Source organism: Lynx rufus, unplaced genomic scaffold (genome assembly GCF_022079265.1).
Source record: "Lynx rufus isolate CCGP_SWC_20201006 ecotype Redwood Valley unplaced genomic scaffold, mLynRuf1.p SCAF_8, whole genome shotgun sequence".
Taxonomy (NCBI): domain Eukaryota; kingdom Metazoa; phylum Chordata; class Mammalia; order Carnivora; family Felidae; genus Lynx; species Lynx rufus.
The window spans coordinates 23,083,856-23,227,688 of NW_025814896.1; the positions used below are offsets into that span (position 1 = coordinate 23,083,856).

At 48.1% G+C, this 143,833-nt stretch overlaps 2 protein-coding genes across 3 annotated transcripts; both read right to left on the bottom strand.

The window, feature by feature from the left end:
• Window positions 1–34,228: 34,228 nt before the first annotated feature.
• AAR2 (AAR2 splicing factor) lies at window positions 34,229–51,975 on the bottom strand. 2 transcript variants are annotated; one of them, XM_047068901.1, is made up of 4 exons: window positions 51,938–51,975; window positions 48,382–49,187; window positions 44,795–45,024; window positions 34,229–35,691 (listed from the first exon to the last, which is right to left on the bottom strand). In XM_047068901.1, the coding sequence occupies exons 2-4, from the start codon at window positions 49,136–49,138 to the stop codon at window positions 35,524–35,526; spliced, it is 1,155 nt and encodes a 384-aa protein (XP_046924857.1). In that variant the 5' UTR covers window positions 49,139–49,187; window positions 51,938–51,975; the 3' UTR covers window positions 34,229–35,523. The 2 variants fall into 2 exon arrangements, with proteins under 2 accessions (XP_046924857.1, XP_046924858.1); XM_047068902.1 differs by lacking the exon at window positions 51,938–51,975 and adding an exon at window positions 50,143–51,157.
• A 5,032-nt stretch (window positions 51,976–57,007) lies between these two features.
• EPB41L1 (erythrocyte membrane protein band 4.1 like 1) lies at window positions 57,008–116,004 on the bottom strand. The gene is made up of 19 exons (XM_047068903.1): window positions 115,828–116,004; window positions 114,465–114,629; window positions 112,418–112,522; window positions 111,773–111,815; window positions 108,176–108,251; window positions 105,138–105,356; window positions 102,696–102,783; window positions 102,063–102,215; window positions 100,590–100,687; window positions 100,196–100,371; window positions 97,351–97,499; window positions 93,789–93,971; window positions 80,924–81,028; window positions 78,913–78,993; window positions 72,921–73,007; window positions 72,034–72,117; window positions 69,947–70,027; window positions 69,503–69,619; window positions 57,008–58,000 (listed from the first exon to the last, which is right to left on the bottom strand). Exons 1-19 carry the CDS (start codon window positions 116,002–116,004, stop codon window positions 57,992–57,994), a joined length of 2,196 nt encoding a protein of 731 aa, XP_046924859.1. The 3' UTR covers window positions 57,008–57,991.
• Between the last annotated feature and the right edge of the window lie 27,829 nt (window positions 116,005–143,833).

The window sequence follows — 143,833 nt, forward strand, 5'->3', positions numbered from 1 at the left end:
GAGAAAGAGAGAGAGAGGGTGAGCAGGGGAGAGGCAGAGAGAGAGAGAGAGAGAGAGAGAGAGGGAGATATAGAATCTGAAGCAGGCTCCAGGCTCTGAGCTGTCAGCACTGAGCCTGACACAGGGCTCGAACCCACAAACCGTGAGATCATGACTTGTGCCAAAGTCAGACGCTTAACCAACTGAGCCACCTAGGCGCCCCAGATTATTAATTTTAAAATAGGGCAGCCAGATAGCACCGAGAAGGTAATATATGAGGAAGAGAGTGAAGGAGACATGACACCCCTGCAGATACCTGGGGGAAAGCATTCCAGCGGAGGGAGCAGCCAGTGCAAAGGTTCTAACGTGAGAGATGCTAAGATGTTCCCACTATAAAACATCCAAAAATGTTAGATTAAAAATATATATATGGAAATGGACAAGCCTTACAGGCCAGAAACAAAGCAAGAATGTGAAAGCAAGGAGATAAACCTGCCCAGAAGCTATGGGTGCTGTGCAGACATGTACAGCGCAGGTAACACAGTCTATGACCCATGTAAGACTGAGAGCCAAAACAGGCAGGGGTCATTCTGCAAAAATTATAGATTTGGGAAGGGCTATAACACTGAAAAAAAGGATGAATTAAAAAAAAAATCCTACTTCACAGAAGCAGGCAGCAAAGAAAATTGTCTGTTTCAGCCTGGCATTTTACAGAAAAATCTCCTCTGAGAAGGTATGGCCATTGACTGGCCCCCACATGGGTTTTAGGCCTGAATTGTAAGTATTGATGAGGTACCGAAAAAATTCCAGCTGAGAACTTCAATTTAAGGTGGACTCCAAGAAGGGCACCTGGATGGCTCCGTCGGTTAAGCATTGGACTTCAGCTCAGGTCATGATCTCGTGGTTCGTGGGTTCAAACCCTGCGTCAGGCTCTATGCTGACAGCTCAGAGCCTGGAGCCTGCTTCAGATTCTGTGTCTCCCTCTCTGTCTGCCCTTTCTCCACTTGTTCTCTCTCTCTCTCTCTCAAAAATAAATAAACATTAAAAAAAATTTTTTAAATAAAAATTAAAGTGGACCCTGGGTGGAACCTGGGTGGCTCAGTCAGCTGAGCACGAGACTTCAGCTCAGGTCATGATCTCACGGTTTGTGACTTTGAGCCCCACATTGGGCTCAACACTGTCAGTGCAGATCCTGCTTTGGATCCTCTGTCCCTATCTCTCTCTACCCCTCCCCCACGTGCTCTCTCTCTCTCTCTCTCAAATAAATAAATAAAACATTTACATAAACAAATAAATATAAATTTTTTAAAAAGTGGATTCCAAAATTAACAAATCCAAAAGTTAGTTCTCTGAAAAAGGATCAAGAAGAGAAATAGAAAGGTAACACGAAGCAGATAACACAAGTTACCAACATCAGGAATGAATAAAGGAATAAAGGACAGATACTACAGACATTTAAAAGGTAATAAGAGAATATAACACTTCCATGTCAAAAATTGGATAATTTCATTGAAATGGACAAATTCCTTGAAAAACATTACTTATCAAAACAGACACAAGAAGAAATAAAAGTTTTGAATAATCCTATATATGTTAAAGAAATTTAATCTGTAATTTAAAACCTTCCCATAAAGGAAACTCTAAGCCCAAGTGATTTCACTGGTGAATCCTTTTAAATGTTTAGAGAATAAAAACATCAATCCTACAAATTATTCTAGAAATTAGGAAAGGAGGGAATATGTCCCAACTTGTGATTTCAGCCTAAACTTGTTACCAAATTCTAAGAAGGAAAGTTGTAAGCCAATACCTCCATGAATGTAAAAATACTAAATACTGTAATAATAATACTAAATGCTATAATATTAATACTAAATACTACCTGGTGGTATACAGCATAGAACACCATGACCCAACGCAACTTATTCTACAAACACAAAGTTGGTTTGATTCAAAAATCTATCAATATAACTCTCTTTAACAGATTTTTTAAAAATGATCATCTCAAAAGATGTGGAAAATATATTTCAAAGTCAACAACCATTCATAATAAAAACTCTCGGTCAACTAGGAATAGAGGATATCTTCATTAATCTTATCAAGGGCATCTGGAAAGCACCATAGCTAACATCATACTTACCGGTGAAAATTTTAATGCTTTCTTATTTAGATTAACCGTCCACTATCATTATTGTTTATTCAACATCACAAGCTAGCCAGAGCTACAAGGCAAGGGGGAAATGTACGAAATTGAAACAGAAAAGTAAAAATGTCATTATTCACAGATGACATATTGTACATGTAGAAAATCCAAAAGAATCTACAAACTATTAGAATTCATAAGTGAATTTAGCAAGGTCTGTATATACAAAATCAATGTTCAAAAATTAATTATATTTGCATATATGAGCAACAATTAAAAATAAAATTTTAATGGGGTGCCTAGGTGGCTCAGTCGGTTAAGCGTCCAACTTTGGCTCAGGTCATGATCTCACAGTTGTAAGTTTGAGCCCCATGTTGGGCTCTGTGCTGACAGCTCAGAGTCTGGAGCCTGCTTCAGATTCTGTGTTTCCCTCTTTCTTTGTCCCTTCCCCACTCGGGGTCTGTCTGTCTGTCTGTCTCTCTCTCTCTCTTTCAAAAATAAATAAACATTAAGTGAAATAAGCCATACAGAGAAAGACAGATACCATATGGTTTCACTCTTATGTGGATCCTGAGAAACTTAACAGGAACCCATGGGGGAGGGGAAGGAAAAAAAAAAAAAGACGTTAGAGTGGGAGAGAGCCAAAGCATAAGAGACTGTTAAAAACTGAGAACAAACTGAGGGTTGATGGGGGGTGGGAGGGAGGGGAGGGTGGGTGATGGGTATTGAGGAGGGCACATTTTGGGATGAGCACTGGGTGTTGTATGGAAACCAATTTGTCAATAAATTTCATATATATAAAAAAAATAAAATAAAAATAAAAATAAGTTAAAAAAATAAATAAATAAACATTTAAAAAATAAATAAAATAAAATAAAAATTTAATAATACCATTGCAGTAACACCAAAACTCATTAAATACTGAGGAATAACTCTAATAAAAAATGGGTGGGGCACCTGGGTAGCTCAGTCGGTTAAGTGTAGGACTTCAGCTCAGGTCATGATCTCACAGTCCAAGAGTTCAAGTCCCGCATCAGGCTGTGTGCTGACAGCTCAGAGCCTGGAGCCTGCTTTGGATTCTGTGTCTCCTCCTCTCTCTGCCCCCCCCCCCCCGCTCATGCTCTGTCTCTCTCTGTCTCAAAAATAAATAAAAACATTCAACAAAATGGGCAAGTCTTCTACACTGAAAACGACAAAACCTTGTAGACAAAAATTAAATTAGACCTTAACAAATGGAGAGATATACTATGTCCTTAGATTGGAAGACTCACTGTTTGAGAGGTGTCAGTTCTCCCCACGTAGATCTATAGATCCCAATCCCAATCAAAATCCTCTGGACAATTTGATAATCTCATTCTGAAACTTACATGAAAATTCAAAGGACTTTCAATTGTCGAGATTATATTAAAGGATAATAAAGATGTAGCACTGGGGTGCCTGGGTGGCTCAGTGGGTTGAGCATCTGACGCTTGATTTCAAGCTCAGGTTATGGTTCCAGGGTTGTGGGATCAAGCCCCTCATTGGGATCTGCACTGAGCATGCAGCCTGCTTAAGATTCTCTTTTTCTCCCTGTGCCCCTCTCCCCTGCTTATGCTCGCAGTCTCTCTCTCACAAAAAAATGAATGAATGAATGAATGAATAAACAAACAAACAAATAAATATTTAAAAATAAAGCTGTAGGACTAACAATACTAGATTTTAGGGTATATTGAAAACTATAGCTCAGAGGACTAGGACCTAGAATGTACAAAGAACTCTCAAAACTCAACAGCAAAAAATATTCAATCAGAAATAAACCCACATAAATAGAGTCAACTAATTTTTGAAAAAGGAGCAAAGGCAATACAATGAAGCGAAGATAGTACTTTCAACAAATGGTGCTGGAACAACTGCACATCCATATGCAAAAAAAAAAAAAAAAGAATCTAGGCATGGTCCTTAAACCTTTCACAAAAATTAACTTTCAAAAGACACATATGATGAAGGACTGTTATCTAAAATATCCAAAAACTCTTAAAACTCAACAATATGAAAATGAACAGCCTAATTAAAAAATGGTCAAAAGACCAAAGAAGATAGACAGATAGAAAGTAAGCATTTGAAAAGATGTTCAGCATCATTTGTCACTAGGGAATTGCTAATTAGAACAAGGTATCTCTCCCCACTGATTAAAATGGCCACAACCCCAAACATGGAAATCACCAAACGCTGGTGAGAACACAGGGCAACAGGCACTTCTCGTTTCATTGCTAGCGGGAATGCAAAATGGCACAGCCACTTTGGAAGACAGTTTCTTACTAAACTAAGCATACTCTTAAACTGTATGATCCAGCAGTTATGCTCCTTGGCATTTACTTAAATAAATTGAAAACTTAGGTCCACACAAACACTTGTCTATGGATGTTCATGGCAGCTTTATTCATAATTGCCCAAACTGGGAAACAACCAAGATGTCCTTCAGTAGGTGAATGGATAGATAAACCGTGGTCCTTCAGGCAGTGGAATATTATTCAGTGCAAAAAGGAAATGAGCTGTCAAGCCATGAAAAGGCACGATTGAAACTTAAGTGAATATTACTAAGTGATAGAAGCCAATCTAAAAGGACTTCATAGTGTATAATTCCAACTGGTGACATTCTGGAAAAGGCAAACTAGGGAGACAGTAAAAAGGATCAGTGGTTGCCAGGGGTTGGGGGGAGGAAGAGATGAACAGGCAGAGTAGAGAGGGTTTTTACAGCAGTTAAGCCATTCTGCATGATGCTATAATGGTGGGTGCATGCCGTACGTCTGTCCAAACCCACAGAACGTACAACACCAGGAGTAAATCCTAATGTAAACTATGGGCTTTAGGCACTGATGATGTGTCAAGACAGATTCATAGATTTTAACAAGCCATTCTGTATAATTACACCACTCTGCTGGAGAATTTTGATAGTAGGGAAGGCTGTCCAAATGTTGGGGCAGCAGGTATATAGAAACTCTCTGTACTTTTCACTCAATTTTGCTGTGAATCTAAAACTGCTCTAAAAACTAAAGTCTTTACTTAAAACAAATCTAAACACACTATTACCATATAACCCAGAAATTGCACTCTTGGTCATTTATCCAAGAGATACAAAAACTTAAGTTCACACAAAAACTTATACATGAATGTCCACAGCAACTGTGCCAATAGTAGCTGAATGCTGGAAGCAACTCAGATCTTCACTGGGTGGATTGTCAAACAAACTATGTACATCCACACTATGGAATATACACCTCAGTAATAAGAAGGAAGGAAATATTGATATCATGGCAACTTGGGTGAATCTCAAGGGAATTTATGCAGAAAGAAAGAAGCCAATCCTAAAAAGTTACATAGTATGCAATTCTGTTATATAATTTTTTTTGAAATGACGAAATTATAGACATGGAGGACAGATTAGCCAGGGGTTAGGGATGATCCACGTGGTGGGGGAGAAAATGTGGGATGGAGGTGGGTATGGCTACAAAAGGGAAACACAGGGGATTCTTGTGGTAATGAAACTGTTCTGTATCTTGACTCGTGGTAGATACATGAACCTACCTGTGTGACAAAATTGAACAGAACTAAACACACACACACACACACACACACACACACACACACACACAAATGAGTACAAGTAAAACTGGGGAATTCTAAATAAGATTGGTAGATTGTATCTATATCAATATCCTGCTTGTGATATTGCACTCTAGTTTTGCAAGATGTTATCATTGGGAAGAACTGGGTAAAGAGCACATGGGCTCTCTGTTATTTCTTACAACTGTATGGGAATCTACAATTATCTTAAAATTAAAAGTTTAATTACTTCACAGTACACACAAATGTCAAATAATTATGTTGTACACCTGAAACTAATATGATTATATCTCAATTAAAGGGTGAATTAAAAAACCTTAATTAATAGAATCAGCTAATTTAAAAAATAGTAATTAAAAAAATTTTAATGTTTATTCATTCTTTTGAGAGACAGAGTGCAAGTGGGGAAGGGGCAGCAAGAGAGGGAGACACAGACTCCGAAGCAGGATCCAGGCTCTGAGCTGTGAAGAACAGTGCCTGACTCAGGGCTTAAACCCACAAATCGTGAGATCATTACCTGAGCTGCAGTCAGAAGCTTAACCAACTGAGCCACCCAGGCGCCCCTAAAAAATAATAATTGAGACAGTGTGGGATCAGTGCACTGATAAACAAATAGATCAGGAGTACAGAACAGAGAATCCAAAAACACATCTATGCATATTTGATCACCTAGCTAATGATGTGCTCTTGAAATTCAGGGAAAGAATACATATTTTTGTAGTTTTCAATAAAAAGTGTATTAAAAAAGTATTTATTTTGTATTTTTCTATTTTCAATAAATAGTGCAGTCAAACTGGATATCCACATGAAGAAAAAGAATGTTGACCCTTATCTCACATCATTCACAAAAATTAATTCAAGATAGAAGACCATATATCTGTACATGGAAACTAAAAACAATAAAAGTTCTAAAGAAAATATTAATAAATATGTTCATTTCTTAAAAACTTCTTAGAAGAATGATAAATTAGATTTCATTAAAAGTGAACTCTTCAGGGAGCCTGGGTGGTTCAGTCTGTTGAGCACCCAACTCTTGATTCCAGCTCAGGTTGTGAGATCCTGATCCCAGGGTGGTGAGATCAAGTCCCATGTCAGGCTCTGCACTAAGTGTGGAGCCTACTTGGGATTCTCTCTCTCCCTCTCCCTCTCCCTCTGCACCTCCCCTGCTCATGCATACCTTCTCTCTCACTTTCTTTCTCTCTCTCTCTCTCTAAAAAAAGGGGGGGGGGCATTCTTCATTTAGGAGATGTGAAAGGTAGGCCTCAGATTGGGAGAAGGTACATTTTGAATATATGCATACAACTAAGGGTTCATATCCAGAACATACAAAGAGTTCCTAAGAATCAATAAGAAATAGACACCCCAAGTTAAAAAATAAAACATATCAGAACAGTTGAATGATAAAGGCCTCGCAAGAGGGGCCACTGGCCTGTTCACACCTCAAAGGCTCACCCAGGACCCCAAGCCCCCTGGGCAGGAGGACTCCCCTTGGTTCTGGGCAGCACAGGGCCCGAGCTACATCACAGCTTCCCCTGCCCTCAGCAAGAGAAAATGGATTTAAATCATGGTGCTCCAAACAGGCTCTAGAGGAAAAAAGACTGAAGAAACTGGGTCTGAGATAGCTCACAGTGGTGGATTTCAAATTATTGTCAGGATTGGGGGAGGTCTGGGATTGGATATTTCTCAGGAAGGTGCAGGATTTCCTGAAGGAGGGGACTGATCTTGGGCCTGAGCACCACTGGCCAAGCAGCTGCCCTAACCAGCCACTGTGGGCACAGACTATCAAGGTGGAAAGATGAGAGAACACCCCCGGGGAACCAAGTGTGGGCAATGTTAGTTCCTGTTGTTGCTGCTATAGACTGTCTGCCCTACACCCACCAACACTGACTGATCCCAGACACTTGATGCAATTGGGGGTTCCAGCACTTCAGAGACAATTCCCAGGAATTCCATTGTTTGTAACCTCAGTTTTCATGATCATATGAGGAAACTGAAGCACAGAGGGATTTAAGATGACTTGTCCCAAATCGAAGAGAAAGTAAGTGGCAGAGCCAAGAATCTAATCTAAGCAACCTGACTCCAGAGCCTTCTATGGAATGAGCTATGTGATCTCTGAGTTCACTAGCTCTAGAAGTTGTGCTTTGAAAGATTCTATTTCTTGGGGCACCTGGGTGGCTCAGTTGGTTAAGCATCTGACCGGCTCAGATCGTGATCTCACGGTTCGGTTCGTGAGTTCGAGCCTGCGTCGGGCTCTGTGCTGACAGCTGAGAGCCTGGAGCCTGCTTCGGACTCTGTGTCTCCCTCTCTCTCTGCCCCTCCCCCGCTCATGCTCTGTCTCTCTGTCTCTCAAAAATGAATAAACGTTAAAAAAAAAACTTTCAAAGATTCTATTCCATAGCAGTGCTAAAATAAAAATAAAGGAAAGTGGACAAGTAGTGGGAAGTTTCTTGAATTTTGAGCTGCAGACTCCCAGGACTAAAAGAGATCTTGGGGGTCAGTTAGCTCAAAACCACTGTTTACTGCTGTGTACACACGTTCAAGAGGATTTCCTGATGTCCCCCCAACAGCATCAACGTATCTGCAAATAGTGGACTAGAAGCAGATACAGATTCACATCATTTAAGTGGATTGTGAGGATCCAAAGAGCTCTGTAAACTGAAAGTTCTTTCATGGTTAATTGCTGGTTGGCTTATTTGCAGGCAAAAATCTGACCTCAACTGACGTGAGGCTGTTGTATACCAATAAGTGTGATTATTTACATATTTTGCTGCAGATATATCAATTAGTTTCATTAGAGATACTACTCCAGACTCAGTAGTGTCCCAGAGTTGGTACATACTGACTCATGGGAGCTGTTTGTTAAATATTTAGGAATTTTGTAAGCCATTCAGTTGGTAGCTTGAAATGAGATGTGGCTGGAGTATTTACACCATGGAAATCAGAAAATGCCACAAATCAGGCTTAGAAAAACTTTCTGAGCATCAGTTTACCAGAGCACCACTGCCCTACACTCTGCAGGAGGTGTTACATAATGTGGAATACATACCACTTTATTTTTCCAGTAAATTCCAATTAATTCTAAGTTCCAAAAAAGGGGGGCAACAGATGTGAACATGGACCAAACAGGATATCAAGATAGCCAGTAAACATAATAGGTGTTCTACATCATTAATCATCATGAAAATACAAATTAAAGGCACAATGAAACACCACTACATCCCCACCAAAATAGCAAAAATTAAAAACACACAATGCTAAGTGCTGGTGAGGGTGTACAGCACCTGGAACTCTCATATCTGGCTTGTGGGAGAGTAAATTGGTAAATTTAGTATCTCCTAAAGCTAAACATCCACATACTCCATCACCTGAGAATTTTACTCCTGGATATTTACCCAATAAAAATAAGTGTTTATGCTTACCAAAAGTAATATACAAGAATGTTCATAGCTTCACTCATAATGGCACCAAACTGGAAACAACCCAAATGTCCATAAATAGGAGAATGGATAAATGAATTGTGGTATATTAATATAATGGAATACTATACAAATTATCACCATATACAATAACATAAATGAATCACATGTTACATCCAGATAAGGAATCCTGCATTATTCCATTGTATAAAGTCTCACAACTAATCAGAATATTGTTTCCCTCAAAAGTGTTGTAGACTTTACTTTTCATAGGAAATAGTTCAATTTTTGAAAGTATAAAAAATACAAAAATAAATTCTGTGGTACTTCGGATGCTCAACAGAAGCAAAACCAAATCCTCCTTGGGAGAAAACATTCTCATTCTAGCCTTCAGTGAATTCTCACGGATACAGTCCAACTGACAACTAAAAAATTTCAAAGCATTCAAAAAACATGCCACCTTGAGCAAGACAGAAGAAACATCAGATAACAGAATCAGATCCCCAAAGATTTCAAATATTTGTATTATCAGATTGAAAATATAAAATAAATACACTTCTGATGTTTAGAGAAATACAGAGGAAGTTGAAAACACAAATAAGGAACAAGAGACTCTCCAAAAAGAACAGGTAGATTTGAAAGACAATGAAGTCAAACTTCCAGAAATGAACATGTAATAAAATTGAAATTCAAAAATTTTTGGAAAGTTTCAATAGCAGTTTAGCCTCAGATGAAGAAAAAAAAAATGTGACCTAGAACCTGAAGAAATTATCCAGAATATAGCAGAGAGAGAAGGAGAGGGAGAGGCAGAGGGAAGAGGGAAAATATGAGGCACAGAGGACACACTGAGAAGGTATAACAAATGAATAGAGTTCCAAGAAGAGAAAATAGAAGAAGGGAGGGAGAAAAAGTATTTGAAGAATTTTCCAGGCCTGATGAAAGGCATGAGTCTTCAGATTTAGGAGTCATGATAAGTCCAGGATGGATAGAAACACAAACACACAAAAAACCAGCCTAGATGTCCCATAGTCCAACCGCAGCCACCTATGACAAAGAGAAGATCTTAACAACTATGTGTCCAGTGAGGAGACCTTTCCAGTACCAGGTATGCTTCGTAGGACCCAGAAGCTACCCTTCCAGCTAACACCTGAGAGGGGTCATTTGTCACTTTGACTTAGAGCCTTTGTGAGGCAATATACCTCAAACTGAACAATAGATTTCAAACCCAACGTGGAAATGTGCCCAATAACTGGGCCCTCACCTGGTGGGGAAAGGTGTTCACTCTCTCCAGGGCTATTTTCTTTTTTTTTTTTTAATTTTTTTTTTCAACGTTTATTTATTTTTGGGACAGAGAGAGACAGAGCATGAACGGGCGAGGGGCAGAGAGAGAGGGAGACACAGAATCGGAAACAGGCTCCAGGCTCTGAGCCATCAGCCCAGAGCCCGACGCGGGGCTCGAACTCACGGACTGCGAGATCGTGACCTGGCTGAAGTCGGAGGCTTAACCGACTGCGCCACCCAGGCGCCCCTCCAGGGCTATTTTCTATAAAGCCTTTTCCTCGGTAGCCACACCTTCTAGAAATCACTGGAAGCTGAGTGGCACTCAGCCTTCCCACTAGTCTCCGTGCTTCTAGACTCTTCCTTTCCTGTCCATTCTTCATGTAGGAGCCAGAGTGATCCATTCAAAACACAACTCTGATTCTTACACTTGTTTGCCTTTCTTCAATGCACAGCCGCCTCCCCCAACACCCTGCACCTGCAGAATGAAGTCCAAGCTTCCTTAACTGGCAGTCGAGGCCCTTAGGATCCAGCCCTGATGAAGTTTCTAGACTCATCTACCTCCCTCCACTTCTGCCTACCCACCCTACTCTGCCTTTTCTCAACGCCCTGTGTTCTTTAATATCTCTGAATAATGTGCTGTTCCTTCTCTCTGCCTGGCAGGCCCCTCTCCCTCTTGAGTGTCTTGAAATTTTAAGCTCATCCTTTTAGATTTTGTTTAAATGTCATACAGTCACAAAGGCCTCCCTGATGTTCTTCCTATCCCAACACCAGTGGGATGCTTCTGCAATTTTATTTTATTTTAATAGAATAAAATATTTTTATTACCGAATTTTATTTTAATAAAGTCATGGTATTTTTCATATTACACTGTAATGATCTGTTGTTTACGTGTCTGTCCTGTTGCACTTGCCATAGCTGTGAGCATATTGAGGTCAGGGACCAGGTCTTACCATATCTGTGTCACCAGGAATCTGCCAGGGCCTCATAGTGAGGTGGATCCCATCCCATGCAGAAGGTAGGAAAGTGAGCATGAAAGGTGAAACATGCATAGTTAAACCTGACCTATGATTCGTGAGTTCGAACTCAGAGTCTGGCTCTGTGCTGACAGCACAGAGCCTGATTGGGATTCAACGTCTCCCTCTCGCTGCCCCTATACCCCCCAGCCCCCCGCTCTCATTCTCTCCCTCAAAAAACAATTGCCCCACAAGATCCAATAAATTATCCCTGAAATGCAGCATTTGTGGTTTTGCATCCACCAACCTATTTAGTAACACGTTCCTATAGAATGATTTGGAAAGTCACATGGCTCAGCTCATACTCCCTGAGGGACACACACCCACTGCCTGGAATGGCAGGTAGAGTCAATTGTGCTTTTAAAATTAGTTTTCTCTCCCTCTATCTTGCTCAGAATATGGTTGAATTCATGTAAGATAAATGTGCACATAATTCACCTACCCAGCTGAATAAATGAAAGGACAGACAGATGAAAGAGGGGGTAGGGGGATCAATTTGTGAGTGCATGGCTGAATAACAATAACAATAAATAGCACTAATGCTAATCATCATAGGTGATATTTATTGTGCACTTAATATGTGCTGGGCACTCCCCTAGACACTTTATGTTTATTAATCCATTGAATCTTCAAACAACCCTATGAAGTTTATACTATCACCCCAATTTTACAGGTGAGGAAATTGAGTCATAGTGAAAGTGAATGAGATATAGAGGTGGATGGATGGATGGATGTGTAAGGTGGCTGGACTGATGGAGGGGTAGTAGACAAACAAATAAAATAATACCTGTTCTTTTGTGCCAGATTGAGCCCTGCCTTGTTATCTCCAGGCTTGGTGCCTGGACCTCAAAGTCAACCTCAATCTAAGCTCTTTGTTCTCTGACCCCCTCAGACTACGACCCCCCATCCTGCATTCACAATGCTGCCTTTGCCTCCACTTAGCACAGCCTCTCACCCAATGGTCTACTAGTTTAGACAGCCAAACCCATCTACTCCTTTCAGGAGCAGATTATACATAGAGCAGATTATGTGGCAAAGATGGCCACAACAGGGTCTGCAATTCCCCATGCTGTCCCATTGAGAGGTGAGGTCTGTGTTCCTTCCCCTTGAACCTGGGTGGGCTTGGGACTATTGCAGAAGTGAGGCAAGGCTAATTTCCAAGGGTAGGTCATAAAGGGTGACACAACATCCACCTGGCCCTCCTGGGATGCTTGCTCTCAGAACCCAGCCACCATGCTGTGAGGAAGCGCAATCTAGTGCAGGGAGAGAGGGCACAGAAAAGCCACGTGTAGTTGTTCTGGCTGAGAGCCCCACTGAGGTCCCAGCTGATAGCCAGCATCAACTGCCAGACATGTGAGTGAAGACACTCCAGATGATTCCAGCCACTGGCTGTTGAGTCACCTCTAGTTACGGAGTCTTTCCAGAGAAGACCCTAGACATCACAAAGCTGGCATACCCACTGTGCCCTGTCTATATTCTTGACCTACAGACTGTGAGCAAAATAAAATGATTAGTTTGTGCCACTAAGTTCTGGGGTGGTTTGTTTTGCAGTAATAGTAACCTGAACATCCTCCCCCTCCCTGCACCAGCCAGGCCCTGCCTTGACATTCCTAGGGAAGGTGGGGGGTGGGGCGGCGCCTGAGCCCCAGGCTGCAACTGAATCCTGTGTCAGCTGCCTCCGAGGCCTGTGGGCACAGGGAGCAGGCCTCTACCAAGCTCTCCTCCCCCGACTCTTCAGGGTGGAATGAGGTCAGCTTCCAGGTGTCCCGGATTCCCTGCAGACAGGGGTCAAGACCAGGCTGGGGCCCCTGCTGATGAGGCAGGGCCTCGGCGCAGGAGCTTGACCCCAGCAAAAGCTTGTTCTGGCTCCATCTGAGCCTGGCCTGGTTTGCTTCCAGGTTTTGTTCTTTTAAAAACTGGTTCACTCAGTGGGTATTTAAGACAAAAACCACAGACCTTGGTCTGATTTAAGGGGAAAAAATAGTATTGGGGTCCGGGAATCTGACAGACCTAGGCTGAACCCCAGCTCTGCCACTTGCCAGCCGTGTGGTCCGGTAAATTACATCACCTTTCTGGGCATTGTCTGTGTAGTGGGGATAAGAACAGCTGCCACCTCCCGGGTTTGTTATGAGAGGAGATGAGCTGAGCTACGGGAGCGCCCTACTCAGTGCCTGGCACACAGCAGGAGGCCAACAAATGCCAGTTGCCTTTCCTCATTTCTGAGGGGAGTGTGGCTCTCTTTCATCCACCAGGCCTAACACAGAGGCTTGTATACCCAAAGTGCTCAGTAAATATATCCGAAATGAATGGATGAATTTCTCAGCTCATCTCTAACCTCTACCCACACGTTGACACATTTCTCTTTCCCAATAGACACTGACCCCCTTAGGGCAAGGGCAAGGACACCCACTCTTATTCACCTTTCTTTATCCGTTTGTCTCCTCAGCATACAGTAGGTGCTTAGTCAGTGACTACTAAAACAAATAAGTGCCCCCTTGGTTCAGCAGAGTCCTCAGTTCAGGATTTGCATCGGGTTCCTGACGAGGGTTGAAGTGAAGCTGCCACAAGACAGAGCTCTCTGCCACCTGGTTTCCATCTACCATCAGCCTCTACTTCCAGAACCGTCTGCTGACCAGCGCTTCCCTACCTAGAGCCTCAGCCCGCTGTATTTTGGTCATCACAGCCCACACGGTACATGCACTCCCAAGGCTGTATGCAGGCCTTAGACACCTCTCAACAATTTTTGTAGGTCAGAAAAGCTGCACAATTCTGGAGGGTGTGTTAGGCTAGGTGCCCCAAATGCAAATCCTGGATGAGGATCAGGGTGCAGTAGTTTAGTTGGGATGCAGGGAATGAGTCAGGAAAGGGAGGGAAGCCAAGATGGGTGCTGATACTCAAGTTATTGCTGTGGGCGATCGTCGCACTGAGGGGCGAGGAAGTCTTTCTCCACACCCCCTCATCCCCTTGGTCAAGGGTGGCTTCTGGGGTATTAAGCCCCCCCCCAGAACTTTTGGTTGAGTGTGCTCCCTCAGCAGAGAACAGAGAGGCCATGAGCAGACACCTCTGGGAACACAGCACAGTATTCACATGAGCATTTGTGTCACAGGGGAGTGACTTAACATACAGCAGTCACTCACGGCTTGAGGTACAGTGAGAGGCTCTTAGTTCTAGGAGTTCTGGGTTAAGTCTGTCCCTTTACCTGCCACTCAAGAATGCAAGTGAGTGCGGGTGACACCATTACAGGGATAACTGAATCCACTCAAATTGATCATATTTAAAGTAAATCATTTGGAGAATCTAGGACTTTAAGTTATTTGTGTGACAAACCTCAGATCCCAGCGGAGAGGTTGGAAACTGCAGCACAGAGACAGTAACGATCCTCTGAACCGCCACAGCAGATTCCCTCTGATCCCTTCTGTGTCCAGTGGGCTGCAGACTCCAGCCCCTCTGACCTCTCTGCAGGTCCGAAGACACTAGATGACAAGAGGAAGGGACTCTTCCAGGGCCCCCAAAGTTTTCTGCACCTCTGCCCAGACATCCCTTCAGAAGCCAGTCACCTCCAGTCTGCTCCTTACCTCTTAGCAGGTGAATTGAGGCTTCCTGCTTATTTCTAGACTTTTCCTGAACCCATTTCAGGAAGGACCAGCTCTGAATAGCAGACTTGGGACACAACAGTGATCATAACAAAGACAACAGCAACAGCAGCAACAATAATAATGACGATGGTATAGGTGGCCCCCAACTTCCCATGGTTTGACTTAGTTTTTGACTTTACAGTGGTGTGAAAAAGATACACATTCAGTAGAAACCACACTTCCCAATTTGCATTTTGATCTTTTCCCGGGCTAGGCAGCACAGGAGGATGCTTTCCCGTGGTGCTGGGGCAGCGGCAGCGAGCAGGGCTCCCAGGTACGGGAGTAAACAGCTGATACACTTGGCAACCGCTCTGCACCTAAACAGCCATTCTGTTTGTCCCTTCCAGTACAGTATTCAGTCAACTCTAAAGTGAGATATTCAGTACTTTATTATAAAACGTGACCCATGGGAGATGACTTTGCCCAGGGCAGGCTAATGTAAGTGTTATGAGCACACTGAAGATAGGCTGGGCTGAGCTCAGATGTTTGGTAGGTTAGGTGTATTAAATTTTCGACTTACTGTATTTTCCACTTATCAGGACATTAACTCCATCGTGAGTCAAGGCAGATCTGTACTTGTCTCTTGAATCCTTTTTAGAGACAGGCAGAACATGGAGAAAATGGTACCTCATATTTGTTTAGCATTTTGTGGGCTTATCACATAAATGCTGCCTCGGATACTAACAACTTACCGAACACTACCAAGTGACAATTGCTGGAGTCACAGCAATGAACAAGATGGACATAGTCCCTATCCTCATGGAGCCTGCATTCTCATGGGAAAGGTGGACAAGAAACAAGCAATTATAACAAAGCATGATCATAAGTAGTAGCATTTGATAAGCATCAAATGCTGCTAAATTCTTTGCATGGGTTGCTTCATTCAGTCCTTACAACCAATATTTTGAAGTGACAGTGTTTCGGCCTCATTACACAGACAAAGAAACTGAGGGACAGAGAGGGTAAGCAACCTGCTTGAGACCACACAGCTGGCAAGAGGCACATCTGGCAATTCTGAAACCAACCAGGCTGTTTCACCCTTGTGCTTTCTGCACCTCAGTTTCTGTATCTGTAAAATGGGAGCAAATAAATAATAGTCCCCCCAAGCCCCACCCATGGCCATCGTGTCATTGTCAGGCTTAACCAAGGTAGTGATGGGAACACTGTATAAATGGCCAAAGTGTGAGCTGCCGGTTTTCTTATTCCTGCCTGAAGCTCTGGCCTCCTGTGCTTGCATCTTGCCCCTGATGGCTGTCTGTGCATGACCAGAGCTGCAGCCCCCTGGCAGGGCTCTTGGTTAGTGGAGAAATCACTGTTTGCCCTTACGAACTCTCTAATGACAGCACAGTTCTGTGGCGTCTGTGCTGATTTAATTATAGATTAATCAGGAGAGCCAGGGCAGGAGCTCTCCTCTTGTCTCCAGCAAGCTGGAACGTGACCCCTACATGTGCACATGCATGTGAGGGACAGAGGTGGCTCCCTGGCTCAGGGGATAGCTACAGTGAGTCCAGACCCCTCTGCCTGCCTCTGACCAACACCTCCCAAGCTGAGTTCCCATGACCAGGCCTTTGCTGTTCCTTAGACACCGAATGCCCTTTTTATCCCATCCTATCTCTGCACAGTCATGTTTTCAAGGCTCAGCCTAAATATCACCTTCCACAGGAAGCCTTCCCTGATGCCCCCAGGTTGGATGACTTCTTCCCCTTCTGAACTTCCAGAGAGGTTGACCTGGCTTCATCTGGAGGCCCTGAGCACTTCCCACTCTGAGCTCACCTCCCTCCTGGGATAGTATCTCCTTGAGGACGAGTGTGTCCCCAGCGCCCAGCCTGGGGTTGGCATCGGTAAACTGACTGAAGAATGAATGGAGTAAATCTACACAGAAATTCCCATGGGCCCAAAGAACCTAGAGTCAAGAGCCCAGCCTTCTTCCGGTCTCCCAGTCTCCCCGAGGACTGCTGTGCCTGCCTGGTAGGGCTCACACATCCAGGTGATCCCTGTGGCCCTTCTCAGAGGTTAGACGGCCTCCTTGGGCTTCTCCCACCTGCCTGGGGACTGGCCTCCTGAAGCTCACTTATGGGGAGCTCGTATCCACAGATGGCACAGGCCAGAGAGAAATAAGCCCCGAGTCCTCGCCCCTCTGCCAGAACAGACCTGTGACCATCCGGCTGCCTTATTTCTTCCCCGTGAACCAGACCAGATGACCCACTGCTCAGCAGTGACTGTAGTGATGACAGAGAAATGTGTTGACCCCTTACAACACCCCCACCCCCCACCCCATGAGCATTATGTACATTACCTCATTTAAGTGACTCAGGGCAGTGGCCCTTCTTGGCCCCTTTTGCAGATGGGTAAACTAGAAGCAGAGCAACTTCATTAGTAATGGCAGAGAAGGCTTAAACTCAGTTTAGCTCTGGAGCCTGTGCCCAGTGACACCCCACACATGCTGTACCCTATGCCAGCTGGGGCCCTTGACCCCTGACCCTGGGTCACCCTTGCGTGGTGGGATCCGTGGGCCTAGGCTGGTACCTACTGCGGCCGGCATCCTCTGGGGTGTCATGAATGAACCACCTCATGAACATGCAGGCAGGCCCCTTGTGCTCAGCGCTCTGGGCTAAATCTGATCACAATGTGGGATAAATGAAGCGGCAGGATAAATGCATTAAAAATCACGGTCAGAGGAACATGCTGTTCAGGGAGGGGTCTGGGGAGGTGGGAAAGGAGCAGCAGGAGAAGGCCAGGTGCTGCCAGCCGCTCCCGCTCCCGTACAGCCCCCGATGAAGTTCCCTTCCGTGGGGGAGGACCCTCCCCCTATTTCTACCCTCCCCTGGTTCCTATGGAAACGCAAAGCAGAGCATTTAGGAGGGGAAATGCCTAGCTATGAGCGATATGGGGAGGGACTCAGAATAGCAGCTGGGACTGGGGACAGGGGTGGACAGGGTCTCTTTCCTGACATGGGGTGAAGTTCCAGAAGGACCTGGTCTAGCCCAGCACCCCCAAAGGCCCCTTGGCAGCATCCAGAGATGCAGTGTTGTGAGAGAAGCACTTTTGGCCAAATCAGGGCCAAACACGGGTGGTGCCTTTGGGTAATAACATAATCATAACAGCAGCTGAACAGCCACAGGGCATTTGTGCCTTGCCCCACAATGAGAGGAAGGCCTGTGACATCTCTCTTACAGGTGGGGAAAGGGAAGCTCAGAGGTGTAAAGTGACTTGTCCCACATCCCACAGGTGGGAATGGGCCAGGCAGCCTAGCACCAGGAATCTCTCTTCACTGCACTGCATGCCTGCTGTGGCACCATTCCATTGTAACAGCACCTCCTTCACAGGGTAAATCATTCATTCAGCGAAGATTCATTGAGCAGCTACTCTGTTTTAAGCACTTATTCTAGGCACTGGGGATGCAGCAGGGAGCAAGCCAGACAGAGCTGCTGCCTTCAGGAAGTGTACTTTATTGGACAGAGATGGGTGGCTTACAGACTTCCTGGCCCACACAAGGGCTGGGGTCCAAGGTCTAGGCTAGACGTGAGGGCTTCACAGAGCTCAGAAGATATAAAGGCTGGTTCGTGTTTGGTTGGCTCTGTGTAACAAATGCAGGCTCTAAATCCAGCTCTGCCACCTGCTGGCTATGAAATCTTGGGCCAGTTACTTACCCTCTCTGTTCCTCACTTTCTCCACCTATAAAATGGGGATGATAATGGGACTTACCTGTTGTGCCTGGCGAGGTACCACATTTAAACACTTAGGATGGTGCCAGGCATGTACTGAGTGCTCTCAAATGTTAGCTCTTGATGTTTTTTATTATTAGACCGTTCAGGCAAGAGCCTGCTCTCTCATGTCCCCACCCCAAGCTAAAGGTGTGCTTCTGTCCTTTCTCTAAGCCCCTCTGACTTTAGTCTCCCGGGAGCTGGCTCCCTGGGTGGAAGAGGGGTGGCTGACAGGCTCACAGGTCATTGCCCACTTGGCCTGAGCGCAGGTGGGTGTTTGTGAGAGAAACACACCATTGCCCACTCTCTGCTCCCAACAGTCCCGGCACAAAGCCAGAGAAGGAAGGAGGCTACTGAGAGGTGGACCTAACTGAATCATGTGGCAAAAAGGGACCTGACTGGGCAGGGACATCGAGCAGAGTATCTCTGCTCAAAGAAACGTCTCCCTGGCCAGCGGCTCCCAGGGTGTTGGGCACATTGCTGATCTCCTGCCTTTCACTGTGGTCTTATAGCGCAGCAGTAATGTGTTGCACAACACAGACTGGCTCCATCGTGTTCTAGAAGGGATTCCTAAACCCAGGAATACAATGAGGAGCAAGAGTTAAAAGAAACGGAAATGCGTGAGCCTAACTCAGGAGCCTCGTCTCTAGCAGGTGTCCCCATCTGCTTGGCTTCCGCATTGTCAAACGCACCCGCCATGCCTTTTAGGAGTCGGGGTTGTCCCTGATCTCTCTCTGCTCAGGGAGCTGAGCTTTGAAAACAGGAACGAGAGGGAGCTTGGAAAATCGCAAAGGGCTGTATAATCCAGAGGGATGATTTGGAGCTGCCTGAAGACTTGATCTCCCAGCTTGAAGGTCTGACAGCTGTTTCCAAGTTGACCTCCGGGAGGGCTTTGTGTAAACCCTTATGCTGGCCATTCAAGAGGACTGGATGGCATGGCCTCGTCTCTTGGGTGGCTGCATCTCCTGTCTTCCTCCCCTACCTCTCTCTCTTTCTCTCTCCTTTCTGGTGAGTTCAAGCTTGCCTTTCTCTCACATGGTTTTTTCATCTCCTGAGTCAGAGTGGAGCAAGACCCTGGAGAACAGAGCAGTGCCTTGATGGATGGAGAGACACTGGACACAGAGAGACGGTCCTGAGCTGGCCTGGCCACCAGCACCTAGGAAGCTCCTGGAAGAAGCCCCATCCCATCTCTGCTTGTTCTCCCTGTTGTCCAGTGTGGGCTCCTGGCCCTTCCCGCTCTGAGCACCTCAGTTATGCGATATCACCCCTCTTCTGCATTGGCCGCCCCCATTCTCTCCTCTGCCCAGGCTGACCTTCAGCTGCTTTGGAGCTCAGCCCCCTTCGTGCACCTCAGGCCAGCAGCCAAGGCTCTCCAGGCCTGGCAGTCCCTACGCATGCTGACCTGGCAGTATCTTGACTGCTTTCCTCTCCTCAGAGCAATGAAGACTTTGGTGACGTGTCACATTCGTTCTCCAGCTGTCCATGGTCTCAGACCAGTGGGGATTTCGAGGCACAGAGAGGGCATACTGTGTCCAGGGTATTCAGGTAGAGGGCTGTGGGGCGAGCCAGCAACAGCTGGCTTGTGAGCTCAGGACTCTGAGAGCACAGTTTTGAGCCTCGCTTCCTGGGAGGAGCTACAAGCACAGGTGAGTTTACCTGGGCCTAGGCCTTTCTCTAAGCAATCAGCTCGGAGAGCAGGAGACACAGCACGAGCACTCTGCCTACTTCTGCAGATCTTGGCTCCTTCCCTGTAGACACCACCAGAGCGGGGTTGAGCCTCTGTGTCAGCCTGGTGTTTAGACTTACTATCAGAAGTGATGCAGTTTGAACAACAGAAAGCACTCTGACCCAGCAATTCCATTGCTATCAAGCCTAAGCAAAGATGCTTCTCCAAGCAGGTTCACTGCAGAAGTGTTCCTACTTGAGCAAAATCAGAAATCTGTTCCCCAACAGTGGAGAGTGGTTACGCCCAGGTACATACGGACAGTGAAACACTGGGTGGCTGATAAAAGTGAGGTTGTGGAGGTAAATATGCTGACATGACCTTACATGAGTGAGAGAGAGAGAGAGGGAAAGAGAGAAACCAAGAAACAGACTCTTAACTATAGAGAACAAACTGATCGTTACTAGAGGGGAGGTGGGTGGAGGACGAGAGAAATAGGTGATGGGGATTAAAGCGTGCACTTATGATGAGCACTGAGTAATGTTAGAATTGTTGAACCACTACATTGTACCCCTGAAATTAATATAACACTGGATGTTAACCATACTGGAACTAAAGTTAAAAACCTTAACAAATAAACTTTACAAAATAGCATGTCAGTGGAATCCCATTGTATGTGTATGTGTGTATATATACACACACACAAATGTATACATGAGAAAACCTAGGTGCTTTATAGAAAAATTCTTAACTGCAACTCAGCAGTAAGAATTAGGGAAACTTATGATCCAGTATTTCCACTACTGGGTTTTAACCCAAAGAAAACAAAAACACTAATTTGAAAAGATATTTTATATATTACTTACAATAATATTATAAATATATACTATTTACAGTAACCATGACGTGGAAGTCACCTGTATCCACTGATAGATGAATGGATAAAAAGATGTGGTATCTACGTACAATGGAATATTACTCAGCCATAAAAAAGAATGAAATCTTGCCATTTGCAACAACCTGGATGGAGCTAGAGAGTATTATGTTAAGTGAAATAGGTCAGTCAGAGAAAGACAAATGCTATATGGTTTCACTCATGCATAGAATTTAAGAAATAAAACAAACAAATGAAGAAAAAAGGGGACAAAAAACTGGACCCCTAAAATACATGGAACAAACTGGTGGTTGCGAGAGGGGAGATGGGTAAGGGGATTAGGAGGGCACACGCCATGGTGAGCACTGAGGAATGTATAGAATTGTCAAATCACTACATTGTACACCTGAAACTAATATGACACTGTAGGTTAACTTCACTTAAAAAAAGAATTAGGGGAACTTAAGGAGTTGCTTTCCCTTATCTGTATTTTCTCATTTTTCTTTATTACGGGTTCATTATAGAAAGAGTATAGTTATCATTGTGCATTTATCTTTTTTTTAACAAGTGTAAACCCTTTGACCAGTAATTCTAATTCCAGTTAGTTTCCTAAAGAAATCAATCATTAGGATAAGCACAAAGATTTAACTACAGAAATAAATGACTTGCTTCTTGTGGGGGGAAAGATAGACACAAACTAAAGTTTTCTGCAGGGATTGGTGGGTTGAATACAGCGTGATGTGGTGCGCTCACATGCAGGAGCGTGAGCCACGCGGCCACTAAAAACCATGTGGCAGAAGGGCAGTTGTTGACTGGGACAGATGTTTGTGAATAGATGATTGGAAGGGAAAAAACCCAGGTTTTAGAACAGTATGTACTGAATCAGCCCCTCTTTCTGTAATGTGTGCTTGGTCCAAAGTCTGGAAGGATGTATGTGTAGATGTGAATGGGTGTTTCATCTAGACGGGTTGATTACAGGTGATCTTAATTTTCTTCGTTACACTTTCCTGATTATTTTATCAATATGTTTTATTGTATCATTTTAACAACTAATTTTTTAAAGAAGGAAAAACTAAACAACCTATTCTGAGAAGTCACGTAGTGAGAGGGAGGCGGCGGCGAGCATTGGGAGCGGGACCCCATCGTCCCACAGGGAGGGACAGGGAGGAGCCACAGCACCTGCTGAGAGGGCTAGGATTGGGGGCCGCCCGCTTTGCGCCGGCCCCAGGAGACGCCCTGCGCCTGCGCCAGCTGAGTAGGCTCACCCCCCACCCCCACCCCCGCCCCCTCCTCCCAGGCCTGCTCTCTGCCATTCACCCTCTGGAATTAGCTTGCAGAGACCGTTTTAGGAAGCCCGTGGGCGGTTGGAAGCAGCTTGTGAGCAGAGCTGGAGGCCGGCTGAGAGCTGCGGAGAGTGAGTGCCCAGAGGAAGACAAGACAGAAAACAAAGGGAAGCCGGTGCCCTTTCCTATTTTTCTTTTTGGTCTGATTTTTCAAAAACAATTCTCTGGAAAATCCTTGCTTTGGTCGAAATGCTTCCTCCTCTTCCATTTCCCCCAGGCCTCCATATAGGGGCCAAATCTAAGCCTAAAGTGGGGACCAATGCTTCCACTAACTCCCTGTGCAACCTTGCTCATCCTCCCTGGGCCTCAGTTTCCTTTTCTATCACATTGCACTGGAAGGGACTCAACGTTCTCCTCCCACTCTTTAGGTCCATGCATCCATCTCAGAAGAGAGGCTTCTGGACCTGATGTCTCCAGAGACTCTTTACAGCTCAGAGAATCTGAGCTTTGTGCTTTGAGATCCCTGAGAGTCTAAAATATGCTGGCAAGAGCTGGATTTTGCAGTCCATGATTCTAGAACGTAACGGTATTAAATTGCTAAGACTCTAAGTCTAGGTTCTAGCCAAGGCGCTGCTCCCTGTTCCGTCTTGAAGACTGTATCTGGGGATGTCTCACCCTCACCCCCACCAGACTGAGCCTGGCCTTCGCCAGAGCATCGGGGGCCGCCTTCCCCAGCCTGGGCAGAGACACCCGCAGTCTTGGGTCCTTGCAAGCAAGACACATGGCTTCAGACCCCAGGTAGCCTCCTGAAGTAGACATGGAAATGGTAGTTCGGGAATACGATGCCCTCACCGTGTGCCAGGCTGCAATGAGGATTGGCCGTTTGTCAGCTGAGCCTCTGCCCTGAGCCAACAGCTATTGTCTCTGTTTATTCAACACCCACCGCGTGCCAGGTCTGGGGGCTACAGAAATTACTGGATCTGAGAGACACTACATTTATGCCCACTTTCCAGATGAGGACGCTGAAGCACACACAGGTCTAAAGACTTGCCAAGGTCACAGAACTGGAAGGTGGCAGAGCTAAACCTGAACCCATATTAGCTGACTCGAGAACCCTGCTGAACTGCTCTGCTGCCTCCCTGCAGACACCAGCCCTGCTGACCCCCAGTGGGCAGTCAGCCATGGGGAGAGACAGCAAATGACTTGCACACAATCAGGCTTCTAAGACAAGGACCCGGAACATACACCTGGCCCTGCCCACCCTCCCCAGCCAGGGTGGCTGAGGTGTGTGTGGAGGTGGGTGGGGGGGGCAATGTTTCACAAATGAGCGGGGCACGTGTTCAGCTTGCATGCATGTGGGTGTCTGTGTGGATCCAGGAGAGTGTCTCCGTGTCTCTGTGTGGGTGTCCCTGTGCACAATGTGTGCGCCCATCTGATGTGTGTGAGCAGTTTGGATGTGGGGGCTGCTGTGTCTATCCTAGAGCGTGTTAGAAACAGATGAGTGTGAGCTCTGTCGAGCCCATGAGAGGGAAGCAGTGAGGGAGAGTTCTGCCTTCCTCAGAGGGCTGAGTGTAAAGGCCTTCAGAGTTCCATGACCTTGGGACCCTGAAAAGCTGCTTGTCCCCTGGGTGTCTCCGCATTTTGCCAATTTGAGGTTGGAGCCCCAGATCCTACACCATTGCTTTTGTTGGCTCCTACACCCACCTGGTGACTGGACCCACCACCCAGCACTATTGTGGGAACCTCTTGGGCTAGATTAACCTTGGCCTTGATCCATGGAGGGCCAGTGAAACTCATGCAAAAAGGCAGCTGGGTTCCAGGGTCCCTGGTCCTGAGCCCAGCTGTGTGTTCACAAACAACTTGCCTTCAGTCTCCCCTTTCCTCTGCCCTGAATCAAGTCTGCTAATACCAAGTGACTTTGGGATAGAGTCCTAGAAAAATGATGTGTGATCTCAGAACTGGAAGGAAACTTCACAGCCACCTAGTAAAACTACTCTCCTGGTAGATGTCTGTGTTAGCCCCATTAAGCTTCCTAGGTTTTACTTGAATGCTCCTGAGAATGGAGAGCTCACTACTTCAAAAGAGCCCACTCCATTCTGGGCAGCTTTGACTATGAGCTCTGCCTCATACTGAGGTTTTAGATCTGCCTCCCATAACTTCACTCCACTGGTCTCAGCCCTGCCCTCTGAAGCCAACGAGAGTCCAGTCCTGCCAAGCCACGGATACAGGGTGAGGCCCAGAATGCCTGAAGAGAGCTTGGGGATAGCTGCCCTGGCTGGACCTGGGTCAGGATCTCAGAAACAGCTTTGGGCTCTGGGGAGATCTGGGAACCACAGCCTGGAGAGAAGGGTGTGCATGCATAGTGAACAGATGACAGGGAGGGGGTGTGGCTCCCTCCACAGCACAAGACTGCTGCCGGGATGAATGACGACATGTGCAGGGAGCTTGGCACATGGGGGGCTGGACAAGTACTGCTTTTAGGCTATTATTCATCCACCCAGCCATTCATTCATTTACTCTCCTCCTCTGGGCCAAGCCCAGAGGGCCAAAGATGAAACAGGCACAGCCCTACCCCCTAGCCCGGGATGATCAGGAACAGGGGGGGCAGATGCAGCTCTGGCATGTCATTGTAACTAACTGGGTGCATGCCCAGAACCCAGGTCCTGGCTCCAGATGCAGCTCACAGAGGGGGCTGCAAGTATCTTTGGCTTGGTCCCTTGCTCTTGGAGATAGGGAGCACACATTCCCCTGCACTTCAGGAACTAGGTACTGGGCTTCCACAGGAGGGCCCATACAGGCAGGGCCAATACAGCTGTTTTACAGAGGAGAAAACTGAGTTCCAGAGCAGCTAAAGGATTTGTCCAAGGGTTATAGCAGTGTCAAGGCCCCCGATATATTCAAAGAGCTGCAGCTTTCTGGTGGGGTATTTAGGCCCAGCACACAGTTCTTGAGCTTGGGGCAGGTGGATGAGACCCCAGGGACACCTCCCAACGGAGTAGCCTCATCTCTGCAGAGCCCACACTCTGGGCTGGACACAGGGTAGCTTGGACACCAGCCCTGACACAGCATGCTAGGTGGCCAAGATAAAGCCCTTGCCTTCTCTGGGCCTCTCTCCCCCCTACTCTAAGAAGAGGGCACTTGAACTACATCAGGAAAGTCAAACAGGTTTCTCTCATGTGCCAGCTTCCTGCAGTTGGATGAGGCTACCTGGGGCACCGCATTGAGAAGGAAAGGGTGTCACGATCACTTCATCACATCTCTTGTGGGTGAGGGACTGGAGTGGCACTATGTGTGCCGGGACACGCCCTGCCTGGATCGGAGAATTGCTAGGACACTACTCCCATCTCTCCCCTGGCACCGGTGTCCCGTGTGCCCAAGAGCCTGAGAGCTTCCTCGGGGTCCACCATGCCCCATGGGAGGCAAGAAACATGTTGAGACTCTTTCTAAGGAGCACCCAGGGCATTGTGTGCTCTGGCCAGTGCTGTCCTCACAGACCACCAAGCCCAGCTGGCTTGAGATCTTGGACCTGGCTTCACAGCTACACAGCCCTGTGGCCTGACCAGCTCCCTGTCCTCCCTCCCCCTCTCATCAATTCCAACAGACGATCAAGCCAGTGTGGACCGAATACGAAGAAAGAGTCTGAGTGAAGTGCATGAGCAAGGCCTTTCCCCGCTGCCCTCCTGGTGCTTGGCCTCATCCTGGATAGATGGGGAAGGAAAAGAAGGCATTGCTGACCTACGATGTGACCTACGGCCTTCACGCTTATCCTGAGAGGTGGTTACTACCCCCATTTTACAGAGGAGGAAACTGAGTCTCAGAAAGGTTCAGTGACTTCCCTAGTATTATCGTGATCCATGGGCAAGGCTGGGATTCTGGCATGCTCCAGAATCCAGGTGTTTCCTCTTCCTAACCAAGTGGCCACCAGCCAGCCAGTGATGAGAAGAACACCACAACTGGGGCTCAGAACGACCCCAGGTCTAGCCCCAAGCAGCATCTTCATTGAGCTTCTGCAGGATCTTGACCATTTACATCGCCTCACTTGCTCTCAATGTCCTCACCTGTAAAACTGAGCAGCAAGTCTCTGCTGTCTTGGCATCCCTTCACCACCTGCCCCTGCTTCTGGTGTCTCCCCAGAATAAGGGCAGGGCAGGGTCAGGATCTAACAACACCGCGCCTCTAATCCAGACGGGTCAGTTCTCCTGCCAGGGGATGGACAGAGCCCTCCATGGATTAGAACATGGTCCTGCAGCCACACAAGAGGATAGTAAAGCAGAAAAGTTGCAATCCACGGGCTTGCGAATTTGATTTTGGTTGGCTTGTGCAGTATTTTTTTTAAATCTGGATTTGCTGCCAACATTCAAAAATAGAGAAGTTGCACTTAAAAATCCAGATTTCCATCTTCTCTTAAAAAACTGGAAGCTTTGACAAGTTGGCCTTGAATTGGCCCGGAGGGGCTGGAACTGGGGAGCAGAGGCATGCTCTGTGTCCTGTGGCCTGCCCGACCCCTATTGGCATCCCCAAGTTTGTGTCCCATGATGCAAGGGCTAGGAGCTCAGGCTCTGGATTCAGGCCGGCCTGGGTTTGTCCAAGCGCGGGGTTCAATCGCAGTTGACTATCAGAGAGCTCCCTAACTTCTCAGGGGGCCAGCTTCCATGCTGGCAAAATGGGGAGTCCTTATAGTAGTTCCTTCATATGGAAGCTGCTAGGCTGCAAAGAGTGAATGTATATAAAGCTACTGCTGGGGTTTCACCTGCTGCCGGGCACATAGTGAACACTTGGTAAATGGCAGTCATGGTCTTGACCACCACCACCCTCTCTGGACAAGGGCAGGGAGGTCAGGAGCAGCAGCAACAGCAGTGCTTGATGCCCTCCCCAGCCGGGCTCTGGACCATCCTGGAGCGCCCCCTTACCAGCACACATGCTGGTGGGGCAGCGGCAATCCTGTCTGGGAGGTACATCCCCAATCAGCAGGTCAGCAGCCACTTAGTACTCCAGTGCCATCGCTGAGGCCCATGGCACCCTCCATGCTGCTGGCCAGTGAGCCCAAACTCTTCTTCCCTTTGGGCAGGAAACAACTCACCAAGTGACCTTGGACGAGTTCTTTTTCCCTCCTGGGACCCTGGTTTCACCAACGGCAGCATGAGCGGTGGCCTTTGAACTGTGACACCTTGGGAGTCTGGCAGATAGGCAGGCCAAAGCCTCATGATGCAGGAATGAATTAGTCAGGATTCTTTGGCTGCAAGAGCAGAAACCTATCAAAAGGGGCGTAAGAAAAAGATATTGTATCTGTCTTTCTGTGATGGCTTATTTCCCACAACAGAATGTCCTCAGGGCTTGTCTCCACGTTGTCACATATTGCAGAATTTCCTTCTTTATTAAGGCCAAATAATATTCCGTTGCATGTATATATCACATTTTCATTATCCATTTATCTGTTGATGGACATTTAGGTTATTTCCACATCTTGGCTATTGGGAGATATCTAAAACAGTCAGATTCATAGAATCAAAGAATGGAATGGTGGTTGCCAGGAGCTGGAACGATGGGGAAATGAGGAGTTACAAGTCAATGGATATAAAGTTCTAGTTAAGCAAGATGAGTAAGTTCTAGAGATCTGCTGTATTACATTGCACCTACAGTCAACAATACTGTTTTGTGCACTTAAAAATTTGTTAAGAGGGTAGATCTCATGTTAAAGGTTCTTACCACAATCAAATAAAATTAGTCAATAAAAAGGTATTGTATTCGCTCATGAAGGAGGAAGCCTGAGGATTGTGTGCTACAGGTAGGGATTGATCCAGGTGCTCCGGTGATGTTATCAGCTCTTTCTCATCTCTCAGCTTAGCTTCCTTCTGTGTTGGCCTCATCCTCATTTCTGGTGCAAGGGCTTTTGGGTATAATAAGCCCTATTAGGTCCAACTGAGAGTCCTCTACTCCAGAACTCCAAAAATAGAAGGCACCCTTCTGTGCCTATGAGAAGCATCCCAGGGATGCTAGGCCAAGTGGCCTAGCTAAAGTTGTGTCTATTCCTGCAGATGGAAGGATGGCTGAATTACTGTAATTGGCACTCCTCCCAAGGATGACAGAATACATAAAGTTTTCCTCAAAGCAAAGGAGGCTTGACGCTAGAAGAGAGGTGAATAGAAATGAGTTGTACAATCTACTGGCCATTCTAGGGGCCCCTTTAAGTGCAGGGACAGAGCCTTCTCAGAGAGGGACCATTTACGCACTTAGCCCCATGCTTGGAGCAAGGCATCACAGAATCATGAACAGATGATTGTAGCCCTGAAAAGCCACAAGAAACTACCGCACATCACCAGACTGTGATAGCAAGGGCCAGCTATGTATGCGGCTCTGGCTGTAAATGCCATGAGGGGGTCAGGAAGGCTTGCGAGAAGCCCTTGGTGGCTGAGGAAAGGACAAGGGTGGAGGCGTGAGTCAGGGCGTTAGGACTTCAAATCTGGACAGGAAAAATCAGAGTAGACGTGAATCACGAAACGTAGGAGTGGGGATAGATTAAGTGGGGCTGAGGAAACACGGTTTTGACTGTTGCAAAATACAAAATAAAAAAGCATAACACTGGGAAAAACTAGAACAAAATATGGGCCCATATATACTTCATCCTGATGGATGAATAGACTTTTAAGCATTAAAGCAGTGGGAAAAATCAAATCAAAAAGAACAAGCTTGACGTATTTGACATACAAAAGAGTAAAGCATACAGTTCAAAACATAAAATCGAAAGGCAAATCGGGGGGAAATATTTCTAACATTTAGATACATTACGATAAGATAAATGCATATTTTTTAAAAAAAGAAGATCCGACAGAAAATGAGCAGAGGACATAAACACTTTCCAAAAGGGAAATGCCTAATGGTGTAGGTTTCTTCATTCGAAATGTACCACGAAGACCCCCCAACCTCTCACATCCCACTCTCTACCTTCAGGCTGCTAGGCTCCAAATTAAACAGTTTATTGATCCACAGAGGGGATAGCAGGGGAAAATACCTGCGCAGATGCCTGGGCATGAAACCAGCCTCTCAGAGGCCCCACATCTGGCAGCATCTTTCTCTAAAGCAAATGTCTTTTGCAGATTCCACTGCAACTCTGGTAGGACCGAGTGAGAGGGGCCTCCGCTCTCAGGCTCAGGTGCACCCCGGACTAAGCAGCCCCTCAGCGGCCCCAGTGGTCTGTAAGGGGCAGAAGCAGCCTCCTTCTGGACCAGATGTTGCTCCTCTCCACCTCCCTGGAGCCGGGTCGATCCAGTGTGCCCACGGGCCAGATATGACACAGAAATTCTGCGTGGAAACATGAGGCAGCTGTTGCGAACCGAGGGGCCAGTAAGTTGTCGGGCTGGCAACCTTGGATCCACGGGTAACTCTCACAGGTGATGTAACTGTCTTTCCTGCGGAGTGCTTGGAGGTGGCCAACACTGCTGCATTTATACAGGTGGGCTGGAATTCTGGCTCTGAGACTCGCTGGCCTGAGCCTCACTTCTCGATGCCTTGGTTTCCTCGTCTGCACGATGAGGAATAAGGACTTCCTTGAAGAGCTGGTGCTCCGCCCGAATAAGGCAAGGACCCAGCTCAGTGCCCAGCAGCTGGGAGGAGGCCCCCACCACACGCTAGGTCATATTAATCATGAAGCCCACGGAAATGCTGCGGGTGGGAGTGGGTGCAGGGGTGATTCTTGAGCAGGACAAATCAGTACCAACTGCGGCTGCACACACCCCCGGTTCTCTGTTAGCCACAAGAGAACCCTAACAGCAAGCAGACCCTCCTCACTGCCCACTGGCAGCAAGAACACCCACGGTGGAGGGGGGTGGGACGCAGAGCCACCACAGCCTATCACACCCCCTGATTCACTGCTTCTCAACAGAGCCATTTCCAGTCCCCTGCCTCCACCCCCTGGCTCAGAATTCCTGTGGCAGCTGCCCCCTCCCCCCAATCCTTCCTCATGCCCCACCGGCCCAGATATACCACAGACATATGGGAATGGGAAGGGCTGACAGATCCCTGATGGGACAGGAGAGAGGGCATTTGTGTGGGGATGGGGACCCCACGAGTCAGTATTGTGCCTAGATTCTGAGACTGCAGCGAAGTAAGGGCTTATCAGGCTAGAAGAGCCCTCGAAAGGCCTCCAGTGCATCCTTCATCTGAGGCAGGAATGCAGTCCAATATGTACACCTGACAGCAATCTGGCCCAAGTCAGTACCCTCTGTCACATGGGTTACCACTCTAGCTTCCTTACCGCTGTCCCCACTCCCACCCCTCTCCCCTGGCAGTCTGTGGCCAACGCAGCAGCTTGTGATCCTGTTAAAACAAAAGTCAGACCACGTCACTCTTCTGCTAAAAACCCTCTAATGGGTCCCCATTTCACTGAGTGAAATGCTTACAGCCCGTAAGCCCTGGACAATTTGATCCCTTGTGGCTGCCCAGATTTCCTCTCCAGCTATTCCCTGTGCTCTCACCATATTGACCCCCGGTGTTCCCGTAACCCACCAGGCATGCTCCTGCTCCAGGGCTTTTGCATTCCCTGTTCATTCTGCCTGGAACGCTCTTCCCATAGATGCCCACATGGCTCCTTGCTCACCTTCAAATCTGTGCTCAAATGTCACCCCATTTAAATTGCAACATCTCCTCTTACCCTCCCAGCACTCTCAATGTCCCTTATCCTGCTCTAGTTTTTGCCAGAGCATTTCTTACAACTAACAATCTCTGTAACCTACTTCTTATGCTTGTTGTCTGCCCCTCCCCTCCAAATGAGCGTAAGCTCACCGGGGCAGGCACTCAGAAAGTACTGTTTGGATGAAGAAGGAACAGAGCCCACTGCAGCCTCCCTGTAACTTCTCCCATGGTTCCCAGCTCTGCACTCTGAAGGGCGCAGAGACCTCCTCCGTCAAGATAGCTCCCCCAGCCTCTCTGCTCATGGGTGAGGCCCCACATGTTTCTCCAACTGCTTCTCACGTAAGAGCTCCCTCTCCCCAAAATGTAACCTATCTGTCAGGATCCCTTTAGAAGTAGAGTCCTGACCTGAGCCAGGTAAAAATGTCTGGAGGCGACACAGGAAAAATAGAGAAATCTGGGGAGGGGAGAAGATAAAGAACCAAGGAGGAAAGACCTGTGGAGTTTCTTTCACACAGGCCATCTGAGAAGCCCCCTACTTCTCCTACCTTCCTCCCACCAAGCATTTTAACCAATAACTCCCAAGATTCCTGTTCTCCAGAGAAACCTGGAGATAACCCTGTTATCCCAGTGAGCACCAGATTGAGGATGCAGGACAGAAGGCCTGGCAGGTTGGGGACACACCCCTCCCCCCAGCAGGGACAGCCGACACTATTTCTGGCTCTAATCACCCCCAGCCCCCATCTCAGCAGGGAGGCCAGTTCAGGGCAGGAGCCCAGCGTTGGGGGAGAATGAGCCAGCATGAGCCAGCATGAGCCAGCAAGGAGACCCTGGATACTCCAGAGGTAGAATGTTCTAGTGAAAACAAAGCCTGCCTGGGCCAGATGTATGGGACTCTGAGGCATAGAGGTGCCCTGGTCTACTGGGGACCGAGGAGAGGAGCGGACCTGCAGAATCACAGGACCACACCGCCCCCAGTTATCAGCAGGTAGCTCAGGTGAGCGTCCCACTCCATTCTGCTTTGGATCTGGTGGATGTCACGGGGATGTGACTCAGTGACGGCTTTGCCCAGACATTCACCGTGCATTTCCAGCCCCCGTTGCAGCAGGGCATTTTGGCCAAGCCAGAGTCTGATTAGTTGGAGAAACTGACATGTCACGGTGCCCTGAGAATATTAAATAATATTTACAAGGGGATGACGTTGGGAAAGTAATTATCGATGGTGAGAGGCAGTCAGCGGCGGGGAACTCCCCCACTGCTCAAGCAGTGACAAATTAGACGGATGGGCTCAGATCAGCGAGGGTTGTCGTGGGGACAGCGGGAGTGGTTGGAGACTTGCTACCTCTGCTGATTCTGTTAATAGGATAAAGCAGCCTTGCAAATAAGAGCCAGGCCTCAGGAGGCCTGCATTTGAGGGGATTTGGAAATCAGGCCAGGTCCTGCCAACAGCTTCACTTTTAGATGTGTTAGAAGTGGAAGGAGCTTACAGATCAGCAAGGCCACTGGCTCTCCATTTGCAAGGTTTCTGCCTTCCAGAAATATTGCAAGTATTAAGTAATAATTAATTTGTTTTCACATTTTTTATTCATCAAAGACACATAGAGGACTGCCAGCTGGGACCAGCAGGAGACAGAGTCGATGTCACTCCGGCCCCAAACAAGAGACCTATTGGTTTTTTGTCAGTCCGGACACATTATCCTGTGCAAATGTAGTTTCCCTTTTGAAAACATTTAAAATAACACAATGGTCCACTTTTAAATTCTTGAGGGAGCCTGGAGAATCTACATCAGAAACCCCATATCTAAGCAAACTCTCTTACTTTACATGTAAGTAGACCGAGGCCCAAGGAAGTGACTTGTCCGACTTCACACAGCTGGCTGGCAACAGGGCCAGGCCTAGATCCGGGAAGCAGGGAGAAGGGAAGGCTGTCCTAGACCTGCAAGGGCAGGGAGAGAGTACATCACAGCAGTGAACACAGCAGCTGAGTGTGGGCTCTGGCCACCAAGGGGCTCGGGCTTGACTCTTGTGCTCAATCCTTACTAGCTGTGGGACGCCGGCAGAATGACTGAAGGTCTCTGAGCCCATTTTCTTACAGTAAAATGAGGATAATAGTAGCACCTAGCCCATATTTTTGTGAGGATTAAGTGAACTAACAGAACACTTAGCAAATAGTGGTTACTTTTTCTTAATCCCTGTTTGTGTGGGTTGTAGGGGGTAGTGGGTCTGTGTAGATAGCAGACCAACAGCTTGAAGAACATAGTCACATGACCCAACTTCCAGACGCTGCTCTGACAATGCCAGGAGGACACAAATTCTGTCCCAATGGAACTCTAAGTACTAAATTGCAATGCTGTTACTTCTGGGTAGTTACTCAAAACTGAGTGTGCCACAGGACCCAGGCCATATCCAGATTCACAGCCTCTGAATCCCTGTGGGGTGGGACTTGGAAATATGTACTTTAAAAAGTTATTATTGAGATATAATTTACATGGCATAAAATTCACCATTTTTAGGTGTGCACTTCCAGTGGGGTTTTTTTGGGTATATTCATAAGGTGGTACAGCCATCACCACTCGCTAATTCCAGAACCTTTCTATCACCTAAGAAACCCCGGAGCTATTGGCAGTCAACCCCCTTCCCCACTCTCCCAGTGCCTGGCAACCACTAACTTCTCTCTCTGTGGATCTATCCTGGACAACTCATATGAATGCAGTCATGTAATGGGTGGCCTTTGTCTGGCTCTGTTCATTCAGCACAATGTTTTCAAGGTTCATCCATGTTGTAGCATGGACTAGTAATTCATTCCTTTGGAATGCGTACTTTTAACAAGCTCCCCAGGTAGTTCTGATGAGTGGGCTTTGGGTGGAAGAGAATAGCAAATTCACACAAGGAGGAACTTCTGGTTATTATAAAGCTACAGGGCCTCGATCCTTTCAGGTATGCCTATCTCGGAAGCCCCACTGGTCACAGCAGGCAAAGCTGGCTGCTTGCCTCCTCCAGAGACTGAAGATGTTGGGCAGAGTCTCCTGGTGCTCAGTAGGGAGATGTGGGTCTATGGACAGTGGCCTGGCAGCTGAGAACTGGGCAAATTAACTGCAAGAGAGACTCACACAAGGGGATTTAATCTCAACTCAAAGACTTTAATGTATGTTATGCTCTTGGAAAAACATCTCCAAGGAAACAAATGGAACCAAAAGTCTTAACCAGCACGGATTCTCATTCAGAAACCTGGTATGAGCCGCAGCCTTGGAAAAGAATGGCGCAGGGATTCTGATCGTAGTACAACGGTTTGAGGTCAGGGTGGCAGGACCCATGTATGTGGGTACACCCTCAGGACTCCAAGGGAATGGGAGCATCATTACTCCTGTGGCTGACAGCTCCACAGCAGGACTGGGAAGATCCAGGTGGGTCAGGTCATCTCCAGAACTCTGAACACAGACAGAGAACTTCAGCAGGGCCAAAGAAGCCTATTCTGAGCAAGAACCTTCCTCTTTGTTGTTGAATCTCCAGGTCATCAGAAATAGTCATGGTGGCTCTGGTGAGGAATGGGGATGTACAGAGGGGCTGCCAAGTCCCACTTCTGGGACTGAGGCCTCAGAGTGGAATGGAAGAGAGGAACGTGGCATCAGCAAGGCCCCTGAGGTCAGGGGCCACAACAGTCTTGGATGATTACCCACTGGGACCTCTGGACAGGAGGAAGGGATGTTGACGGAGAAAGCAAAAGCTGACCACTCGTCAGACTCAACCCACCTGTCTTCTGGGTTCCCCCTTCCCAATCTGGAGCTCCTGAGTGGTCACAGGCCTGTGTTTTCTGTGACGTGTTCCCATTCAACAAGGGACAGACAGAAATTCTAGCTCATTTCCCTAGGAACTTCTAGTTAACTTTTAAAGTCACCAACGGATATCTCAGACCCTGTGCAGTCCAGGGTGTCTCGTTTTCTAACCATCCTGTGGAATGAGCTATCAGTTCTCTTGGGTTTTTGGCTCACATTCTTCTCATTCAGAATGAAGTAGGGTGCTGCTGAGGCAGGTCTCTCCCGAGAGCTTCTATAGGAGCCCATTTAGAATTCAGTTAGGTTAGTCCCATGGCCAGGCTGATGGGAGCCCATGAATGTGCCCTCAGGATGCACATAGCCTCTTTGGTACTGAAGAAACTTATTTACTGGTAAAAGAGGGAATTCTGGCTCTAACTTTGCAGAACCTGGTGGGGCCACTACCCCTACAGGTCCCGGTAGGAAGGGATGAATGGAGAGGCCAGGACTGCAGCTGTGTGGGAAGGGGCCTCCCCTGGCTGACAGTATTCCCCGTTAGCCAGTCTCCACACCCTCGGGGAGCTCCACCACCACTGGGGCACAGTCCTCTGGCTCTGCCTCAAAGTCCCACCGAAACTTCTTGGTCAGGTGAGCTTGGAACTTTTCAGCTTTCTGCCTCAGGGTGGCATCCACGGCAACGCTGCAGGCGGAGGAAAAGAAAACCTACAGAGAACAGAGGATAAGTCACTCCTGAGAACACAGTGGGGGCCGAGAAAGCTGTGGAAATTTCCTCATGGTGTTCAGCTCTCTGGGGCGGGTGGATCAGCTGCTGCTGGCACAGGCCCAGGCCACCTGCTGTGCTCCCCCCAAACCAAGAAAGAAGGTCCAAACCCAGCTGAGAAGCTGGGGCAGGACTAGAATGGAAAATTACTATCTTGGGCAGAGATGCCCCATTGAGAGTAAGGCCAGTGGGGCCATCACCCAGGCCTGGTCCCCTGAGGTGCTCTCCTGGGCACCTGGACAATAACTACACCAGCTGGTATCAAGAAAGGCTTGGAGGGCTTATAAGCAAGCCCCTGTGTCCCATAAAGTCACAGGCCCTATGCCAACGAGGTGGAACCGCTGCTCTAATCTACATGGGCCACAGGCTGCCAGACTGAGGTTTCTATTCCCTTTGAAAGTTGTCTTTGAGGTTCTTCTCTTGAAACTGTGGTAACACACACGTAACACAAAACCTACCAATTTAACCAGTTTTTACATTATCGTTTGAAAAACTAATACACGTGATATTTACCATTTTGACCATTTTTAAGTGTACAATTTAGTGGCATTAACTACGTTCACATTGCTATATAACCATCACCACCATCCATCTTCAGAATTTGTTCATCCCCCCCCAAATGATACTCTGTACCCATTAAACACTAACTCCGCATTGCCCCTCCCCCAGCCCCCGGAAGTCACCCTTTGCCTTCTGTCTCCATGAACTTGTCTGCTCTAGGTACCCTGTACAAGTGGAATCATACAGTACTTGTCCTCTTGTGCCTGGCTTATTTCACTTAGCATGAAATGTCCTCAAAGTTCATTCATGTTGTAGCACGCATCCGAATTTTCTCCCTTTATAAGGCTGATACTCCATTGTATGCATATACATTATGTTTCCCATTCACCTGTCAATGACCATGTGGGTTGTTTCTACTTTCTGGCTATTATAAATAATGCTACTGTGACATGACAGGAGTCCCTGCTTTTAATTTTGGGGGGTATAAACCTAGAAGTGGAATTTCTGGATCATGAGGTAATTCTGCTTAATGTTTTGAGGAACCACCATATGTTTTCTACAGGGGCTGCACCGGTTCACATTACCATTAGCAATGAACAAGGGTTCTAATTTCTTCACGTCATTGCCAAGATCTGTTATTTTTTCTTATTTATTAAAAAAATTTTTATTTATTTTGAAAGAGAGACAGAGTGGGAGAGGGGCAGAGAGAGAGAGAGCGAGACACAGAATCTGAAGCAGGCTCCAGGTTCTGAGCTGTCAGCACAGAGCCCGACGCGGGGCTCGAACTCATGAGCTGTGAGATCATGACCTGAGCCCAAGTCAGACACTCAACCGACTGAGCCACCCAAGTGCCCCCATTATTTTTTAGTAATAGCCACCGTAATGGGTATGAAGTGGTATCTCACTGCGGTCTTGATCTGCATTTCCCTAATGGGCAGTGATGTTAAGCACCTTTTCATGTAGATGTACTGGCCATCTGTATGTCTTCTTTGGAGAAATGTCTACTTAAGTCCTTTGTCCAGTTTTAGTCAGGTTTTTGTTATTGTTGAGTTACTGTAGTTCTTTATATATTCTGGATATTAATCCCTTGTTTTGATGTTCTTTTTAATTCGGTTTCATCTGATATAACCATGGGTAGGGGGCAGAACAGTAATTTTCTCTACATGTGATTTTCCTGGATCCCAATTACTTCTAAGAGTAACAGCAAACTCATTACTCTTTCTCATATTATTTTACTGTTTTCAAAGAAGTTTCAGAATATCCCAACGGATCCTCACAATGCCCTGGAAAGACACACCAGAATGCCTATTTTATGGAAATGGAGGCAAAGAGGAGTTAAATGACTGGATAAAAACCGTGCAGAAGGGAAAGGGTAGTTTTTTCCAGACTACCCTACAGACACAGGAGCATGAAGGTGGGAGAAGCTCTTTGTTCCACATCAGTCTAGTGCTGTGGCCAGCCCACATTCCACCATGGAAGGAATCTCATCTCCAGGAGCCTTGACCTGATAAAATTAACAGGTGTACTCTACATCTGATTCCAGGGACACCTGCTTCTCCACTGCCTATTAGCAGGAGTGAAGCTCATTTTAGCAGTCTCTGTTTGGATCCATTTTGTTGGAGTGGTAGCAAGGACAGAAGTGACTGAGGTTGGGGCGGAGGGGAGTATGTGCAGAAGCATGCGTGGGGGTTACAGAATTTGGTTTCATTAACTTGGGAATCGACTAAATACAGGAGCGGGAAGCAAAGCCACAACAAAACAGATCAATAACTAATTAGAGGGGTTGTGTGAGCTTGGTGGTGGGAGGGCAGCAGGGAAACCGGCCGCCTGTCTATAGGCAGCTAATGGAGCTTGCCCTGGAGTGCTGAACGTGGAGCCCGGCTGAACTCTGGGGAGGGGCCCCTGTACGGGAAGCAGAGAAGCCTCATTTCAAGCAGCATTAGCTCTGGAGGCCCTGCATACCCTTGGGTGTGCCCCAAGGTCCTGGGGAGGCTGCTGGCTGAATTTGCTAAAGCCTCTTCCTGTTCCTCTTCTTACACAGTAAACTGTACCCCTCTCCACACAGCCCTGCCTCTCCAGCCACATTGAGCAGCTGCCAAACATGCTCTATTGCCTCTTCTGTGCCTCTCTACACACACATGCTTTCTCCTCTGCTTAGACTACCCTTCCACCCCAACTTTCACCTTCTTCACCTACTAATTTCCACTAGTGACTCAGGTCCAGCTCAGACATCACCTCCTTTAGTATGTCTTCCCAGACCAAGGATGGAACAGGTGCTCCTTTATGCTCCTCCAGGGCCCAGGGTTACCACGAACATAGCCTCAATTTCAGTTAGGTAACAGTCCATTTGCTGTTGAGCTCTCCCAAGAGACAAGGAGCCACTCCAAAGCAGTGACTCTCGGCTACTGCATACCACACTCCTGGCACGGAGTCTGACATAACGGTGTTTAATAAGCAAAAAAATGAAGACCACAGGTTCGATGAAAATCCATTTTTGGTTCACTTTTGCAGTCCTTGGTACCAACTAATTGCTCAATAATTATGTGATGGTGCTGCACAACATAAAGGACTCATCCTGGGGAGGAGGTGGCCCCTGAATGCCACCAGCTCACAAGCTACCTCCTTGTGACATGCCTCTTATAAAAGCCCAAGCTGAAATGAACTGCTCCAGCTTCTGTTCCCCTCACACTGGGCCTGAGCCTTCCTTATAGCATTTCTCACACTGTGCTTGTATCACAGTGATCTGTGCTCCTTATGGGTAGAGGATGAGTCTTTATTCTCAATGTGTTCCACATAGCGTATCGCCCAGGGCCTGGCATAGAGTTAGGGCCCACAGGATGTTCACTGAACAGATATGAATGAGATGCAGGGGCTGCCCTGCATTTGGCAATGGCCAAGAGGGACAGGTCCAAACAGGCTGGGCTCATACTCATCATTCATCCTTCTCAACCATCTCTCAAACGATGCCGGGGAGTAAAATCAACCAGAGGCAGGTATAAGAGAAGGCTTCTGTCTGAAAAATAAGGCTTCTAATTTAAAAAGTGCTTTGTCCTTTTTAAAGAACTTGTCAATTTAATCTTTACAAGCCTGGACACTACAAACCTGGGAGGTAGGAGGCCAGGAAATTGTTATTCCCACTGTACAGATGAGAATGGTGATAAACACTGAGCAAGTTAATAAATGTTGAGCGAAATCCAGTCCAAGTAGAGAAACCTCAATCCTTTCTCCCTACCGAGACCTTCTTTTTTGTCTCGACACAGACTTAATATATTAGTAGTATTTTCAGCACTGCCCTACGGGGAGCCAGGGACTTTTTTTAAAAAGCAACTTTACTGAGGTATAATTTACATACAACTAAATTCACCCATTTTAAGTGTTCAATTAGTTTTGACAAATGTGTACACCCATGCAACCACTGTATAATATAATCAAGGTATTAGTTTTTCTCTTTCAGTATTCAGTGTTACGAGTCTGAGGCCCACACGCCATCATAATCAGAATACTGAATAGTCTTGTCACTCCAAGAAACTCCCTTGTGCTGCTCTTTAGTGGTCAAACCCTCCCCCTACCCAAGCCCCTGGCATCCAATGGTCTATTTTTGCCCATGTAGTTAACAAACTTAATATTTAAAAAACCCATGATTCAGAAAAGGAGATGTATAGACAGTACCTAGTTTTCAAGTAAGAATTTACTTTGATTCTCTTGTTTTTAGATTAATTTTATGGTTTCTTCAGAACATTTAATAATGATCTATTTGTTTTACTTTAATTAAAGTGAAATCAAATAAACACTTAACATCACTGAGAAATGAATCATCTTAATATCGGAAGATTAATCCTGGATATTTAAAAAATATTTCTGAAAAAGGATAATAACACTAGACAAAAAACTGCATTTATCTAAAACTAAAAGCAAACCCCAACAAAAATAAAATAAAATACAATAAAAGCACAGCCCTTGGGTATTTTTCTTTAAATATAGAAAAAGGTATTCATATTTTCATCATTAAGTCTATATATTCTAAAATTGTAAATAACTTTAATCAGAAATGTGAGAGCCTCCTTTTAAACCCAAGTTAAATAAATTGAGTTCAGTCAGGTCACCTTGAGAAATTCAAAATATCAAGGTGGGTAGCTGAGTCACTATCTTATCCTATTTTTTGGACAGACAAAAAAGATGAAATTTCCTAATTTTTCAATTCCCAAATGATTATTCAACTTAGAATGAAACTAGCCAGAGGTAGAACATTCTCTTTCCACCTGCAGAAGAAGAAAGTGGTCTTAAAAGCAAAACTATCATTTCACAATGATTACCAGGAGTAAAAAGCAGCAGGAATCATGTCTTCTGACGTCACTTTAAAGACTTTGGGATGTTTCATCTGGGGCTAATAAATGGGAACCCACCACAGGCTTCAGAATCAAAACGCAGCCTTGCTATCCACTAGCTCTGGTGATCTTGGGCAAGATGATGTGACCTCTCTGATCCCGTTTCCTCACCATAAAGTGAAATTATACACTTAACTCTGAACACTGTTGTGAAGGCTAAATGAGATAATGCACACAATAAATGTGACAAAGGGATAGCTGGTGGCAGGAGGTGTACGAGCAGGTAGATGAAATTGATCATGGCTGGTGCTGTGATAAAAATACTATAGACATCATTGTCAGAGCCAGTGTTTTCCATCAAGAGTTAAAGATGGACACTGGCATTTAGAATATTGGCAAGAAATGAAGCTGGAAAGCATAGGTGGCCTACTGTGACTAAAAGTATTTTAAAAAACAGGTTACGTGACTATATGCCCAAATGCTATGCAATCAGCAACGAGAATCCTTATTTTGTACATAACTCACTTTCTAACACACTATTAAATTCAGATTATCCTTTCATTGGTTTTAAACAAATTATGGTGATTCAAGTTGCTTTTAATAAAAGAAAAAAACTGTATCTATTTTTGTAAAACAAATAATTTTTATTCAACCTAAATCCATGGGATTTATAAAAATCAGTGGCGTCTATTCAAAAGGGCCTCTAATGACAAAGGCCATTACGTGGCTAATTTTATACCAGCTAATGTGGCAGCCTTTAAGTGCTTACACATACAAACACCAGTCCCTCTCCGTGGGTAGTAGCATTTAAGTTCCTAAGTAAGAAAGCCAGTTCCACTTACTTGACTACCTGGGGGCAGAGCAGGCGGCTGGCTGAGGAAGGCTTTCATGGACTGATTCATTCACTCATACACACCCTGAGTGAGTGCGTCTGTGTGGGGGGACTGGATTCTCACTGCCAAGATGGTACCAATGTTAACTCTCCATTTAAAAAAAAAAAAAGGGGAGGGGGGCGCCTGGGTGGCTCAGTCGGTTAAGCGTCCGACTTCAGCTCAGGTCATGATCTCATGGTTCGTGGGCTTGAGCCCCACGTTGGGCTCTGTGCTGACTGCTCAGAGCCTGGAGCCTGTTTCGGATTCTGTGTCTCCCTCTCTCTCTGACCCTCCCCCATTCATGCTCTGTCTGTCTCTGTCTCAAAAATAAGTAAACGTTAAAAATTAAAAAAAAAAAAAGGTATTATAATATCCTTTTCTACAGTGTGCCTGTTGAAATCTCACTCATCCTTCCAACACATGGTTAAATGCCTCCTTTCACAGCCACTGCTGATCCTCTACCTCCTCATATTGCAACTCCAGTCTTAATCAACCAATTCCTTTATGATGCTTATACTGCCCTTTGATCTCACTGCACTGTTTATACCCATCATATTAGAGGCATCTATTTACACTACCACATGATTGATGCATTCCATCCATCTAAAAACATCCAGTTACACAAAGTGAGAGAAATGCTAGGCCTTGACTAGGTGTTGAAAATAACCAGATGAACAACAAACAGGCTTTGGATAAAAGTTCACAGCTTAGTGGGGAAGTCAGGCAGACAACGTACACATTTCAGCATGCACGGCCTGTGCAATATAATAGCAACACGTCCAAAGTAGGCTAATAATATGTAAAGGAGAGAGATCAGGGATGGCTTCACAGAGAAACGCCTTGAGGGCATCTTGTAGGATGAACAAGTCCACATCGGGTAGAACAAAAATCATGTTCAGTTAAGAAGGCATGAAACATGGGCATAAAGTTTCAGTCGTGCCAAATGAAAAAGTTCTAGAGATCTGCTGTGCTTATAGTTACCAATACTGTACTGTAAACTTAAAAATGTGTTAAAAGGGTAGATCTCATGTTATGTGTTTTGTGCCATCGGGGGAAAAAAAAAAAAGGCCTGAAATAGCATGGCATACGTGGGAATGTGCAGGGAGACCACTATTGCTAGAGTTGACATGGGGGAAGTAGGGAGAGGAAGGAGAAGCTGGAGAACAGGTCAGGAGCCAGATCAGAATGGGCCTTGTGACCTATGCTTGGGCTTTGAACTTTCTAGGAAACAAGGAGATGCAGAGAAGTAGGATCATGTCCGCATGTCAGAGAAGCAACTCAGGATGCAGCATGAGACATGGGTGGACTGACCGGGGTTGGCGTGGGAGCTGACAGACTGATGCAGTCTAGATGAGACCACACAGGTCTCAAGGCCTGCCTCAGGAAAATGGTACTAGGGCATGACAGCCTTCTAAACAATGCTGTCTGGAGGGACTTGAGTCAATTCATTTGTTTACTTTCCCACGTCAGGGACTCTGTCTTGTTCAAAGTTCTATTCCCAGTTCTACAACAGGGCCTTGAATATAGCACATGCTCAGCAAATACCTGCTAAATCAATGAATAAATCCCTCAAGGGCAGGAACCCTAACTAATATATGTAACCCTCAACACCTTCAGCAGAGTGTTGTATATAAAGGCAGGATGCTCAAAAATATGTGTTGATATATTTTTTTAAAGGCACCTGTCCTGGATTTTTCTAAAAAATGAACATCAAATGTTCTTGGTGAAAAGTCCAAAGACAGAATTCTTCCATCAGCTTTGCACACTCCACTTGGGCATCTAGCAACCCATCTGGGTCCTCTCTGCTTCATAAATCATTGTTGGCAACACAGCGTCAGTAATTAGAGCTCAGCTGTCGGTTGTGCTGACAATGGTCAGGACAGCCAATGACACAGTGTGGCCCTCCTATGTTTGTGTGACAGCATTAACGCACATCACAAGGGTAGCACGTCATTCCCATGGGCCACTGCCAGAGGCAAGTTAGCAAGCGGATGCCCCCTCTCACCCCTCATCAGTTACTGGCTCACACAACCCAATAACTTTGGGGGGGGGGGGCGGAATTTCCCCTTAGGAGGAAAGATGAAGGGATTTAATTCCTCTGTTATATCAATAGCCAGTAAAAGAGCAGTTTTAGAACTCTTCTGAAGTAGAATACGCCAGGCTCAAACCATCAGCTGACCAACTTGTCCCCATGGTCTACACAAGTCTTCCAACCGCCAGAGTTTTGTCAGCTGCCTGCTCACAGGGATTCTTCCAACAGTATGTTTTTTTCTCGAAAAGTGTCCACTACCTGAGAAACAAGCCCCTGGTGGTATTTCCACTAATGTCAATCAAGAATCCTTACTGGGGGGATCTACGTCATATGCAGTACCTAGGGGCATAAGCACAAGACTCAGGCCTGGTTTCAAATCCCGACTCTGCCACTTACCAGCTCTGTGACCTTATATAAATGACTTAATCTTTCGAGTCTCAATGTTCTCATTTGTAAACAGGAAATATTCCTCCCTTCCTTGAAGGGCTTCGGAGAGATTAAATGAGGGAATCCAAGAAGCATGATAACTATGATGCCTGATACTCAACAGGCATTCCCTGAAAGTTCATTCCTTCTCTCACCCTGGGTGGGTGTGGGAGGTTAGTGAATAGCCACCTTGTAAGGAGTGGGCCTCATAGTGGTATCACACACAGGGAGAAAAAAGCAGCTCAGGGAACAAAAGTATGGAAATTGACAGCTTCTGCATCTTCTACACTTGAGAAACTTACAAAATGTGAGTGACAGAGGCTGTCCCAAGAACATAAAGGAAGCTAATCTATTTGCAAAGGGAGGAAATAGCACAGGATGAAGATTGTAAGTTGTTTGAAGCTTCTTCCCTAATTATCACTCATAATGAAAATTTAATTGCCAAGTTAAAAGCAAATTTCACTTTTTCGGTCAGAGAATCTCTGCAGAAACTGGCACGTTTTGTTTGAACAGGAAATCAAAGTTACTTTAATGCTTAAATGAGATCTAAGGAGCTGCAGATGTTTCCCTGGAAATAACAAGCTTCAAAACTCTGTCCTACTGGGTAGTACCAACTTATGGCTACAGTTTTGAGCTGAATAACTCATAGAGGTGGAAGTTATTCAAATGCCAAGTACCCCACTGCGTGGCACTCTAGGAGCAAGTCAGGGAAATGGTGGTACAGAGAGAGGGTCTCTGGCATCAAGGAACTCACAACTGAGTAGAGGAGAGAACCAGGAAACAGCCCGAGGTTAGGTAACTGAAACAAAAGAGTAACCTTCCCAGGGTGCTTTCACCCATCCTAGCCTTAATTCTGACCCCCATGGGTGTCAGCCAAAAGATGGCTCACCTGTAAGGTGCTGGTGAGGAAGTTGTTCTGGGAGACAATGTCCACAAAGAAGTCAGCGGGGATCTCGCCGAGCTGGTGGTACAGGATGGAGATGAGGTTGATGTAGAGGGTGTGGTGCTTCACCATGGCTTCTTCGGACCGGCACAGGAGATTAAGGAGCCGCTTCCAGTGCTCAAATGCCTCATACACATTCCCCAAGAGGAAGCACACAAATGCAAACTGGAGTTCACCTGAAAGGCACAGAGAGAATGATCCTGAGACGGTGGAGTGCCGGCTGACTATACAAGGCCGCCAAGTCTACTGGACCTCAGCAATGGGTGGTGGCCTTGTATCCTGGCACCCCTGCAGAGCACTCCTACTAGGCGGGGTTTTGCACTGAGCAGATGCTCAGTAAAAGTTTGCTGAACTGCTATAAACTCAAGCCACGAAAAACCAAACTGTGGTTTTGTAAACTCAGACTACAAAAGAAGTACACCTAATATATGCCTGGCACTTAAGAAGTTTACCAAATGTGTTCATGCATATTATGCCAGGCAGATCCCAAACTTGACTGCCCAGCAGAATTACTAGGAGAGCTGATTAAAGATGAAGCTGCCCAAGCTGCACCCACGGAGATCCTGGTTGAGGACAGATGATGAAGCGTCACTATCTGTAGCTCGAAAAAGCTCCCCGGGTGATTCTGATGCAGATGGTCTGTTCCAGCACTGGGGAAATGCTGTACTACACCATGTAATCCTCAGTGCAACTCCAGAAGGTGTTCAGGGAAAGTGGTACTTGTCTCATTTTGCAGATGAAGTCAAGGGACTTGCCCAAGGTCACACATCCAATGCTTGCCAGTGGGAACAAAAGAAAGATAAAACAGATTTCCTATCGGGTGACAACAGTTCCAGAGCCCCCCAGAAGAGGAAAATTCGTGAGTATTTGTTCCAGGCTTAGCCTGCCAGCCAAAATCACTTGCATTTGCTTACCCACAGGGCTCTGTAATTGGATCTCTATGAACAGCTTTGTGGCTAAATAGCACCAGCTCTGGAACCAAACTACCTGAGTTCAAATCTCAGCTCTACCCTTCACAGCTGTCTGACCTTGGGCAAGTTACTCAATCTGTTTATACCTCAATTTCCTTAATTGAGGGCTGTGGTGAAGATTAAATGAATCAGTATAGTACATGTAAAGCATTTAGAATAATGCCTGGCACAAAGGAGCACTCAAGAAATATCGGTTATTATTATTCCCACATTTCCACCAGATGCCTGTCTCAAACAAAGAGACCTGATGATCCAGAAGCCACTGTCCTTGGGCAAGCAACTGGGTCTCTCGTTGCCAAGATATACTGTTGCTGATGAGAGACATTCTCTCTGGCTTCAAATTTAATGAGGGCTTCTGTGGTGTCATACCTACATGTGGGCCATACAAAGAACAGATGCACTCAACACCAAGTACCTCTTTAAATGCATGCTGTTTGATCTCTGTTCCCTCCAGAGCCCTGAAAAACTAGTATCCTATTCCTAGGCTTGTGGAACTAAGTTTGACTAGCTGCCTGGTCCAGATATTAGATGTTGACTGATATTTTCAAGACACAAATTTTCTTTGTACGATTGAGGTTAATGATTTGCTTCTACAGTTGGCTTTACCTGGTTAGTTGTGGAAATAGGAGCTTATTCTCTGAATTTAGGGCACTTACTTGAATTCATGCATTTCTGGCCTAGTCTAAAATTAAATTATGAGATCAGAAATAATTTCAAGGAGCTGTCAGGAAGATATAGTTATCCCTGCAACAGACCCTTCACAAGATTACTGTGAAGAACTAAAATGTTTAAGAGGTAGAAAACAGGATTTCTGTTCATTTCTAAGCCAGAATTTCAACTGTTACTTATTAAATGATAATACTGTGTAATGCATTAAGATGCACCCATTAAAACATGCCCTTTCATCAGCGAGCCAATGATATAGAGGACCCTATATTCAAATTTCTCATTGATCTTCCAACAGAAAAATAGGCAAATACCTGGACAATTTGTAAAAGAAAAAATATAAATAGCTGTTAAAGGTGTGACAAATGTTTGTTGTCACTAGCAATCAAAGAAATATAAATTGAAACAAGACATCGTTCTCCAACCATGCAGTCTTTGCTAAATTGCCATTTCAGAGGTGATACACAACAGCCTCACCCCAGCTGGCAACATGCTCCCTCTGATCAACAATTTCAGCCCTGGGGGCGCCTGGGTGGCTCAGTCAGTTGTGAATCCGACTTTGGCTCATGGTTCATGAGTTTGAGCCCCGTGTTGGGCTCTGCTGACAGCTCGGAGCCTGGAGACTGCTTCGGATTCTGTGTCTCCCTCTCTCTCTGCCTCTTCCCCACTCATGCTCACTCGCTCTCTCTCTCTCTCTCTCTCTCTCTCAAAAATAACCGTTAAAGAAACTTTTTTGAACAATTTCAACCCTAAATATATGTCTAAGTACACACAAGGATGTTCACTAGATGACACAATAGAGAAAATAGGGACATCTTAAAGGTCCATCAACAGAGGGTTAGTTCAATAACTATGGCACATAAGCAGCCACATTAGAGGGACTGTTTCAATGACATAGAAAAATGTTTATATTAAAGCAGATTATAAAATAACAAAATAATATACTGTAATCTTGTTTTTGTAAAAAATCATATATACACACAAACACATATAATTAAGTAGAAGAAAAAAAAAACTAAAAGGAAATTCATAGAAATATACAGAGACTCAAATGAAATACTGCACATAGATACATACATATATAAAAGACAAAAAGTTAATACACCAAAATGTAAAAAAGGTTATTTCTAGATGGTGGGAATTGGGAGTGAATTTTTGTTTTGCTTCTCTGATGACCATATATTATTTTTGCACTAAGGGAGAAAAGCAATAAAAATTTTTTAAAAATCGCCATCCTGGGGGCCCCTAGGTGGCTCAGTCGGTTGGGTGCCCGGCTTCGGCTCAGGTCATGATCTCACAGTTCGTGAGTTCAAGCCCCACGTCGGGCTCTGTGCTGACAGCTTGGAGCCTGGAGCCTCCTTCAGATTCTGTGTCTCCCTCTCTCTCTGCCCCTTCCCCACTCACACTCTATCTCTCTCTGCCTCAAAAATAAATAAACATTAAAAAAAAATTTTTTTTTTTTAAATCGCCATCCTGGTCTAAGCCGTGGAGAGACCAACACCTTGAGAGAATCAGGAGCGAACTGAGGAGGCAGATGGGAACCCAGAGCCCTGGGCTCTGGTCTCATTTCAACCACATAGTTGGCCAAATCCTTTCCATCTGTGAACCTCAATCTGTAAAATGAGGGGCTGGGCCACATCAGTGGCTCCCAAACACAGGATTGGCTGCATCAGGTTCACCTATGGTGCTTGCTTACTATATAGACAGACAGACAGACAGGTATTGCTCCACTCCAGATCTCTTGAATCAGTCCCCAGGGGGACTGGGTGAGACTGCTTCCTTAGCCAAGTTTAGGAACCACTGGACTAGATAGTCCAAGATGTAGCCCTTACTCTAAAGCCCTCTACCATACACTTTTCCCCTGGCCCACTCCCAAAGAGTCTCATCCCTCCTCACCGAGCACATCCTGGGGGCTGCTGGGGAATTGCTTGCTGAGCACAGTCTCCAAGGCATAACTCAAGTCCATGCTGTGCCTGGTTATCTCTGCTGGCGTGGCACCTGCCGGGTATGTCTGTGTGGGCAGCTCTGAGAAGCGGATCTCCGTGCCAGCTCTGGGCTTCATCTCTGGCAGCCGGGCCAGGCCCTCCTGGTAGCTTTTGCACTCAGTGCCGCAGCGAGGTAGATTCTGCTTTATCCGGTCCTTAGTGTGCTTCATGGACAGCACAGGAAGCACCTCTGAGAAGGCACAGATCTGCCGGCTCTCAGGCTGCAGCTTCTCCATTGTGGCCTCACTGATGAAGTTGGTGAGTGAGATCCACTTCTTGAGTGTGGCATATGGGTAAGGTCCCAGGAATTGGTCCAGCTCCTGGAGGTTGGCCCTCATGGCCTCCACCTCAGCCTCTGGGGCTGGGGACAGGTCTACCTCTTCTCGAATTGCATTCCAGCGCAGGACCATCAGCCCCCGCTGCTGCAGGCTAAGGAAAAAGCCCATACGAGGCCCCACCTCCCTGGGATTGGCCTTGTCCACAGAGCTATAGTGGAGGAAGTGGATGCCTGGTGGGATCATCTTCACGCCCCGGAACTTGGGCCCCACCTCCCAGGAGTTGTAGTCGATGCCAAACTCTGTCCCCTTGGGCATATTCAGGATGACCACGGTGGCCCCTTCAAAGAAGAGGCGCTTGGCAAGCTCAGGATCCATCTGCATGGCAGCCATGAGACCAGTGGTATGTGACCAAAAGAACAACCCTTCTTGTCTTACAGAACTGAAAAAAGAAAGAAATCAGAGTTCATCATTTGCTGAGGATTCTCCATGTGCCAGATTGAATCAGACCCTTGACATAATTATCTCCTTTAATCTTCACCACAAACCTTAATCAGTTTTACCAATGAGGAAAATAAGACTCACAGAGAAAGAGGATTTTGTGTTTTAATGAGCGAGAACACTCACTTCACAGCTAGAAAGACATCAAGGAGAAGTGACATGCTCAAGGTCTCACAAATTAGAACTTAGGTACCCTGTCCTCCAGGCCAGTATTCTTCCCACTGTCCACTCAGGATCTGCTCTCACATCTCTCTCTCTCTCTCTCTCTCTCTCTCTCTCTCTCTCTCACACACACACACACACACACACACACACACACACACACACACACACAAAACAGAGGCTGAAGGTGGGGAAAGCCTGGGTGGTCTATTTGAAACTATAACTGTGCCTAAATTATCTTACACTACACCTCTGCCTAAACTCGATTGCTAAAGAGTCCCAAGGACTTGAGAAGGATATACCCAATTTCTCATAAGCCACAAGGAAGGCCCAGATATGGACAAAAGGTGGAAAGTGAGTGCTCAGTATCTAAAATTCACAAAAGGTTTGGGAAGTGGAGAGCTTTTCAGCCACAAACCTCCTCTTCCCATTTTACACATAAAAACCCTAATGTCCAAGGAGTTAAACAACTTCCCAAAGGGTGCACAGTCAGCAGAAACTCTGGACCACTTGCCCAGAATGGATTCAGGTGGCGTGGCTGGCCCAAGATCAGTATTTAGAAGAGAAAGAGCTTAGAACACTTATTTTAGCCACCTCTGAACTATCCATGAGGCCATACTGATAAAACATGTATGCAGGCAGATACTGACTGGGTGGTATTTATAAGGAATGGTTTCAACATGAACTAATTTAATCCAAACAATTATCTAACCTTCTAGTCCCAAGATACTTACCTATTCAATTCAGCAAGTAATCACCGAGCGCCTGCACTATGCCAGGATCTTTGCCTGAAACAATAATCTGTGAAACATCCACAGAGTAGGACAGTCACTGCCCTCTAGGCACTTCTAACCCAGCCAGATATACAAACAAGACCCCCAAATTTCACAAACAGAAGAACCAGCTGCCCGTTTTTCTTACTCTTATGTTAAAACTAAACTGGGAGGAAAGGAAGACCAACCAGTTTCCAAAAATGTTAAGGGCATATTTTATCATCTTAACCCAAAACCACTACAAAGGACTCTCACTCTGAATCAGCACTTTTTTCTCAAACTGCAAATCACAACTCATTAATGGGTCAAGAAAGCAATGTAGAGTTTCAACCAACATTAATTTTTTTTAAATGAACAGAATTAAAAAAAAATCAGAGTGCATCATGAGTAACAAAGATAATAACTGTTTTCTGAAGTTTTTTTGTGTTTGTATGTACTTTTGGTCATAAGGTAAAATGCATTTGTTACTGTAGGTCACAGTCAAAAGTCTGAAAGCCACTGCTAACTAATTTGCATCATCACCTTCTTATTCCTAACCCTGAATTCAGAAGGTACTTAATAAATACTTGCTAAATTAAGAGCTATTGCATTCAGAATAATTGTTCATCAATTAGCCATTTTCCCTTGGGGCACCTGTGTGCTCCTCCTTCATAATGACATTCCTTTATTCCAATTCCACCAGCCCATAATTCTCCTCACTGTATCGTCAGCAGCTGGCACATGGCCTGGCACAGAGAAAATGCCCTGGAATGCAGAAAGTCACATCCATCTGCTTCTCTCTACCGCATCCTTACTCCAAGTTACCTGTCCCTCACCCAAAGAGTGCCTGCCCCTCCAATCCGCTCTCCACCCAACAGCCAGAATGAACTTTTTGAAGTGCCAATCTAAGCATGTCACCACCCACACTTAATGTCATCTGAGTGGCTTCTCACGTGGCTCCTGGAAAACCAGAATTCCTACCGTGACCTACAAACCCTACAAGGTCTGTGCTGCCTGGTCCCTGGCAACTCCTCCAGACTGTTTCACACCACGCACCCCACCCCTGCAAGCTCTCTGTATCAGCCACACTGGCCTCTTTTAGACCCTCAAGCAGGAGTCTGCTCTGCATAGAAAACTCTTCCCTCCCCTATTCCTCAAATCATTTTTCTGATCTCAGAACAACTGTCATTTCCTCAGTCCAGCTTCCTTGAGTCCATGTCCTGGGGCTAGATCAGGTATCCAGTGATACACTCTCAAGGCACCTTGTACCTTTCCATTTCATTTATCAGGCTGCAAATTTGCCTATGTTTAATAGACAGCTGTCAGCTCCATAAGACTTGAGCCTTTTTGTACCTCGAGCACATAAAAGATGCTTGATAAGCATTTATTTAATGAAAACATGATATCCATTTTGTAGATGAGAAACGAAGGGATGGTTTGGGCAAATACCTTACCCAAAATTACAGAGTCGGACATAACCACGTCGGACGCGGCCACAGTCTCCGGCCCCCAAGTTCTAAAGTTAGGGGAAAAAAGCGCGAAGTTACCCCGGGTGCCCCAGGAAGTAGTGGCGACGGTGTCTCTGGTGACGGTTTCTTAGGGAGAAAGGCCTGCAGAGCCACCAGGGTCCCACCACCGGCCAGAGACCAGGACGCGTACGTCCCGGCGAGGTATCCCACTTCAGGGCACTCCGCGATCTGGAGCCGGGAAGAGGGAGCCCGGGCCACACAGACAACGAAAGCAGAGGAGTTAAAACAGGCCAGGACGCCGCACTCACCAGCTTCGGACTCTCCCACTCTGAGACACCGGGGAAACTCACCGGAAGTTCTCGCGCTTTGGCGCGGGACGGGCGCGACGGGGAAAGCGGCCCGGCAGAGCTCTTGGTCTCGGGAAGAACGGTCCGCGGCTGCAGGTTCCGCCCCATCAAATGTCGTCTTTTGCCACTTTCAGTTACACGTTTCAGCTCCTGAGCCATGGGTAACAACTTTCACCAAACTATGCATATCCTGCTCCAGAAACACATCCACCAGCACTGGTCCTTTGGTCTCAGTCATTGTTGCTGAAGCTGGGGTCAAGATGATGACTGCCTAGTAGCCACAATCTGATGCTCAGGAATGGTCCGGGTCAGCCAGTATCTACCTGAGTATCATCTCTGGCCCATTATCACCCAGTTTCAGCTTCCAACCACACTCGGCCCTAGAGGAGATTGTCAGATTGTCAGAAATCAGCCCCCAGCGTGGAGAGGAACCAGTCTCAGCCACAGTAGCCACCACATGGATCCCTCCAGCCATAATCGCCCAGTATCCTCAGGCGGTGCAGGCAACGACTGTCTTAGTCTCTGTTGTTTCCCTGGAACGGAGTAGGAAGCGCCAGGTACAAAGTCTCAGCTGGATATATAACTAGATATACATACAGATGAAGATGTAGATATAGATCAAGTTTAATTAACTATAGTATTAATAAATGGATTCTATTTGGGGGCCTAGCTCTGTGCTGCGTGGTTGTATCAGTCAGGGTTCAACCAAAGAGGCAGAACCAATAGGAGATATATATTAAGAGATTTATTGCAAAGAATTGGCTTATGTGCTTGTGCGGGCTGGCTAGGTAAGTCCAAAATCCATAGGGCAGGCCATTCTTATGTGACTTCTAAGCCTTACATTAACCCTAGTAAGTAGGTATTAGTATTCCCAACTTACAGAAGAGAAAACTGAGGCTCAGAGAGGTTACACAGCTGGAGAGTGGCAGAGCTAGGATGCAAACCAAGGTCTGACTGGCTATTCTTGTCCCTGTGCTGCTGCTGCTTAGCTAGCCTGTCATACTTCCTCAGAGACAGCCGGACACACCAATCTGTCTCAGTCGAAACTCATCTCTTAGTGGGCTACAGACTAGACTGGGCCTTGAGGTCATGGTTAATCACAGTAAGATGCTACAGGATTAACCAGAGATGGCCTTCATCAGTCACAGTCATGCATGTCAATCTCAGCCTGTTGTGTCAGTTCCATTTCCTGCACGAAGAAGCTCAGCTCCCTCTCTGAGCTTCCTTATTCCCAGTGTTAGGTGCTGAGCTCCACAGTCTGGTCTCAGAGCTCCCCATTCCAGCTGAGCTCACTGTTTTCTCAGACACTCCAGGGCACTGAATTATGGGCATGGAAGCTACAGACGGTGGCCCTGGAATCCCACCTTGTGGGTCACATCTCCATCCGAATCAGGGTTTTCAACTTTGGTACTATTGACATTTCAGACCAGATAATTCTTTGTTGTGGGAGCTGTCCTGTGCATTGTAGGATGTTTAAGAGCATCCCTATCCTCTACCCACTAGATGCCAGTAACCCCCCTCAGTTGTGTCAACCAGAAATGTCTTCAGACATTGCTAAATGTTCCCTGGGGTGGGGGTGGGGGCAAAATGGCACCATGCAAAATGCATCCAATTATTATCAGTGGTTCTCACTTGTAAGATTTTGGGCAATAAAGAAAGGTGGTCTGGGGTGAGTCACCTAGTAGAGTAAAAAGGAAAGTGTGGTACATGCAACTCAGGCAGTCCAAGGAGTGAGTTTAAGTTTTACATAAATTATATTTTATATTTTTGCATTTTTTAATTTTATATTTTTGCATTTATTTTTATGAAGACCTCATTTCTTTGGCAAGTGACACTAGTTTTCCATTTATGAAGTGATATCATTTCCTTTACATACACATTTATAGAGTCAGTTTAAAGAAAGAAGTCGATAATGGGATGGTGGCACATATAGGGATGTGGCAACATATATGGCGGTGGGCAAAGGCTGAAGCTCGGGACTGGTGTATACGTTATCTGCTAGGCTCCCACGGAGAAGGATTATAAGAAGAGATCCCAATGCAGGTGGTCTTCTTTCGAAAGAGGATGGGTCATGCTGTTCCTCCACACACCAAGCCCCTCTTCATCCTGGGGCCCACGTGCTTTTTCCTTCTGCCTAGCATGTTCTCGCCCAAGGTCCTCACCTTACTGGACGTTTCTCTTCATGCAGCTCTTCTGCAGGGGGGCCATAACTGGCCACCTTACTTAAAGTGGTCTCCCTCAGCAACCATCTCCTTCCTCTGTGCATTTCCTTCCCGGTGCTAATCACTCTGGAATTGTCTCTGACTGCTTGACTGTTGTGTCATCTATTTCCTGCACTCTACTAGCATGAGAGTTCCTGGAGGGCAGGAATGTTGTCTTATTTGCTGTTGTGCCTGCAGAACTTAACCCAAGACATGGGCCACACTGGAAACGGCAAATGTGTTGAATGAAAGCGTTCAAGGTTGGGATTTCTCCATCCTAGTTTGCCCTTCCCACAATGCCAACTTGTACCCGTAGCCAAGGTCAGAGACAGAAAGAGAGAGAGAGAGAAAGAGAGAGGGAGAGAGAGATGCCAAGACAGTTTGTGGTTCAGCATCAAACACATTTATTTCACTTTTATTGAGTATACAAGAACAGAGAGCACACGCATACAGCACAGAGCACTGAGGTGGGGGAGCGCGGGACGAGAGGGGAGGGAGGGGTGTGAGTAAAAAGGAACAGGACAGCATCGCAGTTGGTTGGTAAGGTGCTTTTGAAAAAAAAAATTATTTAGAGTGATGTTGCTCATGCAATTGCAGGCCAGTCTTGGAATGTGCTTGCAGGATTCAAAAACTGAAAACAGGTCCTGGCACTTCCTGTACCCTCAGATGGAAAAGATCCCGAGAAAGCAAAATAAGAGAAAATGAGTATCTGTATGACAGCAGACTGGGAAAAGCCCCTGGAGAGCCTCTGGTTTATCCTGCTCATTTGTAAGTGGGGAAACTGAGGCCCAAAAGGGGATGGGGGTGGGATGGGACTAGTCCAATGTCACATGGCTGAGCCAGGATACCCTCCAGGACATTTTCCACTCTGCTACGTGGTCTCCTGGGTGGAAAGGCAGCACAGAAACGATGAGAAATGTAAAAAGGAAAAACAGAAAAGTAGGTTGAAGGCAGACAAGACAAACATCTATATTCCCTATGAAGAGGAGGATGGGGAGGAAACAGTGCCCTAGATTTTAGCTTTGCAGCTCCCCTCCTCCCTGGTGGCACTGCCTGCCTCTCCATGGAAGGAAGGTCACAACATCCATGGGATGGAGATCTCCACAAACCCTGGCCGGCCCACAAGCTAAATCTGGTCACTTCATCCCTGCCCTGAAACCACACATTCAGGGGCTTATAATGAGGTGTAGAACCCAGAACAATATTCTCCCTCCATGGTGTGACCAGTGTGGTCATGACGCCTGGCAGGGGTGCCTGAGCCAAATTCCAGGTGGCCCAGGGAGGGTGGAGCCACTCTGGCTCATGGCCCAGAAAGAATGGGAGCTCTCAAGGTGTGTGTGGAGGGTGGGGGGGGCGGTGCGGGGAGGGAAGGTTCTGTGGCTTCTCCACCAGGATGGTAAAAAGAACCTGGTGCGTGGAAAGTGAGCTGTCGCACTCAGGGGAAGTTGGAGCGGGCCACCAGCCTTGCTCCTGGCAGGATGTGGCTGAATCTGCCAACTGAGCCCCAGGTGCAGGACTCTCCCTGCCTGCTCTCTGTCCCATTTTTGCCCACAGAGACAAACGCTGTTCTGGTTTCCTGTCCTGCCTCAGGTCAGCACCAGCTTAGCAAACTAAGCACATAAGTCACTGGGGTAACTGGTAAGTAAGCCTGGGCCCTCTGGGGGGTATCGCTGGGCAATGGCCAATACTCGGAGAGAATGTGGGAATCTCAGAGGGGCAAGCCATGATTGAAGATGTAAGGCTGGCTCAGAGGACTTCCGGGTCCCTCCCCTCCCCCATATTCTCTCCTTCAGCCCAAGGATACTGCCTGGCACATGTAGGTACTCAATAAATAAAATATTTGTTGAATGAATTTAATGACTGCTTTAGTGGTGGGACTGGGGAGATAAGATGGGACTGAAAAATTAAAGTGTAGTGGGGACACATTTCCTCCAAAGAAGACTCCGTGAGCTCAGAGAAGCAGCTCATGGCAGGCAAGCCTGGGAAAGACCATGTGTGCCAGAGGTCAATGCCAAGCTTTTGATGGGACTTTCTCCAAGAGCTTCTGTGATCTGGAGGCAATTTGGGGGACTCCGAGGATACAGGCTCAGAGCTCAGATGCTGGCTGAAGGGGAGGTTTCTGAAGCCAGCGTCTTATACATGGATGGAGCCTTTGAGCAACAACACCTTTCACCCTCAGCTTATTCAGGGGCAGGCAAAGCCTTTGGAAATGCAGTTTTGACCTATCAGGGCCTGCCCTGTGTTCATGGTCTCTATGGCTGCTTTGGCCCAGAAGGAAGAGAATGAATGTGGAAGGGCAGAGGATAAGAGTGAGCTGAGACTCTCCAGACAGCCAAATTAAAGCCACCATCCTCTGCAGCGGCCAGGGGCATCACCTCCCTCTGGATGGGGAGTCAGATGTCACAATGTGGTCAGGGAAAAGACATGTGGCCAAAAAAAAAAAAAAAAAAGAGAAGACTGAAAACTGAAGCAATTTCCCTAGGGAGGTAGCAGAATCCTAACTCTGGACCCCACACCTGAGCATAGACCAGGCCCTGGTGGCTACTGCCCGAGGGGAGAAGGCATCTTGGGCTACATCTGTGTTTCTTCCTTCTTGCCAAACCCCTGCCCCTCCATCTGGGGACCCCACCCCTCCCCACCAATCAACCAATTACAAATACCACACACTGTATTACTACACCGAACCGTCAGCTCCTACTGTGAGCAACCCACAGCCAGAGTCCTGGTCTCCTTGGCTGGGCCGGTTCAGGGAGATCTAAGAACCTTGGGATACATCAATCACAGTCGGATAATTATAATTTTAAAATGTCAGCTTCATACTTACCAGCACTGTTTATTTTAATATTTGTTTCCTGTTATATGTAATATACATAACTTAAAAGCACATCCATACACATTTCCTACAAGCTGCACCTTCAATGAGAACCCATAAACATAAAATGTCTACTTCCCCTTCCTGTGGCTGGGTTTTCTGTTCTTGCTTTCTTTTCTTTTTCTTGTTTCAAACCAGAGTCATCTGCAGTGGCCCTTAGCAGGACCAGGAGACAGAGGGAGGTGTGGGGGGGGGACGCAGTGGGGGGGGTGAGGGGGAGGAGACAGCCGAGACAGAAATGACCATAAGACACATGAGTCAGGGGGAGGGAAGGTGGAAGAAAGGAAGGTGGATTTTGCAGCCCAGTGTCAAGACCCAAAAAATAACAATCCAGTGTTCTTCCTCCTTTCTGAGTGGGGGTTTGGGGGGGGGTGGGTTTCTTTCTTTCTCGGCAAATGGTTGACGGTGGGTGTCTTGCTGCTGCGACTTCTCTTGCTTTGCTGCAGAAGTGTTTCCTTTGCATTGGAGTGGGCAACACGCCGCAGGACAAATGGAATGCTCGTCCGCTCAGTGTAACGTGCAGAACCAGGGTCGTGTTGGACTCCTACAATCATTGTGGTCTGGCTTGCTTCTGGCGTTCCATGGGGCTTCGAAAGGGGGAGCAAGAGATTATTGTCATAATTTTTTTTTTTTTCCTGAAAAGTCCCACCAATTCTTCAATGTGTCTGCAAAGGAAATGTAGGCGTTCAGATGTTGGTTGTTGCTGTTGGCCGACTGCTCGGCCAGCCCCAGCAGCAGTGCAAGGACGCGGTGTTTCCTGTATATATATCTATATCTATATATATCTATATATATATGCTTTTCCTTTCCCAGTCCCTCTTCGGTGACAGCACGTCACAGCTGGGACTTCGGTGTTGAGTCGGAGAATCCAGAATGAAGGCCCCTTCTTGACGGTTCTCTGGCTTGGGTTGGACCAGAAACGCCAGCATCTCTTCACAGAGGTCAGGATTCCTACAGCCAGAGGGAGGGAGGGAAGGGGACACAGAGGAGGAGGATAAAAAAATATTAGTAACTTTTGGTCACTCATCTTTAGATACGTGGCAAGGGGTTGTTTTAGCTGCCTTTCCTGTATGCCCTTTATTATGGCTCAGGAAGATACAGTGACTTGTCCAAGGCCACACAGCTTGTAAGTGGCAGCTGAGACCTGCACCCACATCTGTCTGACTCCAGAGCCCATGTGTGTTTGCTTGTTTGTTTCCGGGAAGGTGGTATCTTTCTCTTCCGTCTGGAAATCTGTCTAAGTTTCCTTTAACACTAAGAAGCTCAGATCACACGCGATTCACCTTTTCTTCCTACCTTCTCCCATTCTAAGAAATATTTAGTTGCAATTGTAGATGTTCTTTGGTTTTCCTCTCTGGTCTCCATGGGCCTGTGTGTCCTGAGGATTAACCCCCAGGGAGAAGTATTTAAATAAAGAAATTGGAGTCTGGATTCCAACTCAAGTTTGACTCCAAAATTTTGTGGTGAAGGGCGTGGGCTATGCAATCAGACTGCCTGAGTTCAAATCCCATTCCATGGCCTATGAGCTCTGCAATCTTGGGTGAGTTTCTTAACTTCTTTAGGCCTCAGGTGCTCCCTTGCAAAACGGGTGCTTCCTCATGCAGTTATAGGGAGGATTCGAAACAAGCGTTAGCAAATAGGAAGTGCTGAACAAACACTGACTGTTCTTATTTCTATTGTTGTTGCTAACTTAGCCACACTCTATTTTGATCTCCTTGAGGGCAATGGCTGCCTTTTACTTATCTTTGTCTTTCAATGCTCAGCACTGTGTGTGGCACACAGCAACTACCCAAAACCATTTAACAGGTGGAGTATCATTCCTGCCCTTCGCCACTCATGTATGGTCACGTGCTAATGCAGCCATATAAACAAAATCCTTCGCGGCTTATGTGACGTATGGGAAAACTGAGACCCAGAGGGTTCAATGTCTTAGTGAGTTGGTGGCAGAAATGAGACTAGAACACAAGACTCCTGCTTTGAAATAGGTCAATTTTTTTCTCCCATTTAATCAAAATCTTAAAGGTAAGGACGCTGGGTGGAGGCTGCCCTCTTGCTGGCAGTGTTGAGGAGACAGGCCCTGTCTGAAGGAGGTGGGCCAGTAGAAGATGGAGCAGAAGCCTCACATCAGGACTGTGAGTTGCAGGGAGAGAAAAGACCCTGTGTGAGACGGGTGTGCTTTCCACACTCACAGCAAGAACTTTAAAGAGGAGGAACAGGAAGGCCAAGAGTCCACTGGAGTCTGAACAAATGTTTCTGGAGGGTTCAGGGAGGGAAGAGAGGCTGGATCAGCAAGATGGATGCCTGTGTGGAGATAGGGCCTTGTGCACCAGGCTGCTGGCAAAAGCTTATGGTCTGACTCTCTTGGGGCTCGTCAATCCCTGAATGTGGCAAAAGATAAGGATGCAGGTTCACACTGCTGAGCACCTTCTGTGTGTGAGACACTGTCCTGTGTGTCACTGCTATGGACTGAATATTTGTGTGTCCTCCCCCCACCAAAATTCAGACGTTGAAGCCTTAATTTTCAGTGTAAGGATTTGGAAGTGGAGGTCTCTGGGAGGTAATTAGGTCATAAGGGTGGAGCCCTCACATACTACCTTATAAAAAGATGCACACGAGAGATCCTCTCTCCCTCTCTCTCTGCTCTCCACCATGTGAAGGTATATAGAGAAGATAGCCATCTGCAAACCAGGAAAAGCGTTCGCCCCAGGAACTGAAGTGGCCAGCACCTTGACCTTGGGCTTCCCAGCCCCCATAATTGGTAGAAATAAATGTGTATTGTTTTGTTTAAGCCACCCAGTATATGGTATTGTGTTACAGCAGCCTGAACTAAGACACTCACAGATGTTGTTTAATTATTACAGCAGCTCCAATTTATAGATTAACTTCATTTTGTAGATAACGAAACTGAGGGAGGGACACCAGGGAGGTTCCTCTGGAACCACTGCTAGCCAGGAGTTTCTGCCTCCAAAGCCTGGGTGTGTTCTTTCTACTCAATTCTGCTAACTACCTGAGGAAATTTTTATTTTTTATAGTGGTAGGCTGCGATTTAAGTCCCACAGCTCAGTGTAAACACGATGTGAGATGTCTTCAAAAGCCCAGACACTTCAGAAGTGGCAGGGACATCTGAACAATGCCATATTATAATTTATTCTTCTCGGTTTATTACATCAGAACCCAAATATACAGCATTTTGTTGGCTTACTTTGAGTTAATAGTAATAATAGTCATAATTAGCTTTTCCTGAGCACTTACTATGTGCCAGGCACGGTGTTAACTAATGTATATGTATGATGTCACTAACCCTATGAGACAGATACCCTGAGAAGGAGGTTAAGGAGGTTAAGACCACAGGGGGCTCTGGAGTCTTACAGACAAAGTTTGACTCTCTAATCACGCCCCATGGCTGTGAGCAGGTCACCTAACATCTGAGAGCCTCCATTTTCTCATTTGTGAGATGAATGAGCAGCTGACAATACTTATATCAGGGGCATAGCCTGGTGCCTAGAACAGCACAAGCGCTCCATAAATTTTAGCAACTGTTATTATTGTGCTTATTGTTGCTGACAACTAGATGATGAGGGAACCTCTGAGATAAATAATTTGCTGAAAGTCAAATGGCTAATACCAGGCAGGGCTGAGATCTGAATCCAGGTTTGCAGGATTCCAGATCTTTCCTTGGGATACCAAGATGCATCCATCCATCAAACCAATATAGTTCAAACACCTTAAAAAGAGTTTTCAAATTCAGAGAAGACCTCTCCCCCAGAATGAGTCTGACTATATTAGGGGTCAAAGGTGGTTCCTACTTGGCAGTAACTAGTGGTAAAGCATGTGGGCGAAAAGACAAGGGAGAAACTTCTGTCTCCTTCAGAGCAACATGAACAGATCATGATCCTTTACAGCAACATGATCCTTTACAGAAGGATCCAAGAGGGAGAGGTGAGAGAAGGTTTGGGGGGGACAGAGGGAGGGAGAGAGAGGAAGAAAAAGGAAGAGAGAGAGAGGAAGAGAGAGAGGAAGAGAGTGAAAGGAGAGAAAAGCGGGGAGAGAGACAGAAGGAGAGACAGAGAGAGAATGGTGGTGCATGGACAATGGCATCAAAGGAAGAACTACAAGGACTAGGAAGATGGCGGCGTAGGAGGACGCTGGGCTCACCGCGCGTCCTGCTGATCACTTAGATTCCACCTACACCTGCCTAAATAACCCAGAAAACCGCCAGAGGATTAGCAGAACAGAGTCACCGGACCCAAGTGCAAACGAGAGGCCCACGGAAGAGGGTAGGAAGGGCGGCGAGGCGGTGCGCGCTCCACGGACTGGCGGGAGGGAGCCGGGGCGGAGGGGCGGCTCGCCAGCCAAGCAGAGCCCCCGAGTCCGGCTTGCAAAAGCGGAGGGGCCTGACGGACTGTGTTCCGACAGCAAGCGCGACTTAGCGTCTGGGAGGTCATAAGTTAACAGCTCTGCTCAGAAAGCGGGAAGGCTGGAGGACAAAGGGAGGGTGAGCTGCGGAGCCCCCGGACGACAGAGCTCAGTTTGGCGGGGAACAAAGGCGCTCTCCAGCGCCATCTCCCCCGCCCATCCCCCAGCCAAAATCCCAAAGGGAACCGGCTCCGGCCAGGGAAATTGCTCGCTCCGCGCGAACACCCAACTCTGTGCTTCTGCGGAGCCAAACCTCCGGCAGCGATCTGACTCCCTCCGGCTGCACAGGGCCCCTCCTGAAGTGGATCACCTAAGGAGAAGCGAGCTAAGCCTGCCCCCCCTGCCGCCGTGCACCTTGCCTTCCCACCCCAGCTAATACGCCAGATCCCCAGCATCACAAGCCTGGCAGTGTGCAAGTAGCCCAGACGGGCCACGCCACCCCACAGTGAATCCCGCCCCTAGGAGAGGGGAAGAGAAGGCACACACCAGTCTGACTGTGGCCCCAGCGGTGGGCTGGGGGCAGACATCAGGTCGGACTGCGGCCCCGCCCACCAACTCCAGTTATACACCACAGCACAGGGGAAGTGCCCTGCAGGCCCTCACCACACCAGGGACTATCCAAAATGACCAAGCGGAAGAATTCCCCCCAGAAGAATCTCCAGGAAATAACAACAGCTAATGAACTGATCAAAAAGGATTTAAATAATATAACAGAAAGTGAATTTAGAATAATAGTCATAAAATTAATCGCTGGGCTGGAAAACAGCATACAGGACAGCAGAGAATCTCTTGCTACAGACATCAGGGGACTAATGAACAGGCACGAGGAGCTGAAAAACGCTTTAAAGGAAATGGAAAACAAAATGCAAACCGCCACAGCTCGGATGGAAGAGGCAGAGGAGAGAATAGGTGAACTAGAAGATAAAGTTATGGAAAAAGAGGAAGCTGAGAAAAAGAGAGATAAAAAAATCCAGGAGTATGAGGGGAAAATTAGAGAACTAAGTGATACACTAAAAAGAAATAATTTACACATAATTGGTATCCCAGAGGAGGAAGAGAGAGGGAAAGGTGCTGAAGGGGTACTTGAAGAAATCATAGCTGAGAACTTCCCTGAACTGGGGAAGGAAAAAGGCATTGAAATCCAAGAGGCACAGAGAACTCCCTTCAGACGTAACTTGAATCGATCTTCTGCACGACATATCATAGTGAAACTGGCAAAATACAAGGATAAAGAGAAAATTCTGAAAGCAGCAAGGGGTAAACGTGCCCTCACATATAAAGGGAGACCTATAAGACTCGTGACTGATCTCTCTTTTGAAACTTGGCAGGCCAGAAAGAATTGGCACGAGATTTTCAGGGTGCTAGACAGCAAAAATATGCAGCCAAGAATCCTTTATCCAGCAAGTCTGTCATTTAGAATAGAAGGAGAGATAAAGGTCTTCCCAAACAAACAAAAACTGAAGGAATTTGTCACCACTAAACCAGCCCTACAAGAGATCCTAAGGGGGACCCTGTGAGACAAAGTACCAGAGACATCACTACAAGCATAAAACATACAGACATCACAATGACTCTAAACCCGTATCTTTCTATAATAACACTGAATGTAAATGGATTAAATGCGCCAACCAAAAGACATAGGGTATCAGAATGGATAAAAAAACAAGACCCATCTATTTGCTGTCTACAAGAGACTCATTTTAGACCTGAGGACACCTTTAGATTGAGAGTGAGGGGATGGAGAACTATTTATCATGCTACTGGAAGCCAGAAGAAAGCTGGAGTAGCCATACTTATATCAGACAAACTAGACTTTAAATTAAAGGCTGTAACAAGAGATGAAGAAGGACATTATATAATAGTTACAGCGTCTATCCATCAGGAAGAGCTAACAATTATAAATGTCTATGCGCCGAATACCGGAGCCCCCAAATATATAAAACAATTACTCATAAACATAAGCAACCTTATTGATAAGAATGTGGTAATTGCTGGGGACTTTAACACCCCACTTACAGAAATGGATAGATCATCTAGACACACGGTCAATAAAGAAACAAGGGCCCTGAATGAGACACTGGATCAGATGGACTTGACAGATATATTTAGAACTCTGCATCCCAAAGCAACAGAATATACTTTCTTCTCGAGTGCACATGGAACATTCTCCAAGATAGATCATATACTGGGTCACAAATCAGCCCTTCATAAGTTTACAAGAATTGAAATTATACCATGCATACTTTCAGACCACAATGCTATGAAGCTTGAAGTCAACCACAGGAAAAAGTCTGGAAAACCTCCAAAAGCATGGAGGTTAAAGAACACCCTACTCACGAATGAGTGGGTCAACCAGGCAATTAGAGAAGAAATCAAAAAATATATGGAAACAAACGAAAATGAAAATACAACAATCCAAACGCTTTGGGACGCAGCGAAGGCAGTCCTGAGAGGAAAATACATCGCAATCCAGGCCTATCTCAAGAAACAAGAAAAATCCCAAATACAAAATCTAACAGCACACCTAAAGGAAATAGAAGCAGAACAGCAAAGGCAGCCTAAACCCAGCAGAAGAAGAGAAATAATAAAGATCAGAGCAGAAATAAACAATATAGAATCTAAAAAAACTGTAGAGCAGATCAACGAAACCAAGAGTTGGTTTTTTGAAAAAATAAACAAAATTGACAAACCTCTAGCCAGGCTTCTCAAAAAGAAAAGGGAGATGACCCAAATAGATAAAATCATGAATGAAAATGGAATTATTACAACCAATCCCTCAGAGATACAAACAATTATCAGGGAATACTATGAAAAATTATATGCCAATAAATTGGACAACCTGGAAGAAATGGACAAATTCCTGAACACCCACACTCTTCCAAAACTCAATCAGGAGGAAATAGAAAGCTTGAACAGACCCATAACCAGCGAAGAAATTGAATCGGTTATCAAAAATCTCCCAACAAATAAGAGTCCAGGACCAGATGGCTTCCCAGGGGAGTTCTACCAGACGTTTAAAGCAGAGATAATACCTATCCTTCTCAAGCTATTCCAAGAAATAGAAAGGGAAGGAAAACTTCCAGACTCATTCTATGAAGCCAGTATTACTTTGATTCCTAAACCAGACAGAGACCCAGTAAAAAAAGAGAACTACAGGCCAATATCCCTGATGAATATGGATGCCAAAATTCTCAATAAGATACTAGCAAATCGAATTCAACAGCATATAAAAAGAATTATTCACCATGATCAAGTGGGATTCATTCCTGGGATGCAGGGCTGGTTCAACATTCGCAAATCAATCAACGTGATACATCACATTAACAAAAAAAAAGAGAAGAACCATATGATCCTGTCAATCGATGCAGAAAAGGCCTTTGATAAAATCCAGCACCCTTTCTTAATAAAAACCCTTGAGAAAGTCGGGATAGAAGGAACATACTTAAAGATCATAAAAGCCATTTATGAAAAGCCCACAGCTAACATCATCCTCAACGGGGAAAAACTGAGAGCTTTTTCCCTGAGATCAGGAACACGACAGGGATGCCCACTCTCACCGTTGTTATTTAACATAGTGCTGGAAGTTCTAGCATCAGCAATCAGACAACAAAAGGAAATCAAAGGCATCAAAATTGGCAAAGATGAAGTCAAGCTTTCGCTTTTTGCAGATGACATGATATTATACATGGAAAATCCGATAGACTCCACCAAAAGTCTGCTAGAACTGATACATGAATTCAGCAAAGTTGCAGGATACAAAATCAATGTACAGAAATCAGTTGCATTCTTATACACTAACAATGAAGCAACAGAAAGACAAATAAAGAAACTGATCCCATTCACAATTGCACCAAAAAGCATAAAATACCTAGGAATAAATCTAACCAAAGATGTAAAGGATCTGTATGCTGAAAATTATAGAAAGCTTATGAAGGTAATTGAAGAAGATTTAAAGAAATGGAAAGACATTCCCTGCTCATGGATTGGAAAAATAAATATTGTCAAAATGTCAATACTACCCAAAGCTATCTACACATTCAATGCAATCCCAATCAAAATTGCACCAGCATTCTTCTCGAAACTAGAACAAGCAATCCTAAAATTCATATGGAACCACAAAAGGCCCCGAATAGCCAAAGGAATTTTGAAGAAGAAGACCAAAGCAGGAGGCATCACAATCCCAGACTTCAGCCTCTACTACAAAGCTGTCATCATCAAGACAGCATGGTATTGGCACAAAAACAGACACACAGACCAATGGAATAGAATAGAAACCCCAGAACTAGACCCACAAACATATGGCCAACTCATCTTTGACAAAGCAGGAAAGAACATCCAATGGAAAAAAGACAGCCTCTTTAACAAATGGTGCTGGGAGATCTGGACAGCAACATGCAGAAGGTTGAAACTAGACCACTTTCTCACACCATTTACAAAAATAAACTCAAAATGGATAAAGGACCTAAATGTGAGACAGGAAACCATCAGAACCTTAGAGGAGAAAGCAGGAAAAGACCTCTCTGACCTCAGCCGTAGCAATCTCTTACTCGACACATCCCCAAAGGCAAGGGAATTAAAAGCAAAAGTGAATTACTGGGACCTTATGAAGATAAAAAGCTTCTGCACAGCAAAGGAAACAACCAACAAAACTAAAAGACAACCAACGGAATGGGAAAAGATATTTGCAAATGACATATCGGACAAAGGGCTAGTATCTAAAATCTATAAAGAGCTCACCAAACTCCACACCCGAAAAACAAATAACCCAGTGAAGAAATGGGCAGAAAACATGAATAGACACTTCTCTAAAGAAGACATCCAGATGGCCAACAGGCACATGAAAAGATGTTCAGCGTCGCTCCTTATCAGGGAAATACAAATCAAAACCACACTCAGGTATCACCTCACGCCAGTCAGAGTGGCCAAAATGAACAAATCAGGAGACTATAGATGCTGGAGAGGATGTGGAGAAACGGGAACCCTCTTGCACTGTTGGTGGGAATGCAAATTGGTGCAGCCGCTCTGGAAAACAGTGTGGAGGTTCCTCAGAAAATTAAAAATAGACCTACCCTATGACCCAGCAATAGCACTGCTAGGAATCTACCCAAGGGATACAGGAGTACTGATGCATAGGGGCACTTGTACCCCAATGTTCATAGCAGCACTCTCAACAATAGCCAAATTATGGAAAGAGCCTAAATGTCCATCAACTGATGAATGGATAAAGAAATTGTGGTTTATATACACAATGGAATACTACGTGGCAATGAGAAAAAATGAAATATGGCCTTTTGTAGCAACGTGGATGGAACTGGAGAGTGTGATGCTAAGTGAAATAAGCCATACAGAGAAAGACAGATACCATATGGTTTCACTCTTATGTGGATCCTGAGAAACTCAACAGGAACCCATGGGGGAGGGGAAGGGAGAAAAAAAAAAAAGACGTTAGAGTGGGAGAGAGCCAAAGCATAAGAGACTGTTAAAAACTGAGAACAAACTGAGGGTTGATGGGGGGTGGGAGGGAGGGGCGGGTGGGTGATGGGTATTGAGGAGGGCACCTTTTGGGATGAGCACTGGGTGTTGTATGGAAACCAATTTGTCAATAAACTTCATAAAAAAAAAAAAAAAAAAAAAAAAAAAAGGAAGAACTACAAGAGAGGTGAGGAGGACAAATGAGACCGCCAAGTGGGCAGACATCAAAAGCTCCATAGTGGGGCGGGGGGGGGGGGGCAGGAGGTGGTCAGGACACGGAGGCAGGGACCAGAGCTCTGAGTGGCCCAGGCAAATGGGAAGGCAGGAGCCTGGAGGACCCGCTGGAAAGGCGCTGGGAAAGATGGGAAGGAACAGACAGGGAAAGGAAAAAGTATGAGAAATGCACGACAGATACTCTAGGAAAGCATACAAACCAGCAGAAGACCCTGATGGGAAAGGGCTAGCCCCATCTCTTCATTTTGCAAGTGAGGAAAGTGAGTGCCCACGAGGGGATAGCTGGGATTGGAGCCAGGTCTCCGGATTCCCAGCACAGAATTCTTTGCATTAGTGGCTGCTCATGGACTTCCTAAAGACCAGGGTATAAATAAAGATTCCCAGGTCCGGTCCAGCCCTTCTAAATCAGACTTTATCGCAACAGTTCTTTTTTTCTCTTCTCTTCTCTTCTCTTCTCTTCTCTTCTCTTCTCTTCTCTTCTCTTCTCTTTTCTCTTCTCTTCTCTTTTTTCTTTTTTAAGCAGGCTCCATGTCCAGCATGGAGCCCAACATGGGGCTTGAAGTCACGACCCTGAGATCAAGACCTGAGCTGAGATCAAGAGTCAGATGCCTTAACCGACTGAGCCACCCAGGCACCGAGACAACAGTTCTCTGGCACCTGTATTCCCCAGGTGACGCTGTCAGCTCAGGACCAGCGTGGCAAGTGTCCTACGCTACCACCCTGAGATGTGGGGGATGAAGAGCAAGAATAATTGGACAACCGAGGGGATAAGAGTGACAATTTGCATTTAAGTCTGAGGAAGGCTGGGAGGCAGGCTCCGCCCATGACCAGCTTACACTTCTAGAGCAGTGCTGTCCAACAGAAATAGAATGAGAGCCCTGAATGGAATTTAAAATTTTCTGGACGATAGTTTCTAAATTTTCTAGATATTTCTAGTTTCCTAAAATCTTCTAGATAGAAATTTTTTAATTTCTAAATTAAAATTCTAAATTTTAAATTACCCTAAAAAGAAGAAAAGAAACAGGGGGAATTAATTTTCACAATATATTTTACTTAACCCAATATATCCAAACATTATCATCTGAACAGGTAATCAATATAAACATTATTGAGCTATTCTGCATTCTTTTTTTCTCATTCAATCTTTAAAATCCTGCATGCATTTTACCCTTAAAGCACATCTGATTTCAGATTAGCCAATTTCAAGTGCTCACAGCCATGTGTGTTGAATAGTACAAGGAAAACATGTCCATCATTGCAGAGAGTTCTATTGGACAGCAGTCTAGACCATGGTTTGGCAGCCTTTCAAAGTGGCAGGAAAATGTTTCAGTGCTTTTTCTTCTGACATGAAGGGGGTGGTGATCCACATTCTTGTATTTTTCTAGAAAACACAGTTTCATTCATCAGGGAAGAGGGTGCTGACATTTCTAGCACCCCCAAAGATTCCCTTGTGACTCCTCCCTGTCAATACCAGAACTGTCAGTCCCAGAACTGACCACTATTCTGATTTTTATCACTTCTGGACTTCTTGTGAATAGAATCATATTACATACCACTCAACTCAATGTCTGTGAGATTTTGTTTTATGGGTCTGATAACATTCAGTGGATTTCCAGTGGGACCTGAACCCCCCCCCCCAACCCAATGTAGGCTGATAAAAGCCCTATCTGCTGCAGTACCCATCTCCTTCCTCTTGTTCAGCAAGGCACTGGTGAAGGTCCGTCCATAAGGAAACAGAAAAGTACATTTCTCTTGTTCAGCAAGGCACTGATGAAGGTCCGCCCATAAGGAAACAGAAAAGTAAATTTCTGGCCCAAGGTGGCCTGAGAAGTCAAGGGTTTGCAATCGAGCAAAACAGATGGGATCGAGGACTCTGGTCATCATATCCCCCTTAGCAACAGCCAGTGACCTGTGATGGACGCAGAGACTCAGGGACAAGAAGGCGGTACTGGGCCTGAGGGGACTTTTTCTGGCTTCAAATTTCTAGGTAATGGCCAGTGAGGCTATGCTTGCTTCCAGCTGTCCCACCTCAGTACCTGCCATCAACCCCCATCTCCCTGTTCTTACTGCTTCTGGATTTACTTTTCTGGGTCTGGGGCCTGAAACACCCAAGAAACCAAGGAACCAGCATTCCTCCCCCTTGTCCCCCACTGATTTGTGGTATTTGGGGGAGCCACGTCTCTCCTTTGAGCCACAGACCAGGAATATGGGGGATGAAAGCTGTGTTAGGGACCAAGCCACCTGATGGGCTCTCAGATGGAAATGACCCTCAGAAGATCTGGACATTGTTTCCTCCTCCCTCTCATGGCTGCGGAGCCTCAGAGGGCTTACCTGTGGCTTCCTGTCCCTCTCCTCCGGGGACGGGTCTGTTTCTCTGTATACGACAGCTTTGGTTACCAGCATGTCAGGATGCTGCAGTTTGGCCTCCTTGATGGCCAATGCCAGGGCCTGGGAGGAAAGAGCAACAAAGTGAGGAACCATAGGATATCGAATACGAGACAGACCATGAAGACCAACAAGCCCCTTAGTGTACAGTCATGGAAATGGAGGCTCAGGGAGGGCAGTGGTTGAATAGTTAGAGACCAGAGCTCAGGTCTTCTGGCTTCTTCTGGCCCTCATTCTACACCCATTCCTTTAGGGCTTCTTGTCTGAATAGGGTCAGCCCGAAGTGGACATCATCTCTGCCCACAAGGGCAGCTGCCCGTGGGTAATCCAATATGGGAGGGACTGGGCACTGGGCAGAGCCACCGGGAACAATGTCCCCCGTCCCCATACCTGGTCTTGATCAACATCTTCATCCCCAGTGATGATGATTCGCTTCTCGATCCTCGTCTCAGAAAACCCCCCTTTCACAGTCTGCAGAGAGGGAGAGGGTGGCAAGGTCAGCCCTGGGGCCTGCTGGGCATGACAGGAGGCCCATCCAAGGCATCCCTCAAGGGCAAGGCTGGAACCAGCAGTCACCTTCTCTCCTGGCTCCCTCTTCTGGTTTTGGGACTTTAGGCTGCATGTCTTGCCCCCTGCCACCATACTCCCCTAACTACCAAACCGCCCTCTCTAGGTCTTCCAAGCCCAGCTCAAGTGCCGTCTCCCTGACCCTGGCTGGTGACCCTGCCACCCTCCCACCTTGGTACTCCCTGAGCACCAAGTCTGTATCTCTCTTGTGGTTCTGGGGCTCTCTACCTTGGGGTGACCTTGTGTGTGTGACCTGGTCTTGAGGGCAGGGTCTGTATTTTGTTCAATTCTGTGTCCCCTCCTCCCCCACTCCCCTGTCCAATCTGACCAGGGCAGGTGCTAAATGCAGACTGGTTGAATGAACACATGAATGAAATGTGAATGGTGACAAGGTTCTATCTTGAATGACTTCGAACAGTACTCCAAGAGAAAACTGTGTGGGTGATACTTACAACCTCCACTGTTTCCTGAAAGGGCGGGGTTTGGGTGCAAGTTTTGAAGTAGAAGATGGGGAAGGACAAAATTGCCTGGCATATTAAAGAGGGTGGTAGTGGAGGGAAATCCCAGCAAGAGCCAGGAGCAGACAGAAAGAAGGGGGCTCCCTAACTGGCAGGGCCAGGAGGAACTTGGGGAAGAAGAGTTTTCTGAGCAGTATGCAGTGGGGTAGGTGACGGAAAACCTTCCCACAAAACTTTCAGGGAAAGTCAACATCGCTCACAAATGCTCTCAGTGAGAGTGGATATTTTCTGGGGAACATGCAAAGGTGCTGAGTCCTTCCTGCACAGGAGCAAGCAGGGCCGGGACAGTGTGTGTGCAGGAGGGCCAGTGGGACCCACCAGACTTCTCCTTCGGATGACTCAGCAGAACCTCCACCTCAACCTGGCTCCCTGGCCTCTCTCCTCCAGGCCTCCATCTCTGGCCCGGGCCCCCTCCTGCCTTCCTCCCGGCTACTTGGGCACGGATATGCTGGCCTGCCTGTCTTCAGCCTCAGCTCGGTGGCTGAGTCACAGCTGACACATGGGGAATGACTCCCTCCTGTGGCCCTTGCCTCTTCCTTTCCCCATTGCAACTCATACCCTGGTCCAGGTTCCCCATCCCTAGTCTCTCCATGCCTCTCTCTCTTCTCTCCCCTGTCTACCTATACATCCTGCTGGATCTAATCTCCTCCCCTTAAACCCCTTTGCCCTGGGTCACTCCCCAGTTAAAAAACCTTGACAGTGTTCCAATGGCTCTTAGCCTCAGACCCTTCACAGTCACATTTGTCCTGGGATTTGTCTCATTTGTCTCCATTGTGCTTCACCTGCTTCGAGTCCCCCCCCCCAGTTCCTCACAGTGATGCCCCCTACGTGCTACTACTCCCTGATAGAGACCACTTCCGCTGTTCCCACAGTCGTGCACCACTTGCACCCTAGCAAGAGGCTGGTGTACGGCTAATGCTCACTAACATCTGCTCAGTGAACAAATAAGCAAATGCGCAGTCTCTGCTCCCATTTTCTGCACTGTTTAGAATGTCTGCATCTGTCTTCTCCTCCCTCACAAGTCCTACCTGGCCTTCTAAGACCCTGCACAAACCCTACTCTTTCCAGAAGACCCCTCTTCACTCTTTGAGGCTTCCTTAACGTCGCCTCTTCTAAATCCTGCCAGCACTTAAGTTCTATAAGGTGCAAATGCCATGGCTCAGAATTACTTCCAATGAGATAGTCTTGCCCCCCAACCCAGCCTGGCTGTCGATGTTGAAGGGCAGGGTCTGTGCCTAGGACAACCCATAGTACAGAACAAAGCACAGAGCATTCCAGAAACTAGGAACGCTACAGGTCTTCTCTGTCCACATTACAAGGCACAGCGATGGCAATGACCTTCCCCAGCCCCACAGCCAGGCTGGGGGCATATGGCACCCTGCTGCTACTCACTTTGGTAACATGGGTGGTGGTGGAGGTGGAGAGGGTTTCCGCGGTGGCGCCGTAGGTGCTGGTGAGGACATCTTTCCCGATGATCTGCAGAATATAACCACCCCCCACCCCAGGGTTCAGGTAAGGATACTGGGCTCTGCAGGGTGGGGGTGGGGGGAGTGAATCAAGGGGGCCCCCACAAAGGTGAAGTTTGGAAGCCAAGATGCTTCAAACCACTGACTTTAAGAATTCAGGAACACTGGAATCTTTAGAATGCTAGATCCATGAAACTCGCAACCACTGAATCTCAGATTCCTAGAACCTGAGATTCCTGAGGCCCAGAATCCTAACAAGACCCCAGAATTCAAGAATCCTGGTATCTTAAAAGAATGAACGGGGGATCCAGGCTGGAGACAGAGCCCTCCCAAGCTCCCACCCTGTCACAGCCAGGAACACGAAGTCTCAGGGGCTAGACAATGAGAAGGACAAACTTGAGAATGCAGGAGATGCGAGAGACCTCACGGTGACAGACTCAGTCACTGGCAGCCACATCCAGAGTGCAAGCCTCTGCGCTCCTAGTCCCTCTTTCCCCTGGCCAGTAAGGAGAGCAGATGCAAAAGAGCTGTCACATCACAGGCGCCACCAAGGAGAGGGGCTGCTTCACCCTCACACTGCAGTGCCCTCTGGTGTGCATATGTGGGGGAGGGGGGTGTGTGGAGGCAACAGATGAGACTCCGGTGGGTACAAGGGAGCCCTGTGGGCACCTGAAAAGGAGCCAGTTTCCTGGCGCTGTACTTAAGAGGGCAGCCTACTGGGCTCTATGCTGTACTTGCTGTGGGCCACCTGGGGACCTGTGTCCACATTCTCAGCACAGAGTACCCTAGCCTGAGCTGGCCCTACCCACTTACCGGAGAAAGAGAACGGATTTCCGTGGCCACCGTCTGTGGGCCTGGGATCATGGCAGCTGCCCCCTTCCCGGACTTGAGACTGTTCTCCTGGGGGAAACAATAGTGCTCAGATGGCCAGATCTCACGTGGGCGGGCCCCCAGGATGGCCAGAGTATGTAGCCATGTAGCTCTCATGGCCACGAGGTTGAGGAATGACTTTTGTCATGCATTCGCATGCTCACACATGGGCCTGCTCTCACACTTACTCTCTTACTCACTCACACACTTAAGACACTTGCTCACTCATTCAACATTAAGAGTGCCTGGGGTAAGGGACATTGGTGAACAAGACACGGCATTGCTCTCGGGAAGCACTGACAAAGGAGCAGAGACATTCAGGTTTCTGTCCTGGCCCTGCCATGTTCCAGCCACATGGGCTGGGGCAGAGCCACTTCCGTTCTATGGGCCTCATGGATTTACCTATAAAATGGGAGTCCTGCAATGTAGGTTCATCAATGGTAACAAATGTCTCACTTTGGTAGGGAATGTTGATAATGGGGGAGACTATGCATGTGTGAGGGCAAGGGGTATATGGGAAACCTACATGTTCTTATACATGGGGCATGCGGGTACCTTCCTCTCAACTTTGCTATAAAACTGTTCTAATACATAAGCTGCTCTTGAAACTGCTCTGAAAATATGAAGTCATAAAGTTATTTTTTAAAAAAGACATCCCTGCCCAACTCTCACAGAGACATTATGAGGCTAGCAGAGGAGAAAGAGCTTTGCAAATGCCAGTTTTAGGATAAACATAGGAATACAGGCTGGCTCCTAACAACATAATGATAACCAATATTTGCTGAGTACTTGTATGTGCTGGGTATTATGCTAAGGACGCACTATCTCATTTAATCCTCAGAACAACCACAGGAAATTATTTTAATATTCCCGTTTCACAGTTGAGAAATTAGAAGGCCAGAGAATGTCAAGAGGCTTGTTCAAGTCCACCAGCAAGTTAGTGACGGAGCCCGGATTTAGACCCATGTTTGTCAGTCTCCAAGTCCAACATGCTCCTTCGGTAACACTACTCTGCCCTCGGAACTGTTACCCTGGAGCAGCTCTTCTGGTCCTGTGGTGGATTCTAACTGCTAGATACTCCTGGATTGGCTGGATGTACTGCCCCACATCTGGCAGCGGGTCCGGCCGCCTGCCTTCACCTCCCACTTTCTATGCCATCTCGGGCTCAGTCCTCTCCATCCCGCAGCCCAGAGCTGTGTCTGTTCTGCAGCTGCCGAGCAGGCTGAACCTTTGTCCTTGTCTGTGCATGGTACTAGATCTGGATCTCTGCCTGCCAGGGGACAGGTGAGGACAGAAGCCATCTGCCTTTGCCCTGCCTACCCCCCCCCCATGCCTGCCTCCAGCTGAGACAGTGACCTGGTTACCTGGCACGCCACCAATGAGCAACCTTTTCAGATGGATTCCCAGAACGTGGCCCAGCAGCAAGCCTTTAAAAGGGCAGCCTTGCCAACAGACATGAAAAGATGCTCAGCCTCACTAATCATCAAATGCAAATCAAAACCACAATGAGATATCACCTTCCACCTGTCAGAAAGGCTAGCATCAAATAGACAAGAAATAACAAGTGTTGGCAAGAATGTGGAGAAAAGGAAACCCTCGTGCACTATTGGTGGGAACGTAAGTTGGTTCAGGCACTGTGGAAAAGAGTGTGGAAGTTCCTCAAAAAAATTAAAAATAGAAATACCATATGATCCAGTAATTCCACCACTGGCTATTTACCCAAAGAAGACAAAAACATTAAATGAAAAGACATATGCACCCCTATGTTTACAGCAGTATTATTTACAATAGCCAAGCTATGGAAGCAGCCCAAGTCCATCGATAGATGAATGGATAAGGAAGATGTGGTGTGTGTGTGTATGTCTGTATATAATGAAATGTTACTTTGCCATAAAAAAAATGAGATCTTACAATTTGCAACAACATAGATGCACCTAGTGGGTATAATGCTAAATGAAATAAGTCAGACAAATACAATATGATTTCACTTCTGTGTGGAATCTAAAAAACAAAACAAGCAAACCAGAGAAAAAAGCAGAAACATATCCACAAATACAGATAACTGGCAGTTGGAGGGGTGGGGGTGGAGGATGGGCAACCAGGGGTGAAGGGGAGTGGGAGATACAGGCTTCCAGTTACAGAGTGAAGAGTTCGGGGGGATAAAAGCATAGAGAATATAGTCAGCAGTATTGTAATAGTGCTGCACAGTGACAGATGGTAGCTACGCTTATGGTGAGCATAACATAACGTATGGACTTGTCAAATCACTATGTTGCACACCTGAAACCATTGTAACATTGTGTGTCAACTATACTTCAATTAAAAAAAAAGGGGTGGGGGCAGCCTTCTGGGTTCAATGCTTCCTTTCCATCAGCTTAGGAAACAGTCACTAGCCCCTTTGAATCCTACCGTCACTCCGGGAAATTCTCCCCTAAAGCCTCTTCTTTGCCCACTGCTCCCTCTTTCCCAGACAAGGCTTCACCTCCACTGACACACTGAAAATAGAGGCCACTCACTAATGGGGACACAGGTCATTCAAAACAAGGCACCATCTGTTCTATCTCTCCTTTATCTTCAGCCAGTGTTTTCTCCTGCCTCAAAGAGGTGCGGCTCCTTTCTCTCCCTGGCCAGGGCAATGCCACCATCTTGGTTCTGGACCCTTCCTCCCTCAGACTGAGGGTTCTCCTCCTCACCACCCTGTCTGCACTGCCTCAGCCACTCAAGGCCTTCTCACAAGGCCACTGTCTCATATCTCTTTATCTATAGCCCAGATCTTTCTTGAAACTTAGACCTTTAAAATCAATTGTTTCCTAGACATTTTCCCCTGGAAATGTCCCACAGGTTCCTAGCACTCATCAGATCCAACCTCAAATTCACTGCCTCCCCGCCCCTGACACACGCCTACCACTAAAGAGCAATCCCCTCGAGTGCTCTCTGTTTACATCAGTGCTTCTCAGACTTGAGGGGTGTCACAGACTTCTGGGCCCTGCCCCAAGGTTTCTGAGTCAATAGGTCTGGGGTGGGGCCCAAAGATTTGCCTTTCTAAAGGTTCCCAGGACTGCACTTCAAGAATGGCTAGGTTAGGGGTGCCTGGGTGGCTCAGTCGGTTAAGCATCTGACTTTGGCTCAGGTTCACAAGTTCGAGCCCTGTGTCAGGCTCTGCACTGACAGCTTGGAGCCTGGAGCCTACTTCAGATTCTGTCTCTATCTCCCTGTCCCACCCCCACTTGTGCTCTCTTTCTCTCAAAAATAAATAAACATTAAAGAAGAAAAGAAGAAGAAGAAGAAGAGGAGGAGGAGGAGGAGGAGGAGGAGGAGTGGCTAGGTTAGGGACACCTGGGTGGCTCAGTCAGTTAAGCATCTAACTATTGGTTTTGGCTCAGGTCATGAACTCACAGTTTGTGAGTTCAAGCCCTACATCAGGCCCCATGCTGACAGTGTGGAGCCTGCTTAGGATTCTCTCTCTCTCCCTCTCTTTCTGCCCCTCCCATGCTTGTGCATGCTCTCTCTCAAAATAAATAAATAAACAGTGGGGGAAGGGGGAGGAATGTCTGGGTTAGTGTGCAAAGTCACCAGCCCACTTTCCCTCTGTTAACTGAACATTCTGTCAATGACCAAATCCTGCGTTTTCCTCTCTCCAGTTATCCCTTAACCCCGCTCCCCTTCTTTACACCCACCTCCTCGCACACGGGCCCTGCCCCAGTCCCCAGACTAGCTCTCTGCCTTCTCTTTTGGTTTCTCCCAATGTCTGGTCTCCCAATGTGGTCTCGGGATGCTGTCTGTCTCCCTCAGTGCTAGATTCACAGCGCCTGGCACAGTGCATCACATAGTGTGGGTGTTCAACAAATATTTGCCAAAGGAAGGATGGAAGGAGAAAGGGAGGACATCAGGGAATTTTCCCTCTTGTGATGTTCCACACGGTTGCTAGAGTAATCTTTCTAAAACACAGAGAAACACATACTTGATGACATCATGCCCCTACTTCAAAAGTTGGGAGTGATGCCCCACTATCTCCAGGATAAAGTGTGAACCTCCTATATGACATTTGAGGCCCTTCAAGCCCTGGCCCAGCCTACCTTTCCAGATCTTTCCCCTCCCTACCCCACTCCTCTTCCACACACCTGACATCTTGCTTTACGGACCACCTGCCTTTCCCCAAATGTGACGTTCCTTCCCATCCTTGTTTTTGCACCTGCTATACTCCCACTGCCTAGAATGCCTTCTGCTGGGGCTGACCCTTCACTTATCCTTTAAGTATAGCTCAAATGTCAATGCCTAGGTAAAGCCTTCTCACTCTTCCTGGTAGGGGTATCACCCCATACCTATCCTCCCTGAGCCCCCCCCACCCCTGCCCCGCCCCAGGAAAGCATTATTGCACTGTTCCATGAAGGCAGGAGAAAATAACAGCAGTTCACATTTACAGACCCCTTCCCAGGTGCCAGGCAAGCCTCTGCACAGATTACCTTGGTCCATCCTCAGGTCAACCCTTTGAGGGATGTACTATTATTGCCCCCATCACCCCATTTTATAGAAGTGGAAACTGAGGCTTGGAGAGGCTCAGATAACTTGCTCAGGGTCATCCTGCCAGGAAGTGGGAGAGCTGGGCCTTGTTCACCACTGTGTGCCCAGGACCTAAACAATTATATGTACCTGTGATCATTATTTGAACAAATGACTTCTAGCAGGTAGCATATTTTCTTCATCTCTGTATTCTGTACCAGGCAGACAATAGAGAATAATAAATGTTTTTGGAACAAATAAATGGATGGATGGGTGGGTGGGTGGGTAAATGAACAATGTAGCTCCCTACTCACTATGGTATGAACTTAAATTTAGCCCTATAAGCATCCTGATACCACATGGAGAGGACTAAGGGAGAAGAGGAACTGAGTGACCAGGAAAGAGGGTGCGCACTGGTAACTGGTTGGGATTTATTTGTCTTTGCTCAAAACCTACCTGCTGGGTAGTCTAAAGGCAATTCTCTTCCTATGTGTATATCAGGGTTTCAGCAAGAGAAAGCATTTGAAAACAACTTTCCACTGACTCAAGACAGATCCAGCCCAGACATTAGCATCAGCCCCAGCCCCAGCCCTGGCCCCAGCAGCCACGGTTCACAATGGTCAGAATGAGGGTGCAGAGTGGGTGATGTGTATAGTGAGGCTTCTGGGGTCAGAATGCCTGAGTTTGACCTGGTTCTACCACTTACTGGGTGTGTGACTTTAGGAAGTCACTTAACCTCTCTGTACTTCAGATTCCTCATCTGTAAAAGGTGGAGAAAATAGAGAATCCCCTTTAGTTTTTGTGAGGACTCAGTGAGATCACCCATTCATGGTTCTTGGCACTTTGCATGGGAACACAGCCTGGGTGCCTAATGCTATCTGGTCTGTGTCACCATTAAAGGATCTGACGTTACCAGACTCTCTTAAGAACCTGTGAACAAGGCAGAATGGGAACTATTCCCACTTTACAGATGAAGACACCTGAGGCCAAGGACCTTCCTTCACATGTCAGACCACAAATAGGTAGCAGAACCAGAGTCCTGAGCTTCCAACCTACGTTCACTGCATGCCACCTACTGACCAAGGTAAGGAAGTGGCCTGAGACATGAGAAAATGCACAGCTGCCAGGAGCTAGCTGCCAGGGATCTTCATGTATTGCCAATAATCAAATAACCAAATGGTACCATCCTCCCTTTACCCTTGCTGTGGCTGAGATGGTCCAGATAACTGACACTCAGGGATTCCACCTCCCGCATTATTCAATTTGGAAAACTGGATGTCCTGTGGTAACAATGGTCCCAGATTCTACATCCCATGCCTGTTGCAGTGAGGGCAGATGAGGACTTCCCCAGATGGCCAAGGCTGTGATATTGTTACCTGGCTGTTTTAGTGCAAGGGGGCTGGTCAGAGAGGGAAATCTCTCAGGTCCTACTTACCATGGTGGTTGATATGGTCTCCGTGGTGATGGAGGGAGCAGTTGTTATGGACTCCTTTCCCCCTGGGGCAGTCCCATCAACCTGCTGGCCAGAAGAGTCATGAGAGATAGAGAGAGAGAGAGAGAGAGAGAGAGAGAGAGAGAGAGAGAGAGAGAGAGAAGCACACCAGATGCACCTGAAGCTTCTGTTACTTGGGTGGGTGGCATTCCCAGTTACAGAGTGATGGGCTGTGTGAGTGAACATGCACTGGTGGGGAGGGGAATCTGTCTACACAGGGAGTGAATCACAGGTGGGAGGGGGATGCTCACAAGTCCTCCTGATCATTTGAACCATCTTATTTGACAAAGGACAACAAATCAGATAGCCTGACAAGTCTACGCAAATTTTAACACATGTGTTCTTTGATTCCATTGCTGGGAATTCATCCTTTGCATGTAAACTTTGAAAACTTTGCCAAGAAGTATGACAAAAAAGTTCACTGAAGCATTCACCATTAACTGCCAAGGACACAAACAGCCACAAGTCCACTGATGGGAGAATAAGTCAGGACTCACTCCCAAGTGCGACTGAGAAGAGCAAGGTGGGCCCACATATGGCAAATGAGGAGTGATCTCCAAGACAGTTATCAAGAAAAAAAGGTCAGGTGTAAAAGAGCATCCCTTTCGTGCAAAATTCTAAAATATCTAGAGATGTGAGTGTATAGGTTGGAATATGCATATTTTTTTCCTAGGAAGAATCACAAGACAAATTTCAATTTGTTCTATTTGAATTTCATAATGGAACACTTTGCTGGTTTTTTAAAATTTTCTTAACATTTATTCATTTTTGAGAGACAGCAAGACAGAGCACGAATGGGGGAATGGCAGAGAGAGAGGGAGACACAGGATCCGAAGCAGACTCCAGGCTCTGAGCTGTCAGCACAGAGCCCGATGCGGGGCTTGAACCCACGAACCGTGAGATCATGACCTGAGCCGAAGTCGGATGCTCAACCGACTGAGCCACCCAGGCACCCCATGCTGTTGTTTTGATGTCAGTGAGAATTACTGGGCTGTTGAATTGGGGGCCTTTTTTAGTTTTCTTTATATTTCTCTATACGAAAGCAAAATAAAACATGTGTTACTGAAACAAAATAGGACAGAGAGGGAGCACATTGCCTGCAATCACACAGCTCGTCAGAACTTGAGCGTCTTGACCATTGCACTAGCTACCATGTAGACCATCATGCAAGTGATAAAAAGTGGGGGGGGGGTGTATTCTGGAAATGACAGAGTTGCCCACATTGTGTTGGTTTACACCTTACTTTAGTTCTTAAAACACAGACTAGTCTCCTCTCCCTGCACTGTAGCCCCTCTGACCACAAGGAACCTAGAGGGTATCAGACCTACAATCTCAAGGTTTAAAGTTTAAAAACCACAAAAGAAACTTAGGAAATGTACCATGCACCTGTACACCTGCAGTTCACCTGTGTCTATTTAGGACCACTTTCTCCAGGGGACCAAGTACATTTCATCTTGCTAAGACAAATGATTTTCTATCTTTTTCTCACTTTGTTCACATTGCCAATCTGATATGGAATCCGCATACGTCAAAAAATGACCCAATGTGAGCCATCCTAACAAAAGCTGGATTGAGATGTCTCCCTCTTCTCTCCCAGGGATACGTCAAGAAACCTCTCGAACCCCTTCAAACAATCTGAAAGCCACAGTCTAGTCCACTAGCCACTAGCCCTTACGGCACTCCCAGAAAGACAAGGGAGACATGCTCATTCCCATTTGAGAGATGGGAAATTGAGGCTTTTAAGAGGCGTGGTCTGCCCAGGACAGAAAATCATTCCACTACCCACTTCTAGAGCTCAGGGAGGACAATGAAGCTTAGAAGAGCATCGGGGTTAAAATGGGGGCTCTGGGAAAACAGTGTGGCAAGGGTTGGCCAAGGGGCTTGGCCTTGGTGGGGACCCCACCCTTAAATGTCCAATGCTTACGATCAGGGTGCAATGAAAGGCACGGGTTACCTGGGTGCTGTCCACAGTGGTGACTCTGGTCTGCAGTACAGCCTCTGGCTCAATCTTCTTTCTGATGGCCAGGCTGCTGACAGTCATGGTTTCTGTTTTCACAGGCTGTAAGGAGATGAGAGAGAACACTCCATAACCCAAGCCCCTGCATGGCTCCTGCTCACAGCCAAATGCAGTGTAGCCCCCATCCCTGCAGCCAGCCAAGTCTCTGGAAGGGCACGCAGGTCAGGGCAAAGAGGCACGGTGAGATGTCATAGACGAATAGCCAAGGGGAGAGCCAGAACTATCAGCAGTACCCAGACAGGCCTGCTCATGGCCCTGCAGCCACATAACCTCATGGTGGCCATAAGTTGTGTTTTAGGCTACCATTAAAAGAACATCTACTATTCAATTAATATGTTCTATGTCAGGCCCCACACTAAGTATTTTCCTTATATACATCCTGAATGACTTCCGATGATTATGCCATCACCTCCCAGCTGCTTCATTTGAACTGTTCTTGAGAGCAGGAGTCATACAACTGGATGCCTACAGAGGCCAGGCAGGAGATGGAAATGGGTGAAGTGGGCTTACGAAGGACTGGAGTGAACTGGAGAACATGTAGGGACCAACTGTGGCCATGGCCTCTGAGTGACTGGATCATCGGATTTTCTTAATGATATTAAAAAAAAAAAAAAACAACACTGTGGATTTTATATTCAACATCCTTATTTTTAAATCAAGGTCCAAGAAAACACATCTGCTAGCCAGATCTGGCCTGGAGCCACCAGTTTTCAACCTCTACTCTAAAAGGCTTCAGTTAAATGATCAGTTTCTTCAGAGTCCTCCATCCAGGCTAGTTCACATGACTATTAGCATATTAACATATGTGAGCTGAATGAATGAATGAAATAGCTTGTCATCTGGCTGGGAAGGCAGTGAGAGGATTCTCACAGATTACTGTCACCCTGAGATCTAGCCATTTATCCAGTTAGTCATCTATCAGTGCCTGCTATAGGCAGGCTTAGAGCAGCTGCCACCCAGTAGGAAAGCAGACCTGGCTGCCACTAACCTGACTAACTGGGACAATGCCGGGAACAGAAACATTACAGAGCAAGGGGGCTGCAGCAGGTCCAACACTTCTGCCCAGGGTGGTTAGGAAAGCATTTGCTAGGGAAGTGATATCTGAACTTGGTCCTGGAACGTGACAGGTTTGCAAGGCAGAGAAAGGGAGGGAAAACCTTCTACCCAGAGAGTACACCATGGAGTGAAAGCCCAGAGTAGATGAGCTCATATTTCAATGCCTGGAACACGGGGGAGAGGAGAGTGTGGTAGGAGGTAGACTGGGACTGTAAGAGATGAGGGGGCAGAGGAATCACGTGACAAAGATCCTCTGAAGGAAGGACACAAAGCAGAGAGACCCAGACACAGTCTATCCCTGTGTCCCCCTCCATGCGGACATTTCCTCTTCTCTAGGAGTTTCCACTGCTACCCCAAGACCCCAGGGCCAGATGAATTTAAACTGCTGCCCCTTCCCCAGGAGGCCCCAGGGAGAGGAGCCTGGGCCAGGATCAGGAAAAGCCACCAACTTCCAAACCAGGCTGCAGGAGCCCCGCGAGTCCGCAAGCCCATGCTCTCTGCAGGTGCCATGCAACACAGGCAGGGAGAGGAGGAGTCGAGTAAGACCAGACTGTCTGGCATCGCTTGACCTCAGGCAAGCAATGGGGTCACAGGGTTAAAACGCCAAGGAGTGCATGTTAGGGGTAAACCAAGATGGCAAACATGCGAGCACAGAACCATGCTGTTCTGCGGAGGGACAGTCATGCAACACGAGACAGAGCTTCAGGCTGAGGGGCTCTGGGCTGCAGGCTGGTGGCTCAGTCTTCTCACAGATGGCCCAGGGCCCTCTGAACATGCAGTGCCCGCCAGGCCCAGGTCTTCAGGATGCTCCACTGTACCTCAAACTGGGGCATATCTGGGGTGGCGCAGGCCCCTCGATCTGGGCTATCCTCGATGCCCCCAGACTCGTCTTCCTGGCTGGGGCCCCCCTTGCTGAGATCCCGGGAGAACACCAGGCCCTCAGTTTCGGAGTCGCTTTTGTCTCGGTCGAGCTCAGGCAGGCTGCGGGAGAAGTCTTCAAAGGCGCTGCCGTGGTAGTCACCAATGACCGTGAAGTCAACCTCAGCCTCCAGGCTGGATGTGGAGCTGACCGTGATGCTGGAGCACTTACGCTCAATCGCCAGGTGGTTGTCTTTCAGGAACACCGCGTCCCTCTCCTGGTCCTGGTCCTCGTCTCCCGTGTCACTCTCTGGGGCCTTGGGACGGGGCGGTTTGACCTTCTCCTCTGAGCCCTCCCTTAGCCCTGCTCTCTATGGCCAGATAAAAATCAAAGGAACAGGGGTGTGGGGTGGGAAGAAAGAGAGAGAGAAATCAAGATGGTGAATGACAGAAGAAACCCTGGGGCCATTTCAATGTCTCAAATAGAAGAGCAGGTCAGGAAACGAAAAACGCTCCGGGAAAGATTCCTTGGCATGACAACAAGCTTTAAAAAACCGCAAAGTTCTCAAGAGTGGGGAACGCTCCTTTCCGAGGGTCTCCCGCTGATGGCCAAAGCGAGTACAAAAGCAAACATCCTGCCAGTTCGTTCTGGACAGGAAGCCCCATCCAGGGTCTGGATCTGGGAGCTGATTAGAAGCGGCATTGTGCGCAAGGCAGGGATGGGAGCCTGGATCCAGGCCCATCCGTGCAGGTGGACATCAAGAGACAGAAACCAAGGAGGGAGACCCAGGGATTTAGGGAAACCCGGGACGGGGAGGCAGGGAGGCTGGAGCCAAGAGCTTTGAGAAACAAAGAGGAAGCCAACATGGTTTGTCAATTCCACTGAGTCTCTGTGGGAGGGATCAGCATCGTCTAGGGGGGGAGGAATAACAGGGGTTAATTCCTGGGAGCTGGGTGCTGCATCAGTTCAACCCTGAGCTCCATGAGGGGCCGGTGGGCAGGCCATGGAGTGGAGGTTCTAGTCCCATCAGTGTAATTGACAACAGCAGGCCAAGGAAACGCTGGAGGGGAACCAGCAACTCTTGTCCGACATACATACCTCTCAACTGGCCTGTCAGGGATTAAACACCACATGCACATTTTTGGCTGTTTCATGACGTTCTTTTTAAAGCCCAATCTAACACCCACCAAATATTTTTTAAAGTAGTTGGCTTCAGGTTCTAGAGATTCAGTGCACTTAGAGATTCACTTGCTAAACTTAACTTCCATTTTAGTTTCTGGAAGGTTGAGAGGTGTGAGGACACATTCCAGACAAGCGAGAGTTGAGCTGCCACAAGAGGCACTGCCCGAGCAGGTGGGAATCTAAGGCAGCGATGCACCCCGGCCAGGTGAAGATGACTGGGTCATCAGGGCACCAAGGGGCTGCAGAGACCTGAGGGCCCGAGGGGCTGGCGAATCTCAGGCGCCCCCCTTTTCCAGGGGGGTTTGCTGCTAAGCTGGTGATGTGCTTCTCTTCCCTGACCGCATCTCCGGATGTGTTCTGGATTAGAGAAGATAGTTAGTCTTAAGGAGGCAGAAAGGAACTTGGCAGTGGGACCAAGAGGGAACCAGAAGCGAAGGATGGAAACCTCTGGACTGTCAGCTTCCCCAAGGCAGGAGAGCCAGGGAAGGGAAAGGGTGAAGGAAGATCGTTGGACAAGCCAAGCAAAACAGGTAGGAGCCCAGCAGGTGGGGGCAGCAAGGCAAAGCAAGTGTGTAGTTTGCTGGTGGTGGTGCCAACCTTCTCCACAGGGGCTGTGTGACCCTCTGGGCACCAGGTCACACCACAAGCCGAGGGTCTCTGTGGCTAAGCTAACACAGGCCAACCAGATGAACCCATCATTCTGCCTGGGCTACTCTCAGGCTGGTTTAGGGGAAAGAACTCATAGGAATGGACAAGCAGCCTCTGATCGCAGTAATGATGAGGGGCCACTGAAACATGCTACTACGGAGCTACGCAGCATGCGGTCTACTCCCCCAGCTCGGGGGCAGCGGTGGGGGCAGGGGCTCACGTGGCCAGTTCCCCCAGTGGCTACCTCCAGCGCAGTTTCACAGCCTGAATCAGGGGACACGAGCTCGAGTTCTGTGCATCCTTCCTGTTGGGATGTGGTAGAAATGCCCTCCCTGAAGTGTCTGGCAGCCAGTGGCATCACTGAGGAATGGCTGGCTTTGGGGCCAGCAAAGTCCCCTGGGGACTGGAGCTGGACGAAGCCCAGATCCAAAAGCTTATTCCGCTGTTGCTCTACCTGACCCATGGAGGTCTCTGGAGACAACTCGTTTATTAGGGCCCTGGTTTCGCCTTGACTCACTCGGCGAGTTTCAGCTCCATGGGTCTCAAAGATCCGAATTTTATTGGCCACTGAGGTCTTGCTAATATCTTCCAGGGAGCCCTCTCGGCCCCCAGCCTGGAAGGAGGTCATCTCCCTTTGCTTCCCTGGAGGGAATACCAACGCCAGGGGTACAGCTCCCTCAGCTTCTTCAGAGACAACTCTGGGCTTTCTGCTGGCAATGGGAGGTGCCCTGCGCTCTCCTCTGTCCAGGGTCACGAACAGTCCTACGTGGTCCTTAGGCTCCGGGCTCTCTTTAAAAGGATGGGCATGTTTGAGAAAAGCAGGGGACTGTTCTCCAAAAGGATCCCCAAGGCGTGGAGGCTCCCCTGATCCACGAGGGACTGGGCTTGGAGAAGTTTCCTCTGGAGCTGCCTGAGCCTGAAAGGGACCAGGGAAGGCTGGGACGGGGGTGATCACCTCCATCTGAAGAAACGCTGAGGCCTTGCTGTCCTCCGTCACAGGGTCTCCTGTTTGTGTGTGAACCAGTCCCCTGTCTTGGGGCAGGAAGCTGCCTCTGTCCGGTTTGGCTGGCTTCCTGACATCATTAGGAGGGATGGACCGCGGAACGATGCAGGCTGGGAGGTCTGGGCGCATGCCTCCTCCTCTGTGAGGTGAGTGGTTCTTCCATCCTGCTGGGATATTTTTCTCAGCCTCTTCCGTCAAATCTCCACTCTTGGGGGTCTCTTCCTCTGTGCCTATGTTGGATGCTGGGTGGCTAAATTCTCTTTCCACCCCCCGCCTAGTTTCTTCCCAGTCCTCAGCAAATGTCTGCCCTGGAGAAGGTCCCTTACCAAGCTGCTCAACAAAGACCTCCAGGCCATCTGGTCTTCTGTGGCTCCCACGGATCCCTGCCCCTTCCTCTAAGGAGGCTGTGTGGGCTTCACTCTCTTCATCCTCATCCCTGCTGGAAGCTGCAGCAAAGCCCTGTAGGCCTGAGGAATTCCGCTCAGAGCTCTCTAGGAGCTTCTCTGGGAGCTCTATCCTGGTCTCGTCAACAGGAAGGGCATCCAGAGGTGGAGGGGGGACTTGGTCTTCAGAATCTTTCTCTCCATAGTTTAAATAGAAGCTCCGCTCTGCAAAGGAAGGTTCAGTTTCATCACTCGAGTCGGCTCTGGCTTCTGACTGGGCTGGGTCCAGTAGAAACGACTGGAGTCCTCCCTTGTCGGAGGCTGGAGAGGGGATCTCGGCCTCTGCTGGCCTGGCCCCTGACGCAGCAGATCTTCCACAAATCGGGATCTCCTCCAGCTCCTTCCTCAGTTCCATCTGGCCCTCCAGCTGACCACCTGAGATCCAGCGCTTCTTGATGGTCGCCTCCCCAGTGCCCACCCTCAACTGGGAGCCCTCAAGGAGATTTTCTGCCAGTGTGCAGCCTGCAGCCAGAGAAGGCCCTCCTGGGCCTTCCCTGACCCAGGGGCCTTCCTCCAACACTGACTCGAAGTCTTCAGGGCTTGCAATCATCCTTCCTTGTTGCTGGGTCTTTGCTCTTCTGACTCCCACCATTTCTTCTGTGGCCACTTCAACTTTGAACTTGTCCACCAGGATGTTTACCTTGGAGAGTCTGCCATCAGCAAGGATATTTGTGAGGCCTGCCTTACTTTCTTCCTGCTGCGTGGTGGCCGCTTTTAGGAGACTGAGTTCTTCTGGCCTAGTGTACTCTCTTTCTATAAATACCCAATGCTCTGAACCCTGTGTTTCAATTGGAGCAAGAAGAGTTAACATGAAATATAGGCACATGAAAAACAGGTCACTGTTTCCTGTGCAAGAAGGGACCAACCTACCACCAAAAGTTAACATGTCCCCAGAACTGGCTGGGGGGAGAAAGGCGTGACAATGCTAGTCAGCCTCATTAAGGCTACCCTTCCCGTCAAGGCACCCAACAAATTATTTACCAACTCCCCTCAACCACTACCCCAACTTGGTAAAATGGAATGGGGTCTCATGCCCTCCCCATGTTTAATCATGGGACAATGGAGATCCACAGATGGGCCAGGACTCTTCCTCTTCCTTTTTTAATAATACAATTGCCACTGTCAGAGGAGAAAGTAACTTACATCACATGGAGTCTTTGAAGGTTAGAACAAAAAGAACTCCTAAGAAATCTTCTAGTCCAATTTCCTCATTGTGCAAATGTGTAAACTGAGGCCTAGAGAATGTCAGTGACTTACCCAAGGTCACATTTAGTTCATGGTAGAGTCAAGAAAAGAGTGCTTGATTTTTGATTCCTAAGATCCTTGCTGACTTATCTCACAACCTACAGAATACGGATCCCAGTTGTGATCTAATGTCAAGAGGGAAAGCACTGAATTAAATTCCACAGGCTACAGCCTAAAATCTGACTTTTCTGCAAGAGTTCCTGGGAAGGAAAGAGATTAGAATGGAAAATGCCAAATGCGCAGCTCAAGTCAGTGCCAGTCACCACAATGGCTTGAACAGCTTGAATTTTGTAGGGTTCATTCCCAGGGAAAAGAATACCAAAGCCTATTCTTGGAGAATTCTACACAAAATCCACAGAAAGAGTAGAAAAGGGCTGAACAGAAGACATCATGGAAGGAAAAGATCTAAAGACCCAAGTATCTATCACCTGTCAAAAGCACCAACAAGAGGGTAGCAGTGTCAAACTGTCGACAAAACAGCTTTCAACATCCTTCCTACAGTCCGTCAAACAATACTTAGGAGGGAATGATGGACTTCAGAATCATTAAAAAAAAGCAAGAAGGCCACTGGAATTCTAATGTTGCAGCCAAAGAATACGTTCTTCACATAAAGTCTCAATGGAAGTCCAATATGTAACCCAAATACAGGCTGCCATGTTTAAGGGGGAGGCCTCGGCTGCCCTAGTGTCAAGGTATCACCCTCCTTTGAAACCACTGCTCTGACTCAAGCCTCTTATGGTACAGATGTGGAAACTGAGGCCTAGAAAAGGTAAGTACCATGTCCAAGGTCAGAGAGTGAGCTAGGGGAAAAGGCAGGCCTAGAATCCAGTCTCTGACTCCAAGTTCTGGGAAGTGCCTCCATGGTAAGATGTGCCAGAAGCTGCTCCCAACAGGAGGGGAGAGATTTATATGACCGGACTCTGACTCAGGTTACGGCCTGATGAAGAGTCTGTCAGACCCCATTAGATCTGAAGGATTCTGAAAGATCAGGGAGCGCTGTAAACTCTCACCTCCACTCCCTCAATCCATGCTAGCAAAATCTCCATGGTTCTCAGGGAATGAAACTTCATTGAAAGAGTCCTGTCCCATCTGTGGATCCTGCCAACAGGTAAGAGAGACAAGCGGAAGGTAGAAGGCCCATGTGTAGATTTCTGGGATTTTACTGCAGGTTGCTAAGTCTCAGGACAATACCATGTGAACCATCCCAAAGAAAAGTGCTTCAAGAGCCTATAGAAGCCAGGTCTCTTTTCTCTTCTACTGAGGAAGGAGGCACCCTCAGTGGCCCCCATTTCAGCGTGTAGTGACATCATCAGCCTGGCAATGGTGGCCACAGATGGTCAATGAGACCCCTTCTGGAATATTCTTGCCCCAAGTCTAACCAAAAACTAGTTTCTAGAAACTAGAAGCCTAGAAATTAAGCTGAGTGGGGTGGGAACTAGCACAGTATAGAAAGAAAAATTCTGCAGAAAGGAAAAAGGAAACACATACTTATATTTAGTTAATCTGTGCCAGGCAATGTCAGATTAAATTTAATCCAAACGGTGATGTGGAAAGCAGATACTGTTACCCTTATTTCAGAAGGGGAAACTGAGGTTCCCCAGAGGGGAAGTGACTTACACAGATCACAGAGTGAGCAGTGAGGGAAAAAGAGGTTCTGCTTTTAACAAGTGAAAATCCTGAAAAGAAAAAAAAAGACTTGAGAGCAAAAAAGAGAGAACTTCACTGGCACGAAGGCACCGGTAGGACTGCACCTGTCTGAAAGCTGTTCTGACCCTACTACACAAGGCAGATGGGACGTCTGGTAGCCCTGTCGCCATTCTTTCCACAGAGCCAGGGGACCTGCAGTGCCTGTTCAGAGCGCCCCCTGCTATCAGCTGGAAGTACTGCGGCAAGGAGCTGAAGCTGTAGAAGGAAACGGAGCCAGTTCTGTTCCCACCCAAGCCATGACAGGGAGAAAATCTCCCACCAGGCAGTTCTGTGGTCTCTGGGCTGTTGAGTCCCCACCTGGGGCTTTGGGTCACATTCTGGGCCCTGCTCTTTACAGAAGACACCCAGAAGAGGGGATGCAGGACAAGAAGCCCTCTAGAAACCACAACCTGGGAGAAACCTTTGAAGAAAGGAGGAGTGTTCAGGGGGAGAGGAGGTGCTTAACTCTGAAGGACTGTCCTGGAGGAGGATGCAGAGCAGATCTAAGGACAGCAGGGGGCAGAGCAAGGCCCACAGACAGGTAATCCAGAAGGGCAGGTTTTAATTCAACATGAACACTTCTCAACAGATGACTGAAGACAAAATGGTCTGCTGATATGATATGGTATGGTCGGAATGATAAGAGCCCCCTCTGTGGAAGGAGCTGGAATGGACGATTTGCAGGGATGCTGATGAAGGGCGCGTGTTGCCCACCACCCCTGCTCCGGAGTATGGGCACCTGTCCTTGGCTCTAGGAGCAGCTCTGTGCTCCAGGGCATCACTTTTTCCCTAACCTTGGGATGCTGACTCCTGTCCGACTTCTGGTAGTTGTTTTAGTTTCACATTGAAGAAAACTTCGGACAGGAACTGTGATTTCTGTTTTACCACCTATGTGCTGACTTCTGTCTCTTTTAGAGTTTCAGCACATTTTTCAGCAGCTAGAAATTTTTTCCATGGGAATTTAAAAAGGGAGATGCCCTCATATGTACTTTTTGGGAGATGCCAAAAGGGGAGGGCCAGATATCAGGGAGAAGGAAGTTCCACCCAGATGATTGGTCAGTACCTCCCAATCCTCATGGTCTATGAGCTCTTGGCAGGGAGGAAGATACAGTGCCACCCCCCACTCCCTGGGCCTGGATGCCATGCCTAGCGGGACTTAGGAGCCCTCCCAACCTCCCCGCTGCCATCCTGGGCACAGAAGTGATGCTCTCCTCATTAGAACACTTGCCTGGCCAACATCTCTTCAACCCCAAGGAATCTCCTTGGAGCCAGATGCCCACTTTTGTCCGCCTGCCAAGAGTTTAGAGAAGACGAAGGCGGAGGATGAATGAGAAGCCATCCCCTAAACAGCCACTGTTACACCTTACTCAGGCTTCTGAACAGAGAAAAGACTTCAGGGCAGAAGGCATTTAGGTGCCATGTCCCCTGATCCCAAGCTTAGACATCAGAGCCTGCCTGTAAAGTCAGGAGGGCCCAAGAGAAGGAGATCATTTCAGCCTCTTCTTTGAAGCCAGAGCCAGACTCAGACTATCCTGTCTTCTCAGAATATGGTCTCAGTCTGATTCCTGAAAAAACAATGGATGAGGGAGGGGCTGGCCCTTTATGGATCCCTGGGATGGGGACAATCACTTGTCACAGCATGGGGATACAAGGGCTACCCATTGCTTCCACCTGCATGGCAGAGCCTGGTCCACCCCCCTCACCCCAGAGAAAGGGTTTTCTTGAGACCATTAGAGTGGCTGTGTGTGGGCGGGGAAGTGCCGACAGTAACCTCAGGAGACGCTGCGAGGCTTTTCTGAGTGAACACTTCCCAGCCTGTGGCCGTCCCAGGCTCAGGTGCCAAGTCCTGCGGAGAGGTGTCCTGGGTCCTCCGGGACTGCAGGGGAGGCCCAGGGCCGGAGGAAAGGGAAAGAGGGAGGAAGGGAAGGAGAGACAGAGATAGGAAAAGTGGGAGAGAGAGGAAGCAGGAGAAACACACACACAGAGCCTGTAAATAGCCCAGCTTTGTAAATCCCACACCCTCAGGGTTTGTGGCTTAGATCAGGAAGGAGCCAGTGGGGCAGGAGAGAGAGGAGCTGCCCCTTGTGGCCCTTTAAGGGAGGAAGGCCCACAGTCAGCGGCCAGCCAGCACCTTGGCTTTGGACCTTTTTCTCACTGCTCTCATTCAAGAGGATGTGGAACCATACCACTCTCACTCCAGAGACTCTTAATCGAGAGGCTGGGGAGCCATACCGCTCAGACTCTGATCCCAAATCTGCCCCGGGTGTCTTTGGTTTAAGCAATGGTTCAATCCTGCAGTTTGGGTCTTAGCCCTTCATAAAGTTATCTTTGAAATGAAAACCTGGGTTTGGGAAATGGGAACTCTTCTTAAAATTTGGAGCCCCTATTTTGATTTAAGTTCCCCCTGTCTTCCCCTTGGTCCAGATGAGGCCCAACAACATATGAGGAAGCTACTAGGACCTCTCTGATGACACACTCTTGCAGGAGAGCCCCCACAAAGTCTGTATTTGGATCAGGGATTCCAGTCACCATCGGCAATGGCCCCATAACCATACAGCACTTTGCAGTTTCTAAAGTGCTTTTATACCCACTGTTTCACTCAGCGTTCCTAGCAACCCTATGGAATGGCAATTTTGGTCCCACTTTAGATGGGCTGACTAGGCTGTGAGGCTCAGAGAGGTATTGTCACCCACCCAACAACCCAGTCCAGTCCTTGCCTACAGCTTCTCCCCATGTCCCAAATCTTCAAGGGCCTCTAAATGCCAGTGGGGCCTGCTAAATGGTTCATAGCTCCAAGCTGAGCTCCTGGAACAGAATCCCTTCCAGCAGGTGGACTACACTTCTTGGAGCAACAGTGAGGGGCAAGGGTTGGAACAGATTCCACCTTTTAGGAAGACCCATCTCTAGCAGTTCCAGCTATTACCAGCAGGTGGGGCACACTCCCAAGCCAGGCTGCTCTGAGGCACTTGGAAGCTCCATAGCCCAGATCCCCAGGGCTCATGGGGCCCTCCTCTGCTGGAGTCCCACCCTTTCAAAGCCATCTATCCTCACCCACAGCCAGGCCACTCTGGTCAAGTCTCTCAGGGCAAGAGGAGTGGGGCATGTAACTGGATCACCAGACCAGCTCCCATGGCCCAGGCCAGAATCTTCAGGGTCTCATTTGCGCCAGGGATGATCACAGAGGTCCTCAGTAGATGCAGATTTGCCCTCCTTCCATGGCACTGAACTTAAAGACCCTCAAAGCATCCCTAATATTGTGAATCACCAGCCAGGAAACTACAGGCCAGCAGCCTCACTGGACGAGGCCCTCTGTTATCTGGCATGTCAAGGCCATATGGGGAGTGCTAATTCAATCAAATGTTTACTTATTAGATCATGACTGCATCACCAATTTTCAAAGCATTAGAGAGCAGTACATTCACAGTGGACTCTATCCTGGTCTTCACAAGATTTGGTCTTGCTCTCAGGCAGCTTTGATTTAATAGCAGATACAATGGCCTGGGACACAAGAAAATCAGGGTCTGGTCCCTCTTCTATCAGCTATGACACTGAACAAGTACTTCCATTCTGGGCCTCAGTGCCCCATCTGTAAAGAGATGACCCTGAACCAAGTAGGTTGAGAGTCCTTCCAACTTTAAAAGGGGTTCTGATTTGAAATTAGCCCCAGGACTCTCAAAATGAAAAAGTAACTCCTACTGAGCATCTAGGGACTCTACCAGTCCCTCCATGGTTGATTTTCCTGGCTCCTCACAACATTCCTATGAAGTAGGTACTTTTATTATCTCTACCTAATGGAAGCTCAGAGAGGTTAAGTAACAAGCCCAGAGTCATCCAGCTAGCAGGAAATCAGAGTCAGAATTCAAACCCAGGTGGTGTAAGTCTAGATCTGTTGGGTTTGAGACAAGTAAGCAGCAGGCTAGAGAGAAAACACCTAAGTATAAATAGGGGTTAAATATTGCCAAGATTTTGCAGTGCTAAAAATAATAGCTGGGATTATAAATACAGGAATTCTCAAGGTCCTATCTTTATCTCTTTTTCATTTGAGAAAACATCCCATGTTTTCCACTCTGAAAGACAGGTGGGTGTGGGATCCTTTTCTGAAGCAAGAGGCGCAGGTCTGATTTTTTTGGAGGATTCGTTCCCTCTAGTGGGCTCCAAGGATCCTTCCAGGAGGGAACACCCCCCCACACATACACACACACCCCACACACACACAGCCCATCTGTGTTTTCACAACAGGCGCTAAAGGATCTGGTTACTGGATACAACTACTGGGATTCTCAAAGTTTAGTGTGCATGAAAATCACCTGGGGCACTTGTTTAAAATGCTGATTCCAAGGCTCTATCTCCAAATATTCTGATTCTGTTGGTCTGACATGGAGCCCCAGAACCTACATTCCTAACAAACACCCCTCTCCATTGTACTCCGGCTGATGGAAGGGGAATACACCAAGCCACAGTGTCTTCTGAGTTTTTCAAGGTGGTCCCTGGGGCCCAAGGATTCCAAGATACAGTGAATTTGTCTTTCCCAGCCTACCCCCACCCCCATCCCCATCAGCACCTTGTGCAGCAACTCGAGGAGGCATACAGGTGAGAAGGATGAGTGTAAGTCAGTGCAGAGCAACCTTCCCAACCCTCTTTACCCAAAGCCCCTGTTGAGGGGTTCAGGGTGAGACCTACCTCATTGGCTTTCTCAGGAGTGCCCTTGGGGGAGGGGGAGGCGGGCGAGGAGGGCAGCCTGCGCTCCCGTTCCCAGTCTCGATCCCGGTGGATCAGTTTGCTGTTGGGTTCCTTCAGGGTCCTCTTGAGCTCATTTATGCTGGCCTGGTGCTTGAGCAAGACATCTTCTGGCTTGTCTAAGAACTAGGGGTGGATGGAGAGGGCAGTGGGTGTTAGAGGAACAGCTCCAAGCAGGGGATGCAGGGCACAGTGCAAATGGTAACCATGGCGGTCGCTGCCCTACATCAGCAAGGTGATTCCCATCCAGGACTCCGTCTCACCCTCACTGAACCCCATGAACCAAGGGGGGCAGACATGATTAGCCCTGACAGGTGCACAAAGCACCTAAGATTAAAAAGAGGATCAAAAGGCACTTAAGATTAAGAAGAGGAGGCTTCTGGCCAAGCACCACCTTTTCTTTCCCTTTGCCTGGTTCCCGGCCTCAAAACCAGCAAGGTAACTCAAATCCCATAAGATGGGGTGAGTTTCCACTGGTGCTGTGCACCAAGTCTCAACTGGGCATGGAGGTGACTTTCTTCTGGTTACAACCAAGGCACAGTGAGAACTGGCCAACCCTGTTCACTGGGCTGCTCTGGTCCACTCCCTGGCCTCCGGGGCACCTGGTCCCTTCCAGCCAAGACTTGGACCATTGTGCTTAGCAGGACCCTCAGTCTAGGCCCCTCTTAGCCCAACAGGTGAGTTGCTCAGGCCCTAGGGGGCTTAGCATGCAGATACTCCTTAAGCCAGGGATACCCAGAGATAATATACCCAGAAATATATACCCAGAAATAATGAGCCACAGGAGCCAGGAAAAGATTGTGTTCAGCATTCTCTACTGTGAGCCACTACTTTTCCTAATCACCCAGGATTTTCTGGATACCTGGTGGATACCAACTCCTCAAGAGCAGACAGGGTAAGATATGGCTAGATAGACAAAGTAGGGTGCTGTGGGTATTCAAGAGATTAGGAGAAATGGAGACCAGGAAGAAGAGAGGTAAGGCTGGGCACAAGAACTGATCTGGGTATAGCTGGAGTCTTAGATGTGTCCCCCATTAAACTGCCAAGTTTGAGCTCAAGCCAGTGCAGCATGACAGAGTAATCCACCTCAAGGTCAAGTGAGGATCAGCCTTTGCACAGGAGCCAGTAGGCCTACTTTTAGGGGTGGGCTGTTAGCTCAAGCATCTTTATCTGCAAGGCTGTTTTAGGATTCATGTCAACTCAATTCAGGACAAGAAATGAACAATCTCAGCTTATTATAAAGTCAGATCAGCTGATTCTGGAAGAATTACCTGGAAGGCAAGCTTGCCCTTGGACAAGGCTAAAATCTTCCCCTGGGCTTATCTCTGGCATCCAAGGATCCACTATGATTGACTCATGAGTTAGGAAGGAAATTGATGCCACTGAGGCTTCTGTTTTCCCTCCAGACATCTGTCTGTACTTCCAGTATCCCTTCCTGAGCTGAACTGCCTCAGAACAATGTTTGAGAAGTCAAACCCGACAGGGTTTGCACAAAGCAGTGGGCTATGAGCTGCAATGGACCCAAGATGTGGCTTGTGACCTATCCTGAACCTGCCACACTGGCTCTGTGGGCACATAGCATTCCTGAAGACAAGAGAGAGGGAGCAGTGGAACCCTGCGATCCTTGATTAGGGTTAAGGGCTTTGGGGAAACCTAGTCCACATGTCTTGCTGTGCAGATGGGGGACTGGGGCCTCCAGCGGCTTACCCATGACCCTCAGAGAGTCAGGCTGAAACCCAGTTTGTGGGACACCAAGGCCAGGCTCTTACGCCCCAGCCCCTGTCCTCTCCCTCAGGGCCTACAACAGACTGGCTTCTAGAGTAGTACAGTTTCAGATGAAGAGTTGGGGATTGTGTCAAAGGAAAGGTGAAGTCCTTAACACAGAGGATAAGTCCAAAGAAGCAACGGAAAGGAGAAGGAAGAGGACAGAGAAGAGAAAAGAAGAGGCTCTCCACAGAGCTGGAGCAGCAAGCTCCACCCAGAGGGAGGGAAGCTGGAGTGTGAGAAGGCCAGAAGCATCCTGAGGCTCCTCCCTCCCCACCCCACCCACATTCCCACATCTGGTTGCCAACAGATACAAAAAGAAGCTTGGGGGGAGGACACAGAGGACACAGAGGAGGTGGAGGCATGACCAGTGGTATGGAGGAGATGAGTCTGAGGAAGGGTTCGGGTGGGGGTGGGGGAGATGAGACCAACGAAAGCATGGAATGGACTGGAAGAGCTGGCAGACACAGGCCGGATGGTCAGCAGTTGGGAAGCAAGCATGGGGTGGTAGGAAGAGGCAGAGTGTGAGGCTAGGTAGAAGGAGGGAGGGGGAAGCAGTTGGTTAGGGGGTAGTCTGAGCAAGGAGCTGGATAGTGGAGGGAGAGAAGGAAGGGTGGTTGGGGAGGGAGAGGGGGCAGGAGGAGGGAAGAGCCGTAGTGGGGGGAGGAGTATGGCCGAGGAACAGAGGCAAAGCTGAAGCTGAGATGGTACCAGGACATAAGCCTGGGGTGGACTGTGGGATGGTGACAAATGAGCTGGGGATACGAATGGCTGGGTGAGTGGTGACAGGTCCCATGCAGTACCTCCTGCTTGTGTCTTGGCGTGGTTTCCTGCTCCGGCTAGCGAGAGGCGGGAGAAGGAGAAGGAACCAGCAGGGTCAGTAAAGCAAATGGATTAGAGGCACCGCAATGGCCCCTGGCCAGATCTGGTGCAGCAGGTAGCCCAGAGGGTTCTTTCCTGAGGAGCAGGGGCCAGGGAAGCTGGTGGGCCACCCAAGGGGCAGCGAGGTAGCCAAAGGTGTGGGGTGTGAGGCAGGGTGCTGGCCCGGGGAGGTGAAGAAGGGGGTGGGAGGACTGGGGGCAAAGCAGGCAGTCACACTCAGTAAACAGGACATGAGGGCTCTGGGCATTCATGCTTCTTGCCGTCAGCATGTATGTTCAGGGGCCTGTGCTCCAAGCTACAACTGCATGACGGAAATACGCTACACCCATGTGTGCACATGCCCGTGTGCATGCTTCTTGCATGTCTGGGTGCATGACCCTACTCTGAGAGGGGTAAAAAACTGTGAGTGAATGCATGCCCACTGGAGGCCATGCGTGCCTGCAGGAGTGTGTGCACAAGTGTGTGGGAAATGCATGGGGCAGCAGGAGGGGACATAATTGAACCTCATCCTTGTGAAGGCCTACAGGGACACCCCATCATGCTCTGGGGAGGAAGGGGCCATGCAAACCCAAATCGCAGTCAAAGGGGAAAATTAGGAGTGGGCAAGGGGAGGCTGAAGTCCTCTAGGGGACAGAGTGCCCCTGTGGGGAAGCAGGACAAAAGGAGGGGAAGGGGGCAGCGTGCCTACCACCCAACACCAGGGGATGTCAAGGTATTGGGCAAGGCCCTGTCCATGGTGCATCCCATAATGAGGGTGCTCGGCCACAGCTGGAAATACCTCAAGGCCAAGGCTGAGGCTAGACCCAGAATCAGCCTCCTGATCCCCAGGTCAGAGGGTATGAGAAAGTCAGGCTCCTACCTTTAGCTCCTTGATCTTGGTGGGAGTCCTGACCTCTCCCTCCTCGGCCTCTGACCGCCTACCCCCAGACTCGCCATCCTCCTCTTGCTTGTCACCATCGGGTCCTGCGTCATGGTTCTCACTAACCGAGGCTGGGCGGGAGAACTCCGCTAAAATGGGCAGAGATGGCCAGGTGGCCTTGTGAGACCTCTCCCGGGGGGACAGACAGGGAGCCAGCCCTGCCAACCGCCCAACCATGGTTGGAGTGGAGCACAGACATCCACATCTCCAACAGGTCAGGGATAAGTACAGGGGAGGTAGCCGTGTCCAGTCATGAGGATGGTACGAAGCAGAGCTGCCTCCCAGCCCCAGACCCCCTCCTGACTTCTATGGCACTAGAGCCCAGGTTTAATTCTCAAATCCATCTCTTCTTGGCTGTGTGACCTTGGGTAAGTTATACAACCTCTCTGGGCGTCAGTTTCCTCATCTATAAACAATACTTATTTCAGACAGCTGAGGGAAGGAATGAATAAACTAATGTGTGTAAATACTTAGAAGACAGACTGGCACAGAGTGAGCCAATTCAACCAATGTTGGACCACAAATGTTGATGTTTTTGTTGTGGTGGTTGTGACAGAATACTCACTTGACCATTATTTGGCAATACATAGATATTGTGAGATTAGCTTTTACTACTGAAAGCTAAAGTCCCGAGATTTGCAAATAATTTGGCCTCTTTATAAATTAGGGAAAGTTCAGAGGGATCCCTGCAATAACATCTTTCTCACTCACTGGCATTCCAAAGTACTTTTCTGAACAGGAAAGAAAGGGATGGAATTAGAGGCTTTACACTAGGCACTGGACATAATCCAGACTATGCCCATGGATTATGTCTTGGTGGGAAACAATGCCTGGAAAACACTGAATTGAAATGACCATGGCATGGATTATCCTTGGGGCTGGCCTAAATTAAAAGAGAATAATTATTCTTTCTATTCACATATACTCACTTCGCAAAGTGCCCTTTTATGCACACCATCTCATCTGATCCGCACAATCCTCTGTGTTGATGGCTAGAATGGGAATCACTTTCCTCACTTTACAAAAGATAAATTGAGACTCCAAGAGGGGAAAGTTCCCACTGGTGACCTTTCAGTGAATCAGGACAAAGACCTAGGTCTCCTGGTTTAGAGTTCAGCCTTCTGGTCCTCCAGAGGGATGTAGGAGAGGATGAGCCTCACCAGCTCTAGACCAATCTTTGCTGCCCTGCACAATCTGGGCTTCATGTAGGAAGCTGCAGGGGAAAAATAAAGGGACTGTACTTTCCCTTTGCATAAATGTTAGCTCTCAACCCTTACTTAGCTCTCCTCCCACTCAAGGAGAAGAAGGAGCTTCCTCAGCCTCAAATGGACCTTTGAAAAACTTCATGTCCTCTGAACATGGTCAGGGAGTCCTGGGACAGGTCTCACTTCACACTGCAAGAAAAGTATCAGACTCTCCTGATCACCTGGAAAACTCCTAGGTATCCTTCAAAACCCTGCCCAGTTGACACCCTCCCTTCAAAGCCCTTTCTGCCCCTCCTAGACAGAATTAATCCCTCTCTCCTATATTCTGTTTTGTGCTCTGTATTCTGTATATACTTCTCCCATGGCTTGAATCACATTATATGCCTACAAACCTAGCGTTCTATGGGCTCCTCCAAGGAAAGGGTCATACTTATTCTAACACTTGCAAAATATTTGTTGAGCAGAACTGGCTTGCCTAGAGCAGAACTAACTACCCCAGTGTGTCCTGGGAATAACCACTGTTTCCCCAGGCAAGTCCCTACCCCTTACCTTAACCTACCCTCTGCAAACCTAAAAGCAATAATAATTTATTATTGCTACAACAAACAATAAACCATTATTGGGTATAATTTATTAGGTCCTTCTATGTGCCAGGAACTTTTTGAGGGGTTGTAGAGGCATGACCATATTTAGTTCTCCCTATAACACAACTAAGTATGTATTACTTATTTTGAAGAAGAGGAAATAGGCACAGGGCAGTTAAGCTCTAGACCTTCCAGCCATTCATGTATGGATATTTATGACCACTTCCTGGCCTGCAGAGCAGCTGGTGAGTACGAAGGCTGAGATTTGAACTCAGATTTGCTTAACTGAATCTCTCCAATGCCCATGTGGCCTCTGAACCTCTCCTACAAACTTCAGTGTGCATATCCTGGGGAGAGTCCTTGGCCAAGGCCCAGGAATCTTCATGTTTAACCAGCTTACAGGTGATTCTCTTGCAGGTGGTCTGTGGGCCATGTTTTGAGAAGCCCCAGTCGGCTGGATACAGGACAATGTAGGGCCAATTCTCACTGATATTAAGGGCACCTGTCAGCCCAACAGGAATAGGGCAGTGGAGAGCACCATGTGGTTAGATGTCGATCAGTTCACTGGAACAAAAAGAATGACTGAGAACAACCAACCCCTCAGCCTCCCATCAGGTAAGGCATCACCAGTCACATTGCACATTGCAGTCACAATATACCATTCTCCTCGGCTGACAGTCTGTGAATCACTAAGCATCATGGGTGGGGGGCCAGAAAACCATATGGCTGAACCTGCAACCCCAAAAGGCCACGACTCCGGGAAGTTGCGGGAAGTCCAGAGAGTGGCAACATCATATTCCAGCGAGAGTGATGCTGTAGCCTAGGCGAAACCACCAGGAGCTGCCCAGGTGCATGCACCAGGGTCTCGGGCCACCAGGCTTGCTGCAAATCAATGTGTGAGGTGTCCACCACTGTCACTGCTCATTCTGCAAAAGCCGGTGTGCCCCCACTTCCCACTAAATGCCACCCCTTTCCCATCTCCCATTTGGGGCATACCTCCATCAAGGCTGCGGGACATGGTGTACCGTTTGCTGGAGGAACGCTCAAAGAAGGGCGCGGGCCGATCAATGAGGGCGCTGGCCTGGCGGGTCTGTGCCTGGGTCCTCCCACTATACCGGAACTTGGAGCCCATCACCAGGAAGCCCTTGGGTGGGGGCTCAGGTGACACCAGCCTGCAGTGGAGTGAGGAGGTGAGGAGGGGGATCGGACCTACGTTGTCAGGCCCAAGGCTAGACCACAGCTGGCCTTTCATCCCACTGTCCCACAAGCTACAAGTCAAAGTGGTCCATAACGGGAGAGACTTGGGTAAAGGGGCTTTCACGGAGTCCCTCCGAGTTCCTTCTCCTGCTTCCCCCCCTCACAGAGCATACGACCCCAGGGTCAGGCTCACCGGAAGAATGTGTGGTGCTCGATGCAGACCTTCCACAGCCTCTTGGCTGACCGGTGGTTTGGGAGTTTAAAGCCAATTGTGCTCTCAAACTGCTCGTACTGCGAAACCAAAGAGAGTGGGTTAGAAGCAAGGCCTGGGCTCTCGTGCTGCTGGTCCGTCCTTTCTGAACCTCTTCTCAGGCATGTGCGACTCTAGCCTGTTCATTCATTTACTCAATAAAGTGGACAGAACCCTTACTCTGTGACAAGTCCTAAGCAACAGAGACAGCATGGTGACCAAGACAGAAGATTCTTGGGGACAGGGAAGGGGGATGCTCTGATAACAAATTAGTAAACAAAACCACTTTAGACGCTGATGAGGGAATGAACAGAGATGTGTGATGTGACAGAATACCTGGGCAGGTGTGGGGATCAGGATCTGTCCTAGAAAGGGTGACCTGGGAATGCCCTCTAAACAAGCGATCTTTGAGCAGACATCTGAAGGATGGGAAAGGAACCCACTATGTGAGAGAGAATTTCAGGTAGAGAGAACATCAAAAGCAAAAGGCTGGAGGCAGGAAAGATCTTGGCTCATTCTAGGATGTCAGGTAAAGCCAAAGGGGCTGGAGCACAGTGCACATGGGACAGAGATACATGGGAGAGGTAAGTGGCCACACCTGGAGTTCAGAAAGTAGCCCATGAGCCAGAGAGCTCTTGAAAGATTTAAGGTGGGAGAGTGAGCGGGGAGGGAGGGGGGTAGTAGTAATCTCATTGCATCAGACATGACCTGATGAAAGGGACTTTTGAGCTCTTTTTGGCAGTTATGAGAAAAATGCCCTGAAGGCGCAATGGAGGCAGGGGGACCAGTGAGAAGTACCTTGTAGAAATGTAGGTGAGAGATGGTGGCTGTTGGTGACTGGTACAGTGGAGAAAGACAGAAGCAGATGGGTTTGCATTTATTCGAGAGGTAGAAATAAATGGACTTTTTTGATGGGTGAGGTATAGAGGTTGAACATATACACATTTGTGTGTGTGTGTGTGTGTGTGTGTGTGGTCATGTATTTTGGTATGTGTACATACTTGAATATTTCATGTAAGCAAATACATGGATATGGATGGCCAGGTACTCATTGATCTGTGTAACTTGAATATATGTGGTTATCTTTATGTGTGCTCCTGTGTTTGTGTGTTATGTCTGTGTGTAAATGATGTTTGCATATAGGCACATACATAAGGCATGAAGTCTTTTGTTTAAAGTAGGCTTCATGCCCAATATGGGACTTGAACTCATGACCCTGAGATCAAGAGTCGGATGCTCTACTGACTGAGCCACCCAAGGTATGAAGTCTATGTAGAGAATCCCAGAAGAAGAGTGTTTTCTCCTTACCCAGGACCCATGTATACTAAGTAGGAAAAACCCAGGCTCAGATGTCAGGGTCTTCTCTCCATTCTAGCCAATTCCAGTGAGAAGAAGGGGTTCCCAAGGCAGGCTCACCTCCCCAGGCCGGATCTTGATATAGAAGTTACTCCTCTTATAGGAGATCTTGAGAATCTTGGGCCAGGCGAAGCGGTTGATTCTCAGCCGGTCCCGGTAGATAAGCAGGCCATTGGCACAGACTCCCAACATGATGTCAATGCCCTCGGAGTCCTGTGTGAGTAGACACCATCAAATGGCAGGCCTGGAGTCCACACCTGCCATCTGGCCTGAAACCCCTTCCTGAGCTCTGCTTCTAAGAGACTCCGGGATCGGGGTTAGAGCCTACATGCTGGAGCCCCTGACCCACCCCACACAGTCATTCACTCCATTCATTCATTCATTCTGTTATTTATATACCCAGTTGCTTTTTTGATCATTCTCTCTGTCACTTACTTAATCATTCATTCGCCAGAAAACATGGAGTGATACATATGTGGTACCAGGCCAAGCTCTACGTGGTACAAACAGGTTCATAAGTAAATATAATATGAGAAAGGATTATGGAACTTTGAGGAATGAGAAATAAGAATATAAAAGGATTCAGGTTGGAGGGAACACAGGGTCTGGCACACCAAGCCCTCTGGAAGCACCAGGGACACACACACACACACACACCCCAGATGCTAGGCGGACCCTGGGACCCAGCAGTACCTTGGCATGGTGCAGGTCTACTCCATACATGGAAAGCTTCTTGGCGTTCTCTAAGAAGTGGATTTCTGCTTCTCCTGGAGTCATGCCCCTAAGAGAAAGAACATGATCACAGACAGCCATGGAAAAGGCCCAGGCCTAAGTCCTGCTGGCTGAAGGTGGCTGTGATCAGAACCTGTGATTCTAGGAAAACAAATGTGCTGGAGTGGGCATATGACTAGGCCTCGCCCAGTCCCTCCCCTCTGCTCTCAGTGCAAGATGGTGCACCCCCAGCCCCGGCTTCAGCCACCCAATCCCTTTCTGTTGCCAAAGCTCAGGTCTAGTCTTGTCTCCTCTGGGAAGTATTCAAGGGATGAGGTGGGAGTCGGGATTTCTGCTTTAATCTGCCACTGAGTTAAATGTGAGCCATAAATTCTGCTTCTCCTTGACTGAAGAGCCACTGTGGAAGACATTGTTCATTATAATCACCCAGGAGCTCCTAAATTATCACCCCCATAAGATATTTCTCTCTGAACTTTGTATCAGCAACCACTTCATCTCCCCTGAGAAGCAGGTGCACATTCTCCTTTCTGAAAAGAAAGTTATGTAATTCATCAAGTTCCTTCTTTGCTTTGGCTGCCAGGAAACTGTACATTTTCTATTTAGTCACGGCTAACATTTATTGAGCACTACATGCTGGTTAATGTTCCAAATGCTTCACATGTATGAACTCACCGAACCCTCGTAACAATTCTGTAAGGTATGTCTTACCATTATTCCCACTTTATAGAGAAACCAGCACAGGGAACTCAAATAACTCACCTCAGGCCACACAAACTATTAAGCAGCAAAGTCAGGATCTGAGTCCAGACAATGTGGCTCCAGAAGTCTGTGCTCCTTCCGAATCCTTCACTTACATCTGTCTCCTATCCCCTGGGCCTCAGTTTCCTCTGCTCTGTCTACCTCAGTGAGCTGCTGTGTGACATGCCTGGACACTAGATGTCCAGGTGCTTTCAGTCAAAAGAGCTGTAAAAGCTGAAGGGGTGGCTATTAGCATTTCTCCAGCCTATATTTGAGCTTCTTTCTCTGAATCATCAGGACTTTCATAAATCCCTAATACATCTTGTTACCTATGACAGGAATGACAGACGGTGGGGCAGGCAGGCCGTCCGTCGCTCCCTATTCCTGAGCCCAGGCAGACACCGCTAACCAATGCGGTTTCAGTATCCTGCTGAACATAATACAGTAGCAGCCACTGCTACCCAGAGTTGGTGTGCAAGTCTCTGAGAGACACACTTGCCACTCTGGACCTAGCACTCCATCACACTCCAATGGGCTTTCCTCCCCCTGTACACATTCCCTCCACATCCGGTCCTAGGCCTCCTCTCCAGATGCAGCCCCCTGGAGACAGTTCACCTGATTCCTCCCATCCTCCTTAGCAATAAGGTAATATCACCATACCCCACCCCCCCACACACACACATACACAGCACTTCATGGCTTATAATGCACTTCACATCATTTATCAAATTAGGTTCCCATAACAACCCTGGACTTGGAGCTCAAAGCACTTCCAGCTTAAAGGACCCTAGAGGCCATTTAGTTCTAGGTGATTCCCCCCAGGGGTGGTACGAACCAACCTCACAGCAGCATTTGGAAATGGGGGAGGGGGCATTTGGTTGTTAGATGACTAAGAAGGTGTTATGGGCATTTGATACCTGTAGCCCAGGGATGCCAAACATCCTGCACAATGAATTCTCCTGCCCCAAATACCAACAGTTGAGACACACGGACAATCTAAATCCATACATGTGCAAGTGAAAGATGGGGCTGCTAAGTTAAACATCCAGCTGCACAATGACCCATCTAGTTAACCATCATCTAACTCCTAGAACAAGGTGCTTTCCATTGCACAACTATTCAACCCCTAAAATCACAGAGAGCAACAGTTAAGTATGTGGCATGTCTGTAATGTGTGCCATTTAGTCCCCCAACAACACCACAAGGCAGCTTCTATTAGCACTCAAACTGAACAGATGAGGAAACTAAAGCATAGGGAAGTGAAGTGACCTGTCCAGATCCCCTGGTTAGAAAGTGGCACAGGGAGAACATGAACCCAGGCAGTCCAGCTTCAGAGTGCAAACTTTTGAACTTCACACCAAGACTGAGACATCAGGACACAGGAGAGTTTTGCTTATCTCCAGCTGGCAGATAAAGAGACTGATCCTCGGAGGCCACAGACAGGGAATTATCATACCCACAGAAAAGCTTATGAACTTGAGGTCCCAAGAGGTCATTTATGGTCACACTGCTAGTTCCTACCATTCCCATTTGATAAAGACCCAGTGGGATGAGATGATTTGCTCTCGGATACACCTCGAGTCAGGGGCAGAGCCAGGCGGGGTACTTACAGCGCAGCATCTGGGGCCCTAGCTAACGGCTGAGGAGCCAGGGGAGACCCCTCACCTGTATGTCTTGTGCAGCTCCATGATCCTCTCCTCCAGCTCCCGGGTCTGGTTGGGGGCAAAACGGAGCTCACTGACATAGTTGCCTACATGCTCCTCAGCATCATAGTCGCCCAGTTCAGCCTGCACAGCGTAGGAGCCCAGCAGGGCATGTGTGACGAAGGAGCAGGGCAGCCGGCCCGTGATGATGTCCGCCCGCAGCTGCAGGCACAGGTAGTATCTGGAGATAGGGGAGAGCGGCCATGGGCATGGGCCCCACCCCCTCCCTAGACACCCCAGCACAGAGGCCCACCTGCCCATCAGAACCAAACTGATCAACACTCGGTTCAGCAGAAAAGGGATGCTCCTAGACACTGGCATTTCAGGCGCTGATACTTTGGGTGTGTCCTAAAAGGATGGTTTTGTACCATTTTGCGTGCCTTTAAATATTTTGTTAATTTCTAACTTCGAGGGACTTTTCCCTACTGTGGGAACATTAAATTTCTAACTTATTTTGAAGCTAAATACTCTGCTGGTTGGCCATTTTTTAAATTTTATCTATTTTTAATCCTGCAATTAATATATTCTTATTGTGGAACAGATGTAAACTTTCTTGTTGTTTTGTCAATGTTTTTTTTAAATTTATTTTGAGATAGGGGAGAGAATGCACGTGTGTGTGTGTGCAAGTGGGGGGGAGGGGCAGAGATCCAGGAGAGAGAGAATCTCAAGCGGGCTCCATGCTGCCAGCACTGAGCCCAACACGGGGTGCGATCTCACAAACTGTGAGATCATGACCTGAGCCGAAACCAAGAGTCAGATGCTTAACTGACTGAGCCACCCAGGTGCCCCTGCAGATGTACACTTTCAGGATAATTCTAAATTTCTTCTTGATGTCTATTCTCAGCCCTAATCCCCTCCCCCAGAGATCACCCCTATTATCTGTGTGGTGCTCTAGATTTTCTTCCTCCGTGGACATACAGAAATCCGCGTGTTTTGATTCATGGGTCTTTTTAACATGTACATGGTATCAAATGATACATCTAATTCTACAGCTTGCTTTTTCAAACCCAACTACGTGCCCAGTGCCCTTCCCAGATCAGCACAAACGACCTGACCTCATTCATTTTAACTTCTGCACCGCATTCCACAGCCAGGACAAACCTGTTTGCCAATGTTTTCTCAAAACTTTTTATTTTGCCTCCAGCTGTAAGTGAATTGTCTAAAAACAAATTGTTTTAAAAGAAACATTTCCAACCATAAGGCTATGGTTTTTTATAACTTTATGCACACTTGGATGATTTTACAGTTTTTAGATCCATTTTAAGCAATTTTTTTATTGCTTTTTCAGTTATTGCATTAAAAAAATGTTTCAGTTCATTCTCAGGCAGTGATGCCTCCTTGCCCATTTTGCCATGTTTCACCATTGTTTGCAATCATCTATTGCTTTTCCTTTTAAGTGGCTTTTACTCATATAATTTTTACTCCTCCATGACATTATTTTGCGGTCTGAACTGAAGCTCTGACACAAAGTATGTGCGGCCTCAGTGTGCACTCAGGGCCAAGGCATAGGCTCAGAATCAGTAGTAGCTCAAACATCACAGGCACCAAGTGCGGGCCTAAAGGCATTTTTGTTCAAGTCTAAAAATTAGAAAATCACTGCCACTCTGACCAATATTTCATTTCATTTTGTCATTCTGACCAGTTTATTTTGAGCCTGAATATTTTTTACTAAACCAGCTGCTACTACTATCCCATTCCCTGAGGTCTTCCATGCCAAGCAGGGCTAGTTTCTCTCCTGGTGTCCCTAGAAGCCCAATGCCCGGGGTCTGGCACAAAGAGGAGAGATATCAGTGGGTAAGACCAGAGGAATGGGGACTAAGCTGGTCTACAACCCTCAGCCCTCTTGGAAATGGAATTGAGACCTTGTTGCTGAATCTTGGTCCCAAGATGACCTCAGGGCTTAGAGCAGGGCTAATGAGGCCAAGACTTCAGGTCTGATCTATCCCAGGGACATCTGTATTATCTCCCAAGGCCACAGTTGGCATTGTGCCTGTGGCCCATTGCTTGGCAAACAGGCAGCCAATATTAAGAAGAGACCCAATGGGAGAGAGAGGCTGGCTTAGTAGCCCCTCCTCTGCTCTAAGAATAACTCCAAGCCATCATCTTATTATTGTTGGGAGTATGGGGCCCAGCACATGGATAACACAACCCCAGGATATCATGAAGTGAGATATCATGAGTTCCTCTTTGGAAAGGGCTTAGATAAAGAGAAGGGTCTCTACCTGTTCTGATTCTAGAGGTGGGATGAACCCCCATAGAAGTTCTCATTCTGAAAAATGCTTTGCACCCCACTTCTAATCTTCAAGCCACGTGATCTACTGGCCCTGAGGCACAATGAGATTGTACATACAATCCATGTTCACTCCAGCAGCCCAGGCTTGCCTCCATGGGGCAGGGGGATCATGTCTCATTTGACCCTTACATGCCTGACGTGTGCACAGGGCAGCACATGGGACCAAATCCCTATGGGCAAAGGCACCTGTGCTCTACTCCTGCCTTATCTCCAAAGTCAAAAATGGTGGTCCACCCAGAACAACAGCCTTCAGATGTGTTTGGCTTGTCCCATCCAGAGATGGCCTCTATCATGATTTTTAGAAGTTTGAATTAGCTGCTAACATTTGAAATTTGTGGATTTTCACTCTCAAATCTCTAGCTTCACTTCAACAGTTCCCACATGGCACTGATTTCTGGGGCTAACAGCAATTGTTTTAGATGGTGTGTGCCCTCTTGAATTTCAATTTCAATCAGTGAAATGGGTCCCAATGCTGCTTGGGATGCTTCCCTCTCTAAAGCTGAGGGTGTGCTACCACTGCCTACTGTGTTTGCATCACTTTTTCTTGCACTGAGTCAGCTTCTTTTGTTGATGCTGTCTGCCTGGACTTGCTACAGGCATCTCAGTTTGCAACTGCCACATCATCACTGCCCCGTGTCTACCAGGGCCGGGTGCCTTTGTTCCTAATCACGTGGCCAGCATACCCACCCCCTCTCTGCTGCCCTCACCTTGTGATGTCTTCTGTCAGCTGGGCAGGATCAGGGGGGTAGAACTTGACCGTGAAGGCAAAATTCCAGGGGCTGCCTAAGAGGAGAAGATAGGGGAACAATCAGAGAGGCCCCATCACCCCAGTGGGTGACCCAGATGCATCATACTATGGGCAACTTCTCAAAGTTTTCTCATATCTATAACTTCAGGACAATCTAATCAGGAAGACTGGAATATTATTCCCACTTGAAAGATGGGAGACTGAAGCTCAGGTTGAAAGACTCGTGAAACAGCAATGGGAAGGAAGGTAGAAAGAAAGAAGAGCAGTGGTGCATGTCAATCCTACTGGGAATCACAAACATCACTTCAGGAAACCTTGCAGCAACTCCTATGAGAAAGTCTTATGTTTATCTCCATTTTGCAAATGAGGACACTGAGGCCCAGTCAGTAAAGTGGCCAGCCCAAGGTCACTCAGCTAAGAAACAGCAATGCTAGGGCTCAGACCCAATCCTCCTAGCTCCAGAGCCCATGCTCCCTCCTCCACATCAAAGTCTATGCCATTGGATGTTAATGGGAAGAAAACAAATCATATCAAATGGGTTCCCTCACTGTGGACTTCTCAGAGCCCTCACTCTGCTGTTGACAATTGCACCCCTCAAGGGGACATGCATTTAGGGGTTTCCCAAACTTATTTGACCTGCTGTGTCCATTTCTCATAGGGCATCCTGCCAGATTACTGTTCCTAGGAACCCCCTTCATAAGACTGCCCTGTGCCAGGTTGGCTCCACATCGGATGGCAGAACAGGGTTGTTAGCAAGACCTAAAAGGCAAGCGTAACGAGCAGAAAGTAGCAAAGGGCTTTTCACGGGATAAATGTTAAACTCCACACTGAGATACAACCAATCAGTGGTACACAAATAGGCAGAGAGAGAAATAAAGGCTGAGGTTTTAGCTGGAAACAAGCTCTCCAAGCCAGGAAAAGGGATGACCACTTAAGAGAGAGGAGGCCTTGGAGGAAGGCTACTATCTAGAACAATGGGCAGCTCACTCCTGGGACAATGTGAGAAAGCAAGGCCCATCCAAGGTAGGACCATGGTCACAAAGGACTGGAGGCCATGCCATTACCACCATCCTTGTCCCTGTGATCCTCACCGTCTTCCCCAAAAAGCTGTAATGTCTCCAGCGCTTACTAAGTGCCGGTCACTTTGCTTGCTAAGAACTGTCCACGCACATATCGGAGTTCCAGCTTCATAATGATCCTGAGGTAAATTTTTTTTTTTAATGTTTTATTTATTTTTGAAAGAAAGAGACAAATGGAGGGGGAGGGAGGAGGGGCAGAAAGGGGGACGGGGAGAAGGGTAGAAAGAGAGAGATACAGAATCTGAGCCAGGCTCCAGGCTCTGAGCTGTCAGCACAGAGCCTGATGCAGAGCTCTAACCCATGAACCGTGAGATCGTGACCTGAACCAAAGTTGGACGCTTAACCGACTGAGCCACCCAGGTGCCCTAAACTTTTGTTTGTACAGATGAAGATTCTAAGAGAGTAAGTCACTCTCCTAGGGTCACTGAGCTAGTCAGCGGTACAGAACTGGGATGTAAGCTCCAGTCACCTGACCCCGAACCCACAGCTAAAGCGGCCTCAAGGAGAACAATCCCTGTCTCAGGAATAATAGTAGTAGCAGTAGTAGTAATAATAGTAATAACGACAGATAATATGTACTAGATGCTTCTAGGTGCAGGCACCATTCCAGGTGTTGTACACATGATAGCTCATTTACCCTGCACAACAACCCTAAAGATAAGTCCTATCATTATCCCCACTTTACAGGTGAGGAGACTGAGGCACAGAACAACTGAATAACACAAGAAGTAGTGTTGAAGTCGGGATTCGAATCCAGTCAGTCTGGCTTCCAGTGTCTGTCTTTCAACCATCACACCAAACTACCTCAGGGAAGCACCTACTATGTGCCAGGTGCTGTCCACATGTAACCGACACCTCGCCTTGTGAGGCATGAACCCTAATCCACTTGCCAAGGAGAGACAGAAGCCCAGAGAGGCACCCAGAGAGATTTAGGAGGAAATATACCCAGCTCTGAAGCCCAAGACACAAGGACCCACGGTGCTGCCTTCAGGAGGCTGAGGGGCTGAGCAAGAAAATGGTGGGGCGCCTCACTGGCTCGGTCAGTGGAACATGAGACTCTCGATCTCAGGTTTGTGGGTTCAAACCCCACACTGGGTGTAGGGATTACTTAAAAATCTTTTTAAAAAATTGTTCTATGAGGGCCCCAGAAGGCAGAACAAAGATGAATGGGTAGAAGTCCCAGGGGTAGGGATGGAGACTCTGGCTCTACCGAAGGAGGCAGAACTGCTCCTCCATGACCTGAGATGGTCACAAGCAGCAGCCATTCACGAGGCCTGGGCCGTGCTGGCCGGGGCTGCAGAGATAGGGGACCGACTGACTCCCTGCTCTGGGGAAAGATGCTGAGCTCCAACGATTCTGTCTTCTGCCTCTCCTTTCCAAGCTCCTGGTCCTCCTCAAACACTGCACACTTGGCTGCATGTACGTGTTCCAATTCTTGCAGGCATGAGAGGCAGGCCTCCCAGCTGGGTTGGGACTCCTAGGGACAGCCTGAAGCCCAGGCCTAGGACCCTGTCAGCCCCAGAGGAGCATGCTTCGTCTGTGTGCCTGCCTCTTTGTCTTCAACTGACAGGAGCCTACAGGAAGAATCCCTCCAGCCCCTCCCGGAGAGTCAGCTGGCATCCCTGGGCCCAGCTGCCTGCTGTCATGGCAACAGGCTCTGCTTTCCAGCCCCGAGGACCAGGGAGTCCAAGCACAGCCAAGGGGGAGGAGCTCCCAGTGGAGGCATCTCTGCTTCTAGGCTCCAGGTCTCCACCTACTGCGTGCCCCCTGGCTGAGCACCTACTTCCTCCCTTCTGCCATTAGAAGGCTGCTCCACCCCTCCCAATATGCCCTTCCTCTCTGAGCCAGAAAGGACAGGTTGTCTCTTCGCCCCAGGCCTTGAAAAGAGAGCAGGATGGTGTTGGGAGGCCAGGGCTAAAGACCTGGATTGGCCAATAGTTCACTCTGCGACCTTAGGTAAGCAACTGCCTCTCTCTGGGCCTCAGTCATCTATCATTAAAAACAGAAGATGGCCCAGACCAGGGCAGGCCTAGCTTTTCCCTAACATGTTAACTCCCATCAGTTGGCCGTGGTCTGCAGTGTTGTGTGGATGAGGATTCTGAGCTGAGTCAAGGGTCACCAATCATAGAAGTTTACACCAGCCTTGGACAGGAAGGAAGCTGTTTTCAGGCCATCAATGTGTCCCCTTATCCTAGATGATTCTGCAGGTCCCTTCTAGGCCTATCACCCTGAATGCATCTATGATTCCTCTGCTAACCTGCTGTGCAACTCTAGATGGTCATTTCTCTTGTGCCTGCCTCGGGTTTTCATTTATAAGGCAATGCCGGGCCTTCCCAAGATGTGCTGTGTAGCACAAATGAACTCATGGTTCCGGATCCTTTTCCCCAAGTAGGAGAGAGCAGCACAGCTGGAGCCCCTGCTGCCTGGAGACCCCACCCGCCCTTCCACAACATCCCCAACCATGATAAGCCACTCACTCCGAATCTGCTTTTTTATTTCCTTGGAGGGGTCCAGCCAGTTCTGAAAGAGAAGATAGGGTTCTTTAGAGAGAAGATGGGGGAGAGGGCCAGACAGGGCTAGGAGAGAGAGACATCCTGAAATAGCCTGTTAGCACCCTGGTGGGGAACACCCTTCCCGGACTGAGCAGTCTGGGCCCTTTGGAGCTGGAAAGTGAGGGAACGAGATCTCCATTCACCACCGGGCTTGGGACCCTGGATCCATAGCTGGCATTGCTCTGAGGCAGCAGGGTGGGCAGGTCCCTGCAGCTGCAGTGGGACAGGTGGAAAGGAAGAAAACTCAGATAGGAGGCTCCCAAGGTGGGGAAGAGGTACTGGGGTAAGTGTCTCAGGTCCCCCAGGAAGCCAGGCCATGGCTCTCCAGGTATGCATCTGGGGGGGGGGGGTCACTTGCAGGTCCCCAAGAAAGGACTTGGTGGGAGGGGTAGAGACAGAGAACTGAGGCAGAAAGGGCTGGCTGAACCTTGGGTGCATGCAAACGGAAGGCACTTAATGAGAAGCTAAGGACTGATGGAAGGAGTGGGATGCAGGCAGGACTATGGGGGCCTAAAAGAAGAGGTCCCCACCCCCACCCCCACACAGCACCCTGCTTGCCAGCACAGGTACCTTCTGGCTATCAGCGTCACAGAAGGTCAGGCCGAAGTAGTCCTTCTCCAGGAGGTTGAGGTGCTCACAGACCAGGTCAAACAGCACCTGGCCCCGGCCATGTTTCTGAAGAAGAGAGCAGAGTCGCTATGAGGCCAGGACATACCTCAAGGGGGGGTTCCATCAGGGCAGGCTTGGAACCCCCAAGAGCCTTCCGGCATCTGAAGACGACCTCAGCACTCCCACCACCCATTTGACTCTGCTCCCCGAGTCCTACTGGATCCTGTGACACTAACGCCCAGCTCACCAACTGCCTTCTTCCAAGCCCTGCTGGGTTTCTCCTAGACCTTAGGCCGGCTTTGGGGAGTGGGGGTGGGGGTGACTGATTCTTCCTCCTTTGAGATTAAGAGAAGGAGGCTAACTTTGACCCAAGGAACAGAAAAGCCAAAAGTCCAAGCTGTGGTTGTAAGAGGAAGAGAAAAACCACCTGAAATACAAGGGACACAGGCAGGGGAGAAGGGAAGGGTCTAGGACTCAGGGTCACAGTGTGACTCTCCTTCCCTGACCCTCCCCTTACACTAAGTCTGAGTGACATCCAGGGCAGCCCAGCCTGGAATGCCACCCTCTACCCAGGCAGCAAGTAAGGTTTTTATAGGGGCTCCCGGGGCCTACAGCAGCCTCAGCTGGGAGCAGCACGGTTAGAGCCACCTCCTCCCGCACTCCCACACAGCCAGGCTCAGTACCTCGCTGAACCACTGTCTGGGCCTGAGGATTCAGCAGGACAAAGCCCAGAACCTGGCTGGGTACTCCAAACCCACAGATGAGCACCAGTAAAAGGATTACAGGCTGGGAGAACATGAATCAGTCACTATTTAAAGAGGGAGGGGACTCCAGAGAGAGGGTGAGGTCCCTGAACTGTCTGGCTAGGTCACCAGGGGACTGGGACTGGGCCTAACTCTGGAGAGTAGTTTGGGGAAGCTAAGGGATTCCTGAGTTGGAAGAGTCCTTCAGATAGAATGGACCTGGCCTCAGCCAAACCCTCCATGCCCTCCTGGGACAAGCTGAAACTGCATCTTGGGCCAGTGTGGGTAGGAGAGCACAGGCGGAATATATCCCTTTCTTTTGCCCAGGAATAGGCAAGATGTTCACCTTGTAATCCTTCTATAGAAGAAATAAACATTAAATAAACAAACAAATAAATACAAAACAACCCTGCAGAGAAGAGGGACCCAGTCTACCAGGGCCCAGAAATAAGCCATGTCCCTTAAGACCGGGGCACTGGAGAAAGGGAGGTGGTTCCTGTAACTCTCAGCAGTAAGGCCACTCTCTGGACTCTTTCATACACATGGAGAGAGCCAGGAATGGTGCCCAGACTGGGGTGGACCCTCTAAGGGGATGAGTGAGAGCTCAGAATTAGGATGGGAGTCCTAGCCTATACAGGAAAGGGAGATGACAAATGTGGGGCCAGGAAGGCTGATCCCAGACAGGAGGTGTCTGCCCCACCCACCCACTGTGGGACAGGATCATGCCACACAGTTTCTACATGGCCTAGGTGAGGAAGTCCTTCTATGGGCAGCCTCTCCATGTCTGGGGGACACCTATACCACGGAACCTTCAAGTGCCCAGTCTGTCCTGGTGCCCTGGAGAGGGGCATTCACAAAGGAAGACCCCTCCCTCCACCCAATAAAAACATAAAAATGACTCTAGTTGAAACACCAGTGTCTGCTAGGTGAGACTGAAGAGCCCAGTCCACAGGCCTACTGGCCCTTGGATGGGGACTCCTTGCCAAAGTACAGCCCCTCCCCGCCACCCACAGAGCTGTTTTCTGGCACCAGCCCTGTGCCTCGTCTAATTCTATTTGCAATTGTAACTGCCCTCTCCGGGCCTCGGTGCCACCATCTGTACAAAGGAGGGCTGGCCAGGTCATCTCTCCAGGATGCTGCAGTCGGTCCAGGACTCCATGAAGAATGGATGCTCTGTGGCTTGGCCCAGGCTGAGGGCACACAGAAGCTCGCCCTGGCTCTGGGGCCAGTCGGCTGGGGTAGGGCATGTGGTGTGTGCTCCCTACCTCCACTTCACACTCGTACTCAGAGGCATCAAGCAGGGTGACTCGGCAGATGGCACTCTTGTACTTCTTGGCAATCTTCTGGGGTGATTTCTGGGCTCTGCTGGGCGTGGTCCTCTCTGACAGGCCATCAGCCTCCCCATAGCCCTTCTCCTCCATGTCTAGGCTCTGTCGGTCCAACCAGGGGAAAAGTCTGGTCAGTGAGCTTGAGACCACAGCCTTTCATCCAAAAGAGACACAATAACAATGCAGCAGCTGGGGCTAAGATGGCCCCCAAAATGAGAGCCACTGCCCTCCAAGACCCCCAGGGTGGCCAGTAGCTATGGCAGGTATACGCAGGAGGAGAGCCAGAGCTACTATATGCAACAGAGTAGGCTCATGGAAGGGGTCCACTTCTTCGGGTGGAGGGAGGCATCCCACAGAACCAAAGCCGGTGACCAGGGCTGCCCTATCTCCCTAAAATAGCATGTGAGTTATCAGAGCATCCATCTGGCCTCCTCCTTATCAGACCGTCACTGGTCTAGCATGAGGCTGAGAGCTTGTGGACTGACCTAATGGAGGGAAGGGCCTGCCAGCCAGGCCTAACTGCCACCAATGCCCTCAATGACCTTGGCCAAGTTCCTACCCTCTTGGCCTGTTGTGAATGAAGGGGGGTGTGAATTCGACAGCTAGGTGATTCAGTAGGTCCCCTGTCCCTTCAGGGTAATGGATTTTGCTCTGGGGTTATACTGGGCTTGCCAGGCTAGAATGGACAGGTTCAGGGAATAAGCAAATAAGGTTGAAAGAACACAAGTTTTGGAAATCAGATCTAGGTTTTACGTCCACCCGTCACCCAGCAACATGACCTTGAGTAACTCACATCATCTGCTGAGCCACCATTTCCCCAAGTGTAAAATATGGCAATTAATATTATTCTCTTAGGGGTGTCTGGCTGGCTCAATCGGTAGAGCATATGACTCTTGATCTCAGAGTCATGAGTTCAAGCCCCATGTTGGGTGTAGTGCTAACTTAATTAAAATATATGTATTATATGTGTGTGTGTGTATATATGTATGTGTGTATATATATATGTATGTATATATACGTATATGTATGTGTGTGTATATATATATCTGTGTGTATATATATATTTGAATATATATATATATGTATGTGTGTGTATATGTATATGTATATGTACATGTACATACACTCTCTGTAGGTTTGGGAGAATTAAATATAAAAGTGAACACGATGCCCCTAGCACAGTGCTTGGAACGTAGCAGGTCAGTAATAAATCTCAGTTTCCTTCTTCCTTCCCCACTAAGAACTGGCTCTGGATTCCTGTTGGGCAGGAAGAGGGATACCCATGCTCTCAGGCACACACCTGTTCAGCAGGCCGAGTGTCCTGCTGGGGCGGGTGCTTCTCATTGGAGTTGGCCTCGGGGTGGCCGTGGCCTGCAGGGGTCACAGGGGTGGTCGCCGCAGCGGCTGCCTCAGGCTGCTGTGGGGTCTCTTCCTGAGCCTTCTTCACCTCAGAATCCGGGCCTGTCTCTGTTGTCATGGTGACCAGCACACCTGCATTTGCATGAAGGAGAGCACATGACAGGGGAAAGGGGCAGCGATGGTGTGACAGAATAGAGAGAGGGGGACAGGAACCACATGCAGAGAAAGACAGATGGAGACAAATGGACAAAGAGCCACAGAGAGAAGGAAGGAGGGAGGCAGGAAGAGACAGAGGAAGTGGGGATGGGAAGAGAGCAGAAGTCAGGGGTTACTGGCCGCAGCTGAGGTCACAGACCCCCTCTCACTCTAGCGACCATATAGCTCCTCAGGGACTCCTCCTGTCTCTTGGCCCAGTTCTGGAAGGGGGCCCTTCTTCAGGGCAATGAAGAGTCTCTCCAGGGAACCCCACTCTGCCAAGAGCACAAAGGCTAGTCAGTGACCCCCTCCAGGCAGGCCCTCGGCCAGGCTGTCTCTCCAACGGGAGCACCTGGCACACAATAGCCTCTCAATAAACGGTGGATAAACTGAACTCAACCAAAAGAGCCCTGGGCTCCAGGCCCTTCCAGCACGGACTCTGAGCAAGGCTCTTCATGCCCCAAGCCTCAATAATTCCTACACCACTCTCTCCACAGGGATGTTGACAGAATGGATCTCAAGGATAAGACAGGAGGGTACTATTACAAAAACACATAGCCCTGATGATGTAAAAGTCAGGAGAACTGAGCACAGGCCCCAGGTCTGCCACAAACGGGGCAGTCACTTCATCTTACTAGGACTCACCCAAAAAGCAAAGGACTTAAAGAAATTATCTCTGAGGCAAGGCTACTCTTAACCCTTTTCCCCTTGGAGCAGGAAATGAGATTTCAGAGAATCAGGGACCTATTGCCCAGCTATTCTGTTAGAAAAAGCAAACTGCAAGGAGAGGAAAAGAGAAAGAACGGCACGGTCCCATTTTTATATTAAAAAAAAAAAACAATAACCTCAACAATACCTTTTTTTGTTTATATACATGTAGTGAAAGATCTGAAAGGATACTGACCAAAATGTTAAGACAGGTTAATAATTGAGAAACGGATAAAGGAAAAAGTGGGAGTTCCACAGGGTGGGATAAAAAAGAGAACTTCATTTTTTACTTTATGTGCTTTGGAATTCTTGTATAATTTTAAACATACATATATTTTTAACTCACAAATTGGGTTTTTTTTTAATGTGGCAAAAGCACCTATTCCTGACCCCAATCAGAGTGGATCCTCAAAAAAAAAAAAAAAAAAAGTTTGAGCCAAAACCCGAGGAACAGAGAAATGGGCAGTAACCCTCACCCTTGAGTCTAGAGCCTCCCTCTAATTCCATTATATTAAATGAGAAAGATTCAGATTACACCTGGCAGGTCTCTTCCCAAACCCATCCACCATGGGAGGCCTCCAATGAGCAGAGAGACAGACGGACATTGGCCCTACCTTGTGCTATGCACATGCTCTAAGCCCTTACCCCACACTCCCTTCTTCTCCTTCAGCTTCTCTCCCAACATTCAGAAAGCATCAGCCCAGCCCAAAGCAAAGGGCATTGGACAGAAAGCCAGGGGCCCTGCATGCCCCACTAGGCCAGACAAGAGCTCTAGGGCCCTGAACAGGTCACACTTTATAAGCTATAACTTGTAGCACAAATGAAAGGGTTTGTTGTTACTGATGCTGCTATTAAGAAGTAAGATGAGGAGGAAGGGAAGGCCTTGGTCACACTGTCTCATCCCCACCCAGAAATGCTTTCCACTCATGTCATTACCCTGGGCTTTGTGGCTCACCTTAAAGCCACAGTTAAATAAAGGCTCTCTGTCACTTATGTGACAGCAAGTGTCAACTCTGTGTCAGGACACAAAGTAACAGAAGCAGCTCCAGGAGAGCTCATGGCATCATAGGGTCAGAATAAGACTTGTCTGCTTGGGTCTAGATCTCTTCTAGACCTGCACTTGAGGATATCAGCCATTATGCTAGGTAAGGTCTGTAAGAAGAACCCTTAAAATAAATTTACTACTTAATTTTGCATTAAAAAAAATCTACAGGGTGCCTGGGTGGCTCAGTCAGTCAAGTGTCTGACTTTGGCTCAGGTCATGATCCCACAGTTCGAGAGATCGAGCCCTGTGTCAGGCTCTGTGCTGACAGCTCAGAGCCTGGAGCCTGCTTCGGACTCTGTGTCTCCTTCTCTCTCTGTTCCTCTCCCGCCGGCACTCCGCCTCTCTCTCTCTCTCTCTCTCTCTCTCTCTCTCTCTCTCTCTCTCTCAAAAGTAAGTAAAGATTTTTTAAAAATCTACAGACTAAGCTGTAGGCTTTCTGCTGTGAGAAGCAGATTCCACATGACCTTCATAGGCCCCAGGCAGCCCAGAGGCTCTGGCGCATCTACTCCTCCCCTCCACTTCAGTCTGGTTTCAGACTGTACTCCCTGAACCTTCTCGGGACCTGCATCAAACAGCCAGGACAGCAGTCTTAAATAAATATCTGAGCTCTTCCCCTGCCCAGCTCTCCAGCACGACCTGCTGGCTGGGAATGCTTGGTGCTAACAGCACCACACATGAGAGGAGGAGGAAGTCTTTCAATCTCTTCTTTTCCAGGTGAGACTCAGACAGCAAAAGAGACTTGAATGACTGACAGGCAGACAGATCTTCCCTGGTCCCTCCCACCCACTCTCCTTCCCATCCAGCCTCCTGTCTCTCCAGATCCGAGCGCTGTGGCCATTGTTCTTCCCACCTCACTCTGCTGCCTCAAGCAAACTTGAACAGAATCAACTGGAAGGAGAAAGCACTCTAGCCCAGGCTGGGAGCCAAACAGGTGGCATGAGCCCCACCAACAACCCCACGGCCTAGGCCTGGTTAGATAAATGATGGCTCATGCTTTCTACAGAGTAAAAAAAAGATGATGTAAAAGATCATGGAAATGTCTGAATGACAAGCTTGATCCACAGCAGCTTGTACAGATTGACCCGATTTTGATGAATACATCTATATAGATGCAGAATATTCAACAAAGTATTAATTATAGTTGTTTCTAGATGCCAGGAATACAGATTATTTTTCCTTCTTTCTGTTTAACTGTGATTCTCAATTTTCTATTACACTTGGAGATTTCTTGATTTTAAAAAAAATTAGAGGTTAAAAAATAAAATATTCCAATGCACGGGGCTTGGTATGACAAGATGAGAAGAAGACAAAGTCTGCTTAAACTTAAAATTTTTATGAATTTAAAAGAAAAGTAACATTATTATTATTATTATTTAAGCCTATGATGAGATCCTTCTTTATTTGACAAGTCCAAGGATAACAGCATGGTTCTCTCACTAGGCCACAGAAAGCAAGCCAGGAACCTGGCCTTGGCTTCTGCCAGGGCCAGTCACGTGGGCACAGTTCTGCCCAGACCCAGGCCAGCAGAGACTACGGGAGCCCTCTGGGCACTGCGGGGGGCCCCAGGGGAAGCACGTGCTGGTTCCTTAGATCTCACTGCAACACAGGAGTGTGATGCTCACCCAGAAAGTGGCTAAACACCCAGGCAGGATGTGATTTAGATTTATTGGTGTATGTGTCAGCCTCTAGAAGATTCTGGGGAGTTGGCAATTGGGAGTATGACCTAGAGTACCCAAAAAAAGGCTTACAGGGTAGGGAGTGGAGTTAGGTTTTGCAAAAAGGGAGAACTATGGGTATGGCAGGGAGGGCACTTGGGCTGAGTCACCAAGTAGGCAAATGTCCAGAGATGGGGAACGAGGAGGGCTGTGCGGAGGACAGAGAGGAGGCTTTGACATCCTGACACCTCAGAACAAGAAGCCTATAAAAGGTGAGCTCCAAACAGCCTGGCAGGTGGAACAGGTTGGAGATGGGGAGAAGTGAGGGAACTGGGGGGTGCGGCAGGCAGCCTTGCAAGAGTCGTAAGCATTACTCTGATGGAAAGGGCAAGACTCCCATCACTAAGCACCGCTGCAGGCCAGGCCCAGGGTCAGGGATTCAACACACCATCATCTCATGGACACCCCACAGGATACCAGCGCAGGGGGCAGACTTAGATCAGACCTGAAGCCTGGTTCCACCACTGGCTCACTCTGTGACCATGGGCAAGTGACTTCAATGCTCTGAGCCTCAGTCGCCTCATCTGTAAAATGGAGATACTCCTCCCTCCCTCTGAGAGTGGTGGTAGAGATTCAGGAAACTAACCAAGACAGAGCAATGAGCATGGTGTGTCCCCAATAAAACAACCCTGAGAGGGTCTATAATCACCAACAGTAATGAGAAACAGGGAGTAGTCTGAGAACCAGGAGTTCAGAAGTACCAGCCCAGGGGCACCTGGGTGGTTCAGTCGGTTAAGGGTCTGACTTAGGCTCAGTTCATGATCTCACAGTCCATGGGTTTGAGCCCCACGTCTGGCTCTGTGCTGACAGCTCCGAGCCTGGAGCCGGCTTCGGATTCTGTGTCTCCCTCTCTTTCTGCCCCTTCCCCACTCATGCTATTTCTCTCAAAAATAAACAAACATTAAAAAAAAAAAAGAGAGAAAGAAGTGCCAGCCCAGAACGGATAGAGAAAGAGATGTTGTAAGAAACAGAGAACAGGTGCGTCTGGGTGGCTCAGTCAGCTAAGCATTCCACTTCGGTTCAGGTCATGACCTCACGGCTCGTGGAATCGAGCCCCGCATCGGGCTCTGTGCTGACAGCTCAGAGCCTGGAGCCTGCTTTGGATTCTGTGCCTCTCTCTCTCTCAAAATTAAATAAACATGAAAGGAAGGAAGGAAGGAAGGAAGGAAGGAAGGAAGGAAGGAAGGGAGGGAGGGAGGGAGGAAGGAAGAAACAGAGGCCAGAAAGGCCAGACTGATGGCACTAACATATGAAAACCCAATCAATGCACAGCATTCGAAGGGAGAAAGGCCAGCCAGAGAAGTAAATGCTGATGGTACCCACACCAGTCCCATCTGGAGGAAAGGGGCACAGCCCAATCTGAGGCAAGTCCAGAAGGCTGGCAGCATTTGATACTCTTTAACGTTGCTGCCGATGGCTGGCTCCCCTGGTTCCCCCTCCAGGGGCACTATGGCTTTCCATCTGGGTGGCCTGCTGGGAGAGGACATCCTAGCCCAGGCAAGGCAATATCCACTTGGCCTGTAATTGCACCAACTCATTAAAAATGAACCAGCCAGTTTATACATCAGACCCTACAGCCAAGGTTAGAGTGAATCAGCATCTCTGAATCCAGTAACTTGGATTTGTTCTTTTTTTCCATCCCCACAGGCATAGCACAGGCCCAAGCCACTGGCAACCCATGGCTGCCTAGCCTCCTTCACGGACTCTCTGTGGCCACTTGGGCCCCTCTAGGGTTTATTCTCTTCAGAACAGCCACAGGGATCTTTTGTAAACTCCATCTGGATGGCGTCCTCATTTTTTAAAAATTCAAGTTACAGTTGACACACCACATTACCTTCATTTCCCAATATAGTGAATGGACAACTATATGTCACTATGCTCCCCACAGGTGTAGCTACCATCAGTCATCATACAACACTATTAAGACACCATTGACTGTATTTCCTATGCTGTCCATTTTCTTGGAGACCCTCCTTAAAACCTTCAATGAGTTACTATCAAAATAAAATACAAGCTTCTTATCAAAGTTAAAGGTCCCTGCTTATGGCCGCTGCATCAGCTCCACCATCGCTATGAGCCTGTCATACTTTCTGTCTGCTCCTCAACCACAAGAGGCTAGCCCCTGCTGTGGGGCTTTGCCCACATAGACAGTGGGCTTGTCCCATCTCTTGGCATGGCAGCTCTCATCCTTAAGACCTCAATCCATGCACCTCTTGACCTCTCTAAGTAGGTCTTTCCCCCCACCCCCCCCCTTTTTTTTTTTTTTTTTTTTTTTTTTTTGGTGAGAGCATGCTGGATATGGGGCTTGGTTTTATTTTATTTTGGTTTTGCCATTTTTACCATTTTTAAGTGTAACTATTCCATGATGTGAATTAGTCACAACCTTGTGCAACAATCAATTGCCACTATCTGTTTCCAAAATTTTTCATTACCCCAAACAGAAACGCTGGGCCGATTAAGCAACCATGCCAGTTGGGTGGTTTTGGTATTTTTTTTTTCCCACGGCAACTATCACAAATGAAACGTATTTCTTTTTACTTGTTTCTATTCTTCTAGAACATCAACTCCATAAAAACAAAACTTTATCTGACTCATTTGCCATTATCCCCAGGACTGAGTGTAATTCTTGGTAAATACCAACAAAGCTAACATTTACAGGGGCGCCTGGGTGGCGCAGTCGGTTAAGCGTCCGACTTCAGCCAGGTCACGATCTCGCGCTCCGTGAGTTCGAGCCCCGCGTCGGGCTCTGGGCTGATGGCTCAGAGCCTGGAGCCTGTTTCCGATTCTGTGTCTCCCTCTCTCTCTGCCCCTCCCCCGTTCATGCTCTGTCTCTCTCTGTCCCAAAAATAAATAAACGTTGAAAAAAAAAAAAAAGCTAACATTTACAGAGTTTGCCATTTGCCAGGCACCAGCCTAAACACTTTATATCAATTGAACTCTTTTAACCTTCACAATAACCTATAATAGGTACTTTTATTATCTCTATTTTATAAAAGAAGAAACCGGAGCACTGAGAAGTTAAGAAACTTGCCCAAGATCATACACTAGTGCATGGCAGTACCAGAAGTGAAACCCAGGGGGTCTGGTGTCAGAAGGATGGGCAGATGGACAAGTGGGTGATGGGTGGGTAAAACACCAACAAGACAAGTTTTAAGTCTACTCAACTGAGGACAGAGACCTGGGTCGCATTCACCTCGGGAGTCTTTGCGGCTACCAGCCAGCCAGACTGTCCTGATGACTTATCAGACGTTAAGCACCTGACTTTTCCATCCAAACTCCTGATACTATCATCCTTATTTTACTGATGAGGACACACAGACCCAAAGAGGTATGCTGATTTGCCCAAGGTCATATGATTGTGCCAAGTCTCTCTGACTCCCAAGTCCCTCCCACTCCATGGCATTTTAGCAGCCTCAGGAGGCCTGTACTAATTTCTCCAAAGGGTGAGGCTGGCTAAGGAAAAACTTCCCGAGAGTGAAAGACAAATACACTGGGAAGAGCTGAGTTCAGAGTCAGGACCACTGTGTCTTGCTTCAGTTCTGCCACTTCCTATCTGAAGGGTCTTGGGCAAGTCACTTCCCCCTTGTAAACATCAGCTTCCTCATCTGCCAAACAGGGATGAGAACCCCTGTCCCCGCACTTCAGAGTACAGCCATGTAGACAAAGGACATCACAGACAACCAAGGACTTTCAGATACAAAAGTTAAAGTCACATATTTTAGGAAGAGTATATTATAGATGCTGATGATATATACCAGAAGCATGTCTTTGCATGCATGTGCAGAGCAGTGGAACATCATGAGGGTACATACAGCCATGTGTGTCTATGGTCACGACAATTACTCCCTAGCCAGTAAGGCTCTCTTCTAAATCTTGCACACCTGTGACTTTTGCCCAGGCATTCTTGGGAATTCTGAGCCAGGTAGGAACTAATGGAAGGAAGGAGAAAGAAGAAAGAGAAAGAGAGAGAGATGGACAGGGTGTGAAAGACACCAAAACATCAAGAGAATGCCAGGCAGCAAGTGAGACTTCTGTTTTGAACGATGTTTTCAAAAATCACAGTTACCAAGATAACTTCTTTCTTTTGGGGAACTCAGGGGGCACATCTCTCCCATCCCCTTCCAACTATGTCTCCTGAGCTGTTGCACCTCCAGGTCTATGCCTTGCTCAAAGAAGCGGGAGGCTGACTCCTTGGACTGAGCTTCCTTGCCTGCTGACTTCTGGTTGGGTTTGGCCAATGGGAGGCATGAGTTAAAGGCCAATGGGAAGTTGGGGAACATCTTCCCAATTTCCCTCCCTGTGGTTCTGGCAGTGGCTGAGCCCTCTGTGTCAGCAACTTGTACAGGTCCAGCCATCACTGATTTCTGGTAATACTGTTCCCTCCCTCTGCTCATTCAGGCAGAACGGTGAAAACAGCTTCTGTCACTGTTACTTTGTGGGTACCCTTGTGGATTCCCTTAACCCTGCCCACACCTTTATTCACAACTCCTTAGTGTAAGCATCTGAGTGGAATTCTGTTTTCTGCCAGAATCTGACTGATAACACTTCCTGACACTAAACAAACACATGAATTAGAGAGGGAGGGGAGGAGAAATCGGGAAAAGACAGAATCATCTAGTGGTCAGGGATAAAATGGGAGACAAGGAGAACGTAAACAGGTCTCTTAACCTCTCTGTGCCTCAGTGTCTTCATCTGTAAAATTCATGATGATGCCTATTTCACACGGTTACTATGATTGAACCAGATCATGCCCCTAAAGCACTTAACACATGCCAAAACCCACAGTTAGTACTCAAGAAATAGTAGATATTCTCACCTTGAGCATTAAGCCAAAAGGCTAAAGTGTGAACAATAGCACTCCCTTAGAGAAGGAATTACACACTTCTCTCTTTCGGCTTTTTAGGGGGTTTTTCTGGGTCTCACAATTTTTCCCCTATGAACATGTATTACTTTTGGAGTCAGAGGAGAAAAAGAAAAGAATTAAAAGAAAAGAGACAGGGAGTACGAGCCTATTAAGACTTACTCTTTCCCCTCTAGAGATGATGTTCCTTCCTACGGGGATTTCCCCAGCACAGAGCATTCACTTCCCAGAGTGACAACCTCTGGGTGGACGTGAATGAAATGCCTCCCTGCCGCGAGGGAGGAGGGCGCAGGCTGAGACAGCTGCCTCTGGGGCCCTGTGTAGCCTCCCGGCCAAGGCTCAGGAGCCCCTGACAGAGGCTGCGGGGTTAAAACAGGAGCTGGGCCTGCAGTCGTTCATTCGGTAGCGGGGAGATGGCAGTCTGTCAGAGGCTTGCGGTGCCTGTGGGCACCGCATTAAACAAAACCAAGCAACGTGAAGAGGCTGCCACCCGTCAGCACTGGCTTCTTGCCCAAAGGGTTCATGTGCCACCACGGAGCCACAGGCTGAATGTGCAGTTGTGGGCTGGGGACCGCATGATATGCCCAGGACTGCAGAGTAACGGCATCAGAAAAGAGAAATGCCTCCCGCCTGGACCACACTGATGACTGCAGAGGCAGACAGAGACCTCCCCGTAGCGGGTCTTCCTCTGAAAGCCAGGCGATGAGCTGGCCGCCTTCCAGGCTTTGTCTCATTTTGAGCTGCACAAGGGCCACACAGGGCAGATGGGCTCATTCCCCAGGCTGGGTTGGCCGGCCAAGGTCACAAAGCTAGTCAGTTCAAGTAGAGCCAGCACTAGGACCCAGATCTGCTGGCTGACGGTCCCGTGCTCTTCCCCCTCAATCCTGCCACATCCCACAACCTCCAACTTACTGTCAACCATGTAACCAAAGCTACCGTTGCTCTGGATGTAGAAATAATAACAACAGTACCAACCCCTCCCACACGTGGGGTGGTTTACAATTTAAAGAATCCCTTTATAATCATCATTTCACTTGGACCTCACCGATCAGCAGCTGGTGAGAGGGAACATGGAACAGCAGTTATGAGCAGGCTTTGGACCAGAGTTTGAATCCTGGCTTGAGGACCTTGGGCAAGTTACTTAACCTCACTGAGAGCCAGTTTGAGCATGCAAAATGAGAATAACACCCCCGACGCCTCAAAGGCATTTAGTGTGAAAGAAATGAGAGAATGCATATGAAGCTCGCCCTGGCACCATGTTGTCACACAGCACTCAGTAAGTGGCAACAGTGGCTCTCATCAGTAAGGTTGTCACTATCACATCGATGGGCAAAGTGAGGTCCAAAGAAGGCAAAGAACTTGTCCAAGGACACTCAAGGTGTGAGTGGCAGCATGACCCAGGCAGCAGCTTGTAGCATCCAAAGAGAATTTGGAAGTTCCACAAGTGAGCTTCATAGTGGGTCAGTGACAGAAGGGGGTTTCCCTGGGATATCCCCACCCTTTGAGCAGGCCAGTCCTCAGTATCTTTGTCCCCCAGGCTCTGCTGAGAAGCAGGGGTGGTGGGGTGGGGGCAGACCTGTAGACCTCCCCAGGCAGCCCTCATGGCCTCACAGTTTCTGACTCCTTCTTTCACTTCATTTTCTTTAATTGTTCAAACACTCTTAGAGTTCATTGTCAGCATTATTTAGAATAGAGTAAAATTGGGAATAACTTTAAATGTCCATCAACAGGGCACTGGCCAAAGTAACTAGGATACACCCATTTTTTAAAAATGAGTTACAGGGGCACCTGGGTGGCTTAGTCGGTTAGGCATCCGACTTCGGCTCAGGTCATGATCTCACAGCTCATGGGTTCAAGCCCCGTGTCGAGCTCTGTGCTGACAGCTCGGAGCCTGGAGCCTGCTTCGGATGCTGTGTCTCCCTCTCTCTGCCCCTCCCCCACTTGTGCTCTGTCTCTCTCTGTCTCTCAAAAATGAATAAATGTAAAAAAAAATGTCTTTAAATGAGTCACAAAAGTGTTACGTACTTGTGAAAAATTTTGCGATGGATTTTATACCGACATAAAAAGATGTCAAAATGTAAATGAAAAAAATGCAAATTGTAAAACAATGATATAATTTATGGTCCCATTCTGGTTTGTATGCTTATGTAGGCATAGAAAATACCCTGGCAGGGGGCGCCTGGGTGGTTAAGTGTCTGACTCTTGATTTCGGCACAGGTCATGATCTCATGGTTGGTGGGATCAAGCCCCATGTTGGGTTCCATGCTGACAGCACAGAGCCTGATTCTCTCTCTCTCCCTTTCTCTCTCTGTCCTTCCCCTGCTTATGTGTGCTCTCTCTCTCTCAAAGTAAATAAATAAACTTAAAAAAAAAAAAAAAAAGAAAATACCCTGGCAGGACCCACAACAAACATATTACTATCATTGGCTACTTCTGGAGAGGATTTTGGTTAGGGAGACAAGGGGAGAATACACATCCGAATTATTAAGATTTTCATATATGTCTTTTTAAATTAAAACTAAAGAAGAAATAAAGTATTTTTAATTTTTTTAACATTTATTCATTTTTGAGAGTAAGAGAGACAGAGTGCAAGCAGAGGAGGGGCAGAGAGAGAGGGAGACATAGAATCTGAAGCAGGCTCCAGGCTTTGAGTTGCCAGCACAGAGCCTGATACGGGGATCGAACTCATGGACATTGAGATCATGACCTGAGCTGAAGTCGGATGCTTAACCGAGTCACCCAGGCGCTCCAGAAATCAAGTCTTTTTTAAAAGAGTTGTTCTACTGAGAGCAAACTGAGGGTTGATGGGGGGTGGGAGGGAGTGGAGGGTAGGTGATGGGCATTGAAAAGGGCATCTTTTGGGATGAGCACTGGGTGTTGTATGGAAACCAATTTGACAATAAATTTCATATATTAAATAAATAAATAAATAAATAAATAAAAGAGTTGTTCTGATCAGTCTTATTGACCTCCTATCACACCTGCTGTAGCTCCCTTTCTGCCTGTTCTCTTCCAATGTTATCCATGGTCATATCTAATTTTACACCAATATAATCTGAGTGCTTATAAGTTTATGGGTTTTTTTTTCCATTGAACATTAATTGTATCAGATATATTTCCACATTATTGTATCATTATCATCACAGTTCATATTCATGGGTACTTTACTATGTGCTGGTTACCAAGCTAAGAGATTTACATGCCTTAAATCACTTAATCTTGACAACTACCCTAAAAGCAGGTACTTGGACTGTCTACATTACACATAGGGAAAGCAAAGCTTAAAAGATCAATTTGCCAAAGCATGGCAGCTCATAAGGACAGAAAGTAGACTTAAGCCCTGGTCTGTGTGCATCCCAAGTTCTTGGCTGGGAACCCCTCCATCCTACTCCTCTGCACAGCTACTCAGTGGTAAGAATGTGGCAGGTAAGGATGAGGAGACCAGGTCCTGGGTCTTATAGCTTGGATGGCCTTGGACAAGTCAATTCCCCTCTGCTTTGTTCTTTCAATCAATTCTTTCAACCAGACAAGCATTTGCAAACCACTGAGCTATAAGCTGAGGAGAGAGCAATGAATAAAACATGAGCCCTGCCCCTAAGGGGATGAGAACCCAACCTGCATCTCTTCAGGGCCCCAGAGGAATCTAACCCCTGTCCCACCTCTGTCACAGGGAACATGAAATGAATAAAGGATGCAAAGGAGCTTTGCAAGTACACAGCTCCCTACGCTGCAAAAATAAGTATTTCTGTGGCTGTTCATGGCTGTATATTACTTTATCCACTGGATGTTCCAAAACGTTCTCAATCATCTTCCTATTGTTGGGCACTTAGTCCCAATTTGCTGCTATTATACAGGAAGCTCTGATGGGGATTCATCCAAAGGAAATTATTCAAAAGGGGGAAAAAAAAAACCCAGATGCACAAAGATGCCATGCAACCTTCAGAATGACTGAAGGGAGACAGTTCTTCATCCTAAACTCACAAGGCCTCAAACCAAATTAATGGCCCCTGTGGTCTTCCCCACCCCAACCAGCTAAGCCACCCACCACGTGGTAGACATCCTCCCTCCCCCAGCCCTCCAAGTCCACAGGGCTGATGCTTCTCAGGCAAGGCTGCAGTCCGCCCCCTCCTGTGGTTCTTACAGTCGACAAAGGGACCTTCCCAAACAGTTCTGTCATGCCTCAGTGCACGCATGCCCCATGCAGACCAAAGAGCCTCCAGGCTCCTGTCAAGTGGAAACACCTTAGCCTGATGTTCAAGAGGGACTGAAGGGAGAGAGAAGTAATGTTTACTGAGTCCCTGGGATGTGCAAGCTAGGTCCTTTATATAACAGCAACCACACGTGGGCTCTACACGGTAGGTGTGTTTATCCATATTTTACAGATGAGGAAACTGAGGCTCAGGCCAGCTAAGTGATGTGCCCAAGGGTACGTGGCTGGTACACAGTGGAGCTGTGACGAGAGCTCAGGTCTGGTGGATTCCAGACCCTTGGCGAACACCCAAACCCGAGCTGACTTTGTCACCTCCCAGTGCCCCCAGCCCCCTGTGCCAGCTGCCCCATGCATAGCAGACCACCCACTCTTCATCAAAGGCGTCCCTACTTCCTTCCCCTCTGACCTGAGGGTGCCCTTCCCTCACAGCTACTGAAATTCCACTTGACCTTTCATGCCCAGCACAAAAGCTCCTGATCACCAAAATAGGAATCCATGCTCAGCATATGGAACACACTGCCCTTTACCTTCCCTGTGTCCCGTCTGTGCCTCTCTGGTTAGACTGTGAGCTCCTCAGAGGCGACACGGGGCCTGCAGGAGGTACTCGAGAATATTCTTCAAATTGAACAAAACTGAACATGACCTCTGAGAAGAAACTGCAGGCTGATGACATGCCATGAGGAACACGGCTCTGGTCCACACCACCTGGATTTAGATCAGGGATCCCCTATGAGCTAGCCATGGGACCCTGAGCAACTGTCTTTCCCCCGCCTGCAAGCCTCAGCTCCCTCAATCTGTGAAATGAGAAGAATCCTACCTCAGAGGGGTTTGTGAAGATTATTTGAGTTGTACACGTAAGCCCTTAAAACAATGCCCGCATGTAATAGGTGCTCAATAAATGCCGGCTGTTACTATTCTTATCCACAAGCCTCCTACCCACAAAGGAAGCAGTGCCAGCCTTCTCCCACCTTACTCATCCACCCAGATGCACGTCCTCTCCCTATAGGGCCTCTTCGTCACAGTCCCAGCTGATCCCCCTGCATTCTCATCCTGTGTTTTCAGGTCTTTGGGGTCCTATCGAATGAGGTGGGGGTGGGGGTGGATGAGTGTGGGGGCTAACTAGACTTCCCTGACAGCCAGTGGGGGCAGCGAGCAGCCCCACTTCTAGGGGATCCTGGCCAGGAAGCAAAAGGCCGAGGTGAGCCCTCTCTCAGGGCTCCTAGCTAGTGCCTCTCTGCCTCTACCTCTACCCCTCTGGAGCACTTGGGCCACAGAACCACCTTTGCCTCACCCAACACAGACCTCTCTACCTGGACTGGCCCTGGCAAATCAGTCGTCTGGCTCTGCTAGACACCAACCTGGTACTCCCAGACACTGCTCCAGGTATAATGTCATGGTAAGAGAGAGGGGCTCTGGACACACACAGTCCCACACTTTCCAGCTGTGTAGCCTCAGGCAGGTGACACAACCTCTCTGAGCCTCAGTTTCTCATTTGTAAAAAGTGGATAATACCTGACAGGATTGCTGTGAGATATGCAAAGCACTGGCACACAGTAGGTGCTCAATAAATCCCATCACCCTGGGGTGCCTGGGTGGCTCAGTCAGTTAAGCGTCCAACTTCGGCTCAGGTCATGATCTCATGGTTCGTGGGTTTCGAGCTCCGCATCGGGCTCTGTGCTGACAGTGCAGAGCCTGCTTGAGATTCTCTCTTCCTCTCTCTCTTTCTCACACACACACAAAATAAATAAATAAATTTTAAAAATAAAAATAAAAATAAATGCCGTCACCCCGATTGTATAATCACTGTTACTACTACAGATAGAGATTATTATCACCTTTTAATAAATGGGGACACAGAAGCCCAGAGAGGCCCACAGAGAAATCCATGTTGGAGCTAACACAGAGGTATTTCCCACCTCAGCCAGTCCAGTCAGGAGACCTATCTACTGCCTCTGGAGGCTCAGGCCTAGAACATCCCTGGGCATCCAACATCCTCTTGTCTCCATTTATAACCAGGAAGGTCAAGGGCTACCAGCTGCCCGTTGCCTCAGCCCTGACCCATTATCTGTGAGGCAGCCTGACCTTTCCTCTTCACCTTCTGGGGACACTGGCTGGGAGGCCAATGCAAGACCCCTCCTAAGGGGTAGCCTCAGGCTCCAGGTTATAATGTCCAGCCCCTGCCAGAGCCCTGTGTATGGAACAGCCATGGCAAAAAGGAAGCAGATTGGGCTGCAAGGACCTCAAACCAAGAGCTAGAAGACCTGGATACATTAGTGCTATCCCTCCCACTCAGCTGCTACATGACCTTGGACAAGTCATTCTTCGTCTCTAGGCCTCATTCAAGCTTTCAGTATTTACTAAGTGAGGACTACATGGACAAGCATCATTCTCATGTAGGTTCTATGAAAGCTCCATGAAGCTCACAGAGCTGAGCCCAGGGAACTGCTGTGTGGCCCAGGAAGGGTTTTAATAGGAACAACGCCCCCTGCACTGATTTCCAGGACCGCCTTGAGGTGCCCCCCAAGGGACCATGTTCCGTACACCACAAAGGCTGTACGTTGGGTTGCCGGGCAGGCATGACCTCAGGCTGGCCAGCAGAAGCCAGCTTCATCGCTGCACGGAGCTGGCAGCGCCTCCCTGGGCCACGGTGGCTCAGAGAGGAGGCTGGCACAGGCTGCCTCTGCCGCAGGCTCCATCTGGAGGAATGGGTGGGCAGGCGGGCACATAGCCGCCTCTATTCTCCTCACCCTTGCCCAGGTCAGGCAGCACTGTCTTCCAGGAGCTTCTGGGGGCACGGTTCCTGTCCCCAACTCTCAACCTGGCCCCTGATTCTGGAAAACTCCTAATGCTGGGAGGTGGGGGAGAATTGGAGCCGCCAGACCCCACACAGCCCCAGAGAGGCCCTAAATCCAGCCCTCTTACACTCCCACCTTTGCAGTGGAGATGATATGCAGATCCAGAAGTGAAGGCGGGAACACGTGGTAGTGCCTCTCCCCCACCAATGCCATCTCAGAGCTGGGGGGAGGGAGCAAGGACCAAGGCCCGCAGCTGACAAGGAGACCAGTATCTTCAGAACTCCTTCCTAGTCCTTGTCCAGCCCCTCAAGGTCCCCAAGGACCATCCTGGGGCCATAGCTCTGCCAAGCAGTGGCCTCAGCACCTGGTAAGTACCCTGGCGGCTGTAGTCACTCATCCTCCCCCCCCCTCCACCCCCACCTCATACCTGTCCCCAAGACCCCGGTTTCTTAGGCCCTTGGACATTCCTAAGCACAAAGGTGCAAGACACAACTGGGACCCACAAGTCCTCTCCCTCTAATTGGTGGGGGCAGACTCTGGCCAGAACAATACCAAGCCAGAACCACAGAGGTCCAGGACTAAGATCCATCTGCCCAGTTTTGGGAGACTTGGAGGGGAGATGGGGTGGGAAGTGAGCCCAGAGTGGAGAAAGGTCTATAACCAGACGGTGAGGAAGAGGGCAGCAGCTCCCCAGTACCTCGGCCTCTAACCAAGAGACTGGCCTGCAGCATCTGAAGCTTGGAGGAAGAGACCCAGTAGCCCCGGGGCCTCCAAAGAGGCAGCAAGAATGGTCTCCGAGAACAGAGTGGCCCAGCTAGGGAGCCTAGCACCCACCAGCCCTGCATCCCAACAGTAACCACCAACCCACAGCCTGCCCACCTCTCTCTCCAGGCCTTCGGGAGGCTGCAGACCCGGAGGTAGGGAGGAACAGCAAGAACCTCCCCCACACTGGCCAGGGGGCCAACAGCCTGCAAACTCAGTTCCTCCCGGTCTCGCCCCCAGTCCTCCCTAGGGCTGCAGGCTGGGCCTACATGCACCGAGTCCCCAGCCTGCCGTGCCACCTGATCCCCCCTCATGCCTACCTGAGCCCAGGGGTCCCCATCTCGAGCAGGCTGGGCGGGGGGCGCCCCGTCGGCTCCTGCGGGGCCGGCAGGCCGCGGGGCGGGGCGGGCGCGCGGGGCCACGGCGGGCTCTGCGGAGCAGCCTGTTCCGCGACACCCCCGCCCGCTGATGGATGCCGACTGCAGCAGCGGCGGCGGCGGCGGCGGCTCGGCGTGCGCCGGGGGCTGGGCACTGTGCCCACAGCCCCGGGCCTGGCGCCCGACGCGCGGCCAGCCCCCGCCCCCGCCCGGCCTCCGCGCCCAGTCCAGGGGCGGCCGCCGCGCGCGCCTGCCTGCTCCCTCCGGCGGCCCTGCCCCTGCCTCCGCCTCCTCTCTGCCAGCCTCCTTCTCCTTCTGCCTTCTGTCTCTCTCTCAGGCTCCCAGGCCACCTCCTCTCTGGCGCTGCCACCGGCAGTTCCCAGACCACTGCGGGACCGCGGTGGAGCCACGAAGCCAACTCTTGCGTCCCCGCCCCCCCTCCCCCCCCCCGCCAGCCTGGGCCCTCCTCTCTGGGCCAACCCCTCTTGGGAGCCTAGCAGGGACAGAGGGAGGGGGAGGGGAGAAGGAGGGAGGATCCCTGACTCAGAAGGGGTGACTCAGCCTCAGTGGGCCTCCCAGCCCACCAAGCAGAGCCGGATACCCTCACCTCCCCAGCAGCACAACCTCCGTGGGACACAGGGCACCTCCCCCATCCGGGAGGAGGTATGTGCAGTCTCCTGGGATCCTGTGTGTCTCTGAGTGTGTGTATGTGTGCATTTGCCCATATGTGGTTTGGTGGCAGTGACCCTAAGTATAACTGGGGGCTGGGCCCGTGTAAAAATGTGGGGTTTTTTTCTGGATTTGTGTGAGGCTCCAGGAAAGTGGTGGGGGTGGCCAAGGGGTCTGTGGCACTGAGATAACTCAAAACCAAGTGAAACCCTGTTCCTCCTCTCCAGCAGCACTAACTCAAAAAGCTGGTCCCAACTACCACACCGCCCAACTCCTTTGGTCCATAGGCCAGGACCTCAAATGGCAGAGGGAGGTCACTCTGCCACTGTCTTGACCAGTAGTTTTGGGCAAGCTGTTCTCCCACTCTGGGCCCCGGTTTGCAAACAATCAAAGAAAGTTGGAAGTACTCATCTCTAAGGTCCCATCTCATGGGGGAAAGCCCCAGGGAAGATGGTGGGTAATTCCCAACATGATCTCCAAAGACTTCTGCCCTTGGTCCACATTTGCAGCCCACATGACCCCTACTCCCTAACCGCCCCCCAGGCATACATATCTATTTTTTCATTCTTCAAATAATTCCTGAGTGCCTAGTGTGTGCCAGCCAGTATTTTAGTCACCCCAGACTCCATCACACTGGAAACTACAGAGGCCCAAAGCTGGGAGGCAGCCCAGACATGCAGCCAAGCCATCTGTCCCCCTAAACTGCAGTTCCCTCAGTGTCAGCTTCACCAGTGGATTGTGTCCTCCAGTGTCAACTCACCAGCATCAGCCTCTACTTGCACACTCAGGGACAAGCAACTTCCTCCTTCCACTTCTCCCACCAGAAGTGGCTGCTCCATCATGGTGACCTTCCACCCTAGGTCCTAATCACCCCTAGGGCCTCCACAGAATGAGGCCATGCCTTCTGCCCAGCACCTTTCAGAGAACTCAAGATAGCAATTGTGTCCCTTTTTTTCTACCCCCACACCAAGTCTTTTCTTCTCCAACTTAAACATGACAGACTCCTGGGGCGCCTGGGTGGCTCAGTCGGTTAAGTGTCTGACTTCAGCTCAGGTCATGATCTCGCAGTTCATGAGTTCGAGCCCCACATCAGGCTCTGTGCTGACAGCTCAGAGCCTGGAGCCTGCTTCAGATTCTCTGTCTCCCTCTCGCTCTGCCCCTCCCCCGCTCACACTCTGTCTCTGTCTCTCAAAAATAAATGTTAAAAAAAAACACCAAAAACAAACTTTAAACATGACAAACTCCTTCACTAGATATTCCCAAGACACAGCTTCCTGTCCCTTCACTCTCCCTGCTGCCCACTAGGCTTAGGAGTGGGCAGAGAGCAGACAGAAGGCAGCCAGTTCCTCCCAGTCCTAGAGAACGTGCCCCTGCTCTAGTCAGGCGCCGGGAAGATGGACAAATCAGGCCAGGGCCAATTCACAGAAGGACCGGAGCCCCACTGAGCAGACTTCCTTTCAGATGTCCTCTTTTGCCTTTGGACTTTTCATTCCCCCAGCTTCCCAAATTCCTCCCAGGAACTCCCCTGGGCTTCAGGGGCATGGCCTTGGGCAAGTTACTTTGCCACTGGGGATGCTTTGTTTCAGTTCAGTTCACTATGCATTTATTCAAATGAATGAGTGAAAGGATCAGTAAAACTTAGGAATTACACCAGATGAACTTACTGTTTTTTAGGCACATCTGCTAAAGATCCTTGGCTCCTACAGGCTAGTACTTTCATTCTGGATTGACTCTGAGCCTCTTCTGTTCACTGACCTTCCCAACCCTGGGCCCCTGTGGGCAGGACAGAGCGCAGAGCCTCCTAGTTCACTCTCCTTCTCGGGAACCCCCCTCCTCCCCTCCCTTCCTCCCCATCCCCTCCCCCCTGGGTCAGAGCCACTTTCCCACCCTCCTCAGCTAGATGGGAGCTTCTCACTTTCCCAGAAGAATCCAAGCTACATTCCAAAGGCCAAGACAGGCCATTCCCAGACATCATTCTGGATTTATACCCAAAAGGCCCAATTCCTTCCAGGTCAGTGGGACCACACAGAAAGGTGCACATCTTCATTATTATCATTATTTCTACTTTTATTATTGTTGACTAACATTTCTATTAGGACATTCCAGTTTGCAAAGTACTTTTGTGTGCAATCTTCACAACATCTTGTGAGATAATATCATCCCCATTTTATAAATAGGCAGGCTGAGGCCCAGAGTGGTGAGCGACCTGTCCAAGGTTATAGTTGCTCAGTCATACTAGCTCTCTAGACCACTTTTCACTTTACCCATAATAGCATTTTCCAGAGAAATCTGGCTGGGGGGTGGGCTGGGGGTATTCTGAAGAACACATGGCCCTTTACAGGCATCAGTTGAAATTAATACTTCAGTTACTTTGCTGCCTTCATTCCCTAGGCAGGGAAACTGAGGCACAGGAACAGGACCCAACATGACTACATCTCATGAAAGCACCCATAGAGAAATGCTAGGAGCCTAAGTGGATAAAGAGGAATCCACTCAGTGAAGAGGGTCTTTTCAGTTCCCATAGCTCTGAATTCTGCTTCCAGCCCTGATTCTACCACTGTCTACCACTTGGGGAGATTATTTGACCTCTCTGAGCTTATTTTCTCATCTGTAAAATGGGAGAAATTATTCCTGTCCTATCTCTATTACTGGGTTGCTGTGACGGGAGATCAGCAAATGCTGGCAGAAGAGAAAGGAGGACCACTCAACCCCTCTCTGGTCTGCCTAGAAGGCAGAAGAAATTCTTTTCTCTTAAATTTTAACTCAAGGGAACTTGATGTAAAAGTGCCAGGATACAGGAAATCCAGGAGAAGGATAGAAGTGACTGGCTCCATTGGCTGAGAAGGCAAAGCACACGGGTCAGCCACAGCCCCCCAAGGCCACTGGTGGGGCAGAGAAGAAACAAAACCCTTCAAGCGGGGCCCCTCCCACTCCCTCTTTTATCTTCAGTGCCCTCTGCCAAGGTCACCCCAGGCAGTCCATGGTCTTGTGATTCCCAGCCACCGGGGGCCCTTTGGTTCCTGGGTGGGCAGGGTGGGTGGTGAGGACTCCTCGCCCAAGGATTTAATCTTTCACTCAGCAAGCAGTGCTGTTCATAATGAGCCGGGCCTTGGGCTCAAGGCAGGCTAGAGGAATTGGGTAGGCTCTGTCCTTGGCTTTACAGTCAGTCCAGTGGCAGAGCATGGCACATAAGCCCGTACATCAGAGGGTACTGTAAGATGAATCCCCACCATTTTCTGAGCACTTACTCTGTCCCTGACACCAGACATACATTCATTTATTTAATGCTCCCAATAATTCTCCAACATCGAAACTATTAACTCCTTTCACAGCTAAAGTGAGGCCCAAAGGGGTTAATGACTTTCCAAAGCTCACCCAGCTAATAAATGGCAGAGCCACGTCTGTCTGATGCCAAACCCTGAGTGTCACTCCTTATGCCCTTTCCCCGCCTCTACAACTGTGCTGCCCACTATGGTAGCCACTAGCCACATGTGGCTCTTGAGTACTTGAAATGTGACTGATACCAAATTGAGATGTGTTGTAAAGTACGTACTGGACATCAAAAATTTAATTTAAAAAGAGTGTAATATATCTCATAATTTCTGTATTGAAGTGATGATATCTTAGATGTATTGAGTTAATGAAATATATTATTTGAATATTTCATTGGTTTCTTTTTGTTTTTTTTTTTTCCATGTGGCCACTAGGAAATTGTAAATCCCATGTGGCTCACATTACATTTCCTTTAGTCAGCAAGGGTGTAGATAATCTGAAGTCCTAACCCAGCCTGTGGGGCTCAGAAAAGGCTTCCTGGAGAAGGGGATGCCTAAACTGAGAGAGGTTAAGGGCAAGGTCCTGGCTAGGAGGGTATTCCAGGGCAAAAATGCTGCAGGGCATCTGGCTTTGGTCCCAGAGAGCTGGAGGGCCTGGGTAGGCTGAGCTGCAGCCCCAGGCAGTTGAGAGCTAGGCTGGTCTTGGTCTCAGGAGGAAACTACCAGAGCCAAACTTCCCAGAGCAGCGTGACCCACAGGCCTGGGACAATCTCCCTGAGAAGGCTGTTCTCACTGGTCCTTAGAACTCTCTGGAAGGCACTGAGGGGTGGCTGCATCTGGGTGTAGAGAACAGGCAGCATGGACAGGCAGCAGCACTCACCTGGCAGGGACTTCTCCCTCCCAGATGCCCCTTCAGTCTCCTCCAGGAAGTCTCCAGAAGCACTGCAGTCCCTAGGGATCCCCTCTTCTGGAACCTCCAAGCCCAGACCGTGGGAGCCTCACACTCCCACATTAGGACATACTCTAGCGTGGAACGATGACCAAGCTGCTTGGGGGGGGGGGGGGGTCACACAGTACAAAGCATTTTTCTATACCTAGTGTGGTGTTGCTGAAGAGTGTGAGGGCAATAGCTACCTTTGGGGAGGGGGCCGGAGGCAGGGATGGGGGAGGTTCATTAATTTGTACAGGAGCTGTGTGGCCCTGAGCAAGGCCTTAATCTCCCTGAGCCTTAGTTCCCACCTCTGTAGAATGGGGATAATACTGGTACCACCTCTTAGAGCTCCTAGGAAGACATGAGAGAATACCCACAAAGGGCTGAGCGTGCCCTGCGGTACCCTCAGTCTCTCCAAAGCCTCCAAAGGTTGCCTCCCCTCCAGGAAGTTCACCCTGCCTGCTTCCTCCACCTGTGTTCTACCCAGCCTGCTCCTCCTCTGGTCTGCTAGACTCCACATCTCTTGTCTCCACTTCTGAATTCAGAGCTCAGTTGCCATGAGGCTTTCTGGCTTCTCCAACAAGACTGCAGTTCGGCAAAGGTGGGAGTCTTACCTCTCCCTTTCCCCCTCTGCCTTCTCCTCCTTTTTCCCCTCCTCTCCCTCTTCTGAACCCACAGCCAGGCCTCTGCACAGGTCTGGGCATCCTAGGGGCCCTCATAGCCCACTCAAGTGGCTTGGACATTTGGCTGCCATCATTGGCCCAAAACAACGCAGGTCTGGACAAACGTGCACATGCTAGTCTCCGCCGAGCAAATCTCTAGGAGCTGTCCTGCTCTGCTTCCTCAATGGAGGAAACTTCGGTGGTCCCCCATTCTCTGATAAAGCAAGTCAAACACCTCAGTCTGACTCTCCAGACTGTTCACAGCCTGATCTCACCTGGCTCTTCAGCCTCATCCTCGGGAGCTGTCAAAATGAAAGGTTCCAGGCTCCCAGGGCATGGCAGCCAGCCCTGCCTCTCTGCTTCTGCACACGTTCTTTCCTCCACCGGGGAGACCCTTCCTCCTTTTCCCATGGTCATTCATCCAGGCATCCTCCAGGAAGTCCTTCCTGGTTGCCTCCTCTTGGCAACAACCCCTTCCAGCTGGAAGGAACTTCTGGGCTGCTCCCTCCCACACTCTGCCTCCAGCCCTGGGTCTCATAAAGTGAAGGGTCTTAATGCCTGTCTGCAGGGGTCCCTGCAACTGCCATTGAACCTGGTGGCAGGGTCACTTTCAACCTTCATCCCATGAGGGCCCAGCTCTTAATATGTGTATGCTGTGTGTCCTTTGGGCCATCCTCACTCCCAGAGCCAAGGCTAGGAGTGAGAATTCACCAGGATGCCAGGACAGACACTCTCGAAGCTGAGTTCTGCTGACCCCAATGCCACTTCAGCTCCATTAATGGAGCCCCAGACTCCAACCACCTCTGGGAAATCAGCCTTTGACCAGGAGTCTGAAAGCCACACTCCAGGGGCCTAAACATGAAAGATCTGGCTATGGTCCCACTGGATATAGATATCTGTCCACCCAGCCTCCCATCAGGTGCCTGAGGTGTCAGCTGAGGTTTGCATCATCAGAGCATCACAGATTCCTTACAGTCAGAAGAGACCTTGGAGAGTATCGTACAGAGGCTGGGAACAGAGAGAGGCAAAGGGAGGAAAGTGGAAATGTGTCTGCGGTCCCATGTGCCAGAAGATGCTGCAGTGACACCATCAATCAACATCATCATCCTGGAGAGCAGCTGAGTCCCCACTACCTACTGGCACTGTGCCTAGCAATTTGGGTACATTTTCAATCTCTTACTGTCCTGTAAGGCAGAGGTTATATATGCCCCTTGATTTTACAGGGGGAGGAAACTGAAGCTCAGAGCAATGAAGTCACTGAACCAAGGTCACACTGCTAGTGCGTAGGGGGCAGGGGGCAGGATTCAATCCCAGGCATGCGTGACTCCAAAGCCTGTGTTTTTCCATCACTAATCCTGCATACATTTGGTTTATCACAAATTCACTGTGGAGATGCTAGCCATATTTTAGTTCTTGTCTAGACTATAGTTACACAAGTATGTGTAAACTTACAATCGGTGTACTTTTCTGCATTTATATAATAACTTCAATAAAGTTTTACTCTTAAAAAAGGTTTTTGTCCTGGGGCGCCTGGGCAGGGGGTCTGACTTCGGCTCAGGTCATGATCTCGCGGTCCATGGGTTTGAGCCCCACATCGGGCTTTGTGCTGACAGCTCAGAGCCTGGAGCCCTGCTTCAGATTCTGTATCTCCCTCTCTCTCTGCCTCTTCCCTGCTTGCGCTCTGTCTCTCTGTCTCACTCTCTCTCAAAAATAAACATTTTAAAAAATTAAAATAAAATAAAATAAAATAAAAAATAAAAATAAAGAAAGGTTTTTGTCCGGGCACCTGGGTGGCTCAGTCGGTTAAGCGTTGGACTCATGGTTTCAGCTTGCTTAGGTCATGATCTCACAGTTAGTGAGTTTGAGCCCCACGTCAGGCCCTGACAGTGCAGAGCCTACTTGGGGTTCTCTCCCTCTCTTTCTGCCCCTCCCTTGCTTGTGCTCTCTCTCCCTCTCAAAATAAATAAATAAACTAAAAACAAAAAGGTTTTTGTCACAGAGATGAATATATGCTAGAGATTTTCAGGATGTAGAATACTCTTAGTTCTAGATTCTGAAGCTAGAAAGATTCTCTCTCTCTCTCTCTCTCTCTCTCTCTCTCTCTCTCTCTTCTTAATTTTCAACCGTCTTTTGATTTCAAATGGGACTCTTCTGAAGATCTCTAAACCACCACACCAGGCCAAGCAGAATTTCACCTGCCACCCATTGCTCAGACCACAATGGACATTTTCTTGTGCTCATATTCCTGGTACAGGTGCCACCCAGCCACCATTGTACTTCGAGAAGCTGGTTGGCACTGCTCTGTAGTCTTTGCCATCTTCTCCTCATCCACCCATATGCAGGGATCAGACAACTACACCAGTCACACTGCATCACTGGTTAATCCCCAGCTTCATAAGGCAGCCAGGCAATGATGTTTGGATGCTCCCATCTCCTTGTACCAGTCCAGGCTAGGCAGAGAAGCCTTCTGTGTGTATAAACACAGCCTTCTGCTTAGGTGGCTCCTGCCGGACTCCCCTCGCCAACTCGGCCCTCTGTGGCTTTTATCTTTCTGCCCAAAATAACCATTGGCTTCAATGGTTCTCTGGGCATGAATCAGATTCTTGTGAGAGCCTATGAGCAGCTGGAGGACAGGAAGGGCACGTTATCCATCTCTGTTTCCCCAGTGCACCAGGGCAAAGGTTTGTGGGATTTAGTGAGCTCCTCTCTGTGCCTAGAGGGATCTGAGCTAGGCAATGAGAGCTCACTAGCAAACAGTCATGCTCTCGGAAAACTCATGGTTTCAAAAGAGACAGAAAACACCTACACCAGCCAAATGCGATAGAAGGCAAAAAGTACTAAGGGCTGTAGGAAAAGGATGAAGTGTTTGGAGTTAAGAGGAGAAAGAGATTGGGGGATGGGCAGTGTCAAAGGTTTCGAGGCAGGGGCACCTGAGTGGCTCAGTTGGTTAAGTGTCCAACTCTTTTTTTTTTTTAAGATTTTTTTTTTTAGCATTTATTCATTTTTTGAGAGGCAGAGAGAGACAGTATGAGTGGGGAAAGGACAGAGAGAGAGGGAGACACAGAATCCAAAGCAGGCTCCAGGCTCTGAGCTGTCAGCACAGAGCCTGACGTGGGGCTAGAACTCATGAACAGTGAGATCATGACCTGAGCCGAAGTCAGACGTTTAACCAACTCAGCCACCCAGAAGCCCCTTAAGTGTCCACCTCTTGATTTCAGCTCAGGTCAGGTCATGATCTCAAGGTTTATAAGTCTGAGCCCCATGTTGGGATCTGCACTAATAGTGCAGAGCCTGCTTGGGATTCTCTCTCTCCTCTCTCTCTCTCTCTCTCTGCCCCTCCCACGCTCGTTCTCTCTCTGTGTCTCTGTCTGTCTCTCTCTCTCTCTCAAAAATACATAAATAAATAAACATTTTTTAAAAAAGGTTTCAAGGCAAAGGTAGCATTTGGGCTGAACATTAAAAGCAGGGCATAAGGGCAGTCTAAACAGAGAAGATAGCATAAAACAAGGCATGGGGCTGGGGAGTACAGGATAGACCCAAGAAACGGGCCTCGAATGGCCCTGAGCTAGGGATGTTGAAGGCTGAGGCTGGGGCTGGAAAGGCATGTGGTACCAGTGAAAGCCTTGAATGACATACTAAGTGGGTTCCTGCACTGTCCAGCAACTAGCTATATGTGACTATTTAAATTTAAATTAATTAAAATGGAAAAAATATAAAATTCATAGCCACATGTGGTTAGTGGTTACCATATTGGACAGTGCAGATGTAGACCATTTCCACCCCTGTAGATAGTTCTACTGGATGGTGATGGTACACATGGCAGAGAAGAATCCAGAAGACTTTGAGTGGAGGCATGACATGATCAGAGCTGGGCTTTAGGGAGATAAATTTGTCCTAGGTGAGGAGTAGGTGACTGGAGAGTAGGAGAGGCCTGGGTCTGGTGGTGGGCTAAGGGGCAAGATCAATGACCACTTCCCTTCCCTCTATGCACCTCTTCCTCTCAGTAGTCAGGAAAGCAGAGAGCAGTGGTCCTCAAAGCATGGTCTCTGGAATAGCATCATCATCTGAGAATTCCTTAGTGTGCAAATCCTCAGGCCCCACCCCTGAGTCAGAAACTTGGGGTCTCAGAGCAGCAACCTGCATTTCGACCATCCCTTTATGGTTCTGATGTACACTCAGGTGTCAGATCTGCCAGAAAAGAGGCTAGGGGCCCATGCTGGTTCCAAAGTGACTCTACACTCTGGAGTCAGAAGATGTGACTCCATGTCCTATCTTGGACATTTACTAGCTGTGCTTAATCTCTCTGGCCTCAGTTTACTTATAGTAACCCTATGCGGTTTTTACAAAGATCAAAGAAGTTAATACATGCACTTTTCTTAGAAGTGTGATTGGCACATAGTAAGTGGTCAATGAATGTTAATTATCATTTTTAATCCTCATGTGCCACTTCATCTAAACTCCTATAGCACAAAGTTGAATTCTTCCCATATACAATGGAACAGCATCTGTTTCCTACCATGAGCTATGACCACCTGCCTGTCTGTCATATAATATTACTAGGCCCACTCCCCCATAGCACCAGTTACTTTTCTCCAGGCCAAAAGTGTCAATTCCTCTCTCAGAAGGCAAAAGCCCTGCCTGTGTCAAGGCATAAGAGGAAGATTTAACGTCCTGAGCCAAGATGCCCTAGAAGGGAGCAAGTCAGAAGATGCCCCATGAGTCTTCCCCTCCTCCAAGACTACCTGGAGTAGGAATGTCTGGAGGTGAGCACCCAGCTGCCCACTGCCACTGAAAGTTTCAAGCCTGTTCAGTTGATCCAGTGCAGTGCAGCCAAAAGGGCATGGGAAACAGTACCTGGGGTTCTGCCTACTGCAGGTAGCTGAATCCTAACTCAGGGAACCAGCCAGGTGTAGATGATGTCAACAAACCTGGATTCTGCTCTTGGCAGTGAATCTCAGGCAGCCATTTTCCTCTCTATATTCAATTTCTTCACCTATAATGGGGGGGGGGCAGGTGGTGGTCAGCCTATCATGGTTCTTAACCTTTTATGGGTCATGGTTTTCTTTGAAAATGCAATGAATATTGTAGAGCTTCTCCCCAGAAAAATGCACATGGATACACATCTAAACACACACACATTATGCACATGAACATGCAAGCACACGCATGCGCACACACACACACACACAATTATTACTTCAGGCATCAAGGGACCTCATGAAGCCCATGCATTGATTACCCCCTGTATTCATGGATACTTGATTAAGAAATGTTGGCTAGATGGTCTCTAATCATCCATGATAAGAAGTCAGCTGTATTTGCATCTAATTTAAAGGAATCATATGTTAAAAACTTCACCAAAATGATGAAATTTGAAATGGGATCTCATAGGATTCAATTGTTGATGAGCTAAATGCTATGCATCCCTCCCAGAGCCTGCCTCCCCCCGACCCTGTCATATTGCCTCCAGTCTCCCTCCCCTTCCTGCTCCCCCCATTCAGCAGGGAATGAGCACACAGTCCTGAGAGACAACCCCTGCCCCCACCGCTGTCTCTGCCACTTCCCAAAGAGTAGACAGATTGTCCTTAGCCTGGAGAAGGTAGACAAGGAGGAGCCTCGTCTGCCTCTCGTTCCCCCACCCCAAACTCGCAGCTCAGATGCCAACCACTAAAGAGGCTCCCAGATGCCACCCCCACCCCCAACACACACACACACACACACACACACACACACACACACACACAC

What these genes read in the sequence shown, in the direction of transcription:
- AAR2 (XM_047068901.1), bottom strand. Translation starts at nt 49,138, where the DNA reads ATGGCTGCCATGCAGATGGATCCTGAGCTTGCCAAGCGCCTCTTCTTT. An exon ending in CAGCCCCCAGGATGTGCTCG is followed by an intron (nt 45,025 to 48,381) that starts GTGAGGAGGGAT and finishes TGTGCCTTTCAG; the next exon opens with GTGAACTCCAGTTTGCATTT. An exon ending in TCCTCACCAGCACCTTACAG is followed by an intron (nt 35,692 to 44,794) that starts GTGAGCCATCTT and finishes TGTTCTCTGTAG; the next exon opens with GTTTTCTTTTCCTCCGCCTG.
- EPB41L1 (XM_047068903.1), bottom strand. Translation starts at nt 116,004, where the DNA reads ATGACAACAGAGACAGGCCCGGATTCTGAGGTGAAGAAGGCTCAGGAA. An exon ending in AATAAAAAAGCAGATTCGGA is followed by an intron (nt 108,252 to 111,772) that starts GTGAGTGGCTTA and finishes TTCTCCTCTTAG; the next exon opens with GCAGCCCCTGGAATTTTGCC. An exon ending in GAGCTGCACAAGACATACAG is followed by an intron (nt 102,784 to 105,137) that starts GTGAGGGGTCTC and finishes TCTTTCTCTTAG; the next exon opens with GGGCATGACTCCAGGAGAAG.